General features: G+C 45.9%; 6 protein-coding genes across 9 annotated transcripts; 1 reads left to right on the top strand and 5 right to left on the bottom strand.

Moving 5' to 3' along the window:
- Window positions 1-11,603: 11,603 nt before the first annotated feature.
- LOC135915360 (neuropeptide-like protein 33) lies at window positions 11,604-13,750 on the bottom strand. The gene is made up of 2 exons (XM_065448389.1): window positions 13,639-13,750; window positions 11,604-11,997 (listed from the first exon to the last, which is right to left on the bottom strand). The coding sequence occupies exons 1-2, from the start codon at window positions 13,648-13,650 to the stop codon at window positions 11,662-11,664; spliced, it is 348 nt and encodes a 115-aa protein (XP_065304461.1). The 5' UTR covers window positions 13,651-13,750; the 3' UTR covers window positions 11,604-11,661.
- Window positions 13,751-36,801: 23,051 nt separating this feature from the next.
- On the top strand, window positions 36,802-37,682 carry LOC135915361 (neuropeptide-like protein 29). The gene is made up of 2 exons (XM_065448390.1): window positions 36,802-36,908; window positions 37,343-37,682. The coding sequence occupies exons 1-2, from the start codon at window positions 36,897-36,899 to the stop codon at window positions 37,631-37,633; spliced, it is 303 nt and encodes a 100-aa protein (XP_065304462.1). The 5' UTR covers window positions 36,802-36,896; the 3' UTR covers window positions 37,634-37,682.
- Window positions 37,683-56,643: 18,961 nt separating this feature from the next.
- LOC135915362 (uncharacterized) lies at window positions 56,644-58,378 on the bottom strand. Its single transcript, XM_065448391.1, has 2 exons — window positions 58,266-58,378; window positions 56,644-57,087 (listed from the first exon to the last, which is right to left on the bottom strand). Exons 1-2 carry the CDS (start codon window positions 58,275-58,277, stop codon window positions 56,701-56,703), a joined length of 399 nt encoding a protein of 132 aa, XP_065304463.1. The 5' UTR covers window positions 58,278-58,378; the 3' UTR covers window positions 56,644-56,700.
- A 19,306-nt stretch (window positions 58,379-77,684) lies between these two features.
- Window positions 77,685-80,187, bottom strand: LOC135915363 (neuropeptide-like protein 33). The gene is made up of 2 exons (XM_065448393.1): window positions 80,097-80,187; window positions 77,685-78,102 (listed from the first exon to the last, which is right to left on the bottom strand). The coding sequence occupies exons 1-2, from the start codon at window positions 80,106-80,108 to the stop codon at window positions 77,746-77,748; spliced, it is 369 nt and encodes a 122-aa protein (XP_065304465.1). The 5' UTR covers window positions 80,109-80,187; the 3' UTR covers window positions 77,685-77,745.
- A 10,214-nt stretch (window positions 80,188-90,401) lies between these two features.
- On the bottom strand, window positions 90,402-91,435 carry LOC135915364 (neuropeptide-like protein 33). The gene is made up of 2 exons (XM_065448394.1): window positions 91,348-91,435; window positions 90,402-90,819 (listed from the first exon to the last, which is right to left on the bottom strand). The coding sequence occupies exons 1-2, from the start codon at window positions 91,357-91,359 to the stop codon at window positions 90,463-90,465; spliced, it is 369 nt and encodes a 122-aa protein (XP_065304466.1). The 5' UTR covers window positions 91,360-91,435; the 3' UTR covers window positions 90,402-90,462.
- A 13,167-nt stretch (window positions 91,436-104,602) lies between these two features.
- LOC135915365 (uncharacterized) lies at window positions 104,603-139,451 on the bottom strand. 4 transcript variants are annotated; one of them, XM_065448395.1, is made up of 9 exons: window positions 139,312-139,451; window positions 131,992-132,101; window positions 130,272-130,543; window positions 127,645-127,688; window positions 124,309-124,365; window positions 123,214-123,237; window positions 118,007-118,054; window positions 110,499-110,532; window positions 104,603-104,966 (listed from the first exon to the last, which is right to left on the bottom strand). In XM_065448395.1, the coding sequence occupies exons 2-9, from the start codon at window positions 132,027-132,029 to the stop codon at window positions 104,716-104,718; spliced, it is 768 nt and encodes a 255-aa protein (XP_065304467.1). In that variant the 5' UTR covers window positions 132,030-132,101; window positions 139,312-139,451; the 3' UTR covers window positions 104,603-104,715. The 4 variants fall into 4 exon arrangements, with proteins under 4 accessions (XP_065304467.1, XP_065304468.1, XP_070393449.1 ...); XM_065448396.2 differs by lacking the exon at window positions 139,312-139,451 and adding an exon at window positions 139,273-139,310; XM_070537348.1 differs by lacking the exon at window positions 139,312-139,451 and adding an exon at window positions 135,411-135,432.
- Between the last annotated feature and the right edge of the window lie 213 nt (window positions 139,452-139,664).

Here is a 139,664-nt window from a genome sequence, read left to right as displayed (position 1 = left end):
TTAGACGGATCACGGTCAAATCTCCGCACTCGCGTTCGCTTGCGTGTAAAGAAAAAAAAAGATAACGCGGCGAAGGCTTGGCGGTCTTTAGAGACCTCGTTTTAAGACCATACCTTTCGGACAGCGTTTGGGGTCTCTTTAGACTAGACGTCTGAAATGCGCTGTCGTTGGTGGCTAGAGTGCCACGTTTCCTTTCGGCGTCTTTCCTGCGCTACGCTATGCGCTTGGCCTGCTTACGTTTTCACCGTCTCGCTATTTAAATGCGGTCCGGCATAATCATCTCATATCAATAACATGGGGTAAGCTAGCTATCACGACCTATAGCGGGAAGCGTCAGCGGTAGTCCGTTTTGAACGTTTCCGAGTAGGTCGATAACAAACGAGAAAAAAAGCAAAAAACAGACACACTGACACGCCTAGAGCTAACCTAGGGTAAATTTTTTTTCTGTTCTGGGCAGCTCGCAACATTTATTTAAAGTTTTCTGTGCACGCTGCAAATACCTTCGTGGTGGTGGTGGTGATGATGATGACTGGCATGCCCTTTGAAACGGGGCTGGGACACATGGTCCCCTAGTCTGCTTGATTTATTCTGCTTTTGGTACATCTATCGTTATCTAGCCCTTCTCCTATCTGATCTCGATCTTAAATTTCCACATGAAACTTCTATCACTATATGGTACCGTTACCTGCACTTGCAATTATTCCGGTTCTATCAAGCTCTTTTGTTTTTCTTCCACCAGCACTCTACTTGCCTTTTATATCGACTGCTGACCCGTTAATCCTTCCATCTGTTAATCCTAGCCCTTCTGGAAGCTGGACACTCCCTGCGGGTTTCGCTGAGTCACTATGTCTTGGTAATCCATTACGATGTGACGAGTAGTTTCCGGACTTCTTTTTACAGCCCACATATGCGTCATCCTGTGACGCATATTTGCTCCGGCACGTTTTTTTTTCTCAGCCAGCCAGCTAGGGCCTGAAATAGCAAGGCACACCCCTTTGCGCTGTCATAAAGATTTCCCCTTCGAAATTCTTTTTCCCCATTCTTGTAAATCTTCATGGTCTTCTTGTTTCCATCCTTTGCATCCAATCTACCATGTCTTTTTCTCTCACTCTTTCTTTATGATTTCTGCTTATCTATTTACACTTTCAATAACCCTGTACTAGGTTTCCGACTTTGTTCGCCTTTTCCTCCATTCCGTGTCCACGCCATCGGGGCACCGTTATTTGTGCACTTTCGCCGGCCATTTCTTTGCATCCATGTTCCTTACTCTGAAAGCTTTGTTTCTGTAGGCTTCTCCGACTTCAAAAGAAGCCTAACCCACGTAACCTTGCACTGCCTCATTTGTGGTTTTACCCTGGACCTACAAGATCAGTCGGCCCGCCGCCATCTTGGTTAATCTCTAATCCCGACAGGATTTCTGACTTATTGCCGAGAATGGTATTTGTGAACGTCAGCGCTGGCACGATTACACTTTTCAAGATTCCTCGCACCACCTCGTGTTTATTGTAGCCCCAAAGTGCTCTATGTTTAATAATTGCTACGTTACGCTTCCCTTTCATTTTTAGGTTATCTTGGTACGCGCTTGAGCTGGTCTTTCTTTCGCTTAAGTGTACCCCCAGGTAGCTGTATTGCTTGGCAATTAGTTTGACTGCCTGTTGAAATGATACCACGTCATTACTTGTCTCTTCGTTAAAGACTCTAATTCCCGACCCCGCAGGGGCGTCTGCGTGAGCAGGCGTTTGGTGTGTTGCGACACCACGGACCCGAGCCCACGAGGGTTGGACCCTCCCGCGTGTAGCCGTGCGCGGCTTAGCCGTGTCCGGGGAAAAGGGGATCCTGGAGGTTGAGCCAATGCCGGGTGTTTGGACCTTTACGGCCCCCCGGGGGCGGCAACACACCTCTTTGGCCTCGGCTTCACGTAGACGGCACCCCCGGACTGACCCACCCGGGGGAAATCGGTAGTCGCCTTTTCCTATCTCTCTCTTCTCAAACCTTCGTCTTTATCTCTCACTTTACATCTTTCCTGTCTTCTTCTCTCTTCCATTTACTTCCTTTCTTCACGGCGGCAAGGGTTAACCTTGTGTGGATATCCTACCTTGGGTACACCATATTTGGTTATAGCGACGGCGTACGGCTGGCGTCGTGCAGGCTTGGACACAAGCCCTGCCGCGTCCCCTCGTTGGGCTCCGTGGTGGGCGGTCGGCGCTGTTGCCGAACATACTTATTTTCTATGGCAGCACAAACCTCTGTCGTCTATGATCGGCGTCTGAAAAGATGCCGCACCGAAGTACCATTCCATTTCTCCTTTCGGAGCAACGCCCCAACCTTCCCCAAGTACTATGTAGTTCATAGCGAAAGCAACATGCCAGTAAGAAAACTCTCACCATTCCTTGTCGCCAAATGCTTGAAAGAAAAAATCGGACTGACGTACAAAGCCTCCAAAATGTCTAGCGGGGACCTCCTCCTAGAACTGAATGATAAAGACCAAGCAGAGAAGCTCACTGACCTTACCAGTATTGGCGACGCCACAGTGACAATTTCACCACATAGAACACTGAACACAAGCCGGGGAGTGATATCTGAAGAAGATTTTATTGGATTGAGCGATGAGGAACTCCTTGAGGGTTTCCAAGAACAAAATGTCACCAAAGTGCAAAGAATAGTAATCCGCAGAAACGATCAAGAAATCCCCACTAAACATGTTATACTCACCTTCGGAACAAGCGTAATGCCTACCTCTCTCGATGCCGGTTATGTCAAAGTCAATGTGAGACCATATATCCCGAACCCCAGACGATGCTTCAAATGCCAAAGATTCGGACATGCTTCACACGCATGCCGAGGGCAAACAACTTGTGCTAAATGCAGCGCCAACGATCACCAATCTGAGCATTGCACCTCTTCACCATTTTGTGTTAACTGCAAAGGAGACCATCCGGCCTACTCGCGGTCGTGCCCATGCTGGAAAAAGGAAAAGGAGATCATTGCACTAACTGTAAAAGAAAAAATCTCGTTCTTCGAAGCCAGAAAACGACTGTCGTACCTTTCGCGACGCAGTTATGCCGATGTGACGCAGGCGGGGGCAGCGTCACAGAGGCCTCCGGAGTCCTCCGAGCCCACGCGCAGTGGTGCCACAGTGACTCCTCCCGCCCCCGTGATGGAAGCAGCCGACGCTGCTCCATCCTCTTCCCAGGCCCTGCAAACACCAGCCCCGCAGGGCCCTAAGATAAAGCGAACCCCAAGGCCCGAGGCACGTGTCTCGGCGCCAAACTCTCGGTCCTCCAGCGCCTCAGAGAGAGCAATGGAGGTCGAAACAAAAGCCCCGGTGTCCTCGACACCAAAGGACAAGCGCTCTCTCGAGCGCGGAAAGAGGGACAGAATCCCAATAACAACTCTAAATAAGAAAGCGATAACCTAAGGGTTATCGCTCTATTGTATCTGCCTTCTTCAGATCCATGTCACCTAACATCTTTCTTATCTCCCATTCACTCGTTAATATCATTTTTTACCTTTCAATTTTATGATGGCTTTTATGATCCATTGGAACTGTAGAGGTCTCTTACATAACTTAGGTGACATAAAAGACCTGTTGATAAACTTCTCTCCTGTGGCCCTGTGCTTACAGGAAACCAACCTAGGCGATAAACACAAAAACATTTTAAAAGGTTTCACTATTGTACGGCGCGACCGTACTCAGGCAAACCGGCTGTCGGGTGGTGTAGCCATAGTTCTTCCAGGTGGTATAGCAGCCAGAGAAGTTCCCATTAACACTCATATAGAAGTCGTTGCTGTCACCGTTTTAGCTCACAAAACCATCACCATCTGTTCAGTATACATTCCGCCGCATTCACATTTTACCGTAAGAGACCTAGAGTTAATTTTAAACCAGCTACCCGAACCATTTTTAATAGGCGGTGATTTTAATTCTCATAACACGTTATGGGGTAGTAAAACTACTGACAACAGGGGTCAAACGCTTGAAGATTTTATCCTAACAAATGACATATGCCTTTTAAACACCGGTGCCGCAACTAACTACTCCCCAAGCACAGGAGCTATGAGTTGCATAGATCTGGCACTATGCTCTCCATCACTTCTTTGCGATTTCCAGTGGAATGTTATTGAGAACCCCTATGGTAGTGACCATATGCCTGGTATCATTAAAAGAACATCTCCTTTTCCTACCATCCCACTGAGGCCACCCCGTTGGAAACTCCATCTAGCAGACTGGCCTCTCTTTACTGAGAAGGCCACTCTGGATAACATATCACATGAGCTAGCCATAGATGAAATGAACGATCAGATCACCGCCTGTATACTTGCGGCAGCAGCAGAAGCAATCCCACAATCGTCAGGCTTCCTAAGAAAAAACCTAAAACCCTGGTGGACGAAAGAATGTACGCAAACAAAAAAACTACAAAACAAAGCGTGGGGTATCTTTCGGCGATACCCAACACAAGATAATCTACTCTCTTTCAAAAAAGCAAAAGCGAAAGCCAGGTACACACGCAGACAAGCAGAAAGACAGTCATGGAAAAATTATGTATCGTCTATAAATAGTTCAATAACATCCAAACGAATGTGGGATCAGCTTCGCAAGTTTAGAGGCGATTACGCTTCTTACACTATCCCCATACTGTCACCTCCAGGCACACAAACAAATATAGAACAACAAGCAGACATATTAGGGCAACATTTTCATGATATATCAAGCTCGAAAAACTACTCTGCTGCATTCCTGAAACATAAGCAATTAGCAGAAAAGCTAAAGCTTCCGACCACAGGAAGTTCAGAAAGACTCTATAATGGTGCTTTAACACTTCCAGAAATCAACAGAGTAATTACTAGTGGCAAGAAAACAGCACCCGGTCCGGACAGGGTACACTATTCAATGCTAGCTCACCTATCCCCTAAAGCAGTTGAGACCTTGCTTCATTTCTTCAACATAATCTGGGAAACGGGAAAAATGCCCAAAGAGTGGAAGAAAGCTATCATAATCCCGTTCTTGAAATCTGGAAAACCTCCCACAACAGCAACCAGTTATAGACCCATAGCACTCACAAGTTGTCTCGCAAAGTCCTATGAAGCCATTATCAACATAAGATTAACATACGTCCTTGAAACAGACAACATGCTAGATAACCATCAGTGTGGATACAAGAAAGGTTGCTCTACAACAGACCACCTAGTTCGGCTAGAAGACGAGATACGTGCGGCCTTCCTACACAAGCAGTATTGTCTCACAGTTTTCTTTGATCTTGAAAAGGCGTACGACACAACATGGAGGTTTGGTATCTTAAGGGACTTAGCAGACTTAGGAATCCGGGGTAGAATGCTGAAATGTCTGGCCGATTTCATGTCGAACCGAACATTCCAGGTGCGTTTAGGAACGGCGCTGTCACGTGTATTCATTCAGGAAAATGGTGTGCCACAAGGATGCGTGCTAAGCACAACACTCTTTATAGTAAAAATGAACTCTGTTAACAAAGTCATTCCCCCATCTGTTATGCACTCCATATACGTCGATGATCTGCAAATAGCGTGCCGCGCCTCAAACTTACAAACATGTGAAAGGCAGCTCCAGATAACAATTAATAAACTAACCCAGTGGGCTGAGAAAAATGGCTTCCGCTTCTCCACTCAAAAAACCGTTACCTTGCTATTCTCGCAAAAACGAGGATTGTACTTAGACCCGGTTCTAAAATTGAATGATGTCGCGCTGCCGGTAAAACAAGAATATAAATTCTTGGGAGTAATCTTTGATAAAAAACTAAACTTCCTAGCCCACATTAAAACACTAAAGATTAAGGCAAATAAAGCATTGAATATCCTAAAGGTTTTGTCTCATAAGCACTGGGGTTCCGACCGAATCTGCCTTCTACGTATTTACCGGTCTCTTGTGCGTAGCCTTCTAGACTATGGCTCCGTGGTTTATGGCTCAGCCAGGCAGTCTTACATCCAACTACTTGATCCAGTACATAACCTTGGATTGCGACTGGCAAGTGGTGCCTACAGAACGTCACCCATTCAAAGTTTATATGTTGAGTGTAATGAATCCTCGTTACAGCAGCGCAGAGCATTACTAACATTCTCTTACCTACTCAGAATTCAGTCATCACCGCAACACATATGCTACAACATTCTTACACAGTGCAACTCACGCTTACACTACACAAATAAACCGAACATGATTAGGCCACTTGTCCTGCGGTATGAGCAATACTGTCGGGATTACGACATCCCCCAAGAAGTCCTCCAGGTTGCCAAGAAACCACAACGATTGGCCCCATGGTACAATTTCACACAGTTGTGCGACTGGACATTAACACATTTAAAGAAAAGAAACACTCCACACGAACACATCATACAAGAATTCCGCGCTCTTCAGGACAAGTATAAAAATCACATGGAATTCTACACGGATGGCTCCAAAACAAAAGAACACGTGGGTGTAGGGGCAGTAACAGAAAATTGGGAAACAAGTATTCGTCTACGAAAACATGCTTCTGTTTTCACTGCTGAAGTTTATGCGGTATGGGTCATAGTTAAAAAGATTATCACTGGCAAGCACAAAAACACAGTCATATACACTGATTCCTTAAGTACACTGAAGGCTCTAAATCTGAAATGTGAGTGTGAACCCCTGTTAGGGGATATACTAAAGATGGTCGCGCTTAATAAATACGGGAGATCAATCCGCTTCTGCTGGGTACCAAGTCATGTTGGGATACCGGGTAACGAAGCAGCCGATAGATGTGCATCGATGGCAGCGAACAAAGAGATAACAAACACAACACTTCCGTACAAAGATAGCATCCGCGCGATTAGAAAAGCCTTAACGACGAAATGGCAACACGAATGGGACCGTTGTGCTGACAACAAACTACATCTCACGAAACCCATTGTTGGCAAGTGGAAGTCATGCTATCATCAGGAGCGATTCATCGAAGTAGTTTTGTGTCGGCTACGCATTGGGCACACACACCTCACACACAATTACCTACTTACAAAAGAAGACACACCAACATGCGAGAAATGTCAACAGCCACTAACAGTTATGCACATATTACTCACATGTACGCAGACTGAAACACACAGACGAGCACGTTTGCAAAAATTATATCAACTACACATACCTTTACACCCTGCTCTAATTTTAGGTGATGATCCGCTAGTCCCATTATGTGACGTCCGTAAATTTCTAAACGACACTGGATTTTTACATAAAATCTAGATTATTAACAGAGCTTTTTCCTTCATTCACTGGTTTTTAAAACACCTCGTGTTTGGCGCAGCATAGCCTCAGCCGCTTTTGCGCCATTAAACCCCATTTAACTAAATAACTAACTATCTAATTCCCGATTTCTATGTGCTAAGCATGAGGCCTAAAGATGCGTCGCTGCATTCGTGCTGACATTCGCAAGCCGCTGTACATCACTTCCAGTATCCACTAGTAGCACTATGTCTTCCGCATACACCAGCTCAGGGATTTTCTGTTGTACCTTTTGCCTATTAAGGATGCAAGGATAGATTAAAACCTATATCACTGTATTTCAGTCGTCCTTATATGCTCTTAAATTAAAGCATGCACAGCAATAGAGACAGGACAACATCGTTTCAATCCTCAGTGATTTTCCGCAACCTCATTGCATTTCTGGTCTTCTCACGCGATTTATACTTGATTGTTCCTATAAGTGTGCTTTAACGGCTCCTTGAAATCGTCGTCTATGTTCTCTTGCTTGGGAATATTCCATAGCAATTCCCTGTGTACGTTTTAGTAAGCTCCCTTAATCTCTAGAAATGTTATTCATAAAGGGCTATTTGGAGCTATTGAAATCTTTATGCATAGCGTTAGTACAAATAAATTAATTATCCTCTAAACATCTACCTGCTCTTAACCTATTCTTTAGTTCGTGTGCTGCATTTACATGTATTAAAGTTCGAGTTGAACGGTAAGACATTGGGTTTCCTTTGGTTCCGAATTGCAGTATTGAGTAAAAAGGCACATAAATTTGCCATTCTCTTCGAAAGAAATAGAGGTAAGGTAAACTTTATTAAAAAAAAAGGTATTGATAAATACGCTTCAAAGCAAATATTCGGTGCTCGGCCACACGTTGCGTTGTATTGACGTTTGTTATCGACCAGGCCGTCGAACTCCGACTTTCAACGCCGCACGAAAGGCGCTGCGAAGCTGCTCCAAAGCTTCCGAGTCACCTGCGATTGTATCACTTACATGTATGCGTACACGATAACAGCGAAACATTTTCACCCGTAAGTAACGTTCCATCACTGAACTCTTATCCCTTATCTATCTGAGGGAATATAAGGCTCTTCTATAAAAAATACAGGACTAAAATATGTATACGCAAATTACGCTCAATGCGAGTTAAAAGAACCATGCGTGCTTAGCGCCACAAGGCTACTACGAAGGAAAGATTTATGCGAGAGAACAACTCACCGGGGCAGCTCGGAACAAGTCTGTGGCGTTCAGCTGGTGAGCATGAGACAGTGGGTTCGGCTTCCAACCCGATGTGGGCGTAAAGCAAGAACGCTCATGTACCGAGCTTTGGGTGTCTGTTACCATGGCAATTCCGTTTTTCACTAATTTAGAATGCTTGGATTGAAAGTTTAGCAACGACTTCGAAGATCTTGAGGAGTACTGCCAACAAACATGATTTTGTTCGAAGGTCAAGGAAATGTCATGAAACTGAATTACGCGTCGCTGAGGAAATTCCTTGGTAAACTTTAATCCTCCCCCATAAAGTTTAAATTGCTCACTTACTGAGGTAGCAGCGGAATCGAATTCTTCCCTATTGCAGAAAATCAGGTAATCATCAAAGTAACGAAATATCTTGATAACGCTATCACCAAAACTTTCAATCCAAGCATTCTAAATTAGTAAAAAACGGAATTGCCATGTCGTGCCTTAAGTCTTCCCTCCCCAGATCCTGCATGCACAAAATGAGCGCCAGTTTTAATGCGCAGGTCCGGCGCCTATGAGAAGCAGGTTATCCTAGTGTAGCGGTGGCCACTGTGGCTGAGCGCCTAAAGAAGTCGGTTTCGAGAGGGACGGACGTGATTACAGAAAGCAGTAATAGCAAAAAAAGAGTAGTGGCTATTCCGTATATTCATTTAGTGTCACACAGGCTTAAAAAAGTTGCAAGTATATATGATGTTAATGTTGCTTTCACTGCTCCCAATAAGCTAGGTAAGATATGCGCTGCCGTACAGAATAAAAAGGAGTGGGTAAAAGGCAAAAAAAAACAAACAGATATTTGTCCAGTGAAGCACAATAAGAACAACAGTTTTACTGACTGTCGTATGGGTGTGGTTTATAACATTCCCCTTAGCTGTGGCTACGTAGGGCAAACGGGACGGTGTATCAATCAGAGGCTAATGGAACATAAAAGGTCGTTAACCGGTGGATCGCCTTCTAATCTTTCGCTACATTGCCGAGATTGTAACTGCACGCCAGAGTTAGATGAATGCGCGATATTGTACAGGCATAAGAATGAAGATACGCGTCCTATGGTAGAAGCATGGCATATCTGTAATGGTGGAAGTACGTGCGTGAGTCAGCCTTCGATTACGTTACATAAGGAAGAGATTAAGTGCCTTAACAGTTATCTCTCACGTAGACCGGCACGTGTATCCGATTGACACGCGGTGTTGCCATTCCTGAGCATGCGCAGATGAGTTTTGTGTCTTTCTTTTTTCACCTCAGTGCTCCCTTCAGTTGATAGTCGGCGTTCGTGTTGTCCACTTCTCTACTCTTGTGTCCTGTCTGCACGCCTCACTTCTATTTTGTATAGAATACACCACAGCTTCTGTGCAAACCACAAAACAGGGCTCCGGTGACTTATCGTGCACCGTTGATGCTTTATCGGCTCTTCTGCAGAGGCTTTTCAGTTTTCAGCTTTTTTTTCTTGCGAGAGTAATGGCTACTTGTTGGAGTATTCCGGCTCAAGGACTAGAATTATGCCATCGGCAACAAGCTATTTTTAAAAGTTGTGTATAGCCTAAAACATATCAGGTATAGCTTATACAGAAAGTGCGTGATCCTCTATTGCAACTCATGCACTGTCCAAGTTCAGTAAATCTTTTGGTTATACTATAGTTGGTCGTAAGTGGCCAGAAACGCAACATATGTACGTTTGTCGTGAGCAACTGCAGTGGGATGGCTCGTTGATACCAACTAGAGACATGACGAAGCGATTCATAATTTGTTGTTACGTTGGAGACGTCAATCAGTGGGGAAACCTTAGTGTGGTCACACAAACAAAAACAGTCCTCAAAAGTAATAAATGTTCTCATGCGTAGAAATATTCGGAAATAGGATTTTTATCTGTTACACGATCACGTTGTTCCTAAAATATTTAACAAGGAGAGGTGGGCTAATTGGTGGTCGATATAGGAATGAATTATGTACTCGCGCAAACGACAACGGACGAAGAAGAAAACACACCGGAGAAGCGTGGATGGGAAGGAAGAACAAGGCCCATTGAACTAGAAAGTAACATATTTAAAGGGACACTAAAGTGAAAAATGATTTCTTCTGCATAAGTAGATTACCATTCTACAACACCAAAAACACCACTCTTACAACGATAAGACGTTTGGAAAGCCAGAAAAAGCGCAAGAACGAAATACGGGTGGCGACGCCTACTTGAGTTCCCGCACCTGGGTGCTGTGGCGTCTTGGATTTCGATGGCATCTTCTAGGGCCTACTAATTATACATAGCGGTACAGATTGACTACACTGTGTTCTAAGGGAACCAAATATTAAACATGGCAAGTTTCGGGAACCCTTATTCAGCCAACGCTGCCCAAATGCGAAAACACACTTTGGAATCCCCGACGTCACGCTGACGTACCAGCACTGGGGTTTCGGCGCGAAACTCAAATTCTGATATTTGGACCTTCATTTTCTTATCTAATAATCAAACTATTTTTTAAATGACTGTCTGCAAGGTTCTCAAGCAATGCTCCATTAGTCTAAAGTGATTTATTGTTTCGCTTCAGTGGTACCTTTAAGAGTGATAGGCGGGCCAGAATATTGTTTCTAAACGCTCTTATATCATGAAGCAGGGTTATTTTGTAATAAATCTTACATCAGACGACATCCTGTATCGCAGCAAGAACGTTCGTTACACTTGCAACTTGACCTTAAGAGCCTTAGATCCTATACGCTTATGGTAGTAAGAACACCCTTCTTCACTGGTGTTCAAACGGTGCTCAACACCCATTTTACCACCCTTAGGGATATGAACATTTTATTATGATATCATGTCGTCACCCACGCCCTTATGTTACGGGCAGCCATGAGCAAATCGGCGCTAGACAGGTGTAATTGAAGGTGCAAAAGCGGGAAACACCGTTCAGGGTGTAAACATTTTACTGTGCTGCATAGCCTGCTCTGTGGAAATGTTGGAAGCAAAATTTATAAATTGTATATTGCGGCAGTGTATTTACTTATTTATGCAACTATGCTGAGAAACACAGAGTGTTAGTAATGAAATGTAACTGTACCGTTGTCTCGTTTGCAGTGAAGAATACTGATGTTGCATCTTCTATATGGCAGAAGAGATGGCTAGACAGAGCGATGTTGAAACCGCAGGTATGTTTATTTACAGTCTCATAAATATGGCTTTATGAAGAAAGCTATCCGTGGTAGCCATGTCCATAGCCAATGAGCTTGTATCCATGCCCGTAGCCGCCGTAACCACCGTGACCATATCCTCCGTAACCACCGTATCCTCCGTAGCCGCCATATCCTCCATAGCCGCCGTATCCTCCGTAGCCGCCGTAACCTCCGTAGCCGCCGTATCCTCCGTGACCATACCCTCCGTAGCCGCCGTAGCCACCATAGCCGCCATATCCACCGTAACCGCCGTATCCACCGTAGCCGCCGTATCCACCATAGCCACCATAGCCGTGTCCATAGCCATAGCCAGCCGCGACAGCAGCAATCATAGCCGAGAGGGCAAGCAATGACATCTGAAAGCAAGCGAACAGATTTGCCTATGTAGAACCTCGGCAAAAATGTGCACTTTTGAATTTCTGTACTTGGAATACCAAAGAGGCAAACATAATGCAATTATCACACATGACTATGGATTCTTAACATGAAATGTCTCTTCCTCACATTTTTTTATCGTGATGTACACAAGTGTATGTATCAAAACGTTTATTTAAAAGAAAAAAATGCAGAAAGCGAGTGGGTGGAGCCCCTAGTCCAGGGCCCCACTGGCTTGAGCGGTCCGCCATGCTTGGTCGAGGAGCGCTAGTTGCATCTCCCGATCCTCGCTGGCGAGCCACGTCTCCCACTGCTCCCTTCCGGAAAGTTTGCCGGCTATTTTTGGTGTATTAATTTTGGGTGGCCTGTTCTGGCAGTCCCACGTAATGTGGGCGAGAGTTGGCCGGCCTCCGCACCAAGGACAGTTTACTGAATGAACGCAAGATCGCAATTTCTGCAGTTGCAACACTATTTGCAATCATGCTGTCTCCTGTCTCGCCACTGCACATCTTACAGGAAAATAACAGCGCTAATAATCGTGTCCTTTACTTTTTTTGGAAGTCAAATGGTCCAGTCATTTCATGACTGCGTTGCTTTTATCTTTCATACAATTAAAGCAAGTTAATGGGAAATCAGCGTGCACTGAGATATTTTTGTCCGCTTCGGCCCGCCAGTTCAATGAACAGAGCCGAAAGGGTTCCAAGGTTAGCCTTCAAAGTGAAAATCTCTGGCAACAGAAAATGGTTTTGCCAAAATATTTGCACAGCAACCACGAAGAAATATCGTCGTTGTTTTTGTATTGTTCGCCCATTTACCTACGTTTGGAGCGAAATCGATATTTGAAATCTGTGTTCATGCACTAGTGTACAGTCGAGCACGTGTACAAAGAACGCCTCTAGAACGGAACAACCTGTATAACGAAGGAATAACTCTGTCCCTGTTCCTGCGTGAGCTGTGTGCTGCGCGACTTTTACAATGGAGTGCCCTGCATAACGAAGGATTCTGGAGGCCCCAAGGACTTCGGTGTAAAGGCGCTCGGCTGTAATACGTGTTTCGGCAGCTTCAAGCACTTGAACTACTGCGTCTATGCTCGGGAGCTGTAAAAAAGCATGTCGTTAGATTTAGCCTCCTAAAATAAATAGGCAACAGCTAAGGACGCCTTTCCAGAAATTACGAGTGTGAACGTGCAGGCTATAGCAGCTTGCAAATGCTACGACCACTAATTTGTTTCTCTTTCAAAGTCATAAAAACTTCTGCACTCAAAAAGGAATCTATGTGCATTTGGTGCGGCTTCTCCTACTACACATCTAGGTTTCTGGCGTATCGCCGATGCTATAGAGCGTCAGATTCGTACTTCTTTTATTATTCTTAGGCTATATAGCTTTAGCTATTGAATGGCTGTCCTTAACATTCATTTCAAATCTGGTTCTTCAAGAAAAAGACAGCTTGAAGTTCGATTTAAGCGTAACGAAACTTGTTAGTTTCCCTAACATAACTGGCAAGCCGAATGCTTGAAGCATTGGAGCTACGAATAGTTTTTGAGACCGTGGAGTCTGACAAACTTGAGAACGATTGAATTCTGAAAGTAGAAGTGTAAACAAACTCTAAGGAATTTAACTTACCAGGGTCCTCATGGTTGTTTCTTTTTCGATAGGCGCTAAAGCGTTGCGATATGCTATTCGAGTGGGGGAGGGTGTTGCAGGAGGTGCTTGTTCTGCAGACAAGGTGCGGATGATGTCTGTCATCGAATGGCGAGCGGGCAGGTATATATACCTTGGCGGTCACGCATCAAGCGGCCTCTGTATGCACAGCGAGACAACGCAGCCGTCACTTCCGCTGGAGAGCGGGAATGGGCGTTGGTCGTTCACGAAGTACAAACAAGATCCGGAAGCTGCTTTGCAGCCTTCTATGAATCGTTGTTATCGTTGCACTTTTTAACGTGTCCTTAGCGCTTGGTGCATGAAAGCCGACGAAGAGGCCGTGAATTCCATCGCAAAATGGCGAGCAACGGCGAGAAGGGAACAAAAGTAAAGAAACTGGGTTTCCCTATAGCCGGAGCTTTTCGCGTGCTCGTTACGTCAACCTTGTTCTTGGCTTTACGAATGCCGTGGGCCCCGTCCATGCCTTCCTGTTTCTGTTAGCCGCTGTCGTGACTGTTGGCCCGTTACGGAATGACCCGCAAGCATTTAGCGCGTTTGCATCTTGCTATGTCTCTCTCCAGGGACGCGTTATCTTTTTATGAATATCGTGTGTGTTAGCTAATCAACAGACAAAAAAGAAGAAATAACGACTAGGAAGTTGCGGACTTTGAGTGTGGCCCGTGGGCTCTGCTAGTTTCTTGGTCAGTGTGTGCATAAGTGTGCTTCTCGCTAGTCTATATAATTTTCTCGCACAGCTGCGTGAAATTTTTGCAGACAGTTGGTAACATGGAGAAAAAAGGAAGGCACTGGTTGCGCTGAGAGCTTTTATGAGGTTGGCCGCATGCTGGAAATGGCTGTGTTGGCAGTATTGGTTCAACTAAAAAATGTGGTCCTTAAAATGTGCTACTACATCTATTGGCGTTCGCGTTGAAAGGTTCCCAACAGTTTCCAAAAATCGTTCCTCTAGCAGTCCATGATGATAATAAATGGATTTTTAATGGACTGGGGCTATAAGAAACAAGAAACAATTTTCATAATCACATAGAATAAAAGAAGCGGTCTCTGTACCAAGAACTTGACATCAAGTTGCAAATATATACCATGTGTTTTTTGTTTTAGATCTCACAAAGTGTTTGGAATTTGCCGCTGGTAGATAGCTGCATTGCTAAAAGAGGGGGACATTAATGAGGTGAGAAATTGAAATGCGTAAGCGAATAACTAACGAAAATTCAATAATTACCTGTTTCATTATTTTATTTGCGGCATACAGTACAATGTACGAATTTTAGCATGCGAGTTTGCAAGACGCATTCATTTGGAACCAATTTTGAGGATCACACAAGTTTTGAGATATTCGTCCCCAAAGTGCGCGACGAAACAAATGCGTCTTCCCATTACTTTTGTGCTTGAATACATAAAACATGTCTTTGATGAGCGTAAAAATAAACTAAGCGGAACAATTGTACATTTTTACCGCAAGTACCGCAGCGAATATCTCGAAACCCTTGTGATCCTTATAAGTTGCTCCCAGTGCATATGTATTAAAGCTCTGTGGCTACAACGTTAGCAATTTGCTATGTGAGACGTAAAGTAACGAATTAGGACATTATTTGTGATTTTTTATTAATTAGTCAATAATGAATTTGAATTGTCTTGCAAGTAATGTGCGCCACTTGATTAATCCAGCTCAAGGACTACAACCGTGCTATCTGCCACAGGCGATTTTTAAAAATTCTGTGTGATCAAAAAATATAAGTAGCCCTCATAATGCGTACTGATGAGTCAGCGCATAACCTGTGGCAAGCATGCGTAGCCTCTCCTCATGCTGAAATAGTTCGGTGCAGAGCAAAGCACATAAAAAGCACGAAGTTGGCCCTTGCATATATTATTTATGTTCTCTGCATACACCACAGCATAGCGTCCTTACCACACTGCCTCGTAGCTTTTGCAATTCAAAGAACACTTCATTGTAAATTTATTCGACGCCATAAAGAAACTAGGAAAGCGCACGAAGAATCTAGTTTTTCACGTTAGCGGTAATGTCTTGGACTCACTGAAGGATGTAAAGAATGGCGATGGGAAGGCTATCTGAAATATACTTAGTATGTCGTCACTGAAGCGATAGCAAATATTCACTCCACAGATGTCACGGCACACTTCTCATTCTCCAGTGCTACATCAATTTTATATTGACGATTATAACAATAAATGTCATGGGGGACGGGCACATTTCGTCAAGCATCATTTGTTCCTATCAAATCCCCGTGGAAGTGATATAGGGCTTCTAGCTGTACAATATGGCGGTTTCAATCTAGTAATTGTTACTAACTATAAATTTTGTGATGAGTTGTTTTATAGTCACGTATGTAAGCCGTGTATAATAAAAAATTTTGGTCTGTAATATGCCCTTCCCCTCTGTAATGTGCAAACCCTGAGGGTAAAATAAATATAAAAAAGACATCTGCATACATAGTGCACACAAAAAAAAATGGTTATCAGAGATGAATGGCACGGAGAGGCACCACAGATATCGCTATACATTTAACGATTCTAAAAGCATTTTGTCACTGTGACACATGCCGGTTCTTGGGCATTGGCTAAGAGTGTTCCCATACTGTGGGCACATGCCCAATAATAATAATAATAATAATAATAATAATAATAATAATAATAATAATAATAATAATAATAATAATAATAATAATAATAATAATAATATAACATTTATTTATGCACCACAAAAAATACATAGTAAGCGGGCCTATCGAAGCCTAAATGGCTTGTGTGACTAGGCCCGGCAGTGCCGGCAACAGCGATGAGGTCAGTGTATGTACATACATGCGTAACCTTAGTGCCGACAAAACATTGTGCAAACAAAATGAAAATTAAATACATGTTAATACAATGTAGCGTGAACATATTTTCACGCTTATATAGATGAAAAACAGAAAATTTGATACATCGTAGTCCAACATAGTGAACATTTTTTTTCATGCTTACATAGAACAAAAAACAAAAATTAAAAACAAGTTATGGCAACGTAATGAACATTTTTGTAAGCTCATAAAGATATTGTCACGTGGTAATAACACAGTAGCAATACTGTGAACGAGAAAACTAACTTTTATTGGGCGGACCTGTGCCCACAAAACAGGCTACACTTATAGCACAACGATAGCGGCTAACACGCTCGGCGATCGTCGAAAATCTGATCAGGGGGTCAAGCGCGTCGGCTTTTATAGAGCAGTCGTCGAATGTTCCAGACTAATCGTTCGGACCCGCGTGCCTTCCACAAAGTTCTACATCATTCGCGTTACGCGATGAAATCAGATAACACAAGGTTCGGCGACAACAGGCAGCCGGGTAGAAGCATCGATAACTTTCCAGAAACGTCGGATACATGCAGGCGCGTCCCTCGCTGTGCGATTGCATTTGTTAAGCAGCGAAACGTGGTCGCCCGATAAAGATAAGTACACGTGTCAATATACAGGTTAATACAACCAAATTACTTCAAATAAACACATACCCATGCATAAAAGAAAACTCAAATGGAAGATGACATCTTCTTTAAAACCTTTTTTGACTGAACCGAGAAAAATTGATCAGGTAGATCATTAAAGATTTTGGGCACGTAGACGCATCGCCGTGCCTCGCCATACCGAGTTGACGAACGAGGAACATTGAAACGAATGTTGTCCCTCAAAAGTCGAGGAGCTACATATTTTTTTCTGAATTGGTCGTTCCAAAAATGACGAAGAACAACAGTTTGCTTAAATAATGACAGAAATGAAGGAAAACCTAACGCGGAAAATGAATTGTCACCTGACATCTCGCCGCAGCCATAGGCAATACTTTTCAATATATTTTTTATTAAACTGTCAATTCTCGTCTGCCATCTCAATGCGCAGAAAGCGAAAACGGTGATTCCGTATCGCAAGATGCTGTATGCGAGTGCATGCACTATGGTTTTCTTTGCCGATAATGGCGTGAAACCTTTTATATTAAAAAGCAACCAAGCGCCACTCCTAAGTTTGCCACACAGATATGCCAAATGATGCTGCCACGACATGCTGCTATCAATAAATAAACCGAGATATTTCACAGAGCCTACATACTGAACAGGGGTACATGTACATGAAATGCAGTGCTGGTCATGCAAGAATACTGGAATGTTTATTGCTGTGGTCTTTAAGGGATTTCTAAAACATATTAACTGTGTCTTCCTGATATTTACATTAATACAATTTTTCGCAAACAAGTGCATTACTCCGTGTATTGTATTTTGCAGGGCGCCCACAGCCTTTTCATAATTTATATGCTTTGTTAATATAACCGTATCGTCAGCATACTGATAGATAGTGCCTTCAGAAATTACTAGAGGAAGATCGTTTACGAATATGTTAAATAAAAGAGGTGATAAAATTGAGCCCTGGGGAACACCGGCTGTAAGCCATTGCTTGCTACTGACGGTTTCCTTGTCACCCATAACTATCTGTGACCTACCACACATGTAGTTTCGCAGTACCCTGTGGAATGGCCCTCTGAATCCCATTAAAGTTAATTTCTATCGTAAAATGTTATGATTAACTGTGTCAAAAGCTTTCGCTATGTCTAGAAATAGCGCACAGGTGAATAAGTTGTTTTCAAATGCAGAATATACTTCATCTGAGAATTCTTCCAATAGGACTGTGGTACCTCGATTCACAACAAAACCAAACTCTCTGGGCGATAAAATCGAAAAGTTCATTAAGAAAGACATCATGCATTCGTAAAGGAATTTTTCTAGTATTTGGGAAAGTACCGGCAAAATTGAGATTGGCCGATAGTTTTCAATGTTATCTTTCCTGCCTCCTTTATATAGTGGCTTAACTATAGCCGTTTTCAGAGTCTCGGCAATTACTGCAGTTTCTAAAAAGCGATTGACTAAAAAAAGCAAGATGTTAGCAAGCACATCGAAGTTTCTTCGCAGAGTGCCTACAGATATGACATCTATTCCTGGTGGTTTATTTTGCCGAAAACTAAAGAGAATCCTTTTCAGGTCAGGTGTTGATAAGCTAGGCAAGAAAGCAAGATAATAATAATAATAATAATAATAATAATAATAATAATAATAATAATAATAATAATAATAATAATAATAATAATAATGTTTATTGCCATCAAAAATACAAAGCATAAACAGACAGGTCTAAGCCTCAGTTGGCTTATAGCACCGTGCCTAAAATTGTGATACACATGGCGAAAAATAATAAAAATACATAAATTGACGAGACATGTAGAATAAATAAAATGAATGAAAAAAATGGAAAACAAGAGAACATTTGCTTACTCTATTTAAAACGAAGGAAGTTGCAATAAATATTATGATGCGAAGAAATTCTGGAGGGTAATTTCACCGTCGCTGCTTTAATGTTTCTTCCAGCGTGCTTTTCGATGTCGCATTCAAAATTTCATCTGGTAAATTGTTAAATATGTCCGGCACATATGCATAGCCTCTGGCGGCACCATACCATTTGTATGAATGAGGATCAACACAACGGACGTGTTTTCTAAGTTCTCTTCTGGCGTCACATTATTGTTTGAATGCAGAATTCCAAAAATGTTTGAGGACAGCTTTTTCTGCAAGCAATGAATAAAAATTCCTAGACCAAGTTCACAGAAGATATTCGCAGCCGTTACTCTTGGGGAATTGTAGGCAACACTTTTAAGAATATTTTTTTTTTCATAATCCTGTCTACCCTGCATCTCCAACGATCCGAATAGAAGACGAAGACTGTAATGCCGTATCTCAACAAACTGTAACTCAGTGCATGTACAACATTCTTTTTCACAGACAAGGATGCCAAACTTTTGATATTAAACAGCCAGTTTACTAACCGAAGTTTAGAACAAACAAGTGATAAGTGATGTTGCCCCGATAAGTTACTATCGAAATAGATTCCGATATATTTCACACAGTCCACGTATGTGGTAGGCGCACAATTACAAGAAACGCAGTGTGACTCATGTAAGTAGAGGGGCATGTTAATCACAGTAGTCTTGAGTGGAGAGAGAAAACAAACAAGTCGTGTTTTTCGGGCATTAACAACAGTTCCATTATTACTAAACCGAAGCATTGTCAACGTCATTTTGCACCATTTCAGTATACATTTTGTAAGAAAGATATTTTACCAGTAACACAGTGTCGTCCGCATACTGGAACACGGAACGTTTGGAAATTGGCAAAGGAAAGTCATTACCAATGGATTAAACAACAATGACATTAAAATGGACCTCTGAGGAACTCCAGCTTTCAACGACAGCGTAGAAATAAAAAAATCCCTTATCAACGGTAGCGACCACTTGAAATTTGTCGCTCAAGTATTTTCGAGAATGTTGCAAAAAGGCCAACGAAATCCCTGAAAATACATTCCGCTTAACAAGATTTGATGATTCAGGGATTCAAACGATTTCGCTACATCTAAGAACAGCGCGCACGTGAAAAGAATCTGGTCGAATTCCGAAAACAGTTCATCTGAAAATTCCTCAAGCAGTGCCACAGTACCACGCTCTGAAACAAAGCCAAAGTGTCGATTGGTCAGGATAGAAAATTTGTTAAAAAAAGAAGACATAGTGTGGAAAAGAAATTTTTCTAAGACCTGAGCAATAACCGGCAATATAGAATTTGGCCGATAGTTTTCAATACTACCTTTCTTCCTTGACTTGTGTAGTGGTAAAACAACTACGGTTTTTAGGCATTCTGGAATTTCGGCACCTTCAAAAAACGTTCAGCAGATGCAAGATAATATCTGACAGCGCATTGAAATTCTATCTGATGGTTTGTAAAAACATTCCATCATATCCAGTGGACTTGTTAAGACGGAAACTGTAAATAATTTCTTCCAGATCACCCTTCAAAATTCTCGGAAGAAAAGCTGACGCAGATACAGATTTCCATAACGACCGAGTGTTTGGAGATGGAGAGACAGTTCTTTGGGACGCTCTAACAAAGTGTCTGTTGAAAGCATCAGCCACTGCTGTGGGAGGTTGCTGAAAAGCACCGAAAATAGACTGGTTACTGGAACTTGCTTCTCTGAGATGATTTACCAAAGACCAAATTTTGCTTACATTATTTGAAGATTGTTGGAATTGGTAAAAAAGTGACCGCGTTTGGTGCCACGCAGAACAGCAACACCTCTATTTCTTGCCGACTTGTATTCTAAGCACAGTGCTTGGTTTCTGGAATTTCTTCTGCAGCGTTTGCACAAGGCGTCTCGATACGAAATGGAAGCGAGAATTTCTGTGTGCATCCAGCAGTGAAAATAGTACAATTTGTAAAATAGTACAAAATTTGTAAAATAGTACATGACCTAAATGAACAGCTGGGACCTCTGACCACTATGTGATCTAAACAAGATTGCAATAGGCTATTATTAACTAATTCCGCTCTAGTAGGAGCTCCAAGAGTGCATTCCAGACCATAAGAGGACAACGTAGATAAATAGTCACAAAAAGTCACTTCCTCCGGGTATAAAATATTGATATTCAAGTCTCCGATCAAGCAGAATTGGTCCACTGAGCTCCACTGCCGTAGAGTTTCATCAAGCACTACAATAAACTTTGAAAGGGTGCATGAAGGTGGTCGATAAATCGCAAAGATAGGGACAGAAAATGACCTCTTACAAACTTTGACCATCATAGATTCGGCATGTGCAAAAGATGCGTACTTAGAAGGAACTTCACAGCTGTCGTTTACAAACAGAGCAATACCTCCTCCACGACGCCCGCTTCGTGTGGCAAAATGTGCAGAAAAGCCCTGCAACGTAAACGCATCAGGGCAAGCCTGGGAAACATTGATTTCTGTCATCACAAAAACGTCTACAAAGCCAGCTGTCAATTCAGCTTTTCAATAATAATAATAATAATAATAATAATAATAATAATAATAGCCTATCTTTATGGCCACTACTAATACGAAGGCGTGTCCCAGCGATTTTCAATTAGTCTGTTTTGCGCTAGCTGATTCCTGCGAATTTCCTACTTGCAGCCTTAATGGTCCCCCGGTTGTCGGCATTACGCATTAAATGGCCAGCCCAGAACCATTTCTTTCTCTTAATGCCAACTAGAATATCGGATATCCCCGTTTGCTCTCTGATCCACACCGCTCTGCTCCTGTCTCTTAAGATTACGCCTAACATTTTTCGTTACATCGCTCTTTGCGTGGTCCGTAACTTGTTCTTAAGCTTCTTTGTTAACCTCCGATTTTCTACCCCATATTTTAACACAGGTAGAATGCAACGATTGTACAGTTTTTCTTTTAAACGACAGTGGTAAGATTCCGGTCAGGATTTGGTAATGCCTGCCGTATGCACCCGAACTCATTTTTATTCTTCTGTAAATTTCATTCTCATGATCACGTTACATTAGCCACATTACATTATTCACCGGCAAGGGCTCCCCAGTACCGCGGGTAGACACTATCAGGGTCCTGGGGATGTTTATCGAGTCGAACGGGGCCAATGGAGCCGCCCTCAAACGCATTTGTTCCAAGACCGAAAGCGCCCTCGGCCTGATCCGAAGAATCGCCAACAGGTACCGCGGAATCAAGGAAGACAATCTGATCCGGATTATCCACGCCTTCGTGCTATGCCACCTCGCTTATTCAGGGGCTATGCACAACTGGCTCGTATCGGAGCGCAACAAGATCAATGCCCTAATCAGAAGAGTCTTCAAGCTTGCCCTCGGCCTTCCCATCCGAACGCACACAAAAGACCTCTTCAATTAGGGAATTCACAACACGTTCGAAGAAATCGTTGAAGCCCAAGAATTTTCCCAGTTTGTCAGACTCTCCGGTACCCCAGCGGGCCGAGCCATACTTGGCAAGCTGGGATGTAACCCCATGGTCGTCAGTCTCGACGCTGTGAAGCTGCCCAGCGACGTCAGGTCGAAGATTTACATACACCGGATGCCACGAAATATGCATCCCGCCTACAACGAAGGACAAAGACGAGCCAGGGGTAAAGCTCTACTCGCCAGTGCCCGCTTGAACAAGAACCGAACATGCTTCGTAGACGCTGCTTCGTACGTTCAAGAAGAGGCCTTCTCCTCAGTGGTCATCGACTGTGATTCTAAAATCCTTAGCTGCGCTACCGTCCGCACTTCTACTTCCAGCGTTGCGGAGCAAGTTGCTATTGCTCTTGCATTGACGGACAGTGCACATGACACGATTTATTCGGATTTCAAGGCCGCTGTCAGGGCCTTTCAGATGGGAATGGTGGCTCCCCAGGCCCTACGTATCATCCGAAGTGCCAAAGACATGAAACATCACTCTTTGGCCTGGTTCCTTGCGCACCTTGGAACAATTGAGGGTGCCTCGATCAACCCCAACGAGGAGGCGCACTCGGCTGCACGAGGTTTGACTGACCGTGCGCCAGGCAACGCGTCCTCTCCTGGGCGACCCGAGCCTCTCTGCTCGTACAACGAAATCTGCAAATACAATTATCTGTCAAGAAGAGTCCTACCTTCGCCGCACTCCTCGCTGTGCAGGGCCCAGGCAGTCACTCTCAGACTTCTGCAAACAAGCACTTACCCGAGCCCCGCGGCGCTACACACAATGTACCCCGAACGGTTCCCAAGCCCGGACTGCCCTCTGTGTGGTGATTATGCGGACTTCGAACATGTCCTGTGGGGCTGCGCCTCTGCCGGGCCCCCTTTCACTCACGAGGAAATGATGAAGCTAATTAGGGCCCAGGATCCGACCTCTCAAATCCTGGCAGTCCAGAGGGCACGCGACAGGGCCGTCAGGTTCCACCTGATGGTCCCCGAGTGGGCCTAGCCAGGTGGCGTGGAGTTTACTTACGTCTATAGTGGACAAAATAAAGTTGTTTCACTCACTCACTCACTCACTCATGATCAAGGCTCCCTAGGAGTAATTGACCTGGATAAACGTACTCCTGCAACGATTCTAGAGGCTGACTGCCTATCATAAATTCTTCGTCACTTGTCAGGCCATTGCCTTCGTCTTCCACATAATTTTCTTCAGAAATACTCGCATACTTTTTCGGTTAACGCCCTCAATCATTTCTTACAATTAATCCCCAGCGTTGCTACACAGAACAATCTCATCTGAAAACTGAAGGTTGCGGAGATATTCGTCGTTGATACTCACTCCTAAGCCTTTCCAGTCTAATAGTATGAATTTTTCTGAGCATTTGGCCTTACCCATGAATGGGACAGACCAAATATAAAAACATTAGAAATGAAAAAAATTGTCTAAAAATGAAAAAGAAAGGGCCGTTGAATAGCATACTTTATTTCATTAAGATGTATACGTTCTTTAGAAATATCATAAGCTGACACTATGCATACACGTTTTATTTGAGATTTATTGGCTGATTACGCCGTAACGAGGTGCGCTCGCGGACACTACTTTGTCGGTCCAATTTTCTTGCTACAGAAACCACGGAATCCCGTGGCACATACATACGCAGCTGCCCAAAAGTTGACATGCATTCATGGAATCTATTTACATAGTTTACGCGAGGTGAACACTTTACCTTGGAAGACTGTCAATGGCTGAACGCACGCCCCTTTCACATTCTTTTCACCTTTACTCTCTACTATCCACGTCGCTGATGGTGCGCAATTGCCTGTCTCCTATGCTTTTTCACCCGAGCTCTTAAAGGGACAAGAAATGTTCAGCAAGTCGCGCTGACGTGACATTCAGAGATCAAAACTCCAATTTTCGGCCGCTTGAAAATACCCTTATCGCGAAAGCTGCATAGAAAGTGTCCTCCGTTTCCAAGCAAACTAAAGGCAGCGCGGCAATCTTAGCTTTGCGGAGAGGGTCCGAACACGCGTGCCGCTTTGCACCAGAAAAGTAACAAGCAAAGCAAGAGCTATCGGCGGGAAAAGTCTACAGGGCGCATAGTCTAGGGGAAAGCTGAATGTCCGCGAGGTTTGGGCACGTAATCTGAAGTTTAATTTGCATTCTTTCCGCAGTAATTTAGGCTGTGTTTCGCTGATTTAGACGCTACATAGCGAGAATAAGGGTAAATTTGACTTTTTGAAGAAGTCCGCTCCCCCTAAACTGATAACGCCGACAGTAACGCTGTAGTCACTTGCAGGTGAGAAACTGCAGCTTCCAGCACGCTAGCCGGACAAACAAGCGATAGCTTTATATGCTGAAGGATATAAACAATTTCGACAGCCGATGGTACCGAGGAACATCAACGCGAGAATACGTAGAGGTTAGAACCGATATACACACACACCCAAATATATATATATATATATATATATATATATATATATATATATATATATATATATATATATATATATATATATATGGGTGTGTGTGTGTGTGTCTTATCTATCTTCGCTTATGTTCCCTCCTTTTTTCACCCTCTCCTATCCTTATTCCGATAGCCCAGTGTAGAGCATTCTTTTATAAACATCACCAAAAACTAGAAGTGAAAAAAGAAAGAAAAAAGAAAAGCACTTCAAACAAGATTAAAATCGGAAACACTTTATACCGTCTGCCTTCCTCGGGAAGATCCCTTTGGAGTTTATAAAAACAACCGAAATTATAAAACGGCTTACGGTAGCCATCACGCAATAAGTTACTGTTGAATGTCGAGACAGGAATGAAGTGCGAATGCGTCATAGCGACCGCCATGGAAATGCGCGCATTGTCATTTCATGGACGGATGTTTGTATATGGTGCACAATCGACCAGCGTAGCTAGATACGCTTCGCGTGCGAAAATTGGTTCTCACTTGAAGAGCAACTCATCTATATATAGATAACAGTTAAAAGTGGAACACTTCATTGTCAGACACCCACAGATTCCTAAAAATGACACTAAAAAGAAAAGTAAGTTTGGCTGTACTAACAAGTTACACTGCTACAACCTCAATAATAGCCCTCTTGATGAGCTGAAAGTGACGTCAGAACGATAAACGAGTGGCGAAAAAACGAGCGGCCCCGCCACCTTGAAGACCTCGCACCAGCTCACCATGACGTCACGAATTTTTATAATTTTTTATCGCTAAAAATGGACTACATTATATTCTATACATGATTAATAAAATGTATTGGCGCAAAGGCCGGATGTGGTCAGAGAGCGTGAAAGCCATGGTAATGGGTTTTCAACAATACACAATTTTTGAATTTCGCAGGGTTGATGTAACGCAGGGTTAAGGATGTTAAGGGTTACGGACTGGATTCCAAGGAAAGGGAAACGTAGCAGGGGACGGCAGAAAGTTAGGTGGGCGGATGAGATTAAGAAATTTGCAGGGACGGCATGGCCACAATTAGTACATGACCGGGGTTGTTGGAGAAATATGGGAGAGGCCTTTGCCCTGCAGTGGGCGTAACCAGGCTGATGATGATGATGATGACGTAACGCGGCTGTGTAGAGGTCTAAAGGCATTCGCTATTAAGTGGGCGTAGGCGGATCTATAGTACGTCGGTTGCCCCCCCCCCCCCCTTTTTTTTTTGAAAGCGGCCACTTTCAGCTGCATGCAGGAAAGTCCAACAAAATACACCTGAAGCTAAATTTTCTTTCCTGATAGAAAGAGGGAGAAGCCGTAAGGGAAAGGCAGAGCCACACATAAGCAATGCTTTTCTTTACTAGACATCCTCTGCTTGGACAACGAGAATTGCCTTTTGTGCCTTCTCGGGACGCCCTGTAGCAGACAACGCGCGGAATTGACCGTACACCTCAATGTCCAGCACCAGGCGTCCTCCGCCTGGCGCTGGCCAGTTCCTGCAGTAAGAAATTTCAGCATGCGCAACTTGCATCATGCCCAGTTTTTTGGGACCGCTATATCCGTATTCCAATCAGCTCGCTACATTTAACCTGCGGGCAAGGGGAGGTTCTAATAAAGCACTCTAATTAGCCGCACCCAGTGACCGCGTGCCTTACGGCATGAAATCATAGGATTATCAAATACCGGAATTGTTTATCTCTGTCCAGAGATAGCCTACAAAGCCTTGTGGTCTCAGTATGTTATCATCATGAAAAGTATAATCAATCAATAACTGTCGAATGGAATTGTGTTATCACGACTTATCGCAAAATTAAATTACGGGGTTTTACGTGCCAAAACCACTTTCTGATTATGAGGCAGGCCATAGTGGAGGACTCAGGAAATTTCGACCACCTGGGGTTCTTTAACGTGCACGTAAATCTAAGTACACGGCTGTTTCCGCATGGCCGGGATTCGCATGGCCTGCATTCGATCCCGCGACCTCGTGCTCAGCAGCCCAACCCCATAGCCACTGAGCAACCACGGCGGGTCGACTTACCGCTCGTGAAAATGACGTTGGTCTACCGTGCAAAGCCGCTTCAGTACCAATTTTTCCTAAAGACATGTCACTTCTTACTTCGATGATTTCATTTTCAGGCTGTTTCTAAATAGGAGTTATGCTAGTACATGTTTCCCGGCAGGAGAGAAAAAAGCAGATATTGAGTATTTTGAAAAAAAGAAATGAGGGTCACTTTTTGGTGACGCGTACTGAAAATGCGCACTGTGTAGGTTGCTTTTGTGCTCTGAAAACAGTTACTGAATAGTCGCTTTCTGCGAATTTTCATGCGCTATACGCGGCATTTAGTTGTTTTCCCCTGGTACCCTCAGTAGAATACACGGGGCACGGTGTTTATATTTGTTCGAAGTACGAAGCAGTGTTCTCAGTGGCGAGCGATATATGTTTATTTTGTGTAGGTACGTTACAGCGTTTGTAGAAAGTTACTCATTCAAGCGTTCCAGGGTGTCATACTGCCCCTAATCGAATTGTTTCCCAGACTGCTAAAACAGCACCACGAGAGACGGTTGAAATCCCATGAAAATAATTTTACGCGGAGTGCACTGCGAAACTTTAACTTTCCTGCTTTAAAGGCAAGTGTTGCAGATAATTACTAATCCGTCGTTTTCATGTATTTTACGAGATTCGTAGTTTGTTTCTTCGGTGTCCTCGGTGAGCTAAACAAGGCATCTTGTTTATATCACGGGAAAATGAGGGGCATGGTATGGCCAATGTGTAGGCAATGTTCCAAATTGGTGGGTTAAATGCGCATTTTCTAGCAGAATATGTATGCAAGTGGTCCATAGCGTTATTAGCCTGTTTTACCAAAGCTGCTAAACTTAGACGTCTGCGATGCAAAATTGCAACTACAACTGAGGTGAAATTTTGCGAACATAAAGGGCACAATACGTGAACATAATTTGTGATGGTAAATGAGTGTTGATCAAGTACAAGGTTAAAAAATATGTAAGCAAGTGTTCGAAAGTATCACGCTGCCGCAGTTAGCTAGATTTCCCAATGATCGAAGAGAACTGTGCGTTTCAGATATTTTATATTTTGAAGGAACAGGCAGCATTCTATATGCAATGTGACGCGTAGCTAGCTTTAACGTTTCTAGCTCATTTAGAAGCGTTACGAATAATTATTGTACCCTCATATTTTTTTCTTTTTGCTTTTTCATGCGGGATACGTTAGTTTCACCTGGTGTCCTCACTAAACAAAAGGAGGCCGCTTTGTTATCTTTCGTGACTAAGGACAAGTTAACGGGTAATGTGCAGGTTAGGCTCAAAATAGCTAAGGAATTAGGGCTTTCGCAATAAATTATGTATGCAAGCACTCTGGGGTGTTATGAACATGTCTACCGAGCCGGGAAGAGTTGAGCTCGCTGCCCCGGCAGAACTATAAGAACAACAAATATAAAATCTAGCGAGAATTGGTGGTATGTTATGGAAACTCTCTGTGCGAAGATAAATGCGGTTGGCTCAAACACAGCCTTTGTTAAAAATTCTTATTCAAGTGTTCAGTGTGTGATATGGCTGCTATCACATATGCTACCTAATGTCCCGACATAGCTGTTGGGTACAACAGGTTTATATATTTTGTAGGGGTGTGCGAATATTCGAAATTTCGAATACGAATCGAATATTTTCCTTATTCGAAGCGTATTCGATTCGAGAAATGCATATTCGTAAATTCCCGAATATTCGAGGACGGCCGAATAATGGTCGAAACAGCGAATATTCGGACAGACTGTGAATAATTTAGCAATTAACGAATTATATGCTTGCTCCACAGTCTCCTAAGAACATGTTTATTCACTGAGAGCTACACATGATGCGCTCATTATCTGTATGCTCTGTATGAAGATGGCAAATTGGGCCAGTTGGTTGGGATTCATAGTAAGGTTCGTTACAGCGCAACACAAAACAAGGACAAAAGAAGGTCACAAGAAGACGACACAGCGTTACAGCACTGTGATCTTAAGTGCTGTAACGAACCTTACTATGAATGTGTACGCTCCGTTCCAGTCTATCTGCACCAGGCCCGTGAGACATGATCAGTTTCGATTTTTTTTACCAAGCTTTATTCCAGGGCTCTTTCATAACAATATATTATGTACTTTCGGGCTTTGTAAGTATGCGCAATAAAATATGCACCAAGAAAATGTTACCTGGATAAATGTTGTCACAGTGCATAGAGAGCCCTTACTTTGTGAACATGTTGAGCAGTCAATTTACCTTCGCGATAACTTGTAACAAGCGTTTACCTGACAGAGCATTACCTGACATTACCTGAGTGCATTGCCTATAATGAGTGCCTCTTTAACCTGAAGCAACCTCGTAAAATGCAATATTATTTTTAAAAGGGTAATAAAGCTATTGTTACCTCGTTTTGCAATTTTTTAATACTACACATATATTCGATATACGATTCGATATTCGAAGGCAGTTTTTCGCCTTATTCGTATTCGATTCGTATTCGAAATTTCAATATTCGCACACCCCTAATATTTTGGAAAAGGGATGGGGGTCATGGTAACTGCAATGCGTGACAAAATTTTTTACGTTCGTGGATCTCTTAGGATCGTTGCGAATAATTACTAAGCCATCGCTTTTCTTTCGCTATTTTCAGGCGTCATAAAACGTTCCGTCTTGGTTTTGGCGATGTCCTTGTTGAACGAAACAAGGAATTTTGCTTACATTTGGCGAAACTAAAGGGCGCATTATGAGCAATCTGTAGGTAAACTTCAAAGGCAGGTGACTAATTATGATATTTGCAGTAAGTTACGCATGCAAGCGATCTGGAACTTTATGAATGTGTTTGGCGAACAAAAAATTTCTACCATTGCCTTGAGGAACTTTGAACTCAACCGATATAAAATCTAGCGAGAATTGAGTCGGGTATGGGCAGGGAGAGAAGAAGGACACCGTGATACATCATCAAGACAGCAACAAACTATCACTTTTAAGTCTCTTAACTATGGTAAGTGCCATGGCGATGTAACATATGTGTTGAATACTTACTGGCCTTTTAAAAATTACCAACCAGAAGTGCTCCGGCAAATTTTCAAGTGGGGGAAGTCACATATATATACAAGGGCAACTTTTAAAGCATGCGATATATTTACAAGAAACTCAAACATTTATTGCGGCTGTTCGAAAGAAACAGCTTCGCTGGAAATCGGGTTGTAATTCTTCAAGGTCGCACACATCTGCTCTCTTTTTTGTTGTGAATATTGCAAGTAATTTCGGTCCATAATACGTCGTCGCGTATAACCTCAACAATATTATTACCGAAACCGCCGATGCACTTATGCTGTACACTTAGACACCAAGTACTATTCCTTGTTTAATTATTAAATTTGTTTGTCCCAAATGCCCATTTTTTATGTATGCTGTACTGCTGCTACTGGGTGGAGACACTGATTGCCCTTGGTTCCTGCATCTTCTTGAGATTCTATATACTTGCAAGAAATAAACGCAAATTCAAATCATTTTTCGGACGCCCATGGTTCACCACATGTGATTGATAAACAGGTTTATGTCTGTTAAATATAGATATAACTGACAGAAGCATTCCCGGGCTCTATAACTTATTTTTCTGACAGCAATTATATGCACATTCCAGGGGCATTTTTGTTGCCGTCGCCGTCGCCGTGAGGTTCCGTGTAAAGTCCAAGGGTGATAAAATAGTCGCCGCGTGCCGTATGCTGTATGTGCCAGTGAAGGTGTGCAAGGCTGAGCCCACGATCGCGCCTTAAGCTAGCGTGCGCTAGGGCGGCATTCGGGGAGGAAGCGCGCCATCTTCCGTCGCGCGCAAGGAACCGGAGGGGCGGGAGGTATAGGCGGTGCGTTATACTTTGGCTACAACTGCGTATGGGGCGGCCGCGCACGTTCGCGCGGGCTTTGTGTAGAAAGCGATTAGCTTTGGGGGCGCAGTCTATAGGTGGGCCGACGGCTCTCAGCTTTGCATGTGCTGTGTTCTCGTCGCTCAGTTTGCGTTGAAGAAAGAGACAGCAGGAAGGTCCCTTCTCTCGCTGGTGCTGCCGCAATTCCTCACGCCAGCGTTTTGGTGCTTACAAATTTATACGGCCAATAAAACGATACTGTCCTTACTTAGTATGGCTATCTTCTAATTTGCAAATTGCTATAGCAATCAATGCTTCGCCTCTCAGGAAAAACTACGACATCTTGCAATAGTAATTCTCTCTCTCTCTCTCTCTCTCTCTCTCTCTCTCTCTCTATATATATATATATATATATATATATATATATATATATGTGTGTGTGTGTGTGTGTGTGTGTGTGTGTGTGTGTGTGTGTGTGTGTGTGTGTTGAAGGTAGGTCAGATCGTTCGTAGTTTGCCCCCCCCCCCCGCCCCCCGATTCGAGAAATGGTTGGTATGCCACTGTAAGCAGGCGCGATATATAATTGCTTTATGCATTTGGGCTGGCTGGTTCGTGATTACAAGCAGTAAACAGCGCTAAACAACAGGACGAGGAAACCGACACAGACAACAGCGCTTACTAACCAAGTGTCTTTATTCTTTTAGTCAGCATATATATACTCCGCCGCTATCTCAAAGTGCAGAATCAACAGAATTCAGCGTGCGCAGGGGAGAAAAATGCAAGTAACGCGATGGGAAGGCAATCTCCCTCGGAAGGATAGAAATAGAGGGAAGGCTTACACATGCTTCGCCGGTAACATGATTGTGGAAAGCTTCGACTGCAATGCAAGGAAGTTCAAGTGCAATCAATGCGGCTGCAAGCCGTCTTTTAAAGATGTGACCTACCTGTCAAAATACCGCGATGACTGCGCACGTCTTATTTCTGAAGCTTTCCACATTTATGTTAGCGACGAAGCATATGTAAGCCTTCCCTCTATTTCTATCATTCCGGAGCAGATTGCCTTCCTATCGCATTAATTGCATTTTTCTCCCCTGCGCATGCTGAAATCTGTTGATTCTGTACTTTGAGATAGCGGCGGAGTATATATATGCTGACTAAAAGAATAAAGACACTTGGTTGTTCGTCAGCGCTGTTGTCTGCGTCCCTCTCCTCGTCCTGTTGTTTAGCGCTGTTTTACTGCTCGTAACGATATATAAGTTGTTACAACTATGACAACGAAACGTGAGGAGTGAGATGTGCTATGGACATAAAACATATGCAACGAAGGTTATGTTACACTAAAATGTCTCCGTGTCAATAGGAGTACTGCGTCACCACCATTTTTAAACATAAGCCCCTGGAGCCACGTGTCAACGAAACGCTACTATCGCAGCAGCAACTCCTGCAGGTGAAAGGATGTGTTATGGAATTCTCGCGCTTGTAAGTTGCAAAGAATGAATGCCGTATAAACATTTAGACGCAATGCACTACATAGACACAGTGAAACATTGTATATAGGTGGTAATGACGTACGCGGAGAATTAATTCAACCGCGAAGAGGGTGCCGCTGAGTACTCCTTACTGTGGCACTCCAGTCTTCTAATTAAGTGCGCGGGAGAGTATTACCAATTATAAGACGGAATGATAAATTTGAGAAATAGCTCTCGATTACATTTAACAGGTTTCCCCGCATACCCGCGGCAGAAAACTCGCGCAGCATTCCATAGCGGCCATGTCTTATAATGTGTCTCAAAACACCAAAAGAAATAACTGTGCATAAATACGTCTGTAATGCTTGACACAATACGGCCGAGGTGATCTGTTGCTGACCTACCTTCACTATAACCACACAGGTATGGATTACGTAAGTTGGTGTTCCTAATATGTGAATTAGCCACCACTTTTTCATTTTCAGAGTTATTACAGAGACAGCTCTAGTCAATGCTATAGGCTTGTGACTGTTAATCCCGTACGGCTCCTTTCTATTGATTCCGGCTCCGCTATTGATTCCTATCCTCACGGAGCCGTACGGCTCCGTGAGGATAGGAATCATAATAGCGTTTCTCCAAGAGGAGGGAACGTACCCACCTGTCCATATAACATTAAACACTTAAAGAAGTATCATTACATGAAGTTTCAATACGTAGTTTTTTTTATCATTCTCTACGCGATGCGGTCAGGTCCAACGTTTTTAGATCTCTAAAAACGCTTGTCAGGTCCTCGCGCAAAATTCTTGTAGGGGTTAAGCGCTGGGCGAAGTTGAGCTGTAATTAAGGGGCCGTGTGCTCTTGAGATGACCTGCATTTACGCTCAGGTCCTTTTCACCTGCTCTTTGTGTTTTAAAAGTTTTTTGGATAGCTTGGAGAGCTAAATACTTGGTGAACCTCGAGAGGGAGTTCACCTGGTGTTCTATGCTATTTCCTTGATTGTGACTTACTTGTGTGATTTCGGGAGCAACCTTCTTATTTTTCTAACTACGTCCCAAGCCTTCTTTCTCTTCTATTCAGCAATTGATTTGTGCTATAGGTACTTCTGCCAGCTTTCTCGCTTGGCATGTTGTGACTTAATTCGTTTAATATTAATACAATTTCCTGCTGTGGGAGACCCTAGTAGGACACGTGATGCACGGCATTGGTAACGATATATTTTGTCGCTGAAGAATTTTGTTAAAAGTTATCTATAGGCCATGCATGGTAATATAAATGGAAAGTAGCAGTGATGTATGCTAGTTTGTCTAAGATACTGGACAGCATGATATTTATTTGTTTATTACAAAAACCCTTAAACGGAAATACGCTGTAGAGGGGAGTGGTTACAAAGGAACGGTAAGTTACACAATGTTACAAAAAAGAAACGGTAATGCAAATACTATTAGCGCAGAATACAAGAAATCATGACAAAATAAAGAAACGAACAGCATGATACGAACAAAATTACTCACTATATGGCACAGTTAGTTACAATGAAAAAATACCCATAAGGATGGTTTGAACAAAGCATGATCAGGTATGGAAAGAAGATTGGCGGGAAGATGGTTCCAGTCACGTGAGGTGTTCGGTATGAAAGAGTGTAGAAATGTGTTTGTGCGATAGAATGCACATCCTACTTTACTAACGGGGTCAACTTGCGATGAAAGGTACGTGGGTGGAGGGATAAGCTCAGAGTGGGGATGGTGATGATGATAGACTTTCTGAATTAATCATGTTCTCCCGTTGTTGTGACGGCGAAGAACCAGACAGTAGTGAAACAATGATTAACGAGCTTTACGCTTTATTGGGCGAATCTATGCCCAGAAAACTAGTTACACTCAAAGCACAACGATAGCGGCAACCACGGTAGGCGACCGTAGAAATTCTGATCTGCGGGTCAGGAGCGTGGGCTATTTATAGGTGAGTCGTCGAAGATTCCAGGGTAATCGCAGGCGCTCGCGTGCCTTCCAGAATGTATACAACACTATTCGTATCGCACGTGCAATCTGATTACACAATGTTCAGCTACGACATAGCCACCAGGTTGAATCGGCGAGAACGATCAAGCATGTTCTGGTACATGAAGGCGCGTCTTGCGTTGAGTGATAACTTTGGACATTTGTTAGCCGGGGAAACACGGTCACGGAAAAAAAATAAGCATGTACGCGTGTCGATATATTAGTGGTCGTTAACATGCGAAAGAAACGCAGGGCGTACGAAAGACGCCGCCTCAGGCTAATTTTGAACGCGTGGAGTTATTTAGCATGCACGAAAATCTATGGTACGTGAAATTTTTCGCCTTTCACGCACATCGCAAAACCAATTTCTTTAGAAAAGTCATTTTTTTTCTTTCTCGCCGTTCACACACACAAAAAAAGGCACTTCGCTTCATTCCAAAATTTGCCGAGGATGCTTGCCCATCATGTGTAACCATTAAAATTGTGTGTCTATGGTCATTCAGTTCTAAACCCCTTATTCTGCGCAAAGCTCATTTTTTATACTTGTTACATGCTTTCTTCGACACTTACTGACATGATTAACTTCACGCATGTTGAAGCGAGTGTCCATAATGCGGTATGAACGTAATAAAATCAGCGTCAGCGATGAGTTCTGGCGTCAAGCGCGTTGCACGGGCATGAAAGCATCAAGTAAACCGAAAGTAAACAAAGCAACTTTGCATGGTCGAGAGCTTCGATGCGTTAAAGAAACCAATATGAATGCGGTATCGTGCATTCCTCTCAGCTTATGCAATAAGAACACCTTTTAGGAAACCACGCGACGAATATTTCGGTATTCGGCCTTGGCGCACTGAAGTGGCGTTGAGGCAGCAAAAGTACAATGCAAATCTTGAGAATACTTTAATCCCCCCCCCCCTAATTCCAAAGAGAAATTCATGGAGAGACTGAGAGATTGCAAAGAGAGGAAAGGCAGGGAGTTCAACTAGACGAGCATCTGGTGGACCATCGATGTGCGACGTCTGCAGCGTCACTGAGGGCGCTAATCACGCCTAGGAGCGTTGTGAGAAGCCTGGTAGCTACCAGTGCGCTGTTCCTTTTGCCCAGCAGGAGCTACCTTGCGTGCTGCGTCACATGTCGCGCACGCGTAGAGTTAAGGTACCTTCGAAGCAGATCAAGCGCGAAGTTAAACCTTGTCACTGCTTCACACTTCAGGCGAAACTGCCATTTCCTTTAGCATCTGTACATTCAATTTAGGCAAGCGAAATGCAAATGTGTTAATCCGCTGTACATGTACCATGATCCCCCCCCCCCCCCCCCCGCCTCCAATCTGTGAGCGCACTTCCCTTTTATTTCGTGTTTCTTTCAACGACAGACTTAAATAAATACTTAAACATATTTTCGAAGGCGTAAGAAATCTACCACACGCTTATCGCGCATAGAAGGATGACACTCAGCCATTCTGAAGTTTGGGAAACACAAGGTATTTTCAATTTCGTAGAGAAGTTGTTACCGAAATGCCGGGTATGACGTCATCGACACTATGTGATGTCATGACACAGAGCAAAATGTGCTGGCGTCGTCTAGCAATAACGCGAGGTATGATGACATTGTTTGTAAGAACAAGAAAGAATAGTGCTGTGGGCATTTCCTTAGGCGGTGCTCACGCATAGCAGCCGCAGTGATCGCAGTAACGGGGCGAGCCAGTGTATGATGACGTCAGGACGCATCCAGCTCCTCGGCAGCGAAACCAAACTGGGCCGAAATTCACAAAGATTTTAGTTCTAGAGAGAGATTTGCCCTTGGAAGGCGGCCATCGCTAGCTCTCTCTCCAGTGTTGAAATTTGCTGGAATCCGCTCTTATGAACAACTATAGCGTCGTAACATTTTGCGAATACTCGGCCAGGGTCACATAAACAACTGTTACAGCAAAATTTTTTAGGGGGCTCCGACGCTTTCTGTTACATCTTAAGGGTTTAAAAGGCTTCAAACTTCATTTATTTAAAAAAAAAGGTCTTGGCGAAGTTATCACGTCAGTACATCCCAAATCCAAATACACCTGGACTTCTGTTGCCGTTTTCTAACGTCCTGCTTTTTGAAGCGACTCGCCTCATACATCCTGTAATGTACAACTGCCTGAAAATACCTTCGAAGGTGCACGCACCACTTCTCAAATCGGCCATCGTTGTGCCATTGGCCCCGTTGCCAGTGGACACTTGATCCGTGGCCATGAAGGGCGTTTCTTGCAATGACCGCCGAAGTTTAAACGGCGCGTGCTCATTCCTGGCCTTTCTCCGTTGTCTTTTTTTTTTAACGCGACGACAAGGCATTCCCCCGTGTTTCTGGAAACCTTGCGACGTAAAAAACAGCAAATAACAGTAAAGAGGGCAACGTACGGGCCAAAATGCTTCCGGAGTACGTTCCTTTCCTGTGAAACTTCCATAAGTTCGCCTTTCTTCTCGGATTGCCGGGTGAGGGAGGTTACTCGGGCGTGGCAAGACTTGACACTGACTCCAGAAGCTGGTGCATATATAAGAACCTTACAACCTTCTCCAGTCAGGACATCGCCTCCACGTCGACAGCTGTGCAAGCACCGTACTCGGATATCACGCACCGCTTCCCCACAGTAACAACGGAAACATGAAGGCTCTCGTAAGAACGCTGTTTTTCATTTGTACTTGGCGCGTCCGTCATATAAGTTCTATACTGGTCGAAGAAGGAATGTCAAAGACAGGAGTCAACGTTTCAACGTTGCAGCAGAACGTCAAATAAGAGACATTCGACTTCAAGTTGAGCTTTGCTATCATACTGGCGTCAGTCTTTGTCGGCTTTGTCACTTCGATACTACAGTTCTTTGAATTATATACTGCTATTCATGTACATATATATATATATAAAGAAATTACACAAGAACAGCGCCTGTATTTTCGCCTGAAATGCAGGCGTCATTCAATGCGATCAGATGGTACGAGGAAGTCGTGCAAGGATGCCAGCAGAAGTTGAAATATAATGTTACATTTGGCAAATTCGTGCTTTGACGTTTACGATGTTAACAGCGTATCTTCGCCTTGTTCTTCTTTTTTCAGTTGCCACTGCTGACTCTATTCATTGTTATCGCTGTTGTGGCGGCTGGCTACGGAGGATATGGCTACGGAGGATACGGCGGCTACGGTGGCCTTGGCGGCTACGGAGGATATGGTGGATATGGAGGCTACGGCGGCTACGGTGGATATGGCGGCTACGGGGGATATGGTGGATACGGCGGCTACGGCGGCTACGGTGGATATGGCGGCTACGGTCGTGGCGGTTATGGTGGATACGGCGGCTATGGTGGTTACGGAGGCTATGGAGGTTATGGCCATGGTTACTACGGATAGACATAACTGAGGAGTGTATTTATTGTAAATAAAGGTAACTAGCAATGACTGTATTTGTCCTAAAGTTCTTTGTTGCTGTTCATCATCAGCAGTAGCACCGTTGCCAGATGTCAGATAGTGAAGAAGTCGAATTACGTAGTGACACTGCTGAAAATGGCTAAGTATTCAACCATGTCAAAAATCTTTCCCAAAGTCTAGCCACTCCTATCTTGTTCTTAACAATACCGATGACGCCTAGTACTGTACTCATCAATGTGATGAGCCTAGTACTCATCCCAAAATAGGACTAATTTACGTGTCCAAATTTTAAGATACAGTGAGATCCTCCCCAAGGACATTATGAAATTTTCTGCTAGTACAAGCCAGAAGACCAGCAGGTGAACGTTCTTCTGAAAGAACTTTTACATTCCATGCGCACGCTGCTTTCAGGCCTCAATACGCCAACAGCAAGGGTTGTTGTTCAGTTTTTGGATGAAATTGAGCCGCTCTTGGCGGCATTTCAGTGATTCATTATGGCGCTACCACACAACCCCTCCTCTGTGTCGATGCGCATACGTCGCAGTGTAGTGATGCAGTGGAATGCCCGGGCCTGCGTGGTCGCCTAAGTGACTTCCGACAGCGCGTCCAGAAATACCGCTTCGCCGTGATTGTTATATGTGAGCCCAACACGCCTTCTGCTTTCCGCCTTTCTGGATATGTATTGCTGTGGTCTCGAGAAGCTGATGAAACCAGCAAGGTGTTAGTGTGCATACGCTGAGATATTCCACACTATCACCTTGTCCTCCAGCACCGTAACACGAACCACTACATTTGCTTGACGTTAACGCTTAAAGGGCGGGTCTTCTCGATACTCGACGGCTACATTCCACCCAGAGATCACATTGATTTCTCGTATCTTTCCTCAGCAATCCAGGGTTGCACAGCTCCCCATATTATTGTGGGCGACTTCAATGCTCATCACCCCCAATGGGGAAGTACAGTAATGAATAACCGAGGCAAAGCCTTGTCCGACTTTATGCACTCACATGATTTCGTCAATATTAATGATGGCTCTCCTACGTTCCTGCGTGGCACGTCCTATAGTAGCTGCTTGGACCTGACGTTTGTTTCCTCACGACTACAGTCTACTATTAGGTGGTTCAGTGATGTGGAAACACATGGCAGTGATCACATACCAACGTATATCTGCGTCCAGTGGTTCGCACCTACCACTTCGTCTCATGTGCGGTGCACGGACTGGCCCACTTTTAAGACATTCGTGGAGAATTCCTGTGCGAATCTCGAGTCACCAACGCAAATAGAAGACTTGATCACGTCCGCCCTCGGTGAGGCCACGCGGACCATATGTGCACCTTCATCGGGGTCTCCTATCGACGTGGAATTCGAGAGGTTGCGCGCAGTTCGACGGCGCGCTGAAAGGAAATATAGAAGGACAAAATCCACGTACGATCTCGGCCTTTGTCGCCGAGCTCAACGACAAATAAAGCGCCATCTCCAGAAATTAAGAAGGAAGTGCTGGAGAAAGTTCTGCTCATCACTGGATCCTCGCAAGCCGCTGTCACGTATTTGGCATGTAGTCAGGAGCCTACGTTTTCCCCCACAAGACAGGTACCCTTTCAGTGCTCTGGCCCTTTACCAACGCCGCAATGATGTAGAGGTAGCGGACGACTTCTGCAAAATGATTGTGGGCACAACTCAACCAGCCTCTATCCAATTCGAAGTTTTTGCGCCACCTTCCTCAAGTGACCACTACGACTTGCTCTTTACGATACCCGATTTAGAGGCTGCTCTTGCGTCGTGTCGGCATTCATCTGCTCCTGGCCCCTGGCCCTGACGGGATCTCGTACTCGTCTCTGTCTCACCTTGGCAGGGCTGGTCGCACTGCACTGCTCAATTATTACAACGACACATGGGTCTCCGGTATTGTTCCGCATCAGTGGAAGATAAGCCGCCTGGTTGCTCTCTTGAAGCCTGGAAAGACTCCTTATGAGCTTACCTCATACCGCCCCGTTGCATTAGCCAGCTGTGTTGGCAGAGTTATGGAACGAATGGCCCTGGCGAGGCTCGAATGGTTTCTGGAAAGAAATGATCTTTATCCGAACATGATGACCGGTTTTCGGCGGGGTCGTTCTTCAATTGACAGCGTCATTGACCTCGTTACGACAGTGGAACATGAAAAACGTCAACGCCGACTCGTCGCCGCTGTTTTCTTAGATATCAAAGGGGCCTACGACAACATCCTTCATGAAGCCATTCTCGATGCCCTAGATGTCTTGGGTATTGGCGGCCGGCTCTACCTGTGGATTGTGAGCTACCTCAGCGGCCGTTTTGTTTACATGTCCACGCCTGACGGAGACACTAACCGTCATCAGGTATGCCGTGGAGTTCCTCAGGGAGGAGTTCTCAGCCCAACATTATTTAATGTGGCACTGATTGGCCTGGTGAGCGAGCTTCTACCTCACATCCACATCAGTGCATATGCAGATGACATCTGCATCTGGGCTTCTGGTACAACACGCCCACAACTACGTGCGAAATTACAACGGGTTGTGTCGTCTACTTCACGATACATACGGCGTCAGGGTTTGCGCTTAGCTGCCGAAAAATGTGCTGTGGTTGCATTCACGCGCAAATCCGTCTGCCGCTACCCGATCTCCATTAACGCTGTCATAATACCTTATGTCTCCCATCACAGATTCTTGGGCATTATCATCGACCGCGATTTGTCATGGACGAGGCATGTTAATATGTTGAAGCAAAAACTTAATCTGTTTTGCCATGTTCTTCGCTTCGCAACAGGCATGAAATGGGGCCCCATGGAAGGCTCATTACTAAGACTTTATCAGTCTCTTTTCGTGGGCTACATTCGATACAGCCTTCCGATACTCTCAAACTTGAGCATTTCCTGCTTACGGACATTAGAGAGCGTCCAAGCGCAGGCACTCAAAATATGCCTCGGGTTGCCACGGCGTGCCTCCAACAAAGGCACAATTGAGGAAGCCCACGTATGCCCATTACCGATATACCTGTCCCACGAACCACTTCGTGTGTATTTACACTTACTGACACGACACCATTGCCATCCATTAACGTCGGTTCTACATGAGCGACCGGACAGCAGTTTCACAAGTGCACTCCGCTGCCATCTACCCCACATAACATCAGGCTATGCCCTTCCATATCACCCCGTCAAACCACCATGGGTGATGGTTCAACCTTCCGTATGCGTACATGTCCCCGGCATACTAAAGAAATCATTGGTTCCCATCAGTGGACTACAACAACTTGCTCTCGCGTACATCTGGTCAGAATACCAGACACATGTTCATGTGTACACAGATGGCTCCATGTCACCTAAGGCATCGACAGCAGCTGTGGTGATACCAGCCCAACAGATGACTCGAGGTTTCATACTAGACCATAATTCAACATCAACCGCTGCAGAGCTTGTGGCTATTCGGGAAGCGATTCGCCACATCTGCGGGGAAAGACCTCAAGAGTGGTGCATTTTCACGGACTCAAAACTCCCGCTGCAAATTTTGGGATGCTTCCTGCGCCACACCGCATATCAGGTTCTGGCCCTGCAGATCACCGAGCTACTTTCATACGCTCAAGAAAAACACCACCGCATAGTGTTCCAATGGATCCCGGGACACTGTGACCACGGTAATGGACACTGTGACAACGGTAATGAGATGACCGATGCTGCAGCAAGGCGCGCCCTCAGCAATGGCCTGCGAACTGTAGTGCCATCCTCCAGACCGGACATCACATGCCTCCTGTCGGAATTAATGAGGAGTGCGACGAGAAGATACTGGGCCCAGCCAGACGCTCGTCACGTCCGCCTTAAAAGCCTGGATCCCGATATGAAATTTCCTATTCTGCGTGGAATTCCACGCCCTCATACATGCCTGATACACAGACTGCGATTAGGCGTCGCCTTCACGCGCAAATATTTGCACATTATTGGACGGACAGACCCCCGGACTGTTCAGTGTGTGGCGCTGTAGAGACTATAGAACATGTGTTCGTGGTGTGCCCTGAGTATGTGCGAGAAAGATTGACATTGGCAGATACATTGAGACATTTACACAATGGACCACTGTCGGAGGACCTCTTGCTAGGCGCATGGCCACAGAGTTCGCAGACGACAGAGACAATGCGTGCACTTTCACGTTTCCTAGGTGACACGGGCCTGGACTCACGCCTGTGATACCAGTTGTGTAATGTGTCATTCACCTCGTTCCTCCCATTATCATCCCTCATTGTGACCCTTTTTCTTCCCCTCTTCCCCTTCCCTTACGTAGAGTAGCAGGCCAGATGCTCCATTATCCGGCCGACCTCTCTACATTTTCCAATCATTAAAATACTTCTTCTGCTAGTACGTCACTGTTCTTTCAGTAACTTCATCACCAGAACATTACAAATGATAAGAAAAGCTTCTTTCTTGTTTTTTATGGTAAAGTGATGTCTACACACATACCTGCACTTTAGGCCGACCCGCCGCGGTGACGTAGCGGCTAAGGCGTGTCGCTGCTGTTTTTATTTTATTTGAATATACTGCAGGCCCTTCACGGCCCGTGCAGGAGTGGTACAGAAATGTAAGGGTAAATGCGAGTACGTAGTCAAAATAAATCGTGAAGAGAGAGAGAGAGAGCAAGGAGAAGAAAGGCAGGGAGATCAACCAGACGAGCACCCGGTTTGCTAGCCTACATTGGGGGGAGGAGGGGATTAAAAAGAGGAACAGAGGAAGAGAGTGAGCACTGAGTGCGTGTGGGAGCATGCACAGGGACAATATAAACAGTCTCTTAAGCCGGTGCACTTCAAGTAGTGTGCTAGTGCCAGTGGCGTATGTGGGCACGGTCCGAGTATCTTTGACTCAGAGCACGGTCTGGAGTCAAATCTGTTTAAAGTTGTCCTCGGAGAGAGGCGTCGTACGTAGTAGCGAGCGCAAGTACACAATAGGTGCTCGATGGCTTCCTCGCACCCACAGGAGTCCCACATCGGGCTCTCGGCCATTCCGATACCAAAGGAGTAGGCGTTCGTGAGCGCCCGTCCCATCCACAAGCGGCACAGCAAGGTTGTTTGGCTGCGGGAAAGGCTAGATGGCAGTTGTAGCCGTATCATGGGGTCTATTCATGCAATCGGCAATTGAAAGCACTTGAACTCCAGAGAGCGTGCGACGTTTTGCGTGCTAGCCGGCAAAGTTCCCTGGCAGTAGTGTCCGACCTCGCCAAAGGTATTAGACGCGTATGGGTGTCTTCGTGGGCATACCGGGCAGCCCTGTCAGCAAAGTTGTCTCCCACGATGCCACAGCCAGCAGAAATCTATGGTGAATCATGGTGAAAAGTCAATACACTGAATGAGGCTCATAAAAGAGTCCATGGTATTACAACATAAAATATAATTCGTTAACTTGTTCCACTAGGAAATGGCTGACGGAAAAAGAAAGCGTTCGTGGACGTCAACACGACTTAGAGTAGATGGATTGCCTTAAAATAATTCAGTCTCGTTGACCATCTAGGTGGATCATGCAAGTAATAGAACGTGTTACCTGGAAATTACCATGATATAACTGATAAAATAAATTTTAGTCCAGAAATTTATACTGTACAGGTTCACACATTTAACTTAGTCTTGGAAAGTGGAACGTTCCCTAACGCGAGTAAAAAGAGCAAGGTAGTTGTACCGTACAAAGGCGATGATAGAAACAAAGTAACTAACTGCAGGCCGATAAGTGTGATTTCAGTTCTTTCAAAAGGACTGGAAAATTTTATTAATCAGAGCAGCAAATTTTCTTCAAAGACAAAAAATATTATCAGATGCTTTATATGGAGTGAGAAAAGGCAGATCAACCGATACCGCATTATTAACTGTAAAGGACTAGACACTATAGGTAAAAACCACTATACTCTTGGTCTTTTCGTTGATTTCACAAAATCTTTCGATTGTTTAAACCATAATATTTTATTACAGAAACTTTCACTATACGGGATACGCGGTAACGCTCTTGAGCTTTTTAAAACATATTTGACGAACAGATGTCAGACAGTATCAATAGGCGAAAACCGGTCTTCTTTCACAATTAAGACCGGTGTACCACAAGGCAGCGTTTTCGGTCCATTCTTATTTAACATGTTCACAAATGACATTCCCGACATAGACACTTTATTTAATTTCGTTATTTACGCTGACGATAGTACTGTTTTATTTTCTGGTCCAGATCCAGACGTTTTGGCAGGAGAATGCAACAGTTTTCTTGAGAAGTTGTTTTACCGGTCCTAACAAAATAGACTTGAAGTGAATGCAACTAAAACCAAAATCATTGTGTTCTGCACAAGAAAGAAACCATTGACAACCAATCGCGCCATATATTATGCAGGGCAGGAAATCTAATTCGTCCACCCGCAAAATACTGGGCGTTACTCTCGAGACCTCCTTATCTTGGGACACACGGGTGAACGTACTCTGCAAAAAACTATCTCATGCATGTTGACGGATGGCACGTTGTCGCACAACTTTTTCGACATGTGTCAACATTCAAATATATCACGCAGTCTTCCAGGTACATATCAACTACTGCATCCTAGTATAGTTAACAACAGCTAGGACAAATAGGATGGAAATCCACGTGCTACAAAAAAGCAGATAGTTCCATATATTGCAAACATCCCGTACTTATCACACACTGGCGTTGCATTTCAGACCTATAAGATTATGGCCTCTCATCACATGTACAAATTTCGTATTTTGCGTTCGTTCCATTTTTCGACTAGCTCCTTTCACGATTTACTTAGACACACAGCATCATTAAACCTGCACTAAGTAACATATGCACGCGAAACGCGGACTTGTGGTTTACACCACGTTTCCACACGAACTAGAAGTTACAAGCCCTTGAACATAATTTGCCTAGTAACTTAAACAGGTACAAGCATACCATGGGCTTTACTTTGAAACAGCTTAAAGAATATTTCGTGCAGCGAAGGCGTAGAAGTAGAGCATCCACCTCGCGTGCAGGAGGACCGGGATTCGAATCCCGGTGCCACGCAATTTTACACCGGATAAAAAAAAGAATCCGCGTGTTCATAAAATTGCCTAAACAGGCCTGGAGTGCGGCCTTGTCCCGGTGACCGGAAGCGGTAACGCACTCCCTCACCAGAGCAGGATTGGTCACCCTGGTGCAGTACTAGACCACAACTTCCTATAAGCATACAACAACCAAACCCCGGCCCTCAGTCCCCAGCAGCTGCGAAGCAACTGACCACGGCGGCGGACAGACCTGTGACGCAGCAGAGGATGCTGAGAAGCTCTGGGTACGGACAGGCCGCTATCGGAATCTGAACCTGGTAACGTTTAACGCTAAAACGTTATCTAGTAAACGGGATATAATAGGGCTCAGTGAAGTTAGGAGGACAAAAGAAGCATATACAATGCTGAAAAGCGGGCACGTCCTGTGCTACCGCGGATTCGCGGAGAGACGAGAACTGGGAGTCGGATTCCTCATCAATAAGAATATAGCTGGTAACATACAGGAATTCTATAGCATTAACGAGAGGGTGGCAGGTCTTGTTGTGAAACTTAGTGAGAGGTACAAAATGAAGGTTGTACAGGTCTACGCCCCTACATCCAGTCATAATGACCAGGAAGTCGAAAGCTGCTATGAGGACGTGGAATCGGCGATGGGTAAAGTCAAAACAAAATACACTATACTGAGGGACGACTTCAATGTCAGGGTAGGCAAGAAGAAGGCTGGAGAGAAGTCAGTGGGGGAATGTTGCATAGGTTCTAGGAATAGCAGGGGAGTGTTATTTGTAGAGTTTGCAGAACGGAATAATAAGCGGATAATGGATACCTTCTTCCGCGAGCGGGATAGCCGAAAGTGGACGTGGAGGAGCCCGATTGGCGAGACTAGAGATGAAATAGACTTTGTACTCTGCGCTAACCCTGCCATCATACAAGATGTGGACGTGCTCGGCAAGGTGCCCTGCAGTGACCATAGGATCGTAAGAACTCGAATTAGCCTAGACTTGAGGAGGGAACGGAAGAAACTGGTACATAAGAAGTCGATCAATGAGTTACCGGTAAGAGGCACAATAGAGGAATTCCAAATCAAGCTACAGAGCAGGTATTCGGCTTTTCCTCAGGAAGAGGACCTTAGTGTTGAAGCAATGAACGACAGTCTTATGGGCATCATTAAGGAGTGTGCAATAGAAGTCGGTGGTAACTCCGTTAGAAGGGATACCAGTAAGCTATCGCAGGAGACGAAAGATCTGATCAAGAAACGCCAATGTATGAAAGCCTCTAACCCTACAGCTAAAATAGAACTGGCAGAACTTTCTAAGTTAATCAACAAGCGTAAGGCTGCTGACATAAGGAAGTATAACGTGAATAGAATTGAGCATGCTCTCAGGAACGGAGGAAGCCTAAAAGCAGTGAAGAAGAAACTAGGAATAGGCAAGAATCAGATGTATTCGTTAAGAGACAAAGCCGACAATATTTTGAATATTGCGGAATTTGAAATCCCGCAAGTATCGCCGGAAGAAGTAAAGAAAGCCTTGGGAGCTATGCAAATGGAGAAGGCAGCTGGGGAGGATCAGATAACAGCAGATTTGTTGAAGGATGGTGAGTAGATTGTTCAAGAAAAACTGGCCACCCTGTATACGCAATGCCTCACGACCTCCAGCATACCGGAATCTTGGAAGAACGCTAACATAATCCTAATCCATGGGAAAGGGGATGCCAAAGAGTTGAAAAGTCATAGACCGATCAGCTTACTGTCCGTTGCCTAAAAAGTATTTACTAAGGTAATCGCAAATAGAATCAGGAACACCTTAGACTTCTGTCAACCAAAGTACGAGGCAGAATTCCGTAAAGGCTACTTAACAATAGACCATATTCACACTATCAATCAGGTGATAAAAAATGTGCCGAATATAACCAACCCTTATATATACCTTTCATTGATTATGAGAAAGCGTTCGATTCAGTCGAAGCCTCAGCAGTCATGGAGGCATTACGGAATCAGGGTGTAGACGAGCCGTATGTAAAAATACTGAAAGACATCTATAGCGGCTCCACAGCCACCGTAGTCCTCCATAAAGAAAGCAACAAAATCCCAATAAAGAAAGGCGCCAGGCAGGGAGATACGACTTCTACAATGCTATTCACAGCGTGTTTACAGGAGGTATTCAGAGACCTGGATTGGGAAAAATTGCGGATAATAGTTAATGTAGAATGCGATTCGCTGATGATATTGTCTGGCTTAGTAACTCGGGGGGCCAATTGCAATGCATGCTCACTGACCTGGAGAGGCAAAGCAAAAGGTTGGGTCCAAAAATTAATCTGCAGAAAACTAATGTTATATTTTATAGTCTCGGAAGAGAGCAGCAATTTAGGATAGGTACCGAGGCACTGGAGTTGGTAAGAAAATACATCTACTTAGGGCAGGTAGTGACCGCGGATCCGGATCATGAGGCGGAAATAATCAGAAGAATAAGAATGGGCTGGGGTGCATTTGGCAGGCATTCGCAGATCATGAACACCAGGTTGCCATTATCCCTCAAGAGAAAAGCGCATAACAGATGTGTCATACCAGTACTAACGTGTAGGGCAGAAACCTGGAGGCTTACGAAAATGGTTCTGCTCAAATTGAGGATGACGCCACGAGCTATGGAAGGAAGAACGATGGGCATAACGTTAAGGGATAAGAAAAGAGCATATTGGGTGAGGGAACAAACGCGAGTTATTGACATCTTAGTTGAAATCAAGAAAAAGAAATGGGCATGGGCAGAACATGTAATGAGGAGGGAAGATAACCGATGGTCATTAAGGGTTACGGACTGAATTCCAAGGGAAGGGAAGCGTAGCAAGGGGTGGCAGAAAGTTAGGTGGGCGGATGAGATTAAGAAGTTTGCAGGGACAACATGGCCATAATCAGTACATGACCGGGGTAGTTGGAGAAGTATGGGAGAGGCCTTTGCGCTGCAGTGGGCCTAACGAGGCTGATGATGCTCTTGATGAAAGAATATTTCCGAAACATGTAGCTTTATAATACTTTTAACTATCAGGATGCAATGCAGACTGCACAAGTGGTTTTATTTTCAATCTCGACTAAACTTAGAACCTACATTACTGTTGGAAATGGATATGTTATAAATGTTTACTGTTGGTATATCTGTGAGCTGTTGAAGCCTAATCGGTTCATTTGTGTATTTACAATATATGCGTGTGTTAGCATATATGTGGGTATATGTGGAAGAATATGTGCATGTCACCTGTATGTGTTATTAATGGCTATGTTTTATCATTAATCTGTTTCATCTCCTGAATGTCACCACTGCTGAAAGTTGCCAGGTTGCCTGGGCCCAACCAAGCTGTCAAAAAAGAAAGAAAAACAGATTTTTGCCCAGGTATCTCTACTAGGAATGTCTATTTTTTATGGAAAATGAAACTGAAATGAAATGAAACTTGTTCCACTGGGAAATGGCTGACACAAAAAGGGCGGGTTTGTGAACATCAACACGACTTACGGTGGATGGACTGCCTTAAAATGATTTAGTCTGGTTGACCGTCTAGGTGGATCATGCAGGTAATGAGAACGTGTTATCTGGAAATTACCATGGTATAACTGATAAATTTTAGTCGAGAAATTATTCTACTCTGCGAGAGGAATTTTAGGTTTGCCCTTGCGATCAGATTAGACACATTAGATTGCCTTTTATAATCTGAATATACCAACCTGACTGCTAATTTTTGCACGCGTTCTATTTTATTGATAGGGTATTTTATGAGGGCTCCAGATTATATCGGTGTATTCTAGGCATGGCTTTATTAATGGTTTGTGTTCGTTTAGTTTGAGGTACGGTGGTGCAGTGCGCAGTTTTCTTTTTAAGGAAGGATAGTTTGCTTTCGGCTTTTTGACACATGGTCGAGACATATGGTTCCCAGTTAAGGTTAAGCATGAGTTTCATGCCTAGGTGCTTTACGTGGTCGCTTTTGCTGATTATTGAGCTTCCGATCGCGTATGTAAAGTTAAGCGGGAGTTTCATGTTTGTGAAAGAAATGTAATGTGTTTTTGTAGAGTTCAGTTTCACGCCCCAAGTGTTGCACCAGGAGTGAATTGTTAGCAGTGAATTGTTGAGTTCTATTTGGTGGGCTGAGTTGTTTACGACTGCGTACATGACACAGTCGTCGGCAAACAGCCCCATCTGAATGTAATTTTTCAACAGAAAACTGGATGTGGTTAATAGACATATAGAACAAGAGTGGCGCAAGAACCGATTCTTGAGGTACTCCGGAGTAGACGTCGAGTGGTTGTGAAAGATGATCATCAATTGTCACGCTCTGTTTACAATTGATTAGAAAACTGCTGATGCAGGATATTATTTTATTACTAATAAGAAAAGCCGATAGTTTTGTGAGTAAATACTGGTGCGAGACTACGTCAAACGCCTTTGAAAAGTCTTAAAGAATTGCATCTAGTTGGCCACTATTGTTAAGTACGTTAGCTATCTCGTGAGTTAACTCGGCTTATTGGGTTACAGTTCACAGGCCTGATCTGAAACAGTGCTGTTGTTTACATAGAAGTTCGTTAGTTTCCAGTGAGTTATTGTGGCCTTAAATATCACGTGTACCTTGATTTTCCAGCATTAGCTTGTTAGTGACACTGGACGATAGCTGCTTAACTCTAATTTCGAGCCCGTTTTATGTATTGGAGTTATTGCAGCCTTGTGCCAGTCGTCTGGTAACACTGGTGTTTGAAGAGAAGGAGTGAATTTTTTAAATGGATACTTTGATGTCCAGCTTGCGTATCGACTTAAGAATTAGCTAGTAATCTGATCGGGTCAGTAGATGTTTTAAGATAAAGCTAATGCAATAGAGAACGTATGCCCTCTTCGCTTACAGTTAATTCTTCCATGGCTATTTTGACAGCGTAAGGAGTTAACACAGCGTTAGTAGCATGTGTTGTAATAAAGGACTGAAAGAAGTTGTTGATCTCATTAGCAAGTTGTTCAGGATCCCGAATAACCTCAATAGAAATTTTGATTTGCTTTACTTTCTCTCGTTCATTTTACAAATATCGTCAGAATTTGTGAGGGTCATGCGCCAGAAACGAAGGTAACATAGTGTCAAAGAAACAGGCTTTTGTTTCCGTGTTTTTTTTTTGATGCACCGATGAGATCACCTAACATGTACTTGATTCCTTTTTTCGACGTTGTTTTATTTTTATATTTAGTTGGATTATTTCACGTGTTATCCACGGGTACTCACGTTTAATGCGTTTCTTTTTATACGGAATGAAGCTTTCTTCACAATATTTAACAATGCTTGTTAAGCGCATCCAGACGTGTTGTACATTTGTTAGGTCGTTGAATGTATGACACTGAGATTCTAGGAAGCCCGGCACAGCAAGATATGTGTCTAGTCCTTAAAATTAGTAGGCTGGGGCTTTTTGTATTTTCGCGTGGCTGAAATGGGGCAGGTTAAAATAAACGCTTTGCGATCTCAAATGACATTCTCGATGGTCGCGGAAGATCACGAAGCGCTGCACAAACAGAGGTTTGCTGGTGGCTGATGGCTGTTTGCGGCGGCTGCTGCGAATCGCGCACATGAGTCATCTACGCGCTGCCTCTCACAATTTTCCGACTAGTGAGGCAGTCGCGCCACACTTCGCTCCGTTTACAACGTGGCGCACGAGAACAATTGTCCGCACCAGCCAATATATCGCGAAGTAAAAACAGCCATAGAGCTGCGCTCAAATTTCGCATTAGAGAGTATCGTAATCGTCGGTGCATGTCTTTCGCTTTGTGAATACATCTATGCACTTCAAGTTTACGAAAAAATTTGCTCGTACATTAGTTTTTGAAATCGGCGCCTTATTTTGATTGCCTTTCAAGTTTAACTCAGTAGCGATTAAGTGAAATATTCATCCAGGATATAAGACAAAATACACTCTGAGCCGCACGGCTGTCAGCGCATTATTGCCGTCCTTTTTTTCGTAAAAACTGACATCAATTTGGCCTAGATTGTTGTGTTGTCCCACATGGTGAGAAATGCCACCTTGAAGTGCCTTTGGAATACCGCGAGCTGACACGAAAATCCAGTATGCAGCATCAACGTGCCAACCTTCCAAGCTACGTTTCACATTCGTCCCTGTGTTTACTTCACTAAAAACTGTCTATACGAAAACGATCGTGAGCCGATGGTTGGTTTCATCATTTACATGGAGATGGTGCTTCCACTATCTGACCCGGGGTACATTATGACTTATGCGAAAAGAGGGTGGTGACATAGGCAGAAAAATAACGACAAGGACGCAGTGCTGCGTCCTTGTCGTTATTTTCATGATCGTAATAAAACAGTCGGCAATAAGAACCTTGATCACACGAGACTACCGGCCTATGATTCTTGGCTCCGTGAGTCCAGATACAGAGCCATATCGTCGAAACATGTCTGCAACTGTCAGAACTAAAGTACACAAACTCGAGACAAACTAAAGTACTTAGTGATATTTGTTTTATTTTTGCCTTTTCTCAGTCACTTAGGCAACGTGGACAACTAGTACTGTCGCAAATGCTCTTGACATATATATGCGGTACATATACCGGCTGTTTCAGCGAGCACTTTCAAAAAAATTTAAAGGTTGGCAGATAGCACAATTCTAGTTCATGAGCTGGTCTACTCGAAGAGGCGGACTTTTGTACTTGCACAAGAAATTGAAAAGCATAATCAAATAATTAGCAAAAATCCCTAATTAAGCCTTTAACTAATTACCCTATGGGCCATATTGCAATTTATAAATCCTAGCCGTGGAGTTCACAAGTGGGATCCACTTGGAACAAACTCTCAGGATGAGACCAGTTTTGAGATATTAATTCCCGAACTTTGAGCAGAAATGGTTTGCGATTCCAGTTACTTTAATGCTTCAATCCATAAAACGATGTTTTGCTAAGAAATTAACTGGAACGCCAATGCATTCTCAGCAAAGTTCGGGAATTATTACCTCTACACTGGTGTCATCCTAAGAATTCGTTTGAAGTGGATCCACCTTGGGAGCTCCACGGCTAGAATTTGTAAATTGCAATATGGGCCATAAAGTAATTAGGTAAAATCTTTATTACATAAATTTTGGTATTTAGTCGATTGCGTATTCGGATTTTTTGTGCAAGTAATGCCCAGCTCTTCCAGTAGACCAGCTCATGACCGAGAACTGTGCTATCTGCCATGGGCAATCTTTAAAAAATTTTGAATGTGTTCGCGGGAACACCCTGTATAATAACAAAGTGGCCCTGTAACTTATTTTCCCGGTATGTGCCATGTGCATGACACTGTATGAGATGTACCGTGTGAATGCCCTCCGTAGCTGGAAGAGCTACAGAAGTTCATTGATGATCTTGCGCGCCTCGACAGCCAACCGTTGTCAGAGGACTTTATACTGGGCCCTTGTCGGGACTGTAAATGCAGTTTTCAGGCCATCCACGCCTTGCGTGACTTAGAACGGGTCTAGACTATGGACTCTGAGTAGACTTGCTTGTTATATCGTCGCAGCACCACGCGGCTGGCCAGAAAAATAAAGATGCGGGGCGTGTTAGCCCGGCTGTACTCCGTGCTGGCTGATCCTTCCCTGTGGCTTCCTCCTGGACCTCGTTTCACTCTGTAAATAAACACTTTCCGCAACATCGTTGGCGGAAGTGCCGGGTAAATCCTGGACGATCCTGGACGACTCAGCTCTACCGATTGTGCGACGGAGACGCTTGGCTGGTTTACATCCACAAGCAGCGGACATGGCCGATTCCGGCGAAGGCAATGACGACCCCACCATCGTCGAACCAGACAGCAATCACGCAGGGCAGGTTGGCTAGTGGACACCGCTGCGAGAGCCGCTCACCTTTTCGGGGAAGGCGCAAGAAAACGTTGACGACTGGCTGAAGCACTACAAAAGATTGAATCACCACAATCACTGCGTCACTGTGAAGCAGCTCAATAACCTGTTTTTTTTTCTCGCTGGAACCGCGCTCCTCTGGTTTGAAAACAGGAGAACTGCTAAGCTGGGATAATTTGATAGAATTCACAAAGTACTTTGGGGAAGCGATCTCTGCGGCTGAGCAGGCTGAGCAGGCTGAGCAGACTGAGGCTGAAGGCTGAGCAGACGCTTTCCCGAAGGGTTCAGTTACCTGGAGAAACTTGTACAACCTACACAGAGGCTGTTCTAAAACAATGCAGAATCGTCAGCGCCACCATGCCCGACGAAAAGGAATTGCTGAAGGTGTTTGCAATTTTCTTAAAACAAAAAAAGATCTTAGTACTTTATCCGATCTGAAGAAAGACTGCCGGGTGTTTGAAGCACTGACAATGATAAAGATTGCACCAAAGTTTGGACGCTTGGACAATATCACCACTATTACAAGTGTGTCCGTCCCAGCCCATGACGACATCTCCTCGACATCTCCTCGAGAGCTCTAACAATTTAAAATTATTGACGATGCTCATGTGTGCCATCGGTGTGCATTTGATGAGCGCTCTTATGTGCCACCGGCCACCTTGGCACCTGAGGGTTACGAAAAGCCTCGCAGGGCTTTTGCCGATCGTTCGGAAAGCAGCAGCTTGCGACTGCAACCGACAAGCCTGGGACGCCGGCAAGATGCATCAGATTTGTTTTGTGCCGCGTGCCCCTCCCTCCTGCAGCCAGCCTGCGAGTTCGTTTTTACCCGTAACACCCATGTCACTCGTGTCACCCGTGACAAGCCGCGACTCCCGCATTTGCTACAGCTGTGGTGTGCCTGGACACATTGCTAGGTATTGTCACCACAGCCAGCAGCGCGCTCCGTGGTTTAATGCCTGTACACCCAGTGTGACCGCTGACGAGCCCTGGTGGTCTCCCAGTTCCTTCCAACGGCTGCACAGGGACGCGCGAAGCACAGTCACTCCCCTGTCTCAGAGCGCAGCACCACCGCCGCGATAACGGCGTTCTCCGTCACTTCGTCGTCGCACGTCGTCCTAACCGCGTCTGGGAAACTAGCTGGTGCGACCAACTGGGGTGAAGTCGCAATACATTCTCACCTTCATCAAGACCCCCTTGTGTAATAATGTTTAAATATAAAGTGTGTGTTTCAGTGGACAATGTGAGAACATTTACTTTACTTAACACCGGGGCTGCAGTTTCTGTTATGACCTCGTCTTTCAAAAATCGTCTTGGACAGAAAGTTATGTTTTCTTGCGATCGGAACGCTACCTTTCAAGGAGTTGGCGGGGAAATGTTACGACCACTTGGGATTTGTTCTGTTTCAGTAAAAGTGGGGGACCCGACATTTCGTAGTAAATTTACTGTGCTTGCGAGCGCAACGCATGTCATTAATTTAGGAATTGATTTCTTACCTGATTTGGGGACAACTCAGGTAAGAAATCAATTACCTGAGTTGGGACAATGCGGGAGCAGGGGCACGAGCACGTCAGCGCGGTAGCGCCTAGCGTTTATAGATCTTTATAAACGGTGGTAGCGCCTAGGGGCGCCAATGAGCCAGCTGTGGAAAAGGACGACGTCGACGGCACATGGTCCGTATAAACGGCATCGTTGTAAAAGGCGGCATCAACTTGCGCGGCCCGCTTCCAAAGACGTCAGTTGGCTACAGCTGGATTATAGTATACGTCGATTATTTAACTCACTACATGGAAACGGCAGCACTTCCATCTACCACTGCAACAGATGTCTCTTCCTTTTTGTTGCATCCCCTCATACTACATCACTGCGCGCCACGGGTTCTCATCAGTGATAGTGGCCGGCAATTCACCGACGATGTCGTTGAAGAACTTTTACGGCTTTGTGGCTCCTCATATCGTCATTCCGTTCCTCACCAGCAGCAAGCCAATTGCCTCACGAATCAAACCCTTACCAACAAGCTACCAATGTATGTCACCGCTGACCAGCAAAATTGGGACGCACGTCTTACCTTTTGTAACTTACGCGTAGAATACTGCCAAGCCTGAAGTTAATATGCGCCTTTCTTTTTGCTGTACGCACACATTCCCCAGAGCTTTCTGGCCACTATTCTACCTTTATAGTGTCAAGAAGATCATTCAATCGCACAAACTCTGTGTCGCGCTGAAAAAGCAGTTCGAGGGGCGCATCTTAGGACGTTGTCCTCGCAAGCAAGACTAGCTTCGAGGCCCGACATGTCCCCGTCAGCTTTACTCCCGGTGACTTATGTTTGATTGTGGACATCTAGCTGTTCGCAAAAAGGGATGGCACCGTAAGTTTCTCTCCCCTTATACGGGACCATCCGTTATAGTCACTCGTTTGAGTGATGTGAACTACGTATGTCGTCGCCAAAGTGACGGCAAGGGATCGGCGTTCACGTGGGCGAAAGTTGTTCACGTGGTCAGACTCAAACAGTACCATCACGGGACCCTTTAGCTCACTCAGCGAGCTTCGTCTGCTCCCGGGGGAAATGTCGCAACACTGCGGGACTGAGCCAGAGAAAAAGGAAGTAGTGTAAGAGCGCGTGAGCTCGGCTGTATTGCGCGCCGGTTGGTCCTTCTTTGTGGTTTCCTCCTGTACCTCGTTTGGTTCTGTAAACAAACATCTTTCATAACAATATGCTTTGCATTATCCCCCTGTAGCTATCGTCATCCACCATGCTCCTGTTGTTTCCCCTCTTCCTTTTTATTTTTCCTTTTATCCAGTGCAGGGCAGTTGGCTAAAGGAGTGCCACTCAGGACAGCCTCTCTGCATTGAGTATCATTAAATTTTCCCCTCTTCTGTAAGCCATCGCTATCGTCATTCCTTTGGTAATAATGTGGAATTCCCTAAACTGGGGAAAAATATATATAAATATATTCGCGACTCTTAGAAAGCTAACTTTGAAGCTATTAGTAATGGCTTACCTTCTTCAATGGACGCGTTTTTCAGGGGCAGAGTAACTAGTTGAGCTTGTTGGTTGAACATAGTGGAAGGCTACAACGTGAGAAACGACTGAGAAAAACGGGGCACACAAAGTACACAGACTCAGCGCTGACCAACATGATGGTTGAGCACATCAACGCCACTTCTGACATAGCCGTCATTTTCGCTTTCTGGTGCACGTTTCGCGACTTCTCTGACAAGAGTCAGGAGACCGGAGCCATCTTTGTTAGGTTCCACAACGAATTTGATGCGCTCAACCGTAATGTTGGTCAGCGCTGAGTCGGTGTACTTTGTGTGCCTCCTTTGTCTCCGTCGCTTCTCGCGCTGTAGCCGTCCTTTATTTTTTTTCAGGGGATCTGATCATTTCACTGTTCACTAGAACTGGGACCTGTTCGCCGCAAAAGCAGAGGAACTCATCACGAAGTACATTCCTAACCTCCTTACTACTAAAAATCATGATGCCGAAATTAGGCGCTTACTTAAGCCTAAAAAATGGCTTTGTCGATCACCTAGGGTACGCCTACTTATGCTCGCTCGATCACTTATAAATATGCGTGTTACGCTTACGTAGCATGCTTGAAAACCTCTAAATTTAACTTTATTTCTGATACAGTGCTACATATGGTGAAAACTAATGTACGAATATTTTGAGCGCCATTAAATTTTGGCCGGAAAGCTCCCTAGCTCTATAGGCTGAAAGACGCGCAAACGTTAAGAAATATCAGTCGGTCTTGCAATTCTGTTGTTGGACAGCGTCGGAGATGGGCGGCTTTTTCAATCTTTATAGCTGTCAAGGGCGTAGGCGAAAAGTCCAAAATCCATCCCCTCAAGAACAAATTTCGTTCACCGAGCGTGTGTAAAGCAGCAATAATCTTAGACCTTAAAAATCTCTTCTCCACATGCATTGTTTTATAGTTCTACCGAAATGCCGGAAGCGCCATGTAGAAATTGTGGGCTTGCGGCAGTATATCTTACTTCTTTTATCTAACTTTTCTTAGAAGTGTTTCGGTGGTATTAATAGAATGTGGAAGTTGCGTTGTCTCTTTCGCGTAGGGAAATAGTAATGCGGGGTCTTATATCCTTGAATACCTGGCCAGACCAAGCGATGTTAAAATCACAGGTATATGTTTATTTACAGTTCAATAAATAGGACTTTATAATAAAGCTATCCATGGTAACCATGTCCATAGCTAATAAGCTTGTATCCATGTCCGTAGCCACCATGACCGTATCCTCCGTAGCCACCGTATCCTCTGTAGCCGCCGTATCCTCCGTAACCCCCATATCCTCCGTAGCCCCCAAATCCTCCAAAGCCGCCGTATCTTCCATAGCCACCGTAACCACCGTAGCCGCCGTATCCACCGTAGCCTCCGTGTCCACCGTAGCCATCGTATCCACCGTAGCCGCCGTATCCACCATAGCCGCCGTATCCACCATAGCCTCCGTGTCCACCGTAGCCTCCGTGTCCAGCGTAGCCTCCGTAGCCGCCATAACCATAGCCATAGCCAGCCGTGACAGCAGCAATCATGGCCAACATTGCCAGCAATGACATCTGCAAGGAAGCGAACAGGAATCGCTGTCTTGGACACCGGCCGCAATGTGCACTTATTGTTTTGAATATCTGTACCTTCCATACAAAAGAAACAAACGTAATACAGTGATCTTACCCGACAGTGCATTCGTAATATGAACGACTTGCGCCTCACGATTTTTATAATTTGATATCCGCAAGTATGCTTGCTGAACGAGCACAAGATAGCAACTTTTGTCATGACAGCATTATCTGCAGCCACGCACTCTCTTGTTTCGTCACTGCGCACTTTATCTATAAAGTAGCAGCACCAACAACAATAAATCTCATTAACATTACTTTTCTTTCGAAAACAGATCGCGCAGTGCTTTCATACCTAGGACGCCTTTATATTTACTGCAGTGAAAAGAACTTAAATTTTAATTGGCATGCGCACTAATACTTTCGTCCTCCTGGCGACGAAAGTGCAGTGAACAGAATAGAAATGGCCTCAAGGTTAGCCCTGATAATCGCTACCAATAAAAATAGCTGTCGTAAATATGCGCCGAATGGCCATGAACAAATATGGCACCAGCTTTTTGTCTTCCTCCCGCATTTACGAACTTCTAGATAAATACTGATATTTCAAATTTATGATAATAAAATAGTGCGTATTTCGACAGTTTCCGCACCTTAACGATTGCAGCCGCCTTGCTCGGACGCTGTAAAAGCATGATGTTAGACTTAGCCGCTTAAAAGTAAGTGTCCAACAGTCAAGGACACCTTTTCCAAAATTGCGAGAGTGCAAATGCAGGATGTAACATTTCGCAATAGATGTGATCTTTAATTTGCTTTTGTCATAAAGCTACTGTGTATACTGACATTTAGTTCGGCTTCTGCTTTTGCAGAATTAGGTTTATGGCGTATTGCCAACGCTCCCGAGCACCAATTTTTTTTTTCAATATCCTTAGATTTTGGTGTCACAGCTATTCGAATGTTGTCAACATTATTCATTTCGAAGCGGCCTCTTTTGCACAAGTATAGCTTAAAGTTCATTTTGAGCGTTGCAAAGCTTATTAGCTTCCCTAATGTAACTAGCAAGCATAATGTCTGAAGCACTGAAGATACGAAAAGTTGCCGAGTCCGTGCAGTCTGACAAACTTGATAACGATTGAATTTTGACTAAAGAAAAAGAAAAAGTTATAAGGAATCTAACTTACCAGAGCTTTCATGTTCTTTTTACGTAGGTACTAGCGCGTTGTGATATGGTATCCGATGTAGGGAAGGAAGTGCTGCAGAAGATTGTGCTTGGTCTACAGACAAGGCGCAAGCAATGTCTTTGCCATCGAATGGCAGCCGGGCAAGTATATATACCTATGCGCCCACGTTTAGCGGCCCTATGCAGAGCGAGAGTACGCAGCCATCACTTCCGCTGGAGAGCGGGAATGGGCGTTGGTAGTTCACGAATCACAAACAAAATCCGAAAGCTGCTTTGCAGCCTTCTCTAAATCGTTGTTATCTTTGCACTTTTTAACCTGTCCTCAGCGCTTGGTGCATAAAATTCCATGGAGAGCCCGTGAATTCCATCGCAAGAATGGCTTGTAACGGCGAGGAGGGAACAAGAAAGTGAAAAACTGGGTTTCCCTATAGCCGGTGCTTTTCGCGTGCTCGCTAGATCAACCTTGTTCTTTGCTCTCCGAATGCCACTGGTCCCGCCCATGCCTTCTTGTTTTTTCTACCTGCTGTCGTGACTGTTGGCCCGTTACAGAATGGCCCGCAAACAATGCCTGCGTTTGCGCCTTTGCTATTTCTCCCTCCAGGGATGTGTTATTTCATTTATGAATATCTTGTGTGTTAACGAATTCACAGTGAGAAAAAGAAAGAAACTTAGGAAATTGGGGACTTGGAGTGTGGCCCATGGGCTCTGATAATTCATAGGTTAGAGTGCGCTTTCGAGGAAGCTATTAATTTTTATGCACGCTCTTCGCGCTAGCATTTATAATTTTTCTCGCACAGCCGAGTAAAATTTATCCGTCGGGCTTCTATTAGGGGCACAAAATGATGGCATTACTTGCGTTGAGAGCTTTCAAGAGATTGCCAGTAATTTGCCTTTTTGGTAGTATTGCTTCTGCTTCAGAAAAAAAGCTGTCCTTTTGTACCAAAAGTAAGCTGATACAGCGCGATTTAAACGAAGACTGAAAGAAAAGCACGCACTATATGCGGAATGCAAGTGCACGCCAGCGCTTGTCTTGTGATGTGTGTGTGTGCCATGTTTTTTTTTGTGATACTCGGTTCAGTCATGCTGCTGTATCAGTTTATATTGAAGATTAACCAGCTAGCACAGGAATTCAAGCATCTCCGACCTGCAGATTTTTTTGTACCTTCTTCCGGCGTGAGTAATATAAAACCACACAGAACCTTATTGAATGTTTTATTTTTGGTCGATGGGCAATGTATTTCTCAAAACCACTAATTATTAAATCCCAATAAGCAAGACAAAGGAAATATTGTTCGCAGGAGGAGGAGGAGGAGGTGGAAAACAAGAAAGGGAAGGTACCAGGCGCGCCTCCGTTTTGCAACCCTGCGCGGGAGGAAGGGGGATGAGAGATGAAAAGAAAGAACGGAGAGGGAGGGAGGTACTATCAATGCGATCACGTGCGTACATCACTTCAAGCCTACAATCGGTCACTGAAGCCAGTCATTTCATTAATTGTAGTAGTGCCCGCGTAGCTTTGTTAGATATATAGGGTCGCGTGGGGCCAGTGATGAGTAGTAGAAAGATTATGTCTAATCTTGACACTTTTCGGACATTCTTGTGGCTTTGTTTATTTCGCTTTATTGGCATTCACTCTCCTGCATTTCAGAGCAATATATACTTTTCTAAGCACCGGAGACTCTGCGGACAGGCACAGTCTCTACTTATTGAAGCAGTCCAGCCTATCGAGGCGGCCAAATCGAAACGCGCCAAGCGTCTCAAGACGCTGTCTTGCACTGTAGAACTTCATAAGGGCGCTCTATGCCGCTTGTCGATGCATGCGTCCGTGGCGTAATAGATGCGTACCGGAGTGGGTTCCCCGATTCGAGCTTTTGTTACACGTGCCAAATAACTAATGACATGTAGTCAGCAAACAGCTGACGGTTGACCGTTGTATGGTCTCGTGGTCCTGTTCTTTTGCGCTCGTAAAGGCAACAAAGAAGAAAAAAAAGCGTCGGTGGAATAATGGTTTCAGTATCGGGCTCCTGTGCTAAATGTGCTCTGTTCGAATCCTGCCGTTGGGTAACTTTAATAATGTTTATTTAAACATTTTTTTACACAGTACTTTGCTGAAAATTACGCGATTACAAAGTGACGAAGCCGTTTGAAGTAGGAAGTTTAGGCAAATCCATGTACTACCTATCATTCCCGTGCTGGCTGAACCACCCCGCTTGCAGCACCCGTAGATACTAGCGCCAGAGTTCTTTATAGAAATTACTGTATGGAACTGTATGGCTATCCTAATCACTTGCACACAGCCGCTCGTCTAAACCCCAAAGTTTTTTTTTTAATGAGCAGAACTCTAATGCGCGTGCGCACAAGGCTGGTACTGGCAGTGGAACGTAGAACGCTGCCCCGCGTTCCGCTACGAAACCAATTGTGGGTCTACTAGGTTTCTTTGTCATTTTACAGCAAAGTTGAGAGCGCGTCGCTGGCGTCTGGGAGACACGCTGGTTAAATAAGCGAAATCAACGCATTTCATGCAGCCACTAGTGCGCACGAAATGTGCGCGGGGCGTAATCAAAGCTCTGCTGAAACTGCCTAATGTTGCATCACTGCAGCTCACAGGAGATTCAAGACGAACTTGAGCGATTCTTCTTACAGTACGTGTACAGTGGATTCTGTACAAGCATTTTTGGAAGAAGCAAGTCACAACAAAGCTCCTCATCCCCTTCAGTCGGCCTTTTTCTCTCTGGAAGAAGGTACCTCGCAGAAAAAAGAAATCCTTCGGTGCGCTACGAGAGCACTTCTCCCACCGTGTGGCGCCGACCTCCCTGGTGGCCTAGCACGCTGGGAAGAGGCCTTCCTACGAAGGTTACGCTTCCGTGTAGCCTTTATCCCTGCAGTAAGTACGCTGTCCATAGCCGGCACAGTACCATGCCCCCGTCAGTGATTCCTGCCCCTTCTGTCCCGCTCCTGTCTGCGAGGTGGTCACTAGGCACCTCCTCTGGACGCTCCCCTCTCTACACGCCCTCTGGCAGAAACACCTGCCTCGATGTCGACCATCCCCACGTCGGCTGCCGGATGTAGATAACTGGATCTTGGGGCCCCACCACCGGACTCTGCTGGACTTCCTCGGGGAATCCGGCGTGCATCTATACTTGCAAATATTTCTTTATGCCGCAAGGCACGTTGCCCCAATAAAAAACAAGAATCTGCAGATTCGATGTAGAATCATGCCTATGGAGACAGTTCAAGACACTATGGGTGTTCCGCGAATGAAAAAAAAAGCGAATAACAGCACAAATACCGCGACGTGCACGCTGAGACAGACGAAGCGCTGTCTGTCTCAGTCTGAGTGTCCCGTCATTTGCGTTGTTACTCGTTTTTACTGACATGTACCAACCGGCAAATTGTAATAAAGTTAGCACTTTATTCCAATTTGTTCCATGAAGCTTGCGTCTCGGTGTCAGCAAATAAACAAAGGCTACTCGTGGCATCTGTTCTTGACGAGGGAATGGGAGCTGTTTTCGTTACTTCATGGGCTGAGCGAGCAGCACCGTCAGCAAATCGTTACCGACGATGCCATAGTGCCCCGGCAGCCATCGGAAAACTACGTTATCTCCCTTTATGAGGGCTTGATGGAGAACTTTCCTAAATTAAATTAAATTATGAGGTTTTACGTGTCAAAACCACTTCCCGATTATGAGGCACGCCGTAGTAGAGGACTCCGAAAATTTCGACCACCTGGGGTTCTTTAACGTGCACCTAAATCTAAGTACACGGGCGTTTTCGCATTTCGCCCCCATGGATAGATGGAAACAACTTTATTCTGAATCCGGCAAATTTGACGACCCGGGCTCAGGTCTCCCATGAGGGGACTTCGAGGCCTTGCCTCGTCGCCGCCTCTCGGGCTTGCTGGACAGCCCACTCTTGTGTCTTGAGGTTGGAGCTGCGCAGAGCGGCGGCCCACTTCGACGCAAGAGCCTCCGGAGCTACTGCCATTGTAGCTGATGTAACTCGACACTCCCACAACATGTATGACAGCGTCGCTCTAGTCTCCTGACATAATTTGCAAAGAGCAGTCGGGTATTGCGCGGGGAAAATGTGCTGCAATCGCACCGGACTGGGGAAGGTTTGTGTTTGCAATTGTCGCCAGATGACTGCCTGGCGACGTTTCAGCATGGGGTGAGGTGGGGGCAACAACCGCCTGCCTAGCTGGTAGTGCTTGGTGATGTCATTGTACCTGACCAGGCGTTCTCGCGTGTTTTGAGCCAGCAGTTCTGAACTCGAAGAGGCGGTCCCCGATTCTGCGCGGCGGGTCAGTTCTCGCGCAGAGCGGTGTGCTACCTCATTCAAGTTAATGAGGCCCTCATCGGTGGGGGTGGCGACGTGCGCTGGAAACCATATGATGGCGGTGTTATCGCAGTGCTGTCGACCAGCTTTCCTTAGACTCTGGAGAGCTTCGGAGGAAATGCGCCCCCGCGCGTAGTTGCGAACTGCGGATTGTGAGTCGCTAAAAACTACCTCGCAGAGGGGGTCGGTAAGCGCAAGCGCAATTGCTACCTCTTCTGCTGTTTCGGGGTATTCTGTTGCGACACTACACGCGTGCGTAAGCCGGGAGCTAACGTCTACGACTACCGCCATGAACCGGTGTTCTCGTGTGTATTCTGCGGCGTCTACAAAGCGCGTAGTCCTCTTTCCACCCAAGGAGCGCAGCAGTGCCTTGGCACGGGCCTGGCGTCGGCCCCGATTAAAGTCGGGGTGCATGTTTCGAGGTATAGGGGCGACAATCAGCGTGTCGCTGAGGTCAGGTGGAATGACCTGTTTCTGACCGTGTTGAACGTGGTGGTTGAAGCCGAGTTTCTGCAGGATGTAGCGGCCCGTGGCTGTCAGAGGCATACGTTCGAGTTGAGAGGTTCTTTGCGCATCCACAATTTCCTCAAGCGTATTGTATACCCCCAGCTGTAGCAGACGAGCAGTGCTTGTGGACTCCGGTAGGCCAAGGGCGATCTTGTAAGTCTTGCGTATAAGGGTGTTGATTTTCTCCCTTTCCGTGACATTCCAGTTGTGGAAGGCAGCCACATAAGTGATGTGACTGATTGCGAAAGAGTGTATGAGGCGCATGACACTGTCCTCCTTCATGCCCGTGTGCTTGTCTGTAATGCGTTTGATCAGGCGGGTAGCCGCTGTAACCTTGCCTTCGATTTTGCGAATAGCTTCTATGTTTGACCCGTTGGCTGTTATATGCATGCCTAGGATGCGTATCTTCGGGACTCGGGGAATGCAGGAGCCGTCTTGCGTATAGAGGATTATGTCGTCACATTGGCGCGATTCGGCTGTAGGCTTGGGCCGGCGGCGCGAGCGGTAGACGAGCAGCTCCGATTTCAGTGGAGATAGTCGGAGACCTGTGTCTTGGAGGTAGGTTTCGACTGCAGAGACCGCTGCTTGTAAGGTGCATTCTATCTGACCATCACTGCCCTTGTTGACCCACAGGGTGATGTCATCTGCGTACAAGGCGTGATGGAGGCCATCGATCTGGTCGAGGTAGGCCGGGAGACCCAGCATCACGAGGTTGAAAAGGAGCGGGGATATGACCAATCCTTGAGGAGTGCCGGTGCTTCCTAGTGTATGTTCGTCGGATGTCATGCTGCCGACCGCGAGGGTGACTGTGCGGCGCGACAGGAAGTCTCTGACGTAGTTGTAGCATCGCTCACCCAAGTTGAGCTTGTTTATGCGGCTCAGGATTGCTGCATGTGCTACATTGTCAAATGCCTTTTCCAAATCTAGACCGAGGATGGCCCGGTTGCCACTAGTTGGGTCATTGATAATCTGGTGGTAGAGCTGGAGCATGACGTCTTGAGTGGAGAGGTGTGACCGGAAGCCCACCATAGTGGGTGGGTAGGCTCCAGTGTCCTCGAGGTGGTGGTTCATGCGGGAGAGGAACGCGTGCTCCATCACCTTGCCAACGCAGGATGCGAGGGAAATGGGCCGCAAGTGATCGAGGCTGGACGGCTTGCCTGGCTTCGGTATCAGGACTGCTTTAGAGCGTTTCCACGCCTCTGGGATGCAACCTGCTCGCCAGCATTTGTTGATGTATGCCGTAAGAGCGGTTATCGAGGCATCATCGAGGTTTCTTAGAGTCTTGTTCGTAACCTTGTCGGGAGCAGGTGCTGATTTGCCATTAAGGTCGTGGAGAGCTGCGCGGATCTCTGACTCGTGAAATTCTTCATCGAGTATCACATTTGTCTCTCCAGTGTAATCTCCGTGTTGAACATCGGGCCGTTGAGGGAAGTACTTGGCTAGCAGGCGTGTTACGAGCTGGTGATCACTCGTGGTAGCCTGTTCCTTGTGCAAAAGGCGTTGCAGGTTTGCTTGCTGAGCAGACTTGCTCTGCGTTTCCCCCAAGAGGTGACGAAGGAGGCGCCACGTACTGCCATTGTGGAGCTGCCCATCGACCGCGTTGCAGATGTCATACCACTGTTGGCGGCTTAAGGTCCGGCAATGTTCTTCCAGCTGGCGATTGATATGTGCGATCTTCTTACGAAGCTTTCGGTTGTGCCTTTGCTTTTTCCATCTTGCGTTTAGTGACGTCTTGGCTTCCCAGAGCTGGGCTAGTCGGCTGTCGATCTTGTCAACCTGGACTTCGGGTGCGAGCGTCTGCGTCGCCTTGTTCATGTCGTCGTTGAGCGTTTCCATCCATGCCTCGATGTCATCGATGTTCTCCTCACCTCTCTGTTCAGCTCGCTGCTTTCGGAATTTCTCCCAGTCCGTCCATTTGAATAGCTTAGGAAAAGGGGGTGTACCCGCTTGAGGAATTCGTGTTTCTATGATCATGTGGTCACTACCGAGATCCTCAAAGGTATTGCGCCACATTGCTTGAGGGATGTTACGGACCGCCGTCAGGTCTGGTGTCGTGCCCCGTGCCGTAGAGGTGCCCGTGCGGGTCGGCGCCGTGGGATCGATAATAAGAGTTAATTCGGCATCATGTAGGTCGTGCCACAGGCGTCGACCTTTGGCGGTAGTGTAGCCATAGCCCCAGGCCTCGTTCGGGGCGTTAAAATCTCCCCCGACCAGAAACGGGTTTGCGCCCGCCAAGGCAAGCGCCCCTCGGAACAGAGAGAGGAAACGAGCCCGTGAGTGAGCCGGATTATTATATACGTTGAGGATAAATACACTGTGGTTGCGTGTTCTATTGGGAAGGAGCTCTACAAGCATGTTTTCCGCATGTGTGCCGCTTACGCTGTGTTCTTGCGCTACTGTCCTTTTCCGAATTAAAATTGCAAGTCCGCGATCAACGGGAATCGGCGAGGCATGCGCAGTGTAACCTGGAAGCTTTGGTACGGTACCTACTGTTTCTTGTATCATTATGATGTCGGGTTTGGGTTGCGCGTGTCGGACGTATTGTTGCAGCAGTGGTTGCTTCTTAGTGAAGCCCCGACAGTTCCACTGCCACACCACGAGCTCGTTAGTGGGGCTGGCCATCATGGTGCTGTACTTGTGCGTTACCTGAAATAGGGCTAGGGTGAATGACTGTAAGGCCCATGGTGGGCATCATTTCCATGCCTGGGCGAAGGCCCATGTGAGTCTCGATTTTGTCTATATGGGCTTCAACCCTGTCTGTTCGAGCAGTGAGGTTATTGACCGCAACGCCGATGTTGCGGATCCCGGTTTGAATTTCTGAAAGCAGCTTCCTCATTTCTTCTTGTTCTTTCCGCCAGTCATTTATCGTGACAAGTGCTTTGCGCCAATCACTTACTGCTGATTCGAGGTTCTCGAGCTGTTGAGACTCGGAACTGGCCGCCGCGCGTTTCTTTGTGGGCGGCGCCGCACTGTCGTTACCGTTCGTGACGGGAGACGGGACTAAAGGAGGTTTAGGTATAGATGTCTGCGCCATCGACTGTTTAATCTCTCGAATTTCTTGGGTTAATTGTAGCACGACCGCACGTAATTGTGCGTTTTCGTGCTGCATTTCTTCTAATGCCACATCCCTGGGGTCCCTCTTATTATTGGGTTCTGAGGCAGTAGCTCCCTGAGCCTTGCGTCTCAGCGAGCCCTTAACCGCATCTGCCCAGCTCACCTTGTCAGGTAGGTCCGAATCTTGCTGGCCGGCTTGCCTCGGACGCCGAGAGCTCGAACGGCTACGGCTCGCCCTGGGAGTTTTGCTGCGCGCCCGGCTCCGAGACCTGCTCTGTCGGCGGGATGGAGACCCCGCAACCGAGCGAGACCGGGCCCGGCCTCGAGAGCGGAAGCGGGAGGCAGGTGGGAAATGTTGGTCGTAGGTCTGTTGCTGTAGCTCGAGGGCGGCCTCCGCAGCTGCCCTCTGTCGGTCTCCGCGTCGTTTCTTAACGAGATAGGGGGTCTTGAATCGGGCCTTGCAGGCCTTGTCCGCAGTGGGATGCGCTCCCCCACAAAGGTGACACCTTGGCTTGCATGTGTGATTGGGGTCTGGGTTCGAGGCTCCGCAGCCTCTACACACACGGTCTTGGGGGTTCGGGCAGACGTCCATGCGATGGCCGACGCGTCCGCACTGGTGGCACACGTCAATCTGCTTTCTGTACAAGGTACACCTGAGCATAGCACCCCCGTAGTACACCCACGTTGGTACTCGGCCACCATCGAAGGCGATGATGACCGACGTGGTCTTGCTGAGTGTTTTGGCCGCTAAGGCATTCGGGTTCCTCTTGTTGACGATATTGAGGTGAATGTCTTTCGCGTCTTCTTCGAGAGGAATGTCTCGGACGACTCCCTTGACTGTATAGTCGGGCGCAGTTTCATATGCCCGTATCTCGAACTGGTGTCCGTTGACCTCAAACCTGTCGAGTCGGCGGTACCGTTCTGCATTAGGAGAGTGAGGGGTACTCACAACGATGATATTTTGTTGAATATTTGGGCAGACAATGTCTTCCGTGGCGTCTTGTGGAGATACGTTTGCTGCCCTATATAGGGCCGAAGCGAGGCGGACGACCCCGACTTTTGCAACGTTCAAGCCGCCCCGTGGCCTGATAACTACTTTGTGGTGATCACGTGGAAGAGTGGGCATCTTCCCTGCCTTCAGAACTTGCTGCTTGTGAGTGCGCGGGCCTCGCTGCGCCTTGTTCGTGTCTCCAACGCCGGTTTGGGAGGCTGATGCAATGTTAGGGTTAGCGCGCTTGCCCCAAGGAGAAAGTCGTTCACGCGGGCCAATGGTGCACCATCCTGCTTCTTCGGAAATCTCGGTAGGTGAGATGTCAGTTCCTGCAACTTGTATTTCCATGGCGGCTTGAAGAAATTGGACGCGCAGCCGTAACTGCGGCTCACGTAGCGGCCGGAGCACTAAGCTTAGCAGTAAGCTTAGCTCGGCGGTGCAGCGGTTCGGCAGAAATGGTCCAATAAAGCGGTGAAAATGCAGTTCCCACCTTGAAGACGAATATCGGTGGACTCGGGATAACTTGCGGGAGATGATGGTGCAAAATTACAGAGATATCCATCGGCCCCCATCGAAATGCGGCCGCCGTGGCCAGGATCCGATGCCGAGACCTCGTGCTCAGCTGCTCAACACCATAGCCACTGAGCAAGCACGCAAAGTGAGAACTTTTCTGGTCCCGAACACCGGTTGTTCGTGGGTCTTGCGTCGTAAGGCTGACAGCAGATTCTCAAGGGCTGCCTTAGAGTGAAAAGACACTACGCACATTCGAGGTTGTGCTTGTACGAGGAAAGTAACAACAGCAGGTAAGGAGGCAAGTTCTGTAGCCGTAGTGATCATCAAGTGTTTTTAGAAATTACTGGAAAAGCAGGAATAGCAAAAACAAGAAATATGAGCACAGTGCACGTTAACATTTAAAATGGCTCTTTTAGACAATCCTTGTCCTTGTAGTAAAAAGCGATGTTGAACATAGGGAAATCCCGTATCTCTTGGGTATTTCGGTGAGACCACTAAAAGTGAGACCACTAAAGCGTAAGGCCCGATCATACAACTACACTAAAGTCAGAGCACAAAAAAAAATACAGAATAAGTTCACAGGAAGGCACATGAAGCGTGGCACAAAATGGAACAAATCAACACGTAGTTTTACGCATGCTTACGATAGATTTATTGAATAACTTTATTGAATATTTACCGAGGATAATGCCTTGCTTCCAGAAATATTTAGAGGGTGATTAACGATCCTCTTTGCAATGAATATGCTGGGCGTTGACCTAGGGCATTTGTTATGCTGAAGGGCTTACATATAATGCCAGTGAGTCATGTGATAAGCTTTGTTTTTCTGTGTCATGTCGCGAATTTTCTAGCAGAAGGTATCGTATAGCCTTATCCACGTCACTACAAGTGCATTGCGAAATGTTCGTAAGCGAAGTTGCGAGCTGTTTGTGGTGTTGTACATACTATTAGCGTATGCAGCCTGCAAATGGCAAACTGCTCTTACAGACCAGAAGTTTCTTTTTGCGACAAGAAAAATGAGGTCATGCTACCGCATTTCTCGAGTGCCCGTTATCTCATCCGCTTCCGCGTTTTCTCACGTTGCTTTGCAATTCTTTCTGGTAATGATGGATCATTTTGTATGCATTCACTTACAACCGTAATCACGACAGTGAATATTCGCATTTCCAGTAATATCAGTAAGACATCATTATGCTGCTATTATAACCAATAATTTAAGCTCAATACCGCTCGTCCTCCACATCTGCACCCTAATGACAGTGGCAGCGAACACGGGACACTTTTTTCAGAAGGAGCAACCATTTTGCGGTGATTCTTGTCTCAACGTATAGTGATGAATTCGCAAATATTGTTTGTTTTAAGGGCTGTTTGCTATTGGCCGGCAGCCGATGCTAATAGTAAGTCTAATATATCGCGATTAATTGCAGAGATTCGGCCATTACAACATCCCTAGAGTTAGAACTACCGTTTTGTGAATACGGTCCCTGATTTTCCTGCTCTGTCTTGATTTAAATGCTTTCTGATCCAGGGCAGCTTTTCCACGGCAGAAAAAGAAAGCTACTTGTATATTTCAACGTTTTCTAGCATCTTTCAATTTGTGCTCTGTTCCATACATGCATGGCTGCATGACGGCCTTGCTTTTTTTTTTTCAGGAGTTCCATGGAGAGGTAATGCTTTATGTGCGAAGAGAAGAGGTTCTGCCGCTAATACCGGCAGGTGTGTTTTAAACTCAATCGCTACTAAACAGCCAGTTTGCTATTGAAAACTTACAGGAACTGTGTAGGTGCAAGGATTTCCCACTGCATTTTTTTTTCACTGGACTTCGCAATCCTTCCTTTCACAATGTTCAAATGCTCAGATAAACATTTATTATCGTCAAACGTAAACGTCGGCATCTGATTTGCTTGCTCAGAGTTAGACTCCTCACTCAATTTTTGGTAGTGTGGTATTTCAGAACGTCGTAGCTATACAAGAGGATTGATTGGCCACAGGCCCCCGAAGTTCGTGGTCGTCGAAGAACCCGGCAACAAAACAGTACGCAGAACCGCTGGCAGGAAACCACCAGTGGAATGCCGGGAAAATGGGGGAGCAGATTGGACCAAACACGCAGCCTAGTTCACGTTTCGTAGTTTGAATCACTTTAAGGCTGCTACCTGAATTGCAGGTAGTTGTGTAGACATAGTTTTGCAATTCAAAAGAACTTTGTTATAATTTTAATGTTTTTCGACGATAAGGTTGATAAAAGAATTGTCAGAAATTTCAAACACATTCCGGAAACTGATACCAAATGTACTCGCCATCATTTTTATAATGTCCGTGGGGATGAGGTCAATGTATCCTGAAATGGGGACGTGTGAATTAGGGGCTGTTAACTGAGGGGTGCACAGCGTTTTCAATATCTACTTTCTGGCAAGGACTTAATGATGTGCCTTAACGCTTGGCGATTTCGGCAGTATTTTTCTACAATTCGACATATTCACAATGGGGCATCTCGGAACGGTGCTGCTGGGGATTCAGTTCACAGCAACAAAGAAGATTAGCAGAACTGCAGCCCTTGCTAATTACATTTATTTACAATCAATAAGTACACTTCTCTGAAATATCTATCCATGGTACCCATGTCCGTGTCCGTAGCTGATGACTTTGTATCCATGCCCGTAGCCACCGTGACCGTAACCTCCATAACCACCATAGCCGCCGTATCCACCATATCCACCGTGACCGTAGCCGCCATATCCCCCGTAGCCACCATAGCCGCCGTGTCCCCGGTAGCCACCATAGCCACCGTATCCACCATATCCGCCGTGACCGTAGCCGCCGTATCCCCAGTAGCCACCGTAGCCACCATAGCCACCGTAGCCGCCGTATCCACGGTAGCCTCCGTAACCTCCATAGCCTCCATACCCACCATAGCCATGCCCATAGCCATAGCCAGCCGCTACTACAGCGATGGCGATGGATAGAATCAGCAGTGACAACTGAAAAAAAAACGGGGATAATTTGTTAACATCCTGAACGACACAGCACGAATTTTTTCCCATGCAACTCATTATTACAACTTCCTCACATCATCGAGTACAAGTATTTACGCCTGCGTTGCACATGGAGATATAATTGCTGTTCTTGTCGGAATTATTTGGGTACATGCACATATATAGTAGTACGAAGTGTAAATTTATAACTGTAGATTCGTAGTGACAACGCTGAAAAAGAACGACGCCAGTAGGACAGCAGCCCTTGTCTTCTCAAGTGAAATTATTGGTGTTTGATGTGCAAACCAGACGAAGATTCACGGAAGTAGGAAGACTACAAGTAATTAAAACTGGCAGAAGAAGGAGCGTCCCGGCTGGGACCAACATTCTGACCAGGGACTTGTCAGGGACTGACCAGGACCAGGGACCAGGGACTTGTCACCGTCAGTCCCTGACGGTGACAAGTCCCCGTGATGAAACAGCTTAAGTCTTGAACATACGTTGTTAGACCACTATAGATCTCATATGAACCGCGCGTCAAGTACAAATCCCAATCAGTATTCCCACGAGGGCCTTCATGTTTCCGTTGTCGCTGTGGGGGTGCAGTGCGTGGTATATCCGAGTACGGGGCTTGCACAGCAGTCGACGTCGAGACGATGTCCTGACTCAAGAAGGCTGTAAAACCCTTATATGCACCAGCTTGCGGAGCCAGTGTCAAGTCTTTCCACGCCCGAATAGCCTCTCTCACCTGGCAATCCATGAGGAAAGGCCGGCTGATAGAAGTTTCGCAGGAAAGGAGCATAATACGGAAGCATTCTGGCCCGAATACGTTGCCCTCTTGGATGTTATTTGTTGTTTTGTTCGTACCTCGGTTTCCGGAAATCCTGAGAAACGCCTTGTAGTGTTTAAGAAAAAGTGGTGAAAGGACAGTATTCAGCTGGCCACGTTCTAACTTCCACTGCCGCGTTAATGGCGACATTCGAGTAACGAGTACCGCCCCTCACGGCCACGGATCAAATATTCGGTAGCAACGGGGCCAATGGCACAGCGATGACCGACTTGAGAAATGGTGCGCGCGCCTTTTCGTTTCTTTTCAAAGAGTTGTGCCTAATACGATTGTATGATACGAGGAGCTTGAAAAGTAAGACCGTTGTAAGCCACCACAGATGTGCGGATGTGTTCTCATTCGATAAGTATCGAAGTGACATTTTCGACTTTCATGTCATTTCATTTATTTATCTATAAGGCCGAAGGTAAGTCCACAGAGCGGTTGGTTTTAGCATAATATTGCATAAGTAGGTATGGCTACAAAATTAGATGTTGTAATGCTTGTCTTCTTTTCTTTTGCGTAATGAATGAATGATCAGGCCCCTTGAATCATTAAAAAGTGCTGGCAAGCGTCCGAGTTTCCTCAAAAATTTACTTATAATACTTGTTCACGCGATCAATTCCGGTTTCGTTGCTGAGTGATTCTATGCGTGATGACGTAATCATACACTGGCTCACTCCATGATTGCGATCACGGCGGCTGCCACATACGAGTGCAACTAGAAGAAACGCGCGCGGCATTCTCGCTTATTGTTCTTATGAGCAACGTCGTCCAACTTTCATTTATTGTTACACTACGTCAGTGAATTTTGTTCCGTTTCAGGACTAAACAGGGTGTAGCTATTCTCAGGTCCGGAATTTAAACAGCAGCTTTGGTATCAAATTGAGAGTACCTCATAAGTGTTTCCCATCATTTATAACAGCTAAGTTTCACCCTTTAACGCACGACAAGGACGGGTAGAGTTCCTACAACTCCGACTATATATGTCTATGTCAGTAAAACCTTAAGTAATGTCTTTCGATGAGACACAGAAAGAAGGCGACAGATGCTCACTATATATTGGTGGGATCAAGGTACATATATGCCTCTGATTAACATGAGGCTCGCACTTGATTCAACTAACTTGCCTGTACAGTAGCGAGATAACGGCATCTATTAAATCGAGTCAGGCTTAGCATAAAGATGCCTTCGCATATTCCTCGACATTCTTGAGCCACGCTTTGAAGAAACAAACGGTGACTAAACAAGGTGTCTGCTATGATAATGCAGTGTAATGTAAGCGTGCCAGCGGACGGAGGACTGACAGGAGCGACGAACACAAGCACAAGCCTGTCACACACATTACTCCAGCCTCCTGTCACTGGCGGTCTGTAACCTCTTCTGGCTCGTTATGATGTCGCAGGGGAACATTTATTCTCATAGCCACAGACGGGCGTACGCCGTTGTTGTCTTGAAGAAGTAAATCAGCGCTTTATTGACCTTTTGCATACAAGAGTAATTCGGCCAGGGTTCCCAAGATCCAATGTTTCCAGGTGGCCGAGTTATTCTCCCATATACCCCCTCCTTCTTTCTAACATTTCTGTCTAATACCGCAAGCACAACTGCACTCAACCAGGCGTGACGATGATTACAACACTTGCCTCTTTTACACTTCTCCGACTCAGTGTGTGCGTGTGAAACGTCAAAACATACCACTCACGAGGTCTAGAATCGTTCGAGAAGGCTGCATTCATATATGACCTCAGTTCTTGTAGCAATATGATACGATAGATAATCTTTATTGAAAGAATAACCAGAATAAACGCCAATGGTCGGGGCCCCTAGTCCAGAGCACCGCTGGCTCTTGCCATCGCCTCAGCTCTCTGGATGAGCTCGAGCTGGTGGTTGAGGGCTGAGCTGGACAGCAGTGCTTCCCATAGCTCCCTCTTGGTGTTCGTGTCATGGTGTTCTTTGTTGTGTAGCATGTACTTACATCCAATGTGGTAAAGGGTTGCTATGGCCCCGCACCACGGGCATTCGTCCCTGTGAGCAAAAACACATCAGCCAGTTTTTCTTTCGTACATGAATCTTTACAAAAGGTGTTCCCGGTGATGGTGAATTTCATGGAATCCGTACGGTGGCTCTAATCAGACTGAAACAATTTTACTGCTTTCATTTATTTTACATTTGTTTCGCAAAGCATGCGAAGTGTTGTGCATTACAGACCGAACAACATAATGTAAGATAACGTGAGAGATGAAAGGATTTTCGAATTACAAGATTTCCACTTCGGAGCCTGATGTCGGTTTTTCTTTAGTAGCCTATACATTGGCCTCCGTGACAGCATATATTGCTACAATATGATGGTTCCCGCTACTGAAACACTATGTATAAAGTTTGATGGACGTGATGTTCAATATTCAAAAGAGTCGTGCTTTTAAGGGGTAAAAGGCAGAGAGAGAAAAACAAAAGAAAGGAGAAAGGCAAGGAGGCAGGGAGGCTAACCGGTACGAAAATCAGGTTAGCTACGCTGCAACGGGCAACGGGGGCGGAAGATGCAGGAGTGGTAGCACAGACACACACTATCTGTATTTCACCACATAGAATAAACGTTAACACTAGTCAATGCTAAAGTCGAACACTTGTGCAGGCTTGTTGTCCTCAAAAATCGTAACAATGTTTTCGTAGCCCTCTGGTGCGACAGCTTCTCGGCTCGGTATTCCGAAGTGGCATGTTCCGGCGATGGCCTGTCGCCAACGCGACTTTGGGCAGTCCCGAGCTATCCTCAGTGTTTGGGTGTATCGACGACAGTCACACAAAGCATGTCCATAGATCTCCTCGATTTCTTTGTAACAATGTGGCCCTCGAGATAGGAATAGATTTTGATGTTTATAAATGAAACGGCAGAGATTACTGGTGAGTACTGGTGAGTACTGGTGAGTACAACGCAGCACTACCGCGACTGCCATTTGCACTTACTTCCATGGCTAACTGGATGGAGTTCGTAGAAAAGAACTTTGTTTGCATATGACAAAAACTTGATTGTGAGTTATCGTTGCATAATTTTCACGAGACCTTCATTTGAATTTGGTTGTCTCTATCAGTAGAGAGAACATTAAGGCTGCACGCGCTCACGCGTTGTGTAATCTCACTTTCACAGCAGTACTTTTCAAAGCCAGTTAATCCGTACTTTCCGCAGTGAATGTTTCTACTATGGTCTGTGTTGCTCTCGCGGCCCTTCGTAAAGAGCAACACGACACAAGCGTTTTTCTTTAGCAGCCTGCTAATGACCTAATTGCTGGAATACGCCCTCCGGACGATATCCTCGTCCCGGGCATATCACTAACGAGCATAACACCTCCGTTAAGGCCGCGCTCTCAAAAAATATAATCGCACGCCCCTCTGTGTCTGGAATGCAATCACGTTACATTTGTTAATGCTGTCTTCAATGTAGAATGGCCATTTGTAATATGGTGAAATGTAATGCAGACCTCTTAACACTTGCGCACTGTCGCGTGAAACGGTTTTTCGGTTCCAAGGAGGTGTGTTTTTCTCTCGTTAAACTGGACAAAGCACACGTTTTCTCTCACCATCGTTCAGCGAGCTACTAACTACACGTTACATTCTCTCGCAAAGTCCCGATGCCAGTATCGTCTGGTGTATTTATGCAACCAATTTACTTCACAGTATAAATCGTGACTGAGTGGCGGAATGACATGCGCAGAACTGGAAATTATAATTAGAGCTGAGTTAGGGTTTCACTGTATATAACTGGTCGTCTCTTTGCTTTGCTCAGCCGCTTCTTAAATTTTTTGATGGCTCAGATTGTGCTCAATATAACGCAGCGCTTGTCCTTCTTGTATATCTGCGCCACCTTTAGCGAGTGCCATAGGCTTCGTGCTAAACGTCAATATTTCTTTTGGTGAAGTCGATTGTAAAGAAGCAGCACAAGCAAGGATAAACAAGAAATAAACCACAAATCAAATACTGATCTCAGCTAACATCTATTATGCAGCACAAGGGCCATAGATATTAGCGCAGGCCAATCATTTAAAAGAAAGACGGAGAAAACCGACAAAAGCACAGGATAAAGCAAGATATGCATGCCATATCAGTCTACGGCAAAAACGCTAAGCGAGAAAAAGATGTAAAATGCTAAAGACATACCACATAACAAGTGAAATACAGCAAACGTCGGCCTGCACGGCTGGTATGCGCACAGTGTTCTTAAACTGCGGTATCATTTAAGCAGAAAACGGAATATTCACATGCAGAGACAATGGAAAAGAGCATAATTTAGATTATCCCCTGGAGATGTCAGGGCCTGTATTCACCAAGAAGTTCTTACACGAGAACAGTTATTTTTTTAACATATATGGTGTTTAGGTGATGTTGGCACCCTTAATTGGCGCCGACAACTCCTTTTAATATATGAATACACATAATGATGGTAACAGATAAAGCAAACATTTAATAGAAACTCACCGAAGCGTACTTGTGAAATCAATTCATATATGTAGGCCAAACACACTTAACCGTAAAGTCGGGCCACATAAATGAGTTAAGTACACTAAGTCATAAAGTCAAATCGCGTAATTACACTTGAAACAGATCAAAAAGTGAGTCTCAAGAACAAAGCAGTGAAACCACTAAAACGCAATGCCCAATCACACAAATGCGCAAAAGTCAGGGGTCAGAAGAGAATACAGAATAAGTTGTCAGGAAGGTACATGAAGTCAGGCCCAAATTGGAACAAATCAAGCCACATAAGATACGTAGTTCTCCGTATGCTTGGAATAGATTAAAAGAACTCCTAAACAGTCACTTTGGTACTGAAAACTTGTAGGAATTGTGTGGTTGCAGGAATTTTCCGGCGCATTATTTTTATGCGTTGCATATTGCAATCACTCATTTCAGCCCTTGGGCGCAGCCGGGCAGCCACCATTGAGGGTATGAGCCATTGTTCATTGCCGCACGTCTCATATGTGGGTCTATTCTCTTTTAAGTTTGCTATGTTTGTAATTAAGTTGCTTCGATTTTTATGTGTTCCATATTGCAATCACTCAGTTCAGCCCTTGGGCGCGGCCGGGCAGCCACCATTGACCTTTAGCGCAACCACGTGACGTGACGTCACGACAGCCGGAGGAAAAGCTGGGCCCCATCTTGCGCAATATGCAACGCATTCTTGGCTTAGCCAAGCTAAGCCTGGCCATTTTATTTTTCACTGGACTTCGCTGTCTTTCGCTTCACTACGTTCGAATACTCAGATAAACGTATAGCGTCGTCTAATGTAAACGTCGTCATTTCATTTGCTTGCTCTCAGTTAGACTCCTCGCTCACTTCGTGGTAGTGTGGTATTTAAGAACGCCCTATTTCCACAAGAGGATTGGCCACAGGCCCACGAAATTCGCGATCGTCGAAGAATCCGGAAACAAAACAGTATGCAGAACCACGTGGCGGGAAACCACTAGCAGAATACCGGGATAGTGTGGGAGTATGTTGGCACAAACACGCAGCCAGAGCTCCGCGTTTCGTGATTTCAACCTCTTTCAGCGATTACAGCGCACCACTGTCGGTGCTAGTAGCAACCAAAATTATGCTCGCAATAATACGGACCGAAAATTTTCAACCAAATGTACGTTATGCAGTCGAAGCCCTTTCCTTCTTCAGCACTCTTTGAGGAAGTGTACTCGATCGATCTCGAATTTTGTGCTACCTGTCCCGCGCGGACGAAGGAAAAGGAAGATGATGACTTAATATTCAAACACCTTATTTTAGAAAGAAAATGGGACACTTCCGGCAGACGTGTTCTTACGAAAGCTGCTGCTGCCTAAATTGCTGCTACTAAATAGCGGGTGGGTGTATAGAGATACCTATGCAATGAGAACATAAATTTCGTGTGATTTTAATGTATTTTGACGATAAAGGCATTAAAAGAATTCGCCGACAATTTCATACGCAATCAGGAAGCTAATGAATAATATGTACTCATGGTAACATCTATAATGTCGACGGGGCTGATTTCAATGTATCCTGAAATGTGGACGTGTCAACTAGGGCTTTTAAATAACGGCGGATCGGTGTTCTCAGTGGCAATACTTTTTCAAGGATTTAACGATATTCTTTAATACTTCGTAATTTCCGCAGTATTTTTTCATGATTAAACTACTTGACAATGTGGCGTCTCGGAATGGTGCGGCTGTGGATTCATTTCACCACAGCAAAAAAGAAGGTTAGCAGAACTGCAGCCATTGCTCGTTACCTTTATTTACATTCAATAAATAAATACACGTCACTGAAATATCTATCCATGGTAACCATGTCCGTGTCCGTAGCTGATGACTTTGTATGCATGCCCGTAGCCTCCGTGACCGTATCCTCCATAGCCACCATAGCCTCCGTAGCCTCCATAACCGCCGTAGCCGCCGTATCCACCATAGCCACCGTGACCGTAGCCGCCGTATCCCCCGTAGCCACCATAGCCACCGTATCCACCATATCCGCCGTGACCGTAGCCGCCGTATCCCCCGTAGCCACCGTAGCCGCCGTAGCCGCCGTATCCACCGTAGCCTCCGTAGCCTCCATACCCACCATAGCCATGCCCGTAGCCGTAGCCAGCCGCTACTACAGCGATGGCGATGGATAGAATCAGCAGTGACAACTGAAAAAAAAACGGGGATAATTTGTTAACATCTTAAACGTCACAGCACAATTTTTTCCCATGCAACTCATTATTACAACTTCCTCACATCATGGAGTACAAGTATTTACGCCTGCGTTGCACATGGAGATATAATTGCTGTTCTTGTCGGAATTATTCGGGTACATGCACATATATAGTAGTATGAAGGAGGAGGAATAAACTTTATTAGTAGAAATGAGCCGACGGTAAAATCGTCCGAGGTGGGCGGCTTCCCTAGTCCAGGATGCCGTGGGCCTGAGCTGATAACTTGGCCCTGCTCACCAGGCGATGCTGGTCTTCAGGGCTCGAGCTTGTCAGCTGGGCCTCCCACTGCTCGACGGTTGGTCCGGTGATGGGCGGTGTCGATGGGTTTTGCTGACATTCCCATACCATGTGGTAGAGGGTATTGGGCCTAGAGCAGAAAGCGCATTTGTGGGTATAGCTCGTAGGGTACATCGCGTGTAGCAGGGTGCCGTGCGGGAATGTGCCGGTCTGTAGTTTTCGGAACATCACCGCCTCTTCTCTTGTCAGCTGGGGATGCGGGGGTGGATAGATCCTCCTACTCAGCCTGTAGTGGCTCAGGATATCGGCGTATCTTTTCGGGACGCTATCTTGTTGGTCTACCGGTGCTCGTGAACCTGGTGGGATAGCCCGGAGAATGTGATCTCGGGCAGCGGCATTAGCCGCTACATTACCCGCCAGGGACTCGTGTCCCGGGGCCCAGACAATGTACAGTTCAGGAAAATTGTCTCGTTTTTCGAGGATGCTCAGGGCTTGTTTGGAAATGCGGCCCTTTTGGTAATTTCTACATGCTGTTTGCGAGTCGGTGATGATTGTGATTAGTTCTTCCTCTCGCTGGCCCGTAGTGGCCGCCAGGGCTATCGCCGTTTCTTCCGCGCAGTCGATGTCTGTAGTGTTTACCGAGGCCGCAGCTACCTCTTGTCCTTGGCCGTTGATCACGCTGATAGCGTGGGCCGCTCTGTTCTTGTACTTTGCCGCGTCGGTGTATCGTACTTCTCCTTGTTTTGGTCCTTCGTAGGCCTTACGTAGAGCTTTCACTCTCGCTCGCCTCCTTTCTCTGTGGTATTCAGGGTGCATGTTTCTCGGGATGCTGGCCACCGTGATCTTCTCCCTCAGGGGTAGAGGAACCCGCTGTTTTGTAGACTCATATTCGACTGGGTAGCCCAGTCTTATTAGCATGTCCCTACCCGTGCTGGTGAGCTTGAGTCGCTCTATCTGGCTGGTCTTGTGGGCCTCTACAAGTTCCTCCCAAGTATTGTGTATGCCCAGGCTGAGCAGCTTCTCCGTCGACGTCGTCGGTGGAAGCCCCAGGGCCAGCTTGTAGGTTTTTCGTATTAGGGTGTTCAATCTGTCTCTCTCGCTGTTCTTGAGACCCAGGTACGGGGTGCCGTAAGTGACTCTGCTGATTATCAGGGCTTGTATTAATCTGATTGTGTCCTGCTCTTTCAGGCCGTGCTTTTTGTTTGTCACTCTTCGCACCAAGTGCGCGACTTGGATAACTGTCGCTTGCAGTTTTTTAATGGCGGCGAGACCGGCACCGTCCTTCTGGAAAGTGAGGCCCAGAATACGAAGAGTGTCCACCTTGGGTATGTTGACTCCATTTAGTATGAAGAATAAATTTATAACTGCAGATTCGTAGTGACAACGCTGAAAAAGAACGACGCCAGTAGGACAGCAACCCTTGTCTTCTCAAGTGAAATGATTGGTATTTGATGTGCAAACAAGACGAAGATTCAAGGAAATACGAAGACTAGAAGTGATTAAATCTGGCAGAAGCAGGAACGTCCCGGCTGGAACCAACATTCCGACCACGGACTTTGACTTCGCCATTCCCTGAGGGTGGCAAGTCGCCTTAATGAAACGATAGTTTAAGTCTTGAACATACGTTGTTAGACCACTACAAATCTCATATGAAGCGCGCATCAACTACAAATCCCAATCAGTATTCCTACGAGGGCCTTCATGTTTCCGTTGTCGCTGTGGGGGTGCAGTGCGTGGTATATCCGAGTACGGGGCTTGCACAGCTGTCGACGTCGAGACGATGTCCTGACTCAAGAAGGCTGTAAAACCCTTATATGCACCAGCTTGCGGAGCCAGTGTCAAGTCTTTCCACGCCCGAATAGCCTCTCTCACCTGGCAATCCATGAGGAAAGGCCGGCTGATAGAAGTTTCGCAGGAAAGGAGCATAATACGGAAGCATTCTGGCCCGAATACGTTGCCCTCTTTGATGTTATTTGTTGTTTTGTTCGTACCTCGGTTTCCGGAAATCCTGAGAAACGCCTTGTAGTGTTTAAGAAAAAGTGGTGAAAGGACAGTATTCAGCTGGCCACGTTCTAACTTCCACTGCCGCGTTAATGGCGACATTCGAGTAACGAGTACCGCCCCTCACGGCCACGGATCAAATATTCGGTAGCAACGGGGCCAATGGCACAGCGATGACCGACTTGAGAAATGGTGCGCGCGCCTTTTCGTTTCTTTTCAAAGAGTTGTGCCTAATACGATTGTATGATACGAGCAGCTTGAAAAGTAAGACCTTTGTAAGCCACCACAGATGTGCGGATGTGTTCTCATTCGATAAGTATCGAAGTGACATTTTCGACTTTCACGTCATTTCATTTATTTATCTATAAGGCCGAAGGTAAGTCCACAGAGCGGTTGGTTTTAGCATAATATTGCATAAGTAGGTATGGCTACAAAATTAGATGTTGTAATGCTTGTCTTCTTTTCTTTTGCGTAATGAATGAATGATCAGGCCCCTTGAATCATTAAAAAGTGCTGGCAAGCGTCCGAGTTTCCTCAAAAATTTACTTATAATACTTGTTCACACGATCAATTCCGGTTTCGTTGCTGAGTGATTGTATGCATGATGACGTAATCATACACTGGCTCGCTCCATGATTGCGATCACGGCGGCTGCCACATACGAGTGCAACTAGAAGAAACGCGCGCGGCATTCTCGCTTATTGTTCTTATGAGCAACGCCGTCCAACTTTCATTGATTGTTGCAGTATGTCAGCAAATTTCGTTCCGTTTCAGGGCTAAACAAGGTGAAGCTATTCTCAGGTCCGGAATTTAAACAGCAACTTTGGTATAAATTGAAAGTACCTCATAAGTGTTTCCCATCATTTATAACAGCTAAGTTTCACCCTTTAACGCGCGACAAGGACGGGTAGAGTTCCTACAACTTCGACAATATGTCTATGTCAGCACAACCTTAAGTAATGTATTTGGATGAGACACAGAAAGAAGGCGACAGACGCTAACTATATATTGGTGGGATCAAGGTACATATATGCCTCTGACTAACATGAGGCTCGCACTTGATTCAACTAACTTACCTGTACAGCAGCGAGATAACGGCATCTATTACATCAAGTCAGGCTTAGCATAAAGATGCCTTCGCATATTCCTCGACATTCTTGAGCCACACTTTGAGGAAACAAACGGCGACTAAGCAAGGAGTCTGCTATGATAATGCAGTGTCATAACAGCGTGCCAGCGGACGGAGGACTGACAGGAGCGACGAACACAAGGACAAGCCTGTCACACACAATACTTCAGCCTTCTGTCACTGGTGGTCTCTAACTACTCTTCTGGATCGTGATGATGTCGCAGGGGAACATTTATTCTCGTAGCCACAGACGGGCGTACAGTGTTGTTGTCTTGAAGAAGTGAATCAGCACTTTATTTACCTTTTGCATGCAAGAGTAATTCGGCCAGGGTTCCCAAGATCCGATGGTTCCAGGTGGCGGAGTTATTCTCCCATATACCCCCTCCTTCTTTCTTACATTTCTTTCTACTACCGCAAGTACAGCTGCACTCAACCAGGCGTGACGATGATTACAACCCTTGCTTCTCCTTGCACTTCTCCAACTCAATGTGCGCGTGTGAAACTTCACAACATACCACTCACGAGGTCCAGAATCGTTCGAGAAGGCTGCATTCATATATGACCTCAGTTCTTGTAGCAATATGATACTATAGATAGTCTTTATCAAAAGAATAACCAGAATAATCGCCAATGGTCGGGGCCCCTAGTCCAGAGCTCCGCTGGCTCTTGCCATCTCCTCAACCCTCTGGATGAGCTTGAGCTGGTGGTTGAGGGCTGAGCTGGACAGCAGTATTTCCCATAGTTCCCTCTTGGAGTTCGTGCCATAGTGTTCAATGTTGTGTAGCATGCACTTCCACCCAATGTGGTAGAAGCTTGCTGTGGCCCCGCACCACGGGCATTCGTCCCTGTAAGCAAAAACACATCAGCCACTTTTTCTTTCGTACATGAATCTTTATAAAAGGTGTTCCCGGTGATGGTGAATTTCATGAAATCCGTACGGTGGCTCTAATTAGACTGAAACAATTTTACTGCTTTCATTTATTTTACAAATTGTTTCGCAAACCATGCGAAGTGTTGTGCATTACAGACCGAACAACATAATGTAAAATAACGTGAGAGATGAAAGGATTTTTTAATTACAAGATTTCCACTTCGGAGCCTGATGTCGGTTTTTCTTTAGTAGCCTACACATTGGCCTCCGTGACAGCATATATTGCTACAATATGATGGTTCCCGCTACTGAAACACTATGTATAAAGTTTGGTGGACGTGACGTTCAATATGCAAAAGAGTCGTGCTTTTAAGGGGTAAAACGCAGAGAGAGAAAAACAAAAGAAAGGAGAAAGGCAAGGAGGCAGGGAGGCTAACCGGTACAAAAATCAGGTTAGCTACACTGCACCGGGCAACGGGGGCGGAAGATGCAGGAGTGGTAGCACAGACACACACTATCTGCATTTCACCACATGGAATAAACGTTAACACTAGTCAACGCTAAAGTCGAACATTTGTGCAGGCTTGTTGTACTCAAGAATCGTAACAATGTTTTCGTAGCCCTCTGGTGCGATAGCTTCTCGGCTCGGTATTCCGAAATGGCTTGTTCCGGCGATGGCATGTCGCCAATGCGACCTTGGGCAGTCCCGAGCCATCGTCTCTTTGTGGCTGTATCAAGAATAATCGCACAAAACATGTCCATAGATCTCCTCGATGTCTTTGTAATAATGTGGCCCTGGAGGTAGGCATAGATCTTGTTGTTTATAAATGAAATGGGAGAGATCACTGGTAAGTACAAAATGCAGGAACGCAGCCCTACCGCGATTGCCATTTGCACTTGCTTCCATGGCTATCTGGACGGAGATCGAAGGAAAGAACTTCGTGGTCAGTTTGCATATGACGAAAGGTTGATTGTAGGTTATCGTTGCATAATTTTCACAAGATCTTCATTTGAATTTGCTTGTCTCTTTCGATAGCGAAGACATTTAGGCTGCATGCGATCACGCATCGTGCAATCTTACTTTTATCGCAGTACTTCTCAAAGCCAGTCAATCCATACTTTCCGCAGTAAATGTTTTTACTATGGTCTGTGTTGTTCTCGCGGCCCTTCGAAAAGAGCAACATGCACAAATGCTTTCCTTTGGCAGCCAGCGCATGGTCTAATTTCTGGAATGCGCCCTCCGGACGATATCGTCGTCCTGTGCATATCGCTACCGGGTACGACACCTCCGTTAAAGCAGCGCTCGAAAAAATCATAATCACACTCCCGTCTGTGTCTAGAAGGCAATCGCGTTACATTTGTTAATGCTGTCTCCAATGTAGAATGGCCGTTCGCAATCTGGTACAATGTAATACAGACCTCTTAATACTTGCGCACTGTCGCCTGAAACGGTTTTGCGGGTCCAAGGAGCTGCAGGCTTTTTTTCCCGTTAAACTGGACAAAGCACACGTTTTCTTTCACAGTCGTTCAGCCAGCTACTAACTACACGTTACATTCTCTTGCAATGTACCTATGCCAGTTTCGTCTGATGTACTTATGCAGCCTATTTACTTGACAGTACGAATCGTGACTAGGTGACGGAATGAACATGCGCAGAGCTGGAAATGACAATTAGAGCCGGGTAGGGTTTGACTATGGATAACCGGTAGTCTCTTTGCTTTGCTCACCCGCTTTTTAAATTTTTTGATGGCTCAGATTGTGCTCAATATAACGTAGCGTTTCTCTTTTTTCTATTTTTGCATATCTGTGCCATCTTTAGCGAGTGCCAGAGGCTTCGTGCTAAACGTCAATCTGTTTTGGTGAAGTAGATTGAAAAGAAACAGCACAAGCAAGGATAAAAAAGATTAAAACAACAGAGCCAATATTGTTCTCAGCTAAGATTTATTAGGCAGCACAAGGGCCGTAGATACTAGCGCGGCAAATCATTTAAAAGAAAAACGGAGAAAACCGACAAGAGCACAGGATAAAGCACGACATGCATGTCATATCAGTCTACGCCACGAACGCTAAGCGAGATAAAGAAAGTAAAATGCTAAAGACATACCAAATAACAAGTGCAATACAGCGAACGTCTGCCGGCACGGCCGGTCTGTGCACAGTGTTCTTAAACTGCGGTGCCATTTAAGCAGAAACTGGAATATTGAGTTGCAGAGACAATGGAAAGGAGCATAATTATAGTTATCCCCTGAAGATGTCAGGGCCTGTATTCACTAAGAAGTTCTTACACTAGAACAGTTTTTTTTAACATATATGATGTTTAAGTGATGCTGGTGCCTTTAATTGGCGCCGAATACTCCTTTTAACACAGGAATACACATAATGATGGTAACAGATATAGCAAAACATTTAATAGAAACTCACCGAAGCCTTCTTCTGCAGTCAATTCATATAGATAGGCCAAACAAACTTAATCGTAAAGTCGGGCAACATAAAGGAGTTAAGTACACTAAGCCCTGAAGTCAAATCACGTAATTACACTTGAAACAGATCGCAAAAAGTGAGTCACAAGAACAAAGCGGTGAAGAGTTGACTGCTGGGCTAGTTGGTCGTCCATATTTGAAGTAGTAGCTTAGCGAAAATAAAACTACGGACACAAGGAAGCGCTTGTCCTTGTCTGTCTTCCTTGTGTCCGTAGTTTTATTTTCGCTAAGCTACTACTTCAAAAAAAGCGGTGAAACTACTAAAACGCAATGCCCAATCACACAAATGCCGAAGTCGGCGGACAGAAGAAAATACAAAATAAGTTCGCAGCAAGGCACATAAAGTCAGTCACAAAATGGAACAAATCAAGCCATATAATACGCGTAGGTCTACGTATGCTTGGAATATATTAAAAGAACTTCATTGAATATTTACCGATGACATCAATTGCTTCCAGAAATCTCCGGAGGACTATTAAAGGGAAGCTGAAACACTTTTCGAAAAAAATAAGTTCTCTGCGGCATTCTACAGTTTTGAGTCCCATGAACACGAATATCTCGTTCAAAAAGGGCGGAAACAAGCGCCAGCCGCTGTTTTTTCATGAAAACGCGCACCAGCGCCTCAGGGTATCGCGCGAACGCCGCTGTTGCCCGTGATTGGTCGGAGCCGCTGTGACGTCAATGGCGGCAGTCGCCGGTCGGCGCCGCCGTTCCAGAGCGTAGCACGCTGTTCTGTTCTGGCTTCATAGCTGAGTTGTAAGCATTATGGAACGTTCTGGCTGTCTCGGACAGCTTGTATTTTCGCCGCACATGTTTGAACCGACAGCCGATACGGAAAACGATGACGGCAACGACGATGTTGAGTGTGCCAAAAGCGAGAGCGATGTGTGCACCTTCTCGCGCGTTGGAAATGTTAGCTGTTACGTATGCTTTTTTTCATGTAGCTGCACGTTCCAATGAAGGGAGAAAAAATGCGCTAAAGTGTCACTGGAAACTTGCTGCAGGAAGAATGCCGAAGCACTAACTTCTCATTAGATTGTAAACATGGTTACAATTCCGCGATGTCAAGCACCTTGCCGCTGCTTGTCTAAAGTCCCGTGGTTTTCTGAGCGTTGATACACGATCGCGAACATAAGTGCCGCGTTTCAAAGCGCGCACATGCAGTGCTGCGAGGTACAGTCATGGAAGTTGCTTATCATACGCATCCAGATCGAGATGGTCAGGGGGATTATATGTGCAATATTCAGAATATGGTTCGACGACTTTGCGATTGTGGCTCGATCAAGAATCGGTATGCGCGCTCCATGCTAGTGTTGACATAAATATATTAGGCAGTTTTAGCACCGCCGTGTGGTAAACATGATAACTGCAACCGTACGTCGAATGTCACTAGGCAAGCCTATACTCCATTTCATACCTCAGGTGCAACGTTGTCGAAGCTACGCACGAAGTCCGGTTACCAAAATTTATTACTGCGCACGTTTCCGTCCATGGTTCGCAGCATGCCAGCGGCATTTGCTCGCGCGAGCATGCACGTGAAGCTGCCGCGACGGGCTGCAATTAAAGAATGCCGAAAAGAAAATTTATTTAAAAGAACGTGTTAGCAGCCGTATAAGTACACGGATTGTTTCTATGGGTAAATTATTTTTTTTTTCATTCAGAGCTGAGCTTATATATGAAAAGCTTTCTCAAAAATCGGGTCAAGAAACACCGAACTTTTTCTAAGTACGAACGCAGCCACTGCAAGAAGTATCTCAAGCCTCCACAGCGTTGCACCTGATGTATGAAATGGAGTATAGCAACGCTAGCAACAACGCGTTTCCGCATTTGTCGTAAGGCTATCCGGCTATCGCGGAAATGGTCCGAGCACAGCACAGTTGATTTCGTCGGCACGAACTTATCTCTCCTCACCGCACTGCGCTGCAAGCTTCTTGTCCTTCGGGAACCTGTGAAACACAACATCGTCTCGCCCGCGTGTGTTCGCGCAGCCGAATGCTGCACAGAACGAGGGCATGTTGGGCGCCCTTGGCGGTAGGCACTCACGCAGCACAGAAGGAAAGAACAGTTTATGAAAATCGCAAAACAAACGTGAGCGGCGGCGGCGGTGGCAAATCTCTCGTAGCGTCGTTCAGTAAAGCGCAGGACAGAAAGAGGCATGCCAGCGCATGCCAGCACGCCGGTCCGGCAGCTCGGTCCCCGCCAGTGACGTCACTCTCGCCGGTTCTCTCCTCTGGCAACCACCTCACCCAGCGCTTCGGGAAGCGATGGGGCCGTGTCCGCGGGGGTGATTTAGAAAGCGATTTCCGCCCCTTACATTAACAAAACGAAGAAAAAAATTTCGGAACCGTAAATTATTAGGTCTGTTCTTCCCAATCCCAGCAATTCATGGAAATTGAAAACCGTTTCAGCTTCCCTTTAACGATCGTGTGTGCAATGAATATGTTGGGCCTTGACCTAGGATCCTACTGAGGCTGAAAGGCTTTGGTACAGTGACAATAAATCATGTATTAGGCGTTCTTTTTCTGCCTTATGTAGCGAATATTCTAGTAGAAGATACTGAATGTAGTTATCGACGTGACAAGTGCATTGCGAGCTGTTAGTAGGAGAAGGTGCAAGGTTATTGTAATGTTGGACATGCTGTTAGCGCATGCAGCCTGCCAATGGCAAACGGCTCTTACAGGCGCTCATGAGGTCAATTAAGGTCATGTTAACGCATGGGTCAAGCGCACATCATCTCGTCAGCTTCAGTGATTTCTCACGTTGCTTTGCAATTGTTGCTGCTAATGATGGAACATTTCGCTTACATTCGCCTAAATCATCATCATCATCATCATCATCATCATCATCGTCGTCGTCGTCGTCGTTGTCGTCGTTTATTTTCCCTTAAGGACCCTTGTCGGGGTATTACGTTACATAAGGGGGGTGCAGAAGATAAGCATAGAAACAAAGATATGGTGGTACAATTTCCTAAAAAAACTCAGCCTGTGGATTCGTATGAGAACAGAAAAAAAATAAAAAAAGAAGAATGCCAAGAGGCACACTGAATGCAATGCAAAAGCAAATCAGCAGAGCAGTCACAATGTGAAACGGCAATCACGAAAGTACGAAGACACAGTGAAGTCATTATAAGGCTAGAGTTTGAGGTGATCTGTAAGGAGCTGTTTGAAGATATAAGGATTACGTTCATTGAGAACTCTATCTGGTAAATTGTTCATGTCTGCGATAGCGCTAGGCAAAAACGATATATTAAAGGAAAATGTTGAACAATGCAAGCGCTGGATGCTGCAAGAGTTAAAAAGGCGACGAGATGTACGGGTTGGTGGGATTAGAAGGTTTCCATGTAGTTCAGGGAAGTTATAATACAGTCTGTGTAAAAGGCACAGTTTTGCAATTTTCCGACGGAACACCAATAGTTCGAGTCCTAGGGATGATTTAATCACACTGACACTTTCTTCATGGCTGCACCTGGAAGTGATGAATCTAGCGGTATGATTTTGTATTGATTCTAATATAATAATTAAGTAAGCTTTGTGCGGGCTCCAAATGGCTGAGGCGTATTCAAGTTTATTTCGAATGAAAGTTTCATAAGCCAGTTTTCTTGTGGATGAGGGGCACGGCGCTAGGATACGTCTAACGTAACCAAGTGATTTATTGGTGTCGGCAGCCAATTTCGTTATATGTTCGGATCAGGTCAACTTGCTGTTAATAGTGATACCGAGATAACGATATGATTTAACGGTGGATAGGACCATAATCACGACAGTGAATATCCACATGTGTATTAACATCAGTACGACGTCAATGTCCTGGTATTATAACTTATAGTGTAAACTAAGTCGTGGTTGTCCTCCACATTTGCACCCCCATGAAAGTGGCAGTGAACACGGGACACCTTTGCACAAGGAGCAACAATTTTGCGATGATTATTGTCTCAACCTATAGTGATAAATCCGCAAAGAGTTTTTGTTTTGTTTTAAGAGCTGTTTGCTGTTGCCTATGCCTATTGCCTATGCTATTGCCTATTGCCTATTAGCCTATGCTAATAGTATGTCCAACATCACGGTTAATTGTAAAAAACCTGCCATTACGAAATTATTAGGGTTAACATTACCGTTTTATGAATATTGTCCCTGAATTCCTGCTCCGCCTTGATTTAAGTGCTTTCTGATGCAGGGAGACTCTTCCATTCCAGAAAAAGAAATGAACTTGTATATTTCAACGTTTTCTAGCATCTTTAAATCTGCTGCGTTCCATACATGCATGGCTCCATGGCGGCCTTGCTTTTCTTTTTTGGCTTTCAGGAGCCTCGCTGGTGGGTAAATAAGGAGCCCCATCGGCGGGTAATGCTTTACGTGCGAAGAGCAGAAGCTCTGCCGCTAATACCAGCACGTGTGTTTTAAACTCAAGTGCTCCTAAACAGTCACTTTGGTACTGAAAACTTGTAAGAATTGTGTGGCTGCAGGAATTTTCCCGTGCATTATTTCTTCACTGGACTTCACCCTCTTTCGTTTCACTACGTTAGAATGCTCAGATAAACGTATAGCGTCGTCTAATGTAAACGTCGTCATTTCATCTGCTTGCTCTCAGTTAGACTCCTCGCTCACTTCGTGGTAGTGTGATATTTAAGAACGCCCTATTTCCACAAGAGGAGTGGCCACAGGCCCCCGAAATTCGTGATCGTCGAAGAATCCGGAAACAAAACAGTATGCAGAACCGCGTGGCGGAAAACCACTAGCAGAATACCGGGATAGTGTGGGAGTATGTTGGAACAAACATGTAGCCAGAGCTTCGCGTTTCGTGATTTCAACCTCTTTAAGCGATGACAGCGCACCCCTGTCTGTGCTAGTAGCAACCAAAATTATGCTCGCCGAAATTATGCTACGGACTGAAAATTTTCAACCAAATGTATTTTAGGCCGTCGAAGCCCTTTCCTTCTTCAGCACTATTTCAGGAAGTGTACTCGATCGATCTCGAATTTTGTGTTACCTGTCCCGCGCGGATGAAGGCAAAGGAAGATGACGACTTAATATACAAACACCTTTTTTTTTAGGAAGAAAATGGGGACACTTCCGGCAGACGTGATCTTACGAAAGCTGCTGCTGCCTAAATCGCTGCTACTAAATAGCTGGTAGGTGTGTAGAGATACCTATGCAATGAGAACATAAATTTCGTGTGATTTGAATGTGTTTTGACGATAAAGGCATTAAAAGAATTCGCAACAATTTCAAACGCATTCAGGATGCTAATGCATAAGATGTACTCGTGGTAACATTTATAATGTCCACGGGGCTGAGTTCAATGTATCCTGAAATGTGGACGTGTCAATTAGGGCTTTTAAGTAACGGCGGATCGGTGTTCTCAGTGCTAACACTTCTTCAAGGATTTAACGATATTCTTTAATACTTCGTAATTTCCGCAGTATTTTTTCATGATTCAACTACTTGACAATGTGGTATCTCGGAACGGTGCGGCTGTGGATCCATTTCGTCACAGCAAAAAAGAAGGTTAGCAGAACTGCAGCCATTGCTCGTTACTTTTATTTACAATCAATAAATAAATACACGTCACTGAAATATCTATCCATGGTAACCATGTCCGTGTCCGTAGCTGATGACTTTGTATCCATGCCCGTAGCCTCCGTGACCGTATCCTCCATAGCCACCATAGCCTCCGTAGCCTCCATAACCGCCGTAGCCGCCGTATCCACCATAGCCACCGTGACCGTAGCCGCCGTATCCACCATAGCCACCGTGACCGTAGCCGCCGTATCCCCCATAGCCACCGTAGCCGCCATAGCCGCCATAGCCGCCGTATCCACCGTAGCCGCCGTAACCTCCATAGCCTCCATACCCACCATAGCCACCATAGCCATGCCCATAGCCGTAGCCAGCCGCTACAACAGCGATGGCGATGGATAGAATCAGCAGTGACAACTGAAAAAAAGGGGGTACTTTGTTAACATCCTGAACGTCGCAGTACGAATTTTTCAGATGTAACTCATTATTACAACTTACTCATATCATCGACGGACATATAATTACGCCTGTGTGGTATTCGTAAACAGAAGTACTGTTCTTGTCTGAACTATTGGAATATACGCACATATATAGCAGTATGAACTATAAATAACTAGATTCGAAGTGACAAAGCTGACAAAGAGTGACGCCAGTAGGACAGCAACGATTGTCTTCTCAAGTGAAATTATAGGTATTTGGTATTTGACGTGCAAATCAGACGAAGATTCACGGAAGTAGGAAAACTAGAAGTGATCAAAATTGGCAGAATGAGGAACGGCCAAGCTGGAACCAACATTCTGAGAAGGGACTTTGACTTCGTCAACCACTTGCTATGAGAAGTCCCTAGGATGAAACAATAGCTTAAGTCTTGGACATACAGTGTTAGACCGCTATAGATATTATATGGCGTGCGCGTCAAGTACAAATTGTAAGCATCGTTCTTACGACGGCCTTCATGTTTCCGTTGTAACTGTGGAGGTGCGGTGCGTGGTATCCGAGTACGGGGCTTGCAGAGCCGTCGACGTCGAGACGATATCCTGACACAAGAAGGCTGTAAAGCCCTTATATACACCAGCTTGTGGAGCCAGTGTCAAGTCTTGCCACGCCCGAGTAACCTCCCTCACACGGCAATCCGTAAAGCCAGCTCATAGAAGTTTCGCGGGAAAGGAGCACAATACGGAAGCATTTTGGCCCGAATACCTTGCCCTCTTTAATGTTATGTGCTGTTTTGTTCATCCCTCAGTTTGCAGAAACCCTGGGAAACGCCTTGTTGCAGCGTAAGAAAAAAGAAAAGTGGCGAAAGGACAGAAAAGAGCAAGGGCCGTTCGAATTTCCGCTGCCACGTTAACGTCGCCGCTCGAGTAACGAGTACCGCCCCTCACGACCACGGATCAAATATCCGGTAGCAAAGGGGCCAATGGCACAGCGATGGCCGATTTGAGAAATGGAACGCGCGCCTTTATATTTCTTTTCAAACAGTTGTCCCTGATAGGATTGTATGAAGCGACAAGCTTGAAAAACAATGCCTTTGTAAACCATCACAGATGTCCGGATGTATTTGTATGAGATAAGAATCGAAGCGACATTTTCGACTTTCAGTTCATTTCATTTATTTACTTGCAAGGCCAAACAGATTACACGAAGGCGTAGGTTTTAGCAAAATATTGCATAAGTAAACATGGTTACAAAATTAAACGACGCAACGCTTGTCGTTTTCTCTTTTTGCAGCGAAGCTGTTTATGGTTAGGAGCCGAAAAAAAAAAGAGTCTGACATGTTGACAAGAAGAAATCATGACATGGGCCGATCCTGGTGATAGAGCAGAAAGGGTCTAAGCTCAATGACGCATACACCTAGCGGGCTCGGAGACCTTTAACCCACCCTTGAGCTATGGTTTTCACACTAGGGCCCAAGAAGTCCCAGACAGAAGGGTAAAAACAGATGTCAAAAAAAATTGTGAAGATCCCACGCACTGTGGAAATCGATGTGAGCGAAGCTTTCTGTACTGTTTGCTTTGATTGACGATAATTAAAGGTGATGTTGACGGCGAATGTTTAATTTCTTCAACGTTTTGTCCTACACAGGACCGGTGAGTTAATGTGCACATTATCTTGCGTGCTCCACTGCTGTTTGCCTTCGTAGTACACAAAACACAAAGCGAAAGGTGTTTGCTTGAGGCGTTGTTGTGCACCATATTTCACAAGGTCTGAGAGGGTTAAGAATTGTCATTGCCCGACATGGCTCATTGCGTAGTGCCAGAAGCATTACACTTGAATTGGATTATGGGGCTGCACGTGCCAAACTAGAATCGGATTATGAGGCAGGCAGTAGGGGCGCACTCTGGATTAATTTAGGCACCGGGCTACTCTTAAACGGGTCCCTAAATCAAAGTGCGCGAGCGTTTTTTATTTCGCTCCCGTTGAAATGCGGCTGCCTCAGTCAAATACGCCACCTCGAGCAGTGCCATAGCCGCAAGGTTATCGCAGCGGGCACAGGTGTGTTGATTTGATGTGCAACCGCTTCCGTTGTGTCACCTAGACCCTGCGGTGCGCTTTATTTAATGCGGCTCTGCTTCTGCACGCCTTGACAAAGTTGTCCGATGGACATATTTGCATGGTTTTATTTTTTGGAAATAGTAGAAATGCACCGTACCGTACCTTGAGCTTAAGTTTACCCAACGTTTCCTTGCCTTCCCACGTCCCCTTTTCCCTATCCATCCCCACCCCACTCTTGTATTTGTATGGGAACTGCGAGAGAAGAGTTGCAGGGCTGTTATTCACTCGTTTCGCGGCTGTCGGTTCAACGCATTCTCTGCCTCCTCTCCCCCCTGCTCTCTTCCATTCTATCTAGCTTCCCTTTGGACTTGCACGTTGGTAGAAAGGTAAGCGCTTGCGTTGGGTCACGGATAATTACAGCTGTGAAGAGGCTAATATGGCGACGACCAGGAAGCTACAGAGGGCATTGTATACATTCGACGCGGTGCAATCCAAACGAGTTCTTCACGTCTATTTTCTTCTCTGCGACGCTCCTTCCTGTATATACACGCTCTGAACCACCCCGTGACGCGGTGTGCTGGACTGCAGCAGTCACAGCAGCAGTAGCAGCAGCAGCAGTGGGAAAGTCGAAGGAAAAGAGAAAAAAAATGGCTGTGGCTTAGCTAAGGTTAAGCCCAGGATGCGAGGCATACTAGCCTTTATTTTAACGCGACAGCGTTAAGGAGCTCGTGTCGCAGAAAAGCCGGTGTCGTTGGCGTCGGCTCAGGCGTGCGTCGCTTGCTCAGGCGCACATTTTCTTGTCGCGCCGACCGCTGCGTTGCTCGACGCTCACCGCGTCCGATGCGGGGCGCGTAGTCGCTGCGCTGTAGCCCATTGTCTTACACCTCTTGGCGGGTCGATGGGAACGCTGTCGCGTTCCACTCTTGAAGGCGAAGCTTAAGCGTCCGCTTTGCAGCTGTTATGACGTCATATGGTAGCTACGCGGCCACGCGCGGCGCAGGAAGGAAGAGCGTGGTTGTGCGGCTAGTATGCTTCGCATAAAAAAAGCTTCGCTTTAAAAATGTTTTGTACAACTTTTTCAAAAAGGAGTGTTCGAAAATTCTCGGCGCCACCAGTGCAAATGCGCTAGAGACACTGCTCGCGCATTCGTCATCGTCGTCTTCTGCACAGCTGGCTCCATTGTCGTTCGCCATTTCAGCGTACACCTAATTAGACACCCAATTAACCACCCGATTCATGGTCAATCCCCCACTGTGGGTATGTGCTACAGTCACTCAGGACAACAACAACAACATTTCAGCGTAGAATTTCACTTCTCTTCATCGTAATGAGGAGGCCGCCCTTACAGGGGTATTAGCCATTGCCTAAGGGGGTATGAGACATTCATTGTCTTACGTGACGGATACTTTCAATAACGCAGGTGTTACGCGAATTTGTGTGCGAACATATACCGCCAGGATGATCACAGATTAGGACAGCAAATATGTTCGTACCTTTGCTCAATATTCTGGGTCACCTCTGTGTCGTCTGCTAAACAGCTTCGCTGGTCGTCCACCCTAGCAAAGTGGAATGGCTCATGCATTTTTTTAATAAGTGAAGGTTCAAGCCCTTTGAACCCTTTAAAAACCCTCGCAAGTGTCAGAAGGCCCCCGAAAATTTGCCTATAGTACTTGTTCATGCTAACTATTTTCGGTTTCGTTGCCGAGAAGCTGGACCCGTGATGGCGTAATCATACACGGGCTCGCTCCATGACTGCGATCACGGCAGCTACCACATGCGAGTGCACTTAAAACAAACGCGCGCAGCATTATCGCTTATTGTTCTTGTCAGCAATGTCGCCATAGTTTGCTTTATTGTTACACGACGTCAACAAATTTTTCTCCGTGTCAGGACACAAGAAAAAAGTCGCTGTTCATAGACCCGGAACTTCAAGGCCAGTTTTGGTATTTCATAATACCGAATGAGTGTTTGCTAGGCTTTGTAATGGCTATGTATCCTCCATTTATATGTGTACGTCGGCACTCCTTTAAGTAATATCTTTGGAAGAGACGGAAAACAAAGGCGACGGGCGCTCACTGTGTATGGGCGGGATCAAGTTACGTGTACGCAGCTGATTAACATGACGCTCGCATTTCATTTCGCTAACTTGCGTGTAGAGTAGCGAGAGAGCATAATTTATTACATCAAATGATGCTTAGCATTAAGTTAGGTTGCCCTTCCAAATATTCCTGACATTTTTTAGCAGCACTTGGAATTAAACAAATGGTAACTAAACAATGTGTCTTCTACGGCAATGCAATATAATAACGGCGTAACAGCGGACAGATGACTGACGTGAGAGATGAACGCGAACGAAGCCTGTAACACACATTGCGCTTCAGCCTTCTGTCGCTGGCGGTCTCTCACCTGTTCGGGCTTGTTCTTATTTCGCCGAAGAACATTCAGTCACACAGTCAAGAGTGGTCTACGGTCTATTTGTCTTGAACAAGTGCATCAGCATTTTATTGGCCTTTTGCATACAAGATTACTTCAGCTACGTTTCCCAAGATCCAACGGTTCCAGAGAGAGATAAAAATTTATTGTATCCTTTATGGGCTCCAAGGGTGGCCGGAATTCGGAGACAAACCTCTAGACTAATCTACTAACCGCTAGACTAACCGACTAGCATCTTGGACGACTTCGTTTCCAGCCAGACCCTAGTGACCAAAGGCGTAGATGAAGTGGACGCGGCGTCGCCTTAAGGGGGAATGCCGGAGAATATCTTCTGAGCTTGGGGTGCTATCAGTCCTCTTACATAGTTGCAAATCACCGTTTTGGAATCGCTGATGACGCAGTGCTGAAACGTTCTTCTTCCAGCTACATAGTGGCACACTCCCTACAAAACCTTGGCTGCGAGAAAAGGGCATTTTTGTTGCTTGGTCTGTGGACTGCATCATCTGCAAAAAGCCGGAGACAGTTGAACACATATTTCTGGATTGCTGTGATGCAGTCTTTCTCTGGGACATCCTCCAGAGGACCTTGAAGAAAGACTTGCCCATTACCCCGTACGGCATCCGTTTTCTGCCTGTCAAGAACGTAGGGGGTGCGCCCTACGACATGTTCATGGCACTAGTACTCCACAGCGTGTGGAGGACGCGGATGGCCGTGCGCAACGAGGACTTGAATTCGCGACCGGCACGAGAGTATTTCATTGAGAGTGTAGAATACTTGAGAGAAGTGTACACAGTTCAAACTGAAAAGCCTGAGTGGTACCCCCTTTTAGGGGAACTCTCTATGATGAAACAACTGCGTTTTTAACCCCTTACGTGCTGAAAGTGATGTGACAGCACTTTTAAAAGTGACAATGCACTGTATCTGCTTTTCGTGTATGCCTAACAGGCAATGAAGAAAAAAAAAGTGCAGCGGTGGCGTAGAGGTAGAACACCCGCCTTGCGTGCAAGAGGTCCGTGGTTCGAATCCTGGTGCCGTGCAATTTTCCGCCGGATTTTTTTTTTTAAATCCGCATGTTGATAAAATTGCATAAAACAGGGATGGAGTGTGGCCTGATCCCGGTGACCAGAACCGGTAATGCACTCCCTCACCAGAGCAGGATTGGCCACCCTGGTGCAGTACTTCGCCACAACGTCCTATGTGAACACAACAATCAAACCCCGGCCCTCAGTCCCCAGGAGCTGTGAAGCAACTGACCACGGCGGCGGTCAGACCTGCGACGCAGCAGAGCGCGCTAAGAATCACGGGCTCTGGACAGGCCACCATTGGAATATGAACCTGGCAACGTTTAACGCTAGAACGTTATCTAGTGAGGCGAGTCTAGCAGTGCTATTGGAGGAATTAGAGGGCAGTAAATGCGATATAATAGGGCTCAGTGAAGTTAGGAGGCCAAAAGAAGTATATACAGTGGTAAAAAGCGGGCACGTCCAGTGCTACCTGGGCTTAGGGGAGAGACGAGAACTAGGAGTCGGATTCCTGATTAATAAGAATATAGCTGGTAACATACGGGAATTCAATAGCATTAACGAGAGGGTGGCAGGCCTTGTTGTGAAACTCAATAAGAGGTACAAGATGAAGGTTGTACAGGTCTACGCCCCTACATCCAGTCATGATGACCAGGAAGTCGAAAGCTTCTATGAGGACGTGGAATCGGCGATGGGTAAAGTCAAAACAAAATACACTATACTGATGGACGACCTCAATGTCAGGGTACGCAAGAAGCGAGCTGGAGAGAAGTCAGTGGGGGAATGTTGCATAGGTTCTAGGACTATCAGGGGAGTGTTATTTGTAGAGTTTGCAGAACGGAATAATATGCGGATAACGGATACCTTCTTCCGCAAGCGGGATAGCCGAAAGTGGACGTGGAGGAGCCCGAATGGCGAGACTAGAAATGAAATAGACTTTATACTCTGCGCTAAACCTGGCATCATACAATATGTGGACGTGCTCGGCAAGGTGCGCTGCAGGGACCATAGGATGGTAAGAACTCGAATTACCCTAGACATGAGGAGGGAACGGAAGAAACTGGTACATAAGAAGTATATCAATGAGTTACCGGTAAGAGGGAAAATAGAGTAATTCCAAATCAAGCTAGAGAACAGGTATTCGGCTTTCCCTCAGGAAGAGGACCTTAGTGTTGAAGTAATGAACGACAGTCTTATGGGCATCATTAAGGAGTGTGCAATAGCAGTCGGTGGTAACTCCGTTGGACAGGATACCAGTAAGCTATCGCAGGAGACGAAAGTACTGATCAAGAAACGCCAATGTATGAAAGCCTCTAACCCTACAGCTAGAATAGAACTGGCAGAACTTTCCAAGTTAATCAACAAGCGTAAGGCTGCTGACATAAGGAAGTATAACGTGAATAGAATTGAGCATGCTCTCAGGAACGGAGGAAGCCTGAAAGCAGTGAAGAAGAAACTAGGAATAGGCAAGAATCAGATGTATTCGTTAAGAGACAAAGCCGACAATATTTTGAATATTGCGGAATTTGAAATCCCACAAGTATCGCCGGAAGAAGTAAAGAAAGTCTTGGGAGCTATGCAAAGGGAGAAGGCAGCTGGGGAGGATCAGGTAACAGCAGATTTGTTGAAGGATGGTGAGTAGATTGTTCTAGAAAAACTGGCCACCCTGTATACGCAATGCCTCATGATCTCGAGCATACCGGAATCTTGGAAGAACGCTAACATAATCCTAATCCATGAGAAATGGGATTTGGAAGACTTGAAAAGTTATAGACTGATCAGCTTACTGTCCGTTGCCTACAAAGAATTTACTACGGTAATTGCAAATAGAATCAGCAACACCTTAGACTTCCGTCAACCAAAGGACCAGGCAGGATTCTGTAAAGGCTACTCAACAATTGACCATATTCACACTATCAATCAGGTGATAGAAAAATGTGCGGAATATAACCAACCTTTACATATAGCTTTCATTGATTACGAGAAAGCGTTTGATTCAGTCGAAACCTCAGCAGTCATGGAGGCATTGGGGCATCAGGGTGTAGACGAGCCGTATGTAAAGATACTGAAAATATCTATAGCGGCTCCACAGCCACCGTAGTCCTCCATAAAGAAAGCAACAGAATCCCAATAAAGAAAGGCGTCAGGCAGGGAGATACAATCTCTCCAATGCTATTCACAGCGTGTTTACAGGAGGTATTCAGAGACCTGGATTGGGAAGAATTGGTGATAAGAGTTAATGGAGAATACCTTAGTAACTTGCTATTCACTGATGACATTGCCTTGCTTAGTAACTCAGGGGATCAACTGCAATGCATGCTCACTGACCTGGAGAGGCAAAGCCGAAGGGTGGGTCTGAAAATTAATCTGCAGAAAACTGAGGTAATGTTTAACAGTCTCGGAAGAGAACAGCAGTTTACGATAGGTAGTGAGGCACTGGGAGTAGTAAGGGAATACATCTACTTAGGACAGGTAGTGACTACTGATCCGGATCATGAGACAGAAATAATCAGAAGAATAAGAATGGGCTGGGGTGCGTTTGGCAGGCATTCTGAGATCATGAACAGCAGATTGCCATTATCGCTCGAGAGAAAAATTTATAACAGCTGTGTCTTACCAGTACTCACGTACGGGGCAGAAACCTGGAGGCTTACGAAAAGGGTTCTGCTTAAATTGATGACGACGCAACGAGCTACGGAAAAAAGAATGATAGGTGTAACGTTAAGGGATAAGAAAAGGGCAGATTGGGTGAGGAAACAAACGCGAGTTAATGATATCTTAGTTGAAATCAAGAAAAAGAAATGGGCATTGGCAGGACACGTAATGACGAGGGAAGATAACCGATGGTCATTAAGAGTTACGGAATGGATTCCAAGGGAAGGGAAGTGTAGTAGAGGGCGGCAGAAAGTTAGGTGGGCGGATGAGATTAAGAAGTTTGCAGGGACAACATGGCCACAATTAGTACATGACCGAGGTAGTTGGAGAAGTATGGGAGAGGCCTTTGCCCTCCAGTGGGCGTAACCAGGCTGATGATGATGATGATGCAGTGTGCATTGCTGGAGTCGTTGGCCAAATCGATGGCCGTTTCTTCTCTTCTCCTTCTTCGGGTTTGAGTGGTTAGTATTGATGCTGTAGCGGCGAAGTAGTACTGCGAGCCAGCGCCGCCGCGGCCGCCATGGCATTTGGTGGGGGTATTCCGCTGTTTCCATATATATGCTGCGTCTACGGCTTGGTCGCGGTGCTTTTGTAGTTGTTTAGCTCTGTCTGCGCGTCGGCTCCTGATTGTGTTCAAGTTGCATATTGCGAGGTATGGGCGCGATAACCAGATAAGCGCGAATGTTCGAAGGAGCGGGTACTTTTGGTCCTACGTGAGTGATGTATAGGTTATGCCTAGGGTGCGTGAAAAGTACCTGCCCGTGGCGCAATTGGAGAGTCGTTCGTATTGGGTAACACGCTGAGCTTCAATAAGCTCGTCTATGGTGTTGTGAATGCCGAGGGCGTTCAGTTTCTCGTTAGAGGTGGAAATGGGAAGATGGAGGGCCTGTTCATATGCCCTCTTGATCATGATATTCAGTTTGAGCTTGTAAGTCGCACTGATGCGAAGGTACGGGGCGACATATGTGATCTTGCTCAGAGCGAAGGTGGTTGCCATGTATATCAGGCTGTTTTCTTTCATGCCACGGTGTCCATTTGCGATGTGTGCATGAGGCGACTGGTTTGGCGTTCATGATTATTTAATTGCTTGAGTAACTCCGTGTTTCTGCCGTTTTGTTGTATGCGTAAGCCAAAGATACGGATGCTAGGCACTGTATATATCCGTTACTGATGCACATGGAGTTTAAAAGCACTTCTTGTTGGGCTAGTTGGTAGCTGTTCATTATAAAATAAAAAGACGCCAAATAAACGGACACACACAAGAGAAAAGAATGGGATAGGTCGCCCTGTCCAGTTATCGTGTTGTTTTTGTCCGTTTATTTAGCTCATTTATATTTTCTAATGAAGAAGGAGATGCATTTCATATGGGGGGGCGGGGAGGGGGGTCTGGGTGTCGACCGCCCAACGAAGGCTTGTATAGAAGGAGCTCCAATTTCTATGAGGAGCACTCCAGGACGCGCGGTTCTACGTATGCAATAACCTCGTTGATGGCATGCTGCAGCGTGTCTTGGATGTACCCGTCGTAGCCTCCGGTGACCCACAGGGTAATGTCGTCTGTGTAGAGGCTATGCTTCCTATGGTTCCTGGAGCAAGGGTCAGTGTCTCAGGTAGCCACACTTGCTTCCTTACCTTCATTTATCCTTCTACAAGCATAGCTGCAGCCAATCGGACGTGACTATGATTACGGACCCCGCCTTTCCTTACCCTCTTCCATCCCAGTTTGAGCGTCCGAAAGTTAAAAACGTACAGATCACGAGGTCCAGAATCGTTCGAGAAGGCTGCATTCATATATAACCTCTGTTCTCGTAGCAAAAACACATCAGCCAGCTTTTCGTTCGCATATTAATCTTTGCAAAGAGAGTTTCCCATGATCGTGTATTCTATGAAATCCGTACGACGGCTTTGATTGGACTGAACAAAATTTACTGTTCCCATTTATTCAACAAATTGTTTTCGAAAATGATGTGAGACGTTGTGCATTGCGGGCCGAACAACATAATTGGAGATAACGGCAGAGATGAAATAATTTATTTATTGTAGTGATGGCAACTATACGGACACTCCAGGCATATTTCTGCCCTTCGCGTCGTCGTCGGCGGTAGGTTCCGTATAAAGTCCAAGGACGATGAAACCACCGCCGCGCGCGGTATGTTGTATGCGCGAGTGAAAGGGTGCAATGGTTAGCCGGCAAACGCGGTTCAATCGCGTGCGCGAGCGAGGAACGCGGGCCAGAAATGCGCCCTCTCCTGTCACGCGCAAGGCAGAGGATCAAACGAGAGAGGAGGGGCGTTCTTCACCGGCGACTGCTAGGATGCATCGATGGCCTCCTCGCCCGCTGTTCCGTATAGAGTGGAGACAACCGCGGCCTTTACCACGGCGTTTGGTACGTTGGACACGCGAATGGCGACGCCGTAGGGACGCGTTGCCGGCGCTCGTGTTTCTGGAAAGCGATTTTCGATGTCGCCAGAGTGCGCGCCCGCGCAGGCCTCGTCTTCAAAGCGATCTGCGATGTTTGCCGAGTGCGCATAGTGCGAGTAACTTCGGAGGCGCTGTGCTTTCGACGTTTTGTTCGCGGTAAAGCGAGAGATGCACAAAGGTGAATTCACTTGCTGCTGCCGCGATTCCTCACTCCAGCATTTTGACAGCGAGTTTCCACGCTCATCAAGCGAGATGTGTTCATGTTTACCTGTGCACGTGTAACAACGTGCTTGTTTTTTTTATACGTCTTTATTGCTGCGTTTAATAGGCGAAGCCTTGTGGCAGAAAGGGGAGTGCTTTATGGGGGAGGGAGAGGGGGACCGGTGCTCTTAATTGTGCTTGTTAATTCAGTAAAACACGTTGGCGGGCTAGTTGTTTGGAATCCACGATAGAATGTGTAAGCCCGACTGAACAAGGACATAGAAAGAAGCTGGTACACAAAGACAGCGCTGTCTTTGTGTGTATGTTTTTTCCTACGTCCTCGTTAGTCAGGCTTGCATATTCTATCACTGTTAATTTAGTTAGTAAGCGAATGTTCACAACTCTATACGACCGCAAGAATACTATCCTTACTTCGTACAGCTATCCACTAATTTGCTTTTTCAATCGGTGCTTCGCCTTTCTAGAAAACTGGGGCATATTTTTAACATAATTTATTTCGAGCGATCGTCTCTGTTTGGCTGTATCAACGACCGTCACACAATATGTGTCCATCAATCTCCCTGGAGATATGAATAAATATTGATGTTTGTAAATGAAGCGGTGGACACGAGTGGTAAGCACAAAGCGAAAGAAAGCAGTACTACCGTAACTGCCATTTACGCTTACTTCCATGGCTAACGGGACGGTGCCTCTTACCATAGGACAAAGGGTTGCTTGTAAGTTACCGTTACATAACTTTCACGACATTTTCGTTTGAATTTGATGGTTTCTTTCGATAAAGAAAGCATTTTGGCTGCAAGCGATCACGCGTTGAGCATTCTTACTTGCACAGCACTACTTCTCAAAGTCAGTCAATCCATACTTCTCGCAGTAATTTTTTCCCTCTATGCTCTGTGTTGTTGGTGTGGCCTTTCGAAGGGAGCAACACGACTCAAATTATTTCCTTTGACAGCCTGCCCGTGACCTTATTTCTGCAATACGCCCTGTAGCAGAAGTGTCGTCCTGTGCATATCACTAACCGGCTAAACAACTCCATTATAGCTGCGCTCTGCACCTCTGAGTTACTTTTGTAAGCGTTCACAAACGTACCAGTTGGGACGAATATCTTTTTTTTTTTGGTACGTGTGCGTTTAAAAAGTTTTTCGAAATCTTCAAAGGGTGAATTGAAAATGGTTTTCATTCAGAAGTGCTATTCGTCATTGCCTGGCAGCCGTTGGTTTTATACCATATGAATAGCAGCGGGATTGGCTGGAATTTACCTTTACAAACAGTTTTACGTAAGAACCTTTGCCCTTACTTAGAAAAAAATAGTTATGAAAAAGCATTTCGTATGACCTGGCGGCACTCAGTCGTGATGTCAAGCATAATATTACCCAGAACAGCCAGCCCATGGCGACCACCACTGACGAGTGGAAAGCCTTGCGAATTTTGGCCCACGGGCTAATATAAATGTTCGTAAAAGCGGGTCCAAGCTATCGTGATGTCAGGCCTATTAGAGAAGGCACCCGGCCACTGACAGCGAAAACCCAAAAGGCTTGTTCCTCTTCGTTATATTGCGACCGAAAAGCTTTAATTATTCGGCCCCTTATGTTTATGTCTCAAGCGAGGTGTCATGTTTGTCATCTCCTGAACAGAATGATGAGTTTCATTGCGCGAAGCGCATATTGAGTCAAATATAGCCTCGATATTCCAATGATAGAACACGTGCTTGAGCTCGTACGCAACCTACTGCGGCCCAAAATACGAAGTCGATCAAACGCAGAGACTGTTAGCAGGAAATACCTTAGAGACAAACAAGGAGGGCTGTTCTTGGCGGTAACAGAGCGCCGCATTGGGAGTAACATGGCTTCCTCGATAAACAAACGCTGTTGATTATTTAACCCGTGCATGAAAATAGAAACCAGGACCCCTACTTCGCAAGTCCAAGTGCTCTACTAAGTGAGGTGTCTAAGTGGCTAGCAGATGAAAGTGTGTGGTGAAAGAAATCAAAAACTCGATTACATTTATGAATTCATCGCGGATTTCTAGTTATGCGAATTCTCACATAAAAGAACTGGTTAATTAATTAAGCTTAATCCGTTGTCGCTTGAACACGTCAATTATTTCTTTATCACACTGTCGTCTACTCCGCTCCTAGTACACTTACTACAGAATGACCACGCCTGTAAATTCTTAGTTTCGGATTCAGTTTCCCGAACAGAACGAATTTTTGAGCAACTGGGCTCTGGTCGCGTAGTGGATTTGCTGTTGCGCTGCTGAACCCGAAATTGCGGGATTGAATCCCGTCGGCGCCGGCCGTATTTCGATGGGGGCGAAATGCAAGAACACCCGTGTACTGGCCATTGGGTGAAGGTTAAAGAACCCCAGGTAGTCAAAATTAAGCCAGAGTACCTCCACTACGGCGCGCCTCATAATCATATCGTGGTTACCGCACGTAAAACACCTGAGTTTTTAATTTTTTATCAGTTGCAGTGATAGCTTTTTCTTTATTTTCAGGAGAAGAGCTGGCTTTATTTTGAACACTTCTCTACAGTCACGCAAAAACCTATTATAAACTGACATAAATCAGGCATTTTAGCAATCGTGCCTCATGAATTCGGCTGCGACATCTGAGAGCTGAACGCGCAACTTGGTAATCTGCACCAGAAAGCCATAGCCAATGAACCACAACGGTGGGAAACGAGCAGAACTGAAGAGCGGGTTCGCCAAGCGGGAATACTTGTCGATGAGATCAACAGCTCGAGATTTTGTCGCACAGTTGGCAAAATTGCCTCATCTGATGCATTTGTTTTTCATTTGGGGATTTTAAATTAACGTTAGAACAATAACGCAACCTGTAATTCGGCAGCATTATCTAGGCATGGCGTTGTTTGTGGCCACAATAGAGAGCAAGAAAGGTGCGTTCCCTTGCTCCCCCAACGGTGCTGCTCGTGATGGCCGGTACGGAAACGCCGCTGTTTTCGGTTTGTCTTGTTTTCTTTTTGTTCTTATGTCAGATTATTCGTTTGTTTATTGTTCGTCTGCTTCACTAGATGTTCTGGCGATTCATGCAGTTTCCGCAAGCATGTGCTTATGGGCGCTTATGGCGAACCAGAATTCGACGGCGCCTTGCGGCTGGGCCCGCGAGCTGCTCGCCGATGATGACGCGGGTGATCTTGGCCTGCGACACGATGTCCACCAGCTCCTGCCGCCTGACGGGAATGACTCGCTCCTCGCGTTCGATTTCACCCGCTGCCTCGTCTTCCCCAGTTTCTGCTCCTTCGACGCCGCTGCCTGTTGTGGTGGGCTCGTCCTCCGGCTGCGTTGTGTCTTCGACGTCAGCTGTTGCAAGAATACATCACACAAAGATTCGTGCTGATTTGTTGCCCTTCTCCGCGCCTCCTAGAACGCCAGCAACGCACGCAAACTGCGAGTTGGGCAGCGTTCGCACTCTGTGAAACACTGAGTCGTTTGTGATCTCGCTGCGGCGCGGGGAAAAACACTATTCACGGGGAATCGTCGAAGTCCTGAACGCCAAGACCATGCCCCAATCACCGTTTTAGCTCAAAAGTGCACGTGTTGTTTAACACGTCCAGCTCTTTTGTCAAATTTCGCAAATATGGGGTAATTAAAACAAGTAATTTCTCTCATGCTGCGGATTTGAATATTTCACTTTACTTATCCACAATTAGGACTCAACTACCCGCTGTCGCAAACAATATTGTAGAGCTTGAACTTTATGAACTTAAGTGAATTAAATGCTGCCGTGGATCTCTTCATTTCGCGGACTGGCGTCCAGCTAGTCATAGCTGATACGTGGCATAGACAATGGCACAACGAGCTATCTGCTATACTTAATAAAAAATCCTAAAGCCGTTCAACGACCCGCCGCGGTAGCTCGATGTATGCTGTGGTCTTGTGCTGCTACGGTCGTGGCCGTGGCTGCGATTTCGTTCGCGGCGGCCGCATTTCGATTCGAGGTGTGTGTGTGTGGGGGGGGGGGGGGGGGGGGAGGGTGCAAACAGATTTAGGTGCATGATTCAGAACCACAAGTGGTGAAAATTTCACAGGAGTCTCCGCCTAAAGCGTGTCTCATTCTGATTTCGTCGTTTTGGCACCTAAAGCCCCAGAAATGATTTTGCGTAAGAACAGTTGAATGCAGGTTACATCGAACAGTCATCATTCTCAGCAGAAGCACACTCTACAAAATTGAAACAAGGCAATGGAGTAGCAAGAAAATGGGGGCTTCGATCTATCCCCCGTCTTCAAATAAGTGATGTATCGATACGAAGCGGACCTTTTGACCCCACGAAAGTACTTTGTCAGAAAGTTCGGTCTGGGCGAAGCCTTCCTTTATTCAGACACTGTTCGTGTTACCTACTGAACCTCTAATTCAGAATTAACTCAGAAGCTAGTGCATAGGAATCGCGGTCTCTTTCTAATTTGATATCAGTATATCTCGTCCACTTTAGCGAATAATACAACCATACAAGTTCGTGCGATTGGCAACAACTGCTGATTTTGAGAAAAGTCATACACAGCTTAAATTTTGAACCTTTCGACATAGCATGCATACACGTGTTCCCCCTCCCCCCCTCCTTATTTATTTAGGTAAACCATGTTATGATGAGGTGTATTGAAAGTTGAAATTAATTGCATTTGCTAAACCAGTTCAAGTGCACCTAGTTGGCGACCTTTAAGCCAGGTGTTTCTTTTCAGTGTAACACATTATTTTAGAAGAAACTGGCATATCTGTGCACCTGCTGCTCTTGCACACAAGCTACTTGAATTGGCGCACATTAGCAGGAAGAGAAATTTTGACGACGATTTCGTTAATGACCAACAGTGTGCTAAGTAATTTTAAAAATTACTTTAGGGCGCATGTTCCAATTGCAAAACTGAAGCCGAGCAGTAGTGAAGTCCCGTCTTCTTAGCAGAAATCCTAAGGCTAGCACCACTGTCCAGGTATGCGACCCTTAAGATGTGCTATGGAATACATTGGAGTTCAACTAAACAGTTTCCCCAAAACATTACCAGTTTGGTCAGGATCTTCACTAGAACGCCGAGGCATTTTTTTAGCAGATTTCGCGGACGGATATGTCAGAAGTGGTAGTCCTGGGATTTCTTCTAAGCTGGCATGACATCTCTACTCCTCGGCTTTAATTTCACAGTTACGACACGTGCCCGAAACTGAGTAATTAAGAAAGCTAACGCGCATGTTTTAAATAATTTGCTAAATCATTGCCCTAACGTTTTTTTGCTGCTAACATCGGTCTATCCACGTAACTTATGTGCAAAGACAGCAGCGGCAATAGATATGACAGTTCCCTTTAAAATAAAGTGTGCCGCATAAATAGAAATACCTGATATACCCATAGCGCACATAAGTGGTATAAACGCCTTCTGTGCTATGGCCTGTGCCTGGAAACATGCAGTAAGCGAGTCAGTGCACTGATTAGTGAAAACATGCAGAGTAAGACGGTGCGGCCTTGGATTTTCTTCATAAATAAAAGTGGGTCCCCGTCGTGGCAGCGTTGAGCGGCTCACTGTTGTCGAGCTGCCAGTACTAAACGGTTCGGAGACAAGCCTACAATTTGTGATTTAGCGTAGAGTTGTGCTATGAGCGCCAAAGAGAGAAAGGAAAAACAATGGGGTGGGGGAGGTAGACAGAAACACAAAGAAGCAGTCACTTCCAGTGCGTGATTATTACCTGCGGTTTTAGATTCTAGGCCACGCCTCGTCAAGTTGCTTTGCCACATAGCAGGAACCGAACAAAATCGTTCCTTCCTTTTTTTTCTGATCATGTGGGCTGAGTAACAAGTGTTTGTTCCGGTTGTCGAGCTGTCTGCAAAGTACGCCAGCCGGGTGGTCGACTGATTGAGAAATCACAATAATTGATTTTCTTTTCGTCTCGGTGCCAACAACCGCGCAGCGTAATGTACATTAGAGATCGCTGTATATAGATAACAGGGTCTTGAGAGATACACACAGTGCGCCATCAAAACCCTTCCATTCCACTAACACAGCCCAGGCCAGTCATTTCATCACAGCGTATGAATACAAACTGATCATACTTACCAGACTTGGTTACAGTGCACCGATACGAGACAAAGAAAGCACGCGAAACTTTCCGGCGCAAGTTTTTGATACAGGTGAAAAGAGACAAGTTTTCATACAGACAAGAAGCCTGAAGTAGGTTCGTCCTGCTACAGATTTACCATGTTATTTTGAATGGGGAAGACGAGCAGAGAAACTGAACAATAAATTGGCAGACTTGACTGTAGCTGACGCTTGCGTAATGCGAAACAGTCATGACCTGTAGAGAATGGCTGTATGAATACTGTAACTGTTGTGTAGCGAATGGTCACGTTGAGATTATGTGGCGTAGTGTTTATATTTAATATAAGTAATGGAGAATGTCTTTCTTGCAAGATATGAGATGGAAAGCAAACTATAACCGAGAACCACGGGCCCAGTGCACAACGTCACAAAGAGAAAGAGAAGCGGTCTAGCAATTGTCGCCTAAAAGGGACATCATGTCTCACCTGCTTAAAGAGCACAGATAAAGAATGAAAAAAGGAGATAAAAGAAAGCAAAATGGAGAGGAAGGCACCTCACAACACATCACACAGTCGCGCGCAGAGTACCGTCATTACGGGCGAGAGTCTAGTACCGTGGTTCATAAAAATTTCAGGGCAGCTTTGAGCGCATCATATAGAGTTGAAGCACGACCGTTTGGACACATCAGCAGGCACAGTTCGAGTAAGATTAATTCATGGGAACTTGCTCAGCAGCACACAGCGAGAACTGAGTAATGTTCAACATTCTAGCAGTAAGTGCTTAAACGTTTTGCTGTAACATGCACGAACAAAGCACGGAGGGCTCGGCGCACGTCCTTGTCGGTGAAGGCGATGCACGACACTGCCAAACCCAATGGGTAACTTGAGCAGTGGAGACATGCTGCGGCGAGATTAAGCACAGCCAGAGATACCTAGTGGCCCATACACATTCGCCTCAGTGCACATACACAATGCACATGCCCAATCGCCCCTGTGGCACATGATTTTAGACTGCACATCACCGGGATCGGCCCAGCAAAACAAAGAGATGCCCCGCCAGCCCGCGCACCTTTATGTAAAAACGTTGCTGCACCTGAGGAAGAATGCTCCGCATTGATTAACCAACCACGCCCCTCAAACCCCGTAAACACACTCTCTGCGAACTAAGCACAATGTCTCGTTGTAAATCATGTGTATTACAAGCGGGGGCAAGATATTGTGGCCCATGGTAGCACGTGGCAAGAGGCTCGAGTGACAAGTGCAAAGTTCTAGCCAGCGACATCTAACGGTATACGCACCTGGTGTCACTGGCGCTCGCGCTCTATCTGGCTAGCAAACATGGCAGTTATCGCACTTCCGGCAGTCACCTTTCAATTGCAAATTGCTGCAAGCCACACTCCTGCTGCACTAGTGACCGGACTTTCATACAGTTGGGGTAATCTTGAGCTAATGCTAACGCATTTCGTAGCATTTCCACTGAATCCAAAAGGAAATTGTCTGCGCAGTGCTTCTGAAACGCGTGCGCCGTGAAAGCAACAGCATCTGTTTATCTATTCTCGGCTGTTTAAAAGGCGCGTCATTGGAGAGGCAAACTCATCCCTTGCAGTTATTTCCAAGGCTTCAAAGGTGACGGCCGGAAGTTCGATAATTACCATGCTTGCGGGTTATATAGGACGCGAACGCCATTCTCAGCATTAAGCGCCTGCCATCAGCTGTTGCTGGCTACATCTTGCCACGCGCTCCGTGGGCCACGATATTTTGTCCCCGCCTGCGCCTAACAAGACCTAAAACGTCTTGGTTGAGAGCAAGACACTGTCGGGGCGTCTCGAATGCGCGCCACGTACATCAAACCTCCAACTGTGAGCTCGACGTCGGCCTCAGGACAAAAATTAAATGCTCCGATTTTACGTGCCAAAACGACGATCCGATTATGAGGCACGTCGTAGTGGGAGGGGGGAGGGGCTATAGATTAATGTTGACCACCTGCGGTTATTCGGCGGGCACGCAATGCACAGTACACTAGCGTTTTTGCATTCCGCCCCTATTGAAATGAGGTCGCCGCGGTCGAAATCGAACCCGCGACCTTAACCTCAACAGCGCAACGCCATAGCCACTGGCCTACTTCGGCGGGTCTGCCTCAGGGCGATCCTAGAGGACGTATTATAAGGCGACTGAAAGAGGAGGTTGTGTCGGACACGCTGTGCTGTTTATTTGATTTGATATCAACGCCGCGTCACACGTCATAACAGTGCAGTTCTCCGAGTCCTAATTATTCGATCAAGCAGGACCTTTTGCCCATGCTCTCTGTACAAGCGGCTACATCTCACTGATCAGCTGGCGAGCGTGGGCTTATATCGGCAGACAAAACAAATTTATAATTTTATTATGTGAAGCACCGCCGCTTGTTTACCGCCAATTTATAAGGGCACCCCAATAAGATCACGCGCAAACACATACACACACACACACACACACACACACACATACATACATACATACATACATACATACATACATACATACATACATACATACATACATACATACATACACACACACACACACATACATACATACGTACATTGCCACAACGCCATTTAATCAAATTTTCCCTTGGTCGGCGTTGTAGCTGGCCTTCCTTTATATTTTGCTGGAAGATGCCATGATAAAGCTCCGAGTGGTTGTGCTATTGTGGACATCGGCGGATTCCGCCACATTATCAAATTCTTCATATTGTCAGCCATTACAGAAGTTGACAATGTGGTGGATTTCGTCAATATCCAGTACAGTACCCTGGTATGCAACGACATATTACCTTTATCTGGAGGTGGAATGCCCATCGGTGTTTCCTGCACAATAAGAAAATGCACCAACTGTATCTTGCTTCAGAAAAAGGCAACATTGTTTAACATGCTTCAAAAACTAAAGGAAAGCTGCGATATACACTGTGATTTATTGTGCTTTCACAGCGAAGCAAGCAGCTTGGAAAGGTACTTGAGCGGTTTATTTAATTTGATTAAATTAGCTTAAATTCATCCATTCGGTTCGCAAAACGGCGAAGAAAACGGGCTCAGTCCCCATTGCACTATTTCTAAAAGCGACCAAGCTGCAGCCTTTCTATTATTAATAGCCAACGATGTAAGAAAACTGTGTTCAAGAATCATCGCGTTCGGTTTGCACGTCGCACTTTCAAAAACAAGCGATCTAGCCCTGGACAAAATGTAGAATTCCGGCAATTACACGCACGTAAGTAGTGTAGCGACACACCGTATTGCCACCGCCGGAATGCGTCTTGTATGAGGCGTACATGAAGCCGGTTTCCTCTCTCGCGCTTCCCCCTGAACACGCTGCGCCGTCTTGCGGCGCCACCGTGAAATGTATGCGTAACGCCTTTGTGAATATATATTCAGAGAAGGTTGTCTCAATAGACATGTCGCGGATCCCATTTTGCCTAGCGCCACAGAAATTTTTAATGATTTTTATGCCACTGAAGAGCGGCCCATACCCAGTGGCGCACACACAGTGACTCAAGTCCGCGCGAAAGAGGCCCACTGAAGAGTGGCCAAAACCCAGTTGCACATACTCAGCAGTGCACACCCAAAAAACCCAAGTTAGTCCGATGGTTTGTTTGGAACCCTGTTCCTTCAGCAGAGCAGCCCAGTGCTGTACTTATCAAACCATCGATGTTACCCAGTGAGCCAAGTCGGCGAGAAGACAGTTACAGAGATAAACATAAATATAGGCTGAAAGATAGTGCCCTATATAAGGTCGAAGTTTTCAAAGAATGCTAACCGCATTAAAAATGCCACTAATGACAAAGAATTTTAAAGACCACCTGGGTATTTTGAGAAGATGTGTTTTATGTCGATAGCACTGAAGAAGATGGCTCGAGATTGTTTTCGGATGTGCTCAACAGTACTGCGTCAGCTTGCGTGAGAGTTTCATGACATGTATACGTATTCATGAATGAAGACAGCATGGCAGTGCAGCGTTAAGTGCCTGGCGTTTCGTGAAGTAGCCAGCTCGAATGTGGATGGAGCAACACATACCTGCATTGGTCAAATCACACAACGCGCTGCATATCTAACGACGAACTGCATGTCAAAACGAGAGTGTTTCCTGCCTTACATCTCGTGCCGACTACTTTAGCGTATAAGGAATGTGCGCGTGCCGATTTGTTCTAGGGCGCCCACAACCACTAATAGGTTCATTCATTCGCATTTGCACGGTATTCAACATCAACAATGCACCCCCATTACTAAGAAAGCAGGGTGCTACATAACTGTGAGAAACGCGGATAATAGCTTATACATTTTGGCCCACTTGTTCTGCAGCAAGAAAGAGGACACGCAAAAACAGATTTCTAGCTTAAAATTTTCCGATATGTCTGAGACAGCTTAGTGCCGTCGACGGAGATGCAACTCAGTAACGTTTATAAATATTATTGCTGTAAAATAATCGAGCGCATTTCATGCGCTGTTCTTTTGTACGACTGACGCAGTAGCAGCGCTTAACGTGCCATATCACCGAATGATAGCGTCCCACTTTAAATCACGCTAGCGCACCGCGCACGCACTGCTCAACATAGTAAAGCAGAACCGCGTGCTAGTTCATTTGAAATGGTTCGTGTTTAAAATGATGTCGATAACACATTACGGCAACACCAAATTTATCTTCAAGGACGTATCGCGAACTAATAGTCTGGAAGCACGATGCCATCTGCATTCACAAACAGCATTTGTTTGATTCTACACGCGTTAAACCCAATCCAAATCTCACTTCTTTTTTTTTTAATCGAAAGCATGCCCTTAGGCATAATACAAGAGATGTTAAAAACGCACGAACAGATTCGACTCATGCAAAAAATCAAGGAGTGAACGATGATGTAGTCCATGAATCCAGCGTTCAAGGTCGGGTGGGCGGCCAGGCCGAAGGCCTGTTGGCCGGAGGTGGCGGACACGGCTTAGATGTAGTCCTGGGCGCGTCCATAATAGGTATCTCACTGTCACATTTTGGATTTCTGTGTTGCAAAATGGGCTCGATGATCCGTAAGGACCATGGTACTGTTGTGGCCAGAGAGCGGTCACAGACGGGGTGAGCGCGACCCCGACACGTAGCCTCCTTAACGTACCCTCCTCTCGGCGGGTTAACCCACCAGGGAGCTCTGACCGACACGGAGGTATGAGAGCTCGTGTGGTACGTCGGAGGTTTTCCTTTTCCCGGATCAGTCGTCCACAGGCGTCTTCAGGAAAATGTGGAAGTGGGTATGTTGTAATCTGTGGGTGGGTTGCCATATCTGCTTCAAGGAGACCCGACAGGGCTGCTCGAGGCACCCACTGGACGCGTACGAGGATATTCGTAGTGGCAGCAAGACGGCGAATGCTATATGAGAATACACTGGACCGAGATACCCTACGTATGTCGTGGATGGCTTGAGTAGAGTCTGTGCGAATGATGAGTTGAGAGTATCGAGCATCTTGAACAGTAGGTAGCAACACGGCCAAACCATCTGGTATAGCAGCAAGCTCGGCAAGGTAGGCCGGTGGTGCAGGATCGGCAACATACGAGCACGTCTGGCCTGCCTCCGGTATCAATGGACACACGAGAGCTGTGTGAATCATGGTGCCATTAACACTGGCATCAGCGTATGCTACAAGAGTCGTATCGTCTTGATTGTCATCGGCGCGATGAAGGCGGGAAACATGGGCATTCGCCTGACGAGGAACCGGGGTATACAGACGACCAAGAGGCTTATTGTCACTTAATTGTACCCTTTTCCACGGAGCTACATCGGGTCTCGTAGATGCTGGATTGTCTATTTCGTGTCCCATGCACCGGGCCAGTGAAGCAGCCGAGCATAAATACGATGGCTTTAAGGCGCGCACGCATTTACGTTGGTGTACAAGTTCATCAATAGTGTTGAGTTGGTACTCGGCCTGTAGGATTGGCAACGGAGACGTGGTAGTCCCGTTATTGCCCGCATGGCTTCGTTATTAATGGCCTCAAGGCGAGCCCATTGTGCCTTCGTGAGATGATGAAACTGGGCTCTGTAGACGAGTCGTGGTTGCAATACAGAACGGACAAGAAGGCGAGCCCTGTTGGTGCTCGCTCCGCCAGATTTCTTCGCAATCCGATGTATCAACTGTATCGTTTCTGTGGCCTGTTGCTTTGCATTCTTGACCCATGGTGCCGCAGATCCGTAGGAATCCATTTCAAGGCCCAGTACACGGAGAGTTGAAGCTTCGTGTAATGGTTGCTGATCCAGAGTTAACTGAAGATGCCGGAGTGCCAGTAGACGGCGCACATACTTGTTCGCTACTGGCACGTACGTCGTCTTGACCAGTTGTGCGTCATGTTTAGGGCCTCTTGGAGCGCTTGTTCTTGGTGGAAGATTTCAGGATCAACTGACCAGACAGTGATGTCATCTGCGTACATTATGTACTGTGCGTTATGTATCGTGGCTAGCTTCCAAGCTAGTGGAAGGAGAGCAATATTGAAAAGGACTGGTGCAAGCACAGATCCTTCTGGGACACCCCGGTGTGCGACGAACTGACCTGCTGCTTGCCCAGCCAGGCGAATGGAGAAGGTGCGAGCGTACAGGAAGGCTTCGACGAATCTGCAGACACGGCTAGGGAACTGAAGCCAATGGAGAATTCCGACAATTGCTTCGTGACTCACATGGTCGTTCGCTTTACGAATATCCATTGCCAGAGTCGTGCGAATTCTTCGGGAGCGGCCTCCGATAAGAACCATAGAAGATAGGTACGCAAGGCCATCCTCTGCGCCTAGATGAGCACGGAACCCGATTTGGCCAGGATGGCACCATGAGTACCGCTTTAGCCACCATGTAATACGTGTCGCGAGCATACGCTCCATCAGCTTGCCTAACGTTGATGTTAGTGCTATTGGGCGCATATGAGCGATATTATCTTGGGGTTTTCCAGGTTTAGGAATAGGGACAATTTCTGCATGCCGCCAAGAATCGGGAATAACTCCTGAAGCCCAAGCTTCGTTTATGGCCCCCAACAGCACTTCGAGAAGCTTGCCTTCCGTGTTTTTATAAAGTTCATACGGTATGCCATCTGGTCCTAGTGCCTTGCATGGCTTGGACAGGTCGATTGGCGCTAAAAATTCCGCCATAGTGAAGGCAGCTTGTATACCCTCGATGTCGGAAAGTGTAGGCGGCGTGCATGCGTCCGCGGGAAGGCAGTTTTGAACAACGTAGGGAGGCGGTGCTGTGTCCAAAGCCGGAAAAAAGGTGTGGGCGACAGTTTCTGCGAATACTGCTGGTGTCTGGCCCGATGCTAACAAGGCGCAGGCTGCGGGCTCTGGAGGGCGCCGACCACGTTCCATTACTCGGAAAGTGCGCCAAATGGAGGCATTGGACGACGAAGGTCCGAGAGAAGAGCACTAGTCCATCCAGCGGCCACGTTCTAAGCGGTGTTCATGGCACCGAGCTACTGCAGTAAGGCATTGGGCCTCTAAGCGAAGGGTATTTGATGCAGCGTCACGTTCTGATGCAAGTTCTGCTTGGCGGCGCGACGCCCAGAGACGCAGAAGTTGCAAATCAGGAGCGGTTCGTGATTCATCAACCCATGACGTACGTGTCGCCTCAACTAATGCCGCCTTAAGACAATAGGACGGGTCCAGCATGAAATTGGATACATTGCTTTCTGATACCGCCCTGTATCGATCCCAGTCCACCACTCGACATAGTCGGCTGAGGCGGCCTGTTCCGCCCGAAGATAAGCCAAGGTGAATCGGATGATGGTCACTACCCCAGCAGTCGGGTTCACATGACCACGAGACGGTTGTCCTTCCTAGCCACCAAGATAAGTCCGGTGAGTGTGGTGGCGCGCGAGGGTGGTCACGCCGACGAGTAGGCACTGACACATTATTAAGCAGAGTGAATTGGGCGTCCATAAATGTGTCCACCACACATGTACCACGCGCACTGGAAATAGCGTATCGCCATGTGATGTGGGGCGCGTTAAAATCTCCTGCTACCATAATGGGGCAACCAGGATGTTTCTGTCGTAGGTGCGCCAGCCAGCCGAGACACAACCGAGCCGCACGACCGCTGTAGGGGCGGGCATAGTACGAAACGATGATAACGTCCGTGCGTTGTTTGCGAACCAAGATGGCCACGACTTCTTGTCATAGAGTACACCGCCGTGAACAATCAACGCGAGTCTGATGAGTGCATCTTACATACGCTGCAGCGTTTCCTGGAGGGACATCGGGCGTAGCACTCCTACATTGAAGGCGATGAGTATGCCACAAATCCTGGAATGGGCGGCACACGGTTGTATTCTTGACGCAGTAGAGCCCAAACACGCAGCTTCCCATACCTGAGACGCTGACGCAGTTCTTCGGCCTTCCCCGCGATGCCGCGACAGTTCCACTGTAAGATGCCTTCTGGCACACTTGAAGACGTAGCAGCCATCACAGATTAAGGTTGGCCAGTAGAACCGCGGTGAGATGCTGGAGCTGTTGCGCAACGAAGCGCAGGAGTTCTTGGGGTGAAAGAGGTTTCTACACAGATGCCGGGTTAGCCATATGAGCAGGACTAGACGTCGACGGCGAATGCGATGGCCGCGCTCCGTCATGACGACGCCGGAGCACTGTACGGCGTTCATTGAGACGTTGGATCTCCCTTTCAAGGTTGGCCAGGCGAGCGTCGATCTCGAACTCTTCGTCTGCCAAAGGAAGCGGCGTGTCTTCTGTCGATTCTGATGCCCGTTGCGGTCGTGAAGTGGACGACCCAACAGCTGCGCTATAGGTACGAGTGGCAGCACCACTTGTCTCTGTACTTGCTTTTGTCACCTAGCTAGCGTCCTCTTCCAGCGAGGCCAGAACGGCGTAACCGTTGTACGCAGGGACTTGTTTCATTGATGGAACTCGAGTGGTCCTTGCTGGCTGTCGAGAATGGCGTTGTCGAGCCTTCTTAGTGGCCTTCAACTTCGTAGGACACGTCGTGGAAGTGATGGCATGATCGTTTGTTTGGCATAGGCCGCATCTAAACGATGCCGGCGGTTCAGGCTCCATGGTGTCGTCCTTAGGTGGGTAGGGGCAGGATGATTTCATGTGTCCCTGTCTTAAGCATGAGTAGCAGTATACAACGGAAGGCTTGAACGGACGCGGGCGCAGTACGCAGCCGTAATACAGGATACGTTCAGGTGGGGAATTAGGACCTTCAAGCGTGATTAGGCACGTACGACCGCTGCCTAGGTAGCGAGCAGCCGCGAACTTGTGTGTGGGGCACGATAGTTCCTGCAGGAGTCTCCCGGGTTCTTTGTCAAGGTCAACGCCATTAACCACGTAACGTCTTAAATCGGTACCACTGGCGAGGTACGCCTGGACTGGAAGGACACATTCTTCCGAGACTTGTATTTGTTGCAGTTCTTCGAGTTTATAAACTAGTGCCATAGCAGACACCCATACTGAGACCGTATTAGTGGGTTTGTGTAGAGCAAAACGTTGAAATCGGGGAGTATCGAGGCAGGCGTCCAGGGCCGCTTGAATGATACGGTTGTGCAGAGTGGACATGTCATATCTAGCACGAGGCTTGATAACCACTTTGTACCACGATGTCGTTGGCGACTCCGGAGACGTGCGTGTCGGTCGTACAGGCAGGCCTTGTGATGAGCGAAGTCTTTTCGGGGCTGCTGGAGCTACATTTTCATCCGATGAAAGGCCAGTAGCTTCCTTCGTTCTCTTGGCGGAGGTGTGCGCCACGACAGCAGGGCTGTTCTGCTCCATGTTGGTGGTATCCATGCTCAAGGTACCGCCTTCACCTATTGCACTTGTCCCCACGGAGGAGATATTCCTGGCTTGGCTGGCAGTTGCATCGGTAACGTTCCGCTCTTTCGACGCAGCGGACAGCAGCTTGGATGCTCCGCGCCGGCGAGGCGAGTGTCGCGGGGGCGCTCGCACTCGCGAAGCCGCGCAAGAACTCGAGTTCGACGGCGCAGCAGGAGGGTGTAGATGACGACGTACCTTGTAGATAGGCGCCAGTAGTAATTACGAACCGCCAAAGCAATCCATAAACAACAGAGTTCCAGTAGCGGGTAAAAAAAAAGCAGCAAGCGGGGCGAAAATCCGGAGCTACGGAAAAACACGTCTTAGTGGAACGAGCGCTCAAATCTCGCTTCTCTACGGCGCTGTTTGAACTGCGTCAATAAAAAATATCACAAAATGCCCGCTTTGCTTCGTATCTTGAAGTTAGAATCACTACCATGTACAGTGTCCTAGCACCACTATAGCCAAATTTAACACGACGCTGTTCACAGAAACAAGAGAGTTGCATAGAAAGGTACGTACCATGAGACACAGCAGGGTCGTTTCGTTGGAGTAACGCATCAGGCAGGGCTGAAAAAATAGGTCATTCAATTGTTTTAAATTACACGTCCTACCTAACTAGCTAGCTATTTTTGCAAAATAGCTTATTCACTTTTTAAAACTGCATAGGGTGAGTTCTCATCTGTCCAACAACAAATTACATTCTAACACGAGACACGCGTGTGTATAAAATTATGGCCGAGAAAGTAATTGGCTATGACAGCACAGCACCACAGACTACGCCGTCTACTAAAGCATGAGATGATGATTCGCGTGAAGCACTTCCTCGGTTTATCGTCGCACAGGACGTCGGTGGCATGCGGCGTCGGCACCGCAGGCTGCTGCTGCTTGCTGCCTCGGGCAGCACGTACCGCTATGGTACATTATTACTCGCAGCGCGAAACTCGCAGGACAGCTCAGCGGCCTTCCATTGGACATTAATGCTTTCGGATTCACAACTCATAAGAAGTGCTTTGGTGGACGTCCTTGGATTTCTTCCACTGGTTAAAAAAATTACGTTCCCTCATCACACATGGGAGCCTTGTGACGGTGTGAACAACGGATATTGAATTTCTTTCTTCCATAGACTTAGAGAATCACATTTGTTTTTATATATGGTTGGTTGAAAGATAAAAAAATATTTAATCAGAGGAGAAGCGAAGACGTTGGCCGGAGGAGCGTGTCTCTGGTGTGGCACTTCCTACCGAGCCGAAGGGGAATGAAAACAGGAACCTTGGAGAGGATGAGTGCGAAGTGGTGATGGAGTAATACAGTGAGGTAATCACCTGCTAAGTGAACAGTCCGATAATCTTAGGTTGGTTTATATGCGTAGGTGTTTTGTTAATATGATTATTGTCGGCGAAGTGTGGAAAGTTCTGCCACTCAAGCAACGGATATCCCAGAACCTAGCCATAAAAGCCTATTTCATTTTGATTGCTTAATTTTATTGTTATTGATTGATATATTGCTTAATTTTATTGTTATTGATTGATAGATTGCTTAATTTTGTTGTTATTGATTGATATTTCGCCTACTTCATGCCCTTATTGGTAGGATGTTTTTCAGGCTTGCAGTATCATTTCCAATAAAAAACGAAAAGTGAGAGCAGCTGCGCAAAAAGAAAGAAAGAAAGAAAGAAAGAAAGAAAGAAAGAAAGAAAGAAAGAAAGAAAGAAAGAAAGAAAGAAAGAAAGGAAGAAAGAAAGAAAGAAACGAAGTTGCCGCAACATGGAACAAAACCAGCAGAACAAGTGATCAGACGACGGACAGCGATTCTTGCTCCGTGGAAGAGATGGGGAAATCCGCCGACATCAGGCCGATCCGGTGGACTCAAGACAGTGAGAATTAGGACAACGCTGGGAAAGGCCTTCGTTTCGCGGAATCTATAAAACAGGCTTATGAGAAAGAGGGCGAATACGACTTGAGATATGCGAACACTGCCACTAATGTTGACAGAATCAATCACTATACTTTTTTTTTTCTTTCACGACGTGGCATTCCACACTCCGCAGAAGACATACTTCAGTGTCCGTTTTAATGCAAAGCGCCAGAACGTCGTAGAAGCGTAATGCGCAGTGTCTTCAATTTTCTAAGTGTTTCGTCCCTCGTTACAGGTCGTGATGACGTCTTGTTACTGTCGCATAGTCGGAGCCCGCGGCACATTAGGCCGCGTTCACGTCTACTCGCCTCATCTTGAAAGCCGCACCGATTCGAATCGGTGAACTAACGGGGCACCAGATTCGGAACGCACGCACTTTCGACGGGGCTGCCTTATTTCGAAGGCACGCGCGTTATTCGTCGCAACTGAATAAAGGTCGTTCTCGTTTTCTGGAGGTGACAAAGTGATTGTTATGGGCAGCGACATAGCATTTTGTTTTCGCAATTTCGGGTAAAAAAGGAAGAAAAAGATCGCACAAGTATACGCGTATCGTACGAAACGACCTAAAGATTCTCACGCGCCCGCACGCATGCGCGTTTATCTTTCTTTCCAAACAGAAAGTGACGGGGGAGGGGGCGGGCACCATTTGAGCTACTGTAAATGACACAGTGGCAGTAAGCAAGAAAAAGAAAGAGGAAAACTCTACGGCGGGTCTCCACACGAAATCGTTCAATTTCACGGTCGGCCAGCGGCGCGCGGGGCCGTTCTCGCCTAACCTGCTTTCACAGCGTCCGCATAGCCCGCGCTCTTTCGCACTTACACCGGCCTCTCAATGATTACGGCGTTCTGCAGTTGAACACGAGGCCGCGGGGTTCGATTCTCTATACCGGCCGCTGCATTCCGGTGGGACCGGAAAGGAAAGCATTTGGATCGCATTTGCAGAAGCCTACGCTGTCATAACCAAGGTTATGGTTAAACCATTCTGGTTATGGTTTTGGTTATGGTTATGCTTATGGTTTGGTTAAACGGAGCACTCCACCATACAGCCTATCACAACGCGTGCAGCTTCAGAATGTCTTCGACGAAATCGCCATCTTCATTATTATCAAGCGATTTTGCGGACAGTGCAAGACGAAGGCCTTTCTCTAACTCCGTCACTCCTGGCTTCCATCAGCTACATCCTCTGCCTCCATGACCCAATTACTTCGCGCCACCTGATTATCTGTCGTCATCGAGTGCATTTTCCTTGCACTTGGAACCAATTCTGGGACTCAATAGACCACGCTTGGTATTACAGGACTTGCCCAGCACCTGACGCGGTAGCCCAGCGGCTGTAGCGCTGTGCTGTTGAGCACGTGGTCCCGAGTTCGATACCGGCTACGAAGGCCGCGTGTCGATGAGGGTGAAAAGCAATAATAGTCGTGTACTCAAGATTTGAGTCTATGTTAAAAAAATTACCGACGATTACGTTACTTCCTAATGCGAAATTTGAGCGCAGCAAATGAGCTGTTTCACCTTTTCGATAGATTGAGGCAAAGAAATCGAGCAACACATGTATGCGCTATCACAAATTTTTTTTTATTTTTCACACGTATTCCTTTAACAAAGACTCCACTAACAGTTCTTGACAGTCATGAAGGAAGCTTTGTGGTCGGAGAAATAGACTGATATATGTTCGACTTGGTACACCAATGCTTGATTCTCAAAGACGAGACTATACAAGTGCCTCGCGAGGTTGTCACAGCCGTGGGACGCGTTACGAGCGAGAGGAACGGGATGTTCTCCCGCATAAGTGTTAGGAAATTGCTGTTTGTCTTTATGTCAACATTAAAGTCCCCCACTACTAACATCGGTGTGGATCGATGGACGGTTAATGCGAGTTGCAGGAAGTGCACGACGTCTTTCGTGAGTGCGGTAGGGGCGAAGTAGGCAGCTACTACCAGCGAGCCGTTGGGCAACTTTGCGGCGCACAGTTCGCCAACTTCAAAGTTCGAGCCGGCGCTTTGACAACCGGAGACTCGCAGGAAGAGGTGGGAGGGGGGCGGCGTGTACACCCAGCGGCAAACGATGGGGGCAGAAGCGCGTGCAGCAAGCGGACAACACGATAAAGGGAGGAGGGAAGAGATAGCAGCTACTGACTGATGCCGCTGACGCCGATAGTGAGTCAACCCCAGCTGCGGAGTTGGTTTCAGGGACAACGCCGCCGATGCCGACACAAACAATATGATACCCTCGCTTCCGCAGCGCTAAGAACCAGGGGGGGGGGGGAACCCTTTCCTCCTCTTTCTGCATGGCGGCGACGGTGTTCTATGCAGTCACGTTATCTTGACTCTCTAGCGGCGTCAGCGGCATCCAGCGGTATCAGTCGGTCGCTGCTAGCGCTGGGGGGATGAAAGGGGGGCGGAGCTGGTTACGAGGCCGACGACAACGCCGACGACGACGCGAAACCCAGGAACGGACGCCAAAGAGCTGCGCTCTAAAACAGCAGGTGCTCAAAATTAATCCCGAGTCCCCTGCTACGGCTTGCCTTATAATCGCATCGTAATTTTGTCCCGTAAAACCACTAATATAATTATTTTTGGGTGTGTGACTTGACCAACTCCACTTCCTCCTCTTAATCTCTAGTGTAATACTGGCTACGCCAATTTACTCTCTAATCCTCATGACTGTTTTCCTTTCCCTTAACGTTACGCCCACCAGTTCTGTTCCGTTGGCCGTTACGCGGTCCTTAGCTTCTCCTCAAGCTTCTTCGTTATACTCTGAATTTCAGTGTCATAAATAACCACAGGGACAATGCACTGATTGAACATTTTTTTTTTTCTGTGATATCGGGAAGCTAGCAGTCACGACTTGGGAGTGCTTGTGCATGCGCTCAAACCCAATCATATTCGTCGGGCAGTTTCCTTCTCATGATAATGGTTCCCTGTAAATACTTGATAACGGTTCCCTGTAAATACTTGGCTCTGATAAATGAACTCTCGCACTGCATCAAAAGGATATCGCTGCCAATCCCAAACTCTTGGTTCCTTCGGACGCGTTCCGGAGGTGGCAGAATGCAAAAACCGCTCCCGTAAGGTGCATTGGGGGCACAGTTGAGGAATACCGCGTGGCTGAAACTAATCTGGAGCCTACCATTCCCTACAAAGCCACTTGCTTTACTTTTGAAACGTTAAACCCTAATCACCATGTTCATCATCCTACAGCTTACAGCGTGTCAAGCATTACGAGGGGACGTTGGTTTCCCATCAAGAATGTCACGTTTGCATTTATAAAGAATATCCCAGATAGAAGTAACCTCGATGTTCAAGTTCAAGTTTATTCACATTTTCTTGCGTACATGATGAAAGCATCAGTGACATTATTACATTCGGTGGTCCCATAGGTATGAAACTGTTAGGGGCACCACCTAATACTGTACATGTCAAGTATAGATTGCAGCATGCTATAAAAGAAACACGTGAGCAATAAATATTGACAGAAAATCTAGGGGAAACGCAGTAGTGCTTAAGTGTTCCAACGCGAAAACACCCTTGTACTTAGATTTAGGTGCGTGTGAAAGAACCCCAAGTGGTCGAAATTTCCGGAGTCCCCCACTACGGCGTGCCTCATAATCAGAAAGTGGTTTTGGCACGTAAAACCCCATAATATTTATTTAAATTTTTTTAAGTGTTCCAACGTCAAAGCACCGTATATATGCATGCGCACAAAAGTTTGTATCGCCGAGAAGCCGAATCGCGAGATATGAAGCGTTTGATTCTTTTTTTTTAACTTTCTGGGCCCGCACGTAAAGATAACAAATGCAGCAGTCTTACCAAAAATTTGTCCAACTGGTGTTCCTGTGAATGTGAACAAGTGAAGTAGGCTTAATTATCGAGCAAGCCTCGAGTCTTCTTTTCGGCTCCATGAGAATAGACTACCATGACAGGGCGCCCGCTGTTGCCGACCGTACCAGTACCGCCCGCGTCTTTGTTCTAATCAAAACTAATCAACTAATCACAACTCAGTTATGATTACGTTGTTCCATTACAACGATTACTTTTTTCAGAGTATGTGAAGTTATCACATCGGATTTTGTAGCCTCTACTGATTTTCGGAGAGCAGCCCAATAAAACCAAGGTTTGGAATATCTCCTCACAGCCGAGTGAAAGCAATTTTGCAGAGATAAAATGCTGCACATTGCGTGCATGTACGCCAACGTATGCAGCTATGGTGCAAAGCAAACATGGACTGCACATTTCGGGGTAACGACACGGTTCTAACGCATGAGTTATATTGTAGTTTCTTCACAATTTCTTTTTTTTTGCGATTCCTGCACGTGTCTTCTCACGAAGCCAGTAGGTAGTGTGTCTATAGCTAAAAAGGAACAATTTCTGCTCTTGTAAACAAGAAATTAAATGTATGTTCTAAAGCAGCACAAAAAAACATTAGAAATATGCTATGTGTGTATGACGCGATATATTGAGGAGAAAGAGTAAAGCGAACCAATGTGGTTAACAATTTTTCTGGGTTACAGCAACATAACGCCAACAGAAAATGAAGCCAGAAGGGCATAAAAGAGTTGAACTTACTTTTGCTTGAAATGTAGAAATAGCAAGGCAACTTAATACTCATTGCAGGTGGGAGCCAAACCCACATTTTCTTCACGCGTGCGATGTTCAGCCATTGTGATGCCTCAACCACCATCCACCCGTTCCCTTTATTTTTGTATTTGTGCATGTGTACTAGATCTAGCTCTGGTAGTTATGTCAGCGGTACTTACGGCCGAGACGGCAGATGACACCTTTTAATGTACAAGCGCTATGTATAGCACCTGCCCCTAAGGCAGGAAAGCGGCGACTAAACACTCGTAAGTACTTATGGATCTACTTCTCCGAGCAAAGCAGACATTAGTCTAGGAGTGTACTCACTATATTGGTATCGTAGTAGGCATCTTCTCTGTCACAATTTTCTTTGCTCTTCGCCAACTGCGTAAACGTGGACATTGTTAAAAATACCACTACCAGCCGTTTTGACAGCAACACTGAAAAATGTGAAGTAACCAAGCTTTCTTTTTTTTAATAGAAAAAGAAGTGCTTCGTAAAGCTGTCATTCACCGTATGGTGAATAGTGCTCGGCCTGAAGTCGAACTCTGCAATTTTCACAACTCATATCAGCTGAGCCTTCTCACACATATTTAATACATTTAAATGACTATACTTATGAATGACAAAGAAGACGGAACAAAATCTGATTCATAATGTTTTTTTCAGCTGCTCCTTCATTTTCCTTCCTGCCAACCAAAGAACCCAAAACTTGTCTCTTTGCAGCAATAAAAAAAATCGGCAGAACGCATCTCACTATGAGTTCCGACGGTGATGCTTTTATCATTGAAGCAATGTAGCGATAGAACATATTGCCACCGTCGAAACTAGTCATGTGTGAGGCATGTACTGAAGCAGGATACCTCTTTCGCGTTTCCTTAAGAACAGTCGGCACCATCTAGCGGCACCATCCCGAAGCCTGCGCATGGCCTCCGAAATGCACGGTGCGCCGGTGCGTGCGAACGCTTAGAGACTCGTCATGCGGCGACCGGGCTTATCTCGCGCTTGTTTTAAGCATGCAGCGCCAACTAATGGCACTGCCGAGAAATCTGCGTGCTAATTGTTCCCTCGCTTGCTGCAGATTCAGTGCCACATGCTCATCTTCCCAAGTTGTCCCGAGCTTCTTTTAAGAGCGGCACATATAGTGCATTTGGGGCGCAGCCTGCTAATGCGTCGGGTTGCCGTCGTCGAGGAAACCTTGTGACATAGGCTCCATTCCACTGAGCATCGAACATCAAGGAAATTTAAAGGATATATTTTTTTCGTCAGTGTAAAGGACTACTTTCCAAGTAGCACATGCCTAGTTATCCAAGTTGGAATCAAAGGTTCATTTAGGAGCGCCACGCAGCTACTAGCACATATCCAGTGACCCAAATTTGCCATCAAAGATGTTCAGTGCAGACCAGCACAGACATAGTGGCGCATACCCAGTGCTACAACTCGGCATCAAGGGGTTTCTTCGAACAGCGGCGCCTACCCATTCCCGCGTCTACAGTGACCCTTGTCAACGTGGAAGAGGTTCGTGGAAGACATTGCAACGCACTCAGTTTCTCAAATTGGACCAAAGGTTGGCTTCGAATCCTGTTCTCTCAGAACAGCAGCCCTATGCTCTAACCGTTCGACTATAAGCTACACAGTGATATAGGTAGGCAAGAAAATGGTAAGGTACATAGATAGCCTCCGGCATGTCCGCGAAGTACCCTACTAATGCGAACGCCTTAACAAGCCCGTATTCCGATTCTAAATTTAACCTAGTCATCAACATGTCACGGAGAATGACCCGAGAGCGACTGAAAGATTCTATCAGCGCCATTGACGCTATTGGCGGCGAGGAGTTACGGAGTCGCCGTCTATCGGAAGCGCCACCCTTGCCTAGTATGAGGGATCAGGCGGCGCGCTCCTCATAGGTTTCGCTTACGGTGCTTAATAAAAACACCACGCGGCAGCCCTCTTGGACATTTATGTAGGTACTCTCAAAACGAGAGAAGGTCTTGACTGTCGATATAATAATGCTGGGCAAACTGAAAGCACAGAATCGTTTACAGACGCTATCTCTTTACCGAATACGTACAGTGAACGCCACTGCGCATGGTCGCCGCGATGGAGTCTCCCGAACCGGCTTCTTGCGTGAAAGGTAGGCAAACGCTGAGAGCAAACTATGTGAAATATGTTCTTACAGTGGGCTGTCTGTATAACCAAATGGAGCATAACAGAATAAAGCCTCAATGCAGCGATCGCAAGGGTTCGCATCGACCGACCGCGCGTCTGCATGCATGCCCACGCACAATGTTTTGCTTTCGCTGTGAGCGCGTTTTCGCACCGTGCCGTGAGCTTCAAGCCGCAGCGTGTGAGCATTTGACAGCACACTAGCAATTACTGTTGAGTGGATGCTATCAGGACTGCTCAAAAATAATTTCGCCGTAGAGACTTGGACGCCTACGGCGACTGTGATGCGCCGTCGCGATGATTCAATCTTTTCTTGTCTTCGAAATTCTTGGACATTTCAATATTATTTCTCAAGTTGCGTCGCACTGTATGTTTATCAGTCTTATCAGCGAGCGATTTCCCTCTGCTTCTTTGTCGTAATCCACTGCATTAATTCATAACACAAACATGACCATATGCTATCCCTTTTTTAATGCGCTTCTTACCGCTCCCCTTCCATTCTAGTGAACTTGCCAGAACCTAGCATCAACAAGTTCATAGATCTAATAAAGTGCCATGACATTAGCCGGGCAGCGGGCGCAGGCGAGTGTCTCAGTGCGCGTTTTCTGCTACTCACCGAACATCTCGCAGTCCCGGCGCCGTAGCAGAAATATTCCTCGCGTCTGTGCTTGCTGCATACCCGAGTTGCAGCCGATGGCTGTCTGCCAGTTCTAAGTTTCACCAGCGAAGCTTCACGCAGCTCCTTGACCTGTGGCTACGTGTGAATAAGGCTGACACCGGGCTCCATTGCGTACGTGCGGCATTGTGGCACGGAGCAGTAGCCTACCATGCTCCACGCCTCCAAAGGCAGCCACTACCTATTATAGTGCTTTCAAATGTTGTCAAGCAGACACCCAAGACGGTAAAGCCTCACCACTTAATCAGAACCGCCGCGCAGGTGGGACTTTAAACTTTCGTTTTCAGCTCGCTTCGCGCTTCCGAAGCAGCCGACGCAGCTGTTGTGTCCACGTGATCCCTCATGTCACGTCACGCCGACGGTGGCGCCAGCTTTTCCAGTGGTGGAGCTGGCCTCCAATAGCAATGAGTCAGTATGGGCACCAGGGTCAGCATCGTCAACATCAGAGTCATTAGGGTAGCATCAAGGACAGTATTGGCGCTGCAACTATGCATTACTGCGCTAGCGACATGGAAATCTGGATAAAATTCCTTAAAGCGTCTATGTAACCTTTCTTTTTATGTATCCTGAAGGTACGCTAAGATATGAGAATGGCCCTTTCCTGAGCTCCTGGAATGCACATTGTAAAGAGTGCTTTGAAAATACTGTCATGAATAGCAAAGACACACTTATACGCACTTACAGACATGCTACATGCTCCGACCGTGTGTATAGAATGCAAGAGTGCTCAAAACAGGCGCGAGGCATGCAACTCGATAACAAATTATAAGTTGACTACAGTAACAAACATAAGTTGACTACAGTGGAAACGTCAGACTCACCTTGGGAAAACAATACTCATCTTTACCCGTTGAGTTGCACCGGCCTGTAAAACATGAATGTGGCGTTATTGTGGAAATATTGTGAATATAACTTCCTGTCATACGAAACTGAGAAAACTACTTTACACCCTACGCAAGAACGGTGGCGCAGCCACTGACAACGATAGTGTTAAAGGTGTATTGAAAGGGATCCTGGAATCAGCTCATGTTATTCTTAGTGGTCTACAGGCGGCGGAAGCCGATCCCGCCGTGCATACACTCAGCTTATACTAGAGATGCTTATCGCAGCTCTCCAGTAATTAGCTGAGAAGGAATGTTATAAAGCTAGGTTTGGTTTGTGCACTTGAGACAGCAACAAAAGAACAGGCTGGTTAACATGCATTAACATGGCATACATCTTTTAGGACTTCTTCGCTGACCCAATAGCAGCCGATTTACGTGCCTTACGTGACATATAACCACGCTGGTGGCTTTAACCATTCACTAGGGTTGAGGATTGGGGGAGTTGGTATTACATTCTAATAATGGTGCAGCGAAACTTAGGAAGAAATAAGCCGCGAGCCGGCCACATGAAAGAACAGAGCGCCGAATTCCAGCTCAAATTAGAAGTCAGAGCCATGTTCTTTCATCTGGCCGGCTCGGCTTGTTTCATCCTCTCTATGTTGCGCTGTGCCAGTTTTAGAAGGCTTTAGCCCTGCCGCAAGCCCGCAGGGCCATGCCCCCTTTTTCCCGCATTCCCTTTCTCTCTCGCCATCGCCGCTCATTTCTTCTGTTATCGCCATTTTCCAGCAGCAGCCAACTCGCAGTCGGAGCAGCAACGAGGCATCCCTTCGTAGGAGGCCGTGCTGTGGAAGAGGCCATGGAGGCCAGCCCAGGGATACCCGTTTGTCCAGAAACTCTGGAACACCTCCTGCTGGCCTGCTCTGCTAACCTGCAGCACCGCGGTAGACTTCTGCAAGAGTTCCACCACCTGGGGCTCCCATGTTCACGACAGGAAGATATCCTCTTCCCCTGTCGTAATCAGCTACCAGCCTTCCTAAGTGTCGTCGAGTACCTCGACTCGTCGGGGCTCTCGGCCAGACTACAGGACATTTCTACAAAGACGGATGGCCTAACGGCCGTCCCACCACCTCGGGCTTCCTGATCGGCCCCTACGACCCTCTACCTTTCTCCCTCCTACCCTCTCTCTCTTTTCACCCCATCCCCTCCACCCCGCTGGCGCTGAGCCGTGCTCCCGCACTGGTTGCAGAAAATAGCGCTAGCCTTTTCTCCTTCCCCTCAAGAACCACTTCTCTCGCCATTTTCCGCCAGTGCTTAGCAGCAAGCAAGAGCATGCCCACGTAGACTGGCCTCTCTGCCTACCCTGCGAATAAGTTCTCTCTCTGAGGCAATAACGACAAAAATCATGAGGCATTCCCTTATGTGAAGGTGGATTACCAATGAAGCTGTTTAGCACATCACGCCGAGATGACAGGAAATTTTGAACAAAGGTACGAACATTTGTTGTCCTGATCGGTGGTCATCGTGGCGATAGGTGCGCGCACACATTCTTGTATTGCCTCTGTTATTAAATGCGTAAACCTTTCTATGCCTATGGTATGGTATAAAAAACTTTATTCAGGTCCCTCGGGTCGCACTTGATTCCTAGCCCGAAGCGGGCCACTCCCACGTTGGGACCGAAAGGCCTAGCCGCTCAGCCGCATCGTGGGCCCTATGGCCTGCCCATACCTGTATAGTTAACCAACGAGAAATTTGTCCGTCGCGTAAGACAATGAATGACTCATACCCTCGTGAGCAAGCAAAAGAATTATCCAGCTGTGAGTCCATTGATCTTGAAAATGGTGCCTATCGATAACTGATATAACGAAAATGCATATCCCAGTAATGAGACGTATAAGCTTTTGTACAGAATGAAGCGATTTTAATTGAAATGGGGGATATGAGCTTTTGCGCACGCAGATTTGTTGACGGACACGAAAAATCCACGGAGACCTAGCCATAAACAGCTTCGCTGTACAAAAAAAAAAGGTCTCGTACGAGGGACCCAGCTTCTGTATCGAGCGCTTTTATGTCCGTTCGCCATCTATGCCAGTTGTGTGTATGTTTCCTCCGTTCAAATTTTCTCACTTCGTCATCGCATACCATAGGTGGTCGCAAGTGCATTGCTAGGTGAAGTACAGAATTTATGACAACGTCATGACTTTAGAGTTCAGTATTCACCATCCATTAATTACCTTACCGACCTTACCCATATAGCCTGTCACGTTTCATGCTTCAAAAGTAGTATAGCGCTAGAGCAAAAAAGAACGAAAGCTGCACTTTCATGTAGCTTTTGCACCACTCCAGGAAGCTCGAACTTCAGCGTCACTGCACCTGGGACATGTTCCAGTTGTTGGCAATCTGACTTGTATAGTTCCCGGCCGCGCCAGTCATATTTCAACGGGGGCAAAATGCGATAATGCTCGTGTAGCGCGCATTGAGGACACATTAAAGAGCCAAAGGGGGTCGAAATTAATCTGGAGTCCCCCACTACGGCGTGCCTCACAATCAGATCTTGGTCCCGGCACGTAAAACCCCAGAACTTTCAATTTAAGCGGCATTTTATAGAAGTATGCTCTTATACTAACCGCACACAATATTGTTGGCGATCCTGAAGGCGAGCGCGAACTTGTTCATGCGCGCTGCACCGGCAAAGTCCTCGCGGTAGCCGCCTTTCCGGAGGATGTCGCCGATGCTCTTCTCAGCAGCTGCCGCGTGACCGCGGAGGTCGAAGGTCGACAGTACTAATCCAACGACGATGACGCAGACAATATGAGGAAAAAACCCTCTGAATCCCTGCTTGCAGTTGCGATAGAACTGCAGCAGCGGTCTCCGTCCGGTGCCGAGGAGGTGTTGTGAACTGAAATGAAGGAAAACTTAGCGCAATATTGGATGATTTTTGGGCAAATGAGAGTGCAATTCGAGTGATGGTGAAGTATGCGTCTTAGCTTGGATCACATTGTACTGTTTTTAAGAATATACACTCCCACCATCTTTTGTGCGCCCTTGAGTGAGTAATGTAGAATAGTAAGCTTAGATCATTGCTAGTTGTGCATACAATGTGAAACTATTTGTATATTTAAGTAATTCAAGTAGCCGAGTGCCTTCTTGGGTAAATCGGTCGCACTATTTTTTCGTCCTTTAAATGGCCTTGCATATACCAGGGCTGAAATTAACAAACCTTTTCAATAGTAAGAGCTTTTTTCTTTTCTTCATTGTCCAGCTTCCTCTGCTATTATATGTTCAGCCTCAGGATTGCCTGGCATTTGCTCTTACGAACAATACTAATGTGAGCCTTTCCGGGAAGACAGGCCCAGTTTACCGGTAAAAAGGGCCCCTAATGCTGTCCTCATTTCGCGAGTCCGGGTACTTGCTCACACCCGCAGGCAGCATCTCGTAATGCAAGTTTGGTGACTACAAGACGTTATCACACATTCGACATACCTAGAAAGGTATAAACGAGTTGCGCCTGTACATGAAAAGCTCAACAGGTTTCGAGTACGTTATTGCCAGTTACTTGTCGTTATTGTCAGAACCTTCAGAGGACAGAGCAGTAGCCTTAGTAGTCGTAGGCGGCGTGCATTTGTGGTTTTAGAAGAGCCAGTCAACGTGTTAGTGCGCGAGTAACTCCTAGAGAAGTCAAGTAACAGCGCGCCTTTCCTTTTGAATCTCTCTCTTTATAGACAGCCGCCACGGACAACGACCGCACATGACGTCACTTCACTAACCTGTTAAAACTAACCTGTCGAGAATGATAAGGTCACCTTTGACGAAGTACTATCGAGACGTTGACCAGCCTTTCTGAGGCACTTTATCCCTGTTTATTTCCTTTATATCACACCTAAGGGTGCAAAGAAATTCGTAGGCGTTCTATAATAAGCAGCCCTATGTTAACAAATCTGGTTTCTGGGCTAGTTGGTTCATGCTAATAAATCAATACTGGTAAGCGCAGCTTCAAGACGGGACAAGAGAGACACTGACGCACAGCACAAGCGAGTTGCGAGTTACGAGTAGCGCTTGTACTTTGCGTGGGCGTCTTTCTTTTGTCCCGTCTTTAAACTGCACTTACCAGTATTTATTTATTAGCAGCTGTGTGTTGAGCACCCCTCGTTACCTGTTTCTTCTCGATTCTCTTTACCTTCTCTCATTCTGAGTTGCACTAGTGTCAAGAAACCATCATGGAACTCGCCCGAACCGCCAGCTTTGTGAAGAATTGAGAGTACGGGGCTCCAGAGGGGGAGCTGCCTTCCCGATTTGTTTCATCCAGAAGCGGAGTCCAAAGATATCCGCTTTCACACATTATCTTACCAGGTACGTTTACACGCAGGTCGACCTGGGGCTGACATTTGGTAGTCAGGTTCGTGTAAACGTCAGTGGGCCAGGCTGAGAGAGCATTGGTGAGGGTAGGGCGAGCCTGCCTGCATGGAGTGGGTTGACTCACTGGACCGGCTTTGAAATAAGCATAAAAAGCACTAAACGAGGTGGCATCGGTCTTAGTCATGCCGACTCCTGAAACGGTCTCCTTGGTACATGACAGACAGCAGTCATGTTCTTAAATTATTATCAGTGAACTTATGAAAAAGGTTTGCAGTCACTGACCAAGTCAAACGAAAAGGAAGACGTACCGCGACTATTTTGAGACAAGAATTGAAAAGAAAGTTTCTCAGAAAGAAAGCTAATCAGAAGATTCTTTCCGCCGGCGCAGGCATTCCGTATGTTCGCGGGATAAGGGGAGCTTTGCCCCGCGTGTTTGTGAAGTATAACTTACGCATTGGGCACGTGCCAAATTCCAAGCTAAGGCATATCAACTTCCCTGGGGTTGTCCAGCGGATTCCTTGCGGCGGTTGCAACCAGGTCTTTATCGGCGAAACTGGCAAGTTCACACGGCAACTCAAGGAGCACCAGCGTGACGTCAGAATTGAAGGTATAGCTTCTAGTGTGCTTGCTGAGCATGTGCATACGTCCGGACATCACATTGATTGGGACAACGCGACAATTTTAGCCAAAGAACGAAATCTGACAACGCGGCTTCTTTTTGAGTCATCCTTCATCCAATCGACAACCGGGACCATGAACCGAGCAGCAGGAAGCATGCCAATAATCTACACTGAGTCATTACGTCAGAAACTTAGCCTTTATTATGCCACTACTCGTTTTGTCCGCCTCATTATGACCAAGGAACCTGTACGGGTTCCGAAACGTCTTTCTTTTCGCTTCACTCGGTCAGTGACTGTAAACCTTTTTCACTTCAATGCCCGACCAGACGAATTTTCTTCGAAACCTTGACAACTTATGTTATGCACACGCAGCCGGCATACACCTAAAGGAGGCCATCTTAAGCAGAAACGTCGCAAAGGGTGTGCGGCACGCGGTGCGGCGCCTCGACGCGTTCATGCCAGTGTTGCCTTTTTCCCGCGTTCACATTTATTGTCATCCATACTGAGCACGGGCAGAACAGTAGAAACCTGCAGTACTGTTCGAATAACGAAATTTCTGGATCGAATTGAATAAGAATTTTCAAGAAAACCTACCTTTAAATATCGAATCGAATATCGACTAATCCCAATTTTGAAAAAAAATGAAATGTTTAATGAAGCTTGTCCGGCAACAAAAGGCTTGCTTTCATCATTTGATACATGCAATGCCGTTACCAAGTGATTGTCAGGTGAACTGAGAAGCTTGTAAATGAGTGCGAAGCTAGTACGTTCACTCCTTGAGCATGATGACAAATAAAAGTAACGAGAAAGAAACAAAGAACCACCACGTCCCAGCCACGTGTGTAGCAGAGTGCAGTGCTCGTTGAACGAGCTAAAGACAATACTACAGCTCCTCGCACCATTTTGAAATAATTCAAACATGGTGCCATTGGTGGAACAATAAATTAATTTGCCTAAATCAAGGCAGCGAATTCATAGATTCATAGACGGCCAATAACTATTCCACATAAGCGACCTCCTCCGTGTGTTTGTTCAAGACGTCTGCGCAATGACGGCGGTCATGCTACGCCAGAATCATTGAAAAGAGCCTGCATTTGCTCCCCATCAGTCTCTCTTCCGGCCTTTCTCCCTCTGCCCCCTAGTCCTGGCAGAATCCAATCTAAATCTGACAAGATTATGGCGAAGAACACGAATACAACTTGGCTCGCGCTGTTAAAGCGACAGCGAAAGCCGAAGCAACAGCCGAAGCCACAGCCGATACCACAGCCAGAGCTATTTCAAGCACTACTGCGCACCACTGCGGAGTCCACAGCGCCGGCTCCTGACATACTGCCAGAAGAAGACTGGCAGGCGGTTGTGATACTCAGGTCTCTGATAAGTACTTTTCCGGTGCTCTTGCATAATCTGCATACTCCGTCCACGCGAAATTCAGTGCAAGTGCTGGATGCTCTCAATTCAGTCCATGCAAGTATTTAGTAAGCCCAATGGCAAACTTGCAGCCTTTTCTATTCGCACAGCAGTCAAAAAGGTCGCCGTTTACTCTCACAACATACTGCGATGTAATGCGACGTACTGCACACGACCACTGGCCCCAGGGTCATCCCAGGTGATTTCAACGCGCATCAATAGCTATGGGGAAGCACCAACATTGGCGTCAAACGGCAGAATGACGGGAGCCCAATGTATCTGCGGGGCACTTGCTTGGACTTGTCGTTCTTTTCGCGGCACTTTGCTGCCCGCAGTGCAGCACGCACAAACAGTGTTCACTCTCTCCCTCTTTCTACCACCACTTCCCGTTCGCCCAATGTACGGTAGCAAGCCGGACGCTCGTCTGGTTGACCTGCTTGCCTTTGTTCTCCTTGCTTTCTCACTCTCTCTCAATTTTTTCTCCCTGTATAGACTGCAAGTACTATCGTTGTCCCTTAAAGTATTCGAACAAAACGAATATCTGACTATTTCGAGCAGCGAACTCTCGAATTGAGTACAGTTCGAATAGCACGAACTTTTCCATGACTATTCAAAATTTTGAGTAATCGCACACCCCTACAAGAAAATGGTTAGAAAAATTCCTATAACAGAGGCGGTACAAGAATGTGTGTGCGTACCTATCGTCACTGTTGTTTTATCAAAACTGTCGCCCAAAATTTATAAGACAATCGTCCGCTAAGACGACTCTATCATTACGGCGAGTTTCATTTACTTTGCATGAATAGGTAGTTCATAGTGAAGTTGTAAAAGTTGTGGAATTCCCGTCTCTTATCAATGCATGGGCTTCTACAAGGGATACGGACAGCCCCATGTTTGTCTGCTAGGATAAAACTCCAGGCCTTCCAAGTTTTATTAAGCCAGTTAACCAAGAAGTATGCTCAATCCTAAATTACCAACCAATGTGTTTTGTTTCATCAACTCCTTTGGACTGCTCCTCGATCAATCGTGCTTTGTTTCGTGCACTCGTTTTGATTTGCTGTCCAACTACGTTCGCACCATGGATCGGGGGCGAATTCGGAAGCACAACGACAGCTTCGCTGGCCTTCCTCCTTCACAGAGAGGAATGGTCCCCAATTTCTCTCTTCGTAAATGGCACATTGCAATTTAGCGAAATAAAAGCTGCACACATAAACAACTTTTTCAGGGATATATTAAAAAATAAAAGCCATTGTTAAGTCTAATGTAGTGTAGCACATACACAGGGTGACAATTGAAACTCTTCAAGTAATGCGACTAGAGGTAAGAGAATATCAACTTTTTCAAATAACGAATCGAATACGGAATAAGAAAACGCAGACGCACCTTTTTACCACAGGAATACTCATTTTGGCATGATCAGGTTGTCGCAGAAGCGAGACGAGACAGCTGCATTCGATAGGAACGAAATCAATATTCTTTTTGTTCCTTTTACTGCGCGCGCTGTTGGCACGCGCAGCCTTCTTTCTCGTCATGCCTGGTCCCATGAACTTCAATAGAATCAGGCCCGCGAAAGTTTTTTTTTTTTCATAAGTTAACACGACCTTCAACTACGTAACAATGTTGTATCGGTGTCGGAACGAGTTTCCCTTTGGTTTTTAAGAAACGAGAGCGCGGCTTCCTGCTTACTCCAGAACAAACTTCCATAACATTAGCCAGGTTGCAGAAGGATCTAGGAGCGCGTGCACCGAGCAAAACGATACCTCCTCGGTTCACTGTCGTTTCTTGCTTCCTTGCGTTAGATTTCTCTCTCAATTCCTTCAGATATTCCTTGCTCTATCTTTTCCACCAGTAGCTCGTGATTCTTTGTTTATTTCTGCACATTTCTTCGGTGCCGACCTTTTTTCACTTTCGGTACCGTTTTAGAGCCTATGCTTTCCACCTATTATAATCAACCAGTACAATAGGCAGAGTCTCAACCGGTTCCCTGTATGCGTAGGTCAGCGGCTTGTTATTAAGGACTTCTTCAACTACAGTTGTGATTGTTTGCATCTCTTTTCTTCATAACAGCCTTTTTTCGATAATTTTGTTTTTATCATGATTCGTACCATCCTTTCATAAAAGCATTCTCACCTAGGTGCTTGTTCGGCCATTTTCTTCCACTTGATTTGATGTCCTTGGCTTGTTCTTTTGGAGACTTATTCCTGTAGTTTTTTAACCATACGATTGATGTTTCTGCTGGCCTACATGGACGTCCTTGCGCTGTCACTGTATATGGTGCTACATAGGCCTCGGATCTTCGGAATGCATATAAGAATGCTTCTAGTATCGTGTTGTCCACAACTTCGAGATGCACAGCTCGTGTAGTAGCACATACAAATATTGCAACATATTGTTTTGTGGTTCCTTTCGTCGCGTCTTTTATAAGCATCAGACCCGTGAAATCCACACCAGCCACTTCAAATGGTTGTCGCTTCTTGACTCTGTCAGCAGGAAGTGGAGCTGTTTCTAGTTTCTTGGCGAAGCGGTCAGGCGTCAAATCGTTGGCACTTTAGACATTCACGAATTAGATTATTCGCCAACTGTCTTCCTTGTATTATCGAGTACTTAGTTCAAAGCTGCGATAATGTGAAGCTTATTCCTCCATGCAGTGCGAGTTGAATAATATGGCGTATCAGTAGCTTTGTAACAGTCGTACACTTTGGTAGCACAATAGGATGTCTTTCGCTGTATGGTAATTCGCTTTGAAGCAGGTGACCTTTGCGTTTTATAAGACCATGCCAGTCTTCAAAGACTTCTGTACCATGAAGAAACGTCCGGGTTGTCTTCGTAGGAATGCTCTTGCTTCGTACGATATCATCTCTTATGTGTCGTTGTTCTAGCGTTACTATTGTCGTCTCTGCATGCTTCAGGTCCTCAAAACTCAGGTCTGCGATGATTCGGATCTTTGTTCGTATATGCCCGATATACCTGTAAACCCAAGCTGTCACTCTGAATAATGGCATGTACGTGCTATAATTCTCCGCGTCAGTCACTGTGGCTAATGACATGCATGTGTTAGTCGCACAACTTTCACAATTCTCAGTGTCTTCATCTGGTTCGGATTGCTCTGTAGTTTTCAATTTCATAACAAACCAGTCTGGACCACGTCACCATGATTCTGAGTGCGTCAAATTATCTGTGCCTACACCTCTAATCATCAAATAAGCTGGGTTTTGTTCACTTGCAACGTATCTACACTCTGACAATTTCATTTTTTTCTTTTATTTCCTTCGCTCAATTTTTTACAAAGGTCTCTCGTTTTCTCTTTCAGCGTAACGAACTTAGAACAATAGCCGAGTCTGTCCAATATCTTGTTTCATTTACCATTCTTACAAATCCACTTGTGATATATTCAGAGAGCGCTGCATATAGCATTGCAACTATTAGCTCGAGTGTTGGCAACCACAATTCTTTCAGTGGAGGTTTTCGACCGTTTGTGATGAGTAGCTCAGCCTGTTTTTTTCTTCGTAGTTATTTATCAAGTAGGCTGCTCTACCATAAGCGTACGGGCTTGTATCGGAAAGCAAATGTAGACCCGTGCGATGAAGCTCCAAGTATGTTGAAGTCTTGAGTCAATCGTATCTCTTGAATCGAGTTCCTCCACGACGCCGCTTTATGTTTAGGCAGTGAATCGTCCCAAAATGTTCCCTTCCTGCACATGCTTTTTTTTATTTCTAGCTTAGCTGTCACTGTGAACGTAGTGAAGACGCCCAGCGGATCATATATTCTTGCTGTGAGCTGTAACACCTGCCTCTTCGTAATTGTACTGCTCGTATCGATGCCTTTCATGTCAAAACGTGGGAGGTACACTCCATCTTCCTTCAAATTGCATCTAATGCCAACCACCATCTCGGTGGAGATTTCCATGGCTGTGTTCTTCTCTTATATGCTTGTAGTTCGCTGCAGTCGAGGCTCATTCGTCTTGAACTTTCTCAGTGTCATTGACTCCTCTTTGAAAATGTCTTTTGACTCTTTACAAAGTTTTTCAGCTTCTTCTGGTGAGTCGCCTACCAGTATTACGTCATCGACGTAAATGCTGTTCTTCAGCTGCTTAATCATTTCGAACAATTTGGAAAGTCAATGGTAGTACGCGTGTGTGAATCGTAGCCTAGAGAAGTATTTCTTGTTGTGGCGAGAGTCGACGACAGAAGATGAAGAAATGATCGACTGTCACTTCATTACAGAAGCGCTTCATTACAGAAGTGTCAGAAAAGGGACTGCCTCAGATAAGCCTTGAGGTAAAACAAGATTTTTTATTGCTTTTACTACACGCGCCTTTGGTACCCGCAGCCTTTTAAATCCGAATTCCTTGGCGAACATTTACCGCTTTGACAGTACCTATCTAGCCGCCTAGGTCCTGATGCTCATGATCATTTCATTAACTTGCTATGTACCAAAATTGGCATAGCATAATAACAGTGTATGAAGAACATAAATGACAGGCCATGACACGAATATGACATGTGTCTCATGTAAACAGCCGCCTACGTCTGGGTGCTGTCATGATCGTTTCGTTGACTTGGTATGTGCCACAACTGGCATACTATACAAATTGTGTATGACGAACATAAACTAATAGGGCACAACATGAATGTCATGACATGCGTGTCATGTAGGTCATTAGACAGCCGCCTACGTCTTGGTATGTACTAAAATTGGCATTGTACAACAAGAGTGTATGACGAACACAAATGATCGGTCATGACATGTATAGCATGACGTGTGTCATGTAGGTCATGGAACAGCCGCCTACGTCTTGGTGCTCTCATGGCCGTTTCGTTAACTTCGTATGTACCAAAAGTGACATAGTATAACAGCGTACGACGAACATAAATGATACATAACATGCATGTAGTCTAGGTCATGAAATTGCCGCCTACGTCTTGGTATGTACCAAAATTGACATAGTATGACAAGAATGTATGACAAACATAAATGATAGGTCATTACATTGATGTCACATGTAAGGTCATTAATGTCATTAATGTAATGTAAGGTGAGCAAAACTCACCTTACACATAGGGACATCTCTTTGTTGCCTAAAACTGCAATCTTAAACAGAACGCTTCCATGTAAGCCGTGTTTGCAGTTGTTTTTTAAGACGCACGTCCCCACCTACTGAACGATTTCTAATATATTACACAGGATGCTTACGGTTTGGCCAGCGTTATACGAAGAAAATTGACCGAATTCACGCGGTAGTTACCTTGAGAAGGAAACGCTGACAAGCATCCGCACTACTTACCAGTGCAGTTTAGTTGGTGTCCGGTTGCGTACAGTAGTGCTTTGAGAAAGCTTCTCAGTACATTTGGCCTAATTTTGGATAAACTGGAAGCGCAGGTGCGAGTGACAAAAGCGTGGTTTCGTTCTCTACTTCGCAATAGTAGTTTCTAGGAATACGTTTGTTTCATGTAATGACTTGAAAGCTGCAGTTCCAGGTAAAGCACGAGCATTCAGTTTTGAACTACAGCCAATCTGCTTATAAAAGCGCGGGTCATTGAAAACCACTATCTTGCAGGTGGCGAATAGTATGATTCCAGCCTGTCCGTAACAAAAAGCTCTTCAATATTCATCGCGAGAACCGCATGCTCATCAGAC

This window comes from Dermacentor albipictus, chromosome 1, assembly GCF_038994185.2.
Source record: "Dermacentor albipictus isolate Rhodes 1998 colony chromosome 1, USDA_Dalb.pri_finalv2, whole genome shotgun sequence".
Lineage (NCBI taxonomy): Eukaryota > Metazoa > Arthropoda > Arachnida > Ixodida > Ixodidae > Dermacentor > Dermacentor albipictus.
This window is presented reverse-complemented; position numbering and strand designations above follow the sequence as displayed.

Coding starts and splice junctions, on each gene's coding strand:
- LOC135915365 (XM_065448395.1), bottom strand. CDS start 132,029: ATGTCAGCCCCAGGTCGACCTGCGTGTAAACGTACCTG. Junction 130,544..131,991: donor CCTGCGTGTAAACGTACCTG/GTAAGATAATGT, acceptor CCTTCATTTCAG/TTCACAACACCTCCTCGGCA. Junction 118,055..123,213: donor ACCAGTTGGACAAATTTTTG/GTAAGACTGCTG, acceptor CTATTTTTTCAG/CCCTGCCTGATGCGTTACTC.